This window comes from Amblyomma mixtum, chromosome 5 (genome assembly GCF_055824585.1).
Source record: "Amblyomma mixtum isolate Tamu chromosome 5, ASM5582458v1, whole genome shotgun sequence".
Taxonomy (NCBI): Eukaryota; Metazoa; Arthropoda; class Arachnida; order Ixodida; family Ixodidae; genus Amblyomma; species Amblyomma mixtum.
Genome location: NC_143016.1, coordinates 146,326,621 through 146,470,799, shown reverse-complemented (window position 1 = coordinate 146,470,799; position 144,179 = coordinate 146,326,621). Strand labels below are relative to the sequence as shown.

At 46.6% G+C, this 144,179-nt stretch overlaps 3 protein-coding genes and 1 pseudogene across 6 annotated transcripts; 2 read left to right on the top strand and 2 right to left on the bottom strand.

Annotated features, from left to right (window-relative positions):
• Window positions 1-21,274: 21,274 nt before the first annotated feature.
• Window positions 21,275-23,625, bottom strand: LOC149344018 (uncharacterized; annotated as a pseudogene).
• A 44,392-nt stretch (window positions 23,626-68,017) lies between these two features.
• On the top strand, window positions 68,018-133,268 carry LOC149344015 (uncharacterized). Of its 4 annotated transcripts, XM_089546132.1 has the most exons (14): window positions 68,018-68,149; window positions 68,674-69,025; window positions 107,973-108,088; window positions 108,220-108,395; window positions 109,766-109,965; window positions 118,773-118,867; window positions 119,979-120,083; window positions 121,183-121,339; window positions 123,943-124,014; window positions 124,102-124,194; window positions 125,452-125,508; window positions 129,284-129,375; window positions 130,029-130,238; window positions 133,123-133,268. In XM_089546132.1, the coding sequence occupies exons 4-13, from the start codon at window positions 108,310-108,312 to the stop codon at window positions 130,233-130,235; spliced, it is 1,164 nt and encodes a 387-aa protein (XP_089402258.1). In that variant the 5' UTR covers window positions 68,018-68,149; window positions 68,674-69,025; window positions 107,973-108,088; window positions 108,220-108,309; the 3' UTR covers window positions 130,236-130,238; window positions 133,123-133,268. The 4 variants fall into 4 exon arrangements, with proteins under 4 accessions (XP_089402258.1, XP_089402257.1, XP_089402260.1 ...); XM_089546131.1 differs by lacking the exon at window positions 68,674-69,025 and having other exon boundaries at window positions 68,038-68,149; XM_089546134.1 differs by lacking the exons at window positions 68,018-68,149; window positions 68,674-69,025; window positions 107,973-108,088; window positions 108,220-108,395 and adding an exon at window positions 117,383-117,577 and having other exon boundaries at window positions 109,826-109,965.
• Window positions 70,878-77,055, bottom strand: LOC149344017 (uncharacterized). Its single transcript, XM_089546130.1, has 12 exons — window positions 76,576-77,055; window positions 75,560-75,672; window positions 74,193-74,306; window positions 73,866-74,058; window positions 73,675-73,731; window positions 73,065-73,106; window positions 72,847-72,897; window positions 72,686-72,727; window positions 72,514-72,573; window positions 72,350-72,399; window positions 71,111-71,330; window positions 70,878-71,049 (listed from the first exon to the last, which is right to left on the bottom strand). Exons 1-12 carry the CDS (start codon window positions 76,766-76,768, stop codon window positions 70,916-70,918), a joined length of 1,269 nt encoding a protein of 422 aa, XP_089402256.1. The 5' UTR covers window positions 76,769-77,055; the 3' UTR covers window positions 70,878-70,915.
• LOC149344016 (uncharacterized) lies at window positions 76,969-85,598 on the top strand. The gene is made up of 3 exons (XM_089546129.1): window positions 76,969-78,260; window positions 78,796-78,913; window positions 80,203-85,598. Exons 1-3 carry the CDS (start codon window positions 77,277-77,279, stop codon window positions 81,453-81,455), a joined length of 2,355 nt encoding a protein of 784 aa, XP_089402255.1. The 5' UTR covers window positions 76,969-77,276; the 3' UTR covers window positions 81,456-85,598.
• Window positions 133,269-144,179: the final 10,911 nt, after the last annotated feature.

Sequence of the window (144,179 nt, the reverse complement as noted above, 5' to 3'; positions counted from 1 at the left end):
CCTTTTCCTATCCTCCCCTCTATCTTTCACTTTCCTATCTCTTTCTTACAACTCTCCTGTCTCCTCCTCTCTTCTCCGTTTGTTCCTCTTTTTCCTGGCGGCGAGGGTTAACCGTGTGTGACCAACTACCCTGAGTTGAGTCATATTAGGTTATAGTTAAGGTGTACAGCTGGCGTGGGCAGGACTTGCTCGCAAGTTCCTGTCGCGTCCCCTTGTTGGACTCCATGGTGGGTGGCTGGCACCATGACCGAAAAACATCAATTTTTTATGGCTCCCCCACTTTCCAAACTTGATCGCTCTCTCAAGAGAGGGCGGACCGAAGCAGATGTTTTTTTCCAAAAAAGAAAAGTGAGTTTTCCTAAATACCATGTCATCCATAGTGAAGTAGAAAGTAAGCAAGCAAGAATCCTGTCTCCCTTCCTAGTATCAAAGTGTTTGACAGAAGCCTTGGGTATTGGCTACAAGGTATCAAAAATGGCCAGCGGTGACTTACTGCTCGAACTGCGAGACAACATCCAGCACTCAAAACTCGTAAACATTGTGTCTGTTGGAGATATTCCTGTCTCCGTGACTTCACACCGATCTTTGAATACCGTCCGGGGCGTGATATCCGAAAATGATTTTGTCCACATCACAGAAAAAGAGATGCTCGAAGGTCTGAGTGACCAAGACGTGATAGACGTTCACAGAATCAAGATCCGGAAGGATAATAAGGATATAGACACAAAACATATGATCCTGACGTTCAGCACTAGCACACTGCCCGACACAGTCGAAGTAGGATATCTGAAAGTTAACGTAAGACCATACATTCCCAACCCTCGCCGATGTTTCAACTGCCAAAGGTTCGGCCACGGCTCGCAAAGTTGCCGCGGTCGGAAAACGTGCGCGAAGTGCGCCTCGAAGGATCATTCTGATCAATGTGACGCAGCCCCGCACTGCGCAAACTGTGACGGAGACCATGCAGCATACTTAGGGCGTGTCCGTCCTGGAAAAAAGAAAAGGTGATAATCACCATAAAGACAAAGGAAAACATTTCATTTCAAGAAGCGAGAAGGCGTTTCGCGCTCACCAACTCATTCTCCTTCACAACAAAACAAAACTTCGCCGATGTGGTGCGTGGGCGCGGCGCACCACACCAGGCTTCGGCACCCGTCCAGGTCACACGCAGTGAGCCTGTGGCGGTGCCATCCGCGCCCCAAGGCAGAGCAGCTAACGCTGCTCCGCCAACTGCAATCCAGGCTGCGCAGACCCCCGGGTCGGCAGGCCTCAAGACCTCTTCCCACAGGTCGAGGTCAAACTCGAACGCGACCGTGCCTCCTGCACGGTCGTCCAGCGCCTCCGCAGAGGCGATGGACACGGCCCCGGGCAGCCCCGCGCCGTCCACGTCGGACGGTCGACGGAGCTCTCTGGATCGATCAAAAAAAGACAGGCCCCGAGTCACGGGGCCAACAACAACTTGATCTACCTTTCCACCCTATAGAAACACAAAATTAAGATGGCTTTCATAATACAATGGAACTGTAGAGGACTTTTAAACAACTACAGTGACATAAAAGACATACTAGGAGCACACGCTCCTGTCGCCTTATGTCTACAAGAAACAAATTTAGGTCCCCAAAAAAATAACTTTCTAAAGAATTACACTGTTTTCCGCCGCGATCGGGAACAGGCGAGCCGACTATCGGGAGGCGTAGCCATCGTAGTGAAAAGCGGCGTCCCGGCTCGAGAGCTTAAACTAAAAACAAGACTTGAAGCTGCCGCAGCCACTCTGGTTGCCCATAAAACCATCACAGTGTGCTCACTATATATCGATCCGCACTTTAATTTAACACTACATGACTTAGAGGATCTTTTAGAGCAGCTACCAGAGCCATACCTGGTAGTTGGAGATTTTAACGCACATTCATATTTTTGGGGAAGTGAGAAAACTGACGCTAGAGGCCATCTCGTAGAGGATTTTATTTTATGCAATGACGTCTGTTTACTCAACTCTAATAAACCTACATACTGCTCCCCAACCTCGGGGAAAATGAGTGTTTTAGATTTGTCTTTTAGTTCACCGTCTTTTTTTAATGATTTTAACTGGAGTGTTTTAGACAGTCCATATGGAAGTGATCATCTCCCTGTCGTAATAAGTCTTTCATCCTCGCTAACAGTTATTCCCACAAAACCACGGTGTTGGAAGCTACATTTAGCTGACTGGCAACTTTTTACAGCACAAGCTACATTAGAGAAAATAGTTTTAGAAAATGTTGACATCAATGAGATAAATGAAAAATTCACGAATTGTATCTTAGCTGCCGCACATTTAGCTATTCCTCAATCCTCTGGAATAGTAAAACAAAATCACAAATACTGGTACACAAAACAGTGTAAAGATGCAAAAAAGAAACAAAACAAAGCCTGGGGCATTTTTCGGAGATATCCAACACATGAGAATCTCATAAACTTTAAAAAAGCAAGAGCAAAAGCACGATACATCAGACGCAACGCAGAAAGGGCATCATGGCAACAGTACATATCCTCGATAAACAGCTCAATAACATCCAAAAAAATGTGGGAGCAGGTGCGGAAATTCACTGGAAATTTTACTCCTTTCACATTTCCAATGCTAACAACACCCGGTACTCAAACAACATTAGAAGAGCAGGCCAACATATTGGGTGAGCATTTTGCTACAGTATCAAGCTCAGCCAACTACACACACTCTTTTCAAAAGCACAAACCAATAGTAGAAAAACAAAAACTTCCCTTCAGAACATGCATACATGAAGACTACAATCAGCTAATTACAATGCAGGAACTAAACGCAGTACTAACATCCGGTAAAAAGACAGCACCAGGCCCAGACAATATACATTATGCCATGCTTGCTCACCTCTCTGAGACTGCCATAGAAGCTCTCCTAAAATTTTTCAATAAAATATGGATGAGTGGAGAAATCCCCCAAGCATGGAGAGAAGCAATCATTGTACTCTTTCTAAAACCTGGCAAACCACCAACTAGTCCCACCAGTTACAGGCCAATAGCACTCACTAGCTGTTAGCAAAATCATTCGAAAGCATTCTAAACATCAGACTAACCTTCATACTTCAGTCCCGGCAACTTTTAGATATACACCAATGCGGGTTTAAAAAGACATGTTCCACAACTGATCACCTTGTTCGCTTTGAGAACACAGTCCGGGAAGCGTTCATCCACAAGCAACACTGTATCGGGGTTTTCTTCGACCTGGAGAAGGCTTACGATACCACGTGGAGGTTCGGTATCCTCCGTGACCTAGCGGACCTAGGTATCCGCGGCAGGATGCTGAGCTGTTTGAACGACTTCCTAACCAACCGCACGTTCCGAGTCCGCCTAGGCGCAACCTTCTCCAACACTTTTATTCAAGAAACTGGCGTACCCCAGGGGTGCATCCTCAGCACGACCTTATTCATAATCAAAATGAACTCAATAGGCAAAGTAATCCCAAAATCCATAATGTACTCAGTTTACGTAGATGACCTCCAAATAGCATGCACGTCTTCCAGCATACCTACCTGTGAGCGACAGATACAAATAACAATAAATAAACTGGCCACCTGGGCAGATAGAAACGGATTTAGATTTTCTCCTCAGAAAACAGTAGCGGTTCTATTCTCTTTGAGACGAGGCCTACAGGCCGACCCCACACTATATCTAAACCAGACCCCATTACCTGTCAAACAAGAGCATAAATTTCTAGGGGTAACTTTCGATAAAAAGCTCAGTTTCTTGCCACATATAAACAGCCTAAACAAAAAAGCTTCCCAGGCCCTCAATGTACTGAAACTACTGTCAAGAAAACGCTGGGGGTCTGATAGGGCATGCCTGTTACATATATATCGTTCTCTGGTTCGCTCTAAGTTAGACTATGGGTCCATCGTATATGGCTCAGCAAGACCATCCTACATAAAACGACTGGATCCTATCCACAATCTTGGTTTAAGGTTGTCTTCAGGTGCTTACAGAACTTCACCAATAGCAAGTCTGTATGTGGAAATGAATGAACCTTCCTTAGAAGATCGAAGAACTGCACTAACTTGTACATACATCCTCAAAATCCTTTCACAGCCCAAACATCTCTGTTACCCAATTGCCACGAAATGCCCATCCCGAATACTCTTCAATAACAAGCCTCACGCGATTAAGCCGTTGCTCTTGCGCTTCGAAGAAAAATGCCAAGCTCTGGACATACTAAACGAAATTAAAAATATTGCCCCAACACACGAAGCGCTACCACCGTGGTACACTCTCCCCACAGTGTGTGACGTCACACTAACACGCTTCAGTAAAACCTGTACACCACACGACCATATAATACAAGAATGTCTAGCACTACAAGAAAAATACAGAAATTACACTGCATTTTATACTGACGGGTCAAAAACTCATGCTCATGTAGGAAGCGCAGTAATACAAGGAAAAAATTAACATGCAGTACGACTTCCCTCATGTGCTACAGTTTTCACCGCGGAGTGTTATGCTATTAGTGTCGCGGTACAGAAAATAACAAATGAAAACATCAAAAACAGCATCATATATACAGATTCACTGAGCGTCCTTACAGCATTAAACTCCAAAAATGCCACAGAACCACTGATTGGAAGCATCATACACAATATAGTAAAGGTCACAGCACAAAAACATGTTATAAAATTCTGCTGGGTTCCCAGTCAAATTGGCATTAGGGATAATGAGAGAGCCGACATGTGTGCTGCACAAACCAGAACCATGGAAATAAAACATGTGAATTTGCCTCCTAGGGATTACATGAAGTTACTGCATAGCAGACTAAGAGCCAAGTGGCAAGCTTCTTGGGAAAATGAACGACACAACAAGCTGCATACCATAAAGCCCATTTTAAAAGAATGGAAATCATGCCGCCATAAAGAACGTTTTATCGAAGTAATTTTATGTCGTTTACGCATAGGTCACACACACATCACCCATAACTTCTTATTAACAAAAAAAGACAAACCTGTGTGTGAAATGTGTGGTGAGGAGCTCACAGTAAATCACATTTTAATTTCTTGTTCACATCTCGAAGAACTTAGAAAAAAATTTTTTACGGTATTTTACAATGAACACATTCCATTTCATCCCCCATTGCTTTTAGGCGAGCAAACACTTGTCGAATTTTCACTTGTTTTTAAGTTTCTAAAGAAAGCCAATGTTTTAAATCTATTATAATGTAACCTCTGTACACTTGACATAACATCATCTAACCTTGTGTTTGGCGCATAATAGTTGCTTATGCGCCATAAAACCCCATATAACTAACTAACAAAAGCATGTGGTAGGTCTGGCACCGTGACCTGGCTTTCTGCGTTTCGAGGCCAATGTGCATGTGGGGACTGTGTTTTTCAGAAATAGAGGGTTTTGCGCATTCAACTATTTTTCACGCGTGCATACAGGCTGCACGTGAGAGAGGCTTCATTACAGTTTTTTTTTAAGAAACAAACAGCCATAAGGAAATGCAAGCAATTCTTACAATGAATAATGCACTCAATTATAGGCATAGTAACCAGGGGGCTAATAGAAACGGATTGCAGATTAAAAAAAAACATAAGTGGCCTCGAAAACCGCCAAAGCCTAAAGAGCTTCCCCATATGCGTGCACTAGAGCAGCATAAAGAGGCAGCACTCAACGCAACCCGGAAAAAGCATATTTAGCCGTTTCGGCCCTGGATTTTTTATTTCGGCCGTAGATTTTTTTGCTCCGCGTTTTTACAATGCCTCAGGCCCCATAACCACGCAGTAAAAATTTAAAGCTTGTGGTGCGAGTATTAATCGATTTACAGGTATGGTGTCAAAATCGGACATCAGGGATCAATGGGTGTAAAATGCTAGTGGGACCGTTTTTGTAACCGCAACCGACAAGAAAGAAATTAAAGAAAAAATTTCTTATTTTGCAGTGTGTAGAGCTATAAAGAAGCTTTTTTTACTTCGTAAGGGATAGATAATCTCGCAGTTCCCACAAAAAAACGTCGCTCGCTCCTGTTTACCTTGCGTTTTGTATCATACCTCCGCGTTCTTGTTCCTGCCAGGTTTGTGTTCCAGCTTGTGCACGTCACGTCAACAGCTCACATGTTCAAAACTTGCGTAGCCTTCCTGGAAGGCGACTGGGTCAAGATAAAGGCTTTTCTCGAATCTGCAACGCCCTCCTCTATCGAGCTTCACGAAGCACTTCCGTAGAGCCCAGCGCGAACGTCGGCAAATCTAAGTTCTAAGCTTGCGCGCGGCACACTGCATCTGGTTTGCACCTGCTTTCAAACCAGCTGTTTGCTATAGAAGAATTCATAAAGTGGATCGTCCTGTCTGTGTCTTGACCGAATGCTGTTCCCTACACGTGACAGGAAATTACCTCCCATCCATAGGTTTATGAGTTCGGGATATCTCTCGGCCGGGGAGAGAGCAGATTACCAGCCCACCAAATACGCTTTCTCAAGAAAACACAGCCAAACACGCTGCATTGATCCGAGCGTCGAGGGCGCGCCACACGTGCTGCACGAGCGGCGGAGCGCGAGTTTCAGTGTGAATACCCCGGTCGCTTCTAGCAGCTCAGTGTCGATGCTCACAGCTCACAGTAGAGAGGTAAAAAAAGGAATAAAAGCGCAAGGTCAGGCGTGCATTTGTTCTCGCTGTTACTTTCGTCCGGTTGCTATTCGCCGACATCCGCGTGGTCATTTCCAGGCTCAATTCGAATATTCACCATGTACGATAGCGAAAATTTCCATTTTCCAATTCATGAGAAAGCAAATTTTAAGATTTTGTCCATTTTCTGTAATGAACATTCATGTCAGCAGTCCAAAAGGCCGTTAGTATAGGCGCCTCTGCTAAAATTCTAGCAGATTCTATCCTACAAAGATGACCTATCATAACTCAATGGCCACCGCTGGCAACCGTTGAGCCCCGATGGTGTCAAAATCGCACATGTCAAAAATGTGTTCAAAGCAGCGTCTATGTATTCAGTAATATTTACGACGGCGATGTGAGCTTGGATAGGCGTTTCACACAACATATCAAAATCTGAGCGCAGAAGAACGAATGGTTAGTGAGATAAAAATGCACAAATTTGCTAAACCTGGGCTTCTTCACACCATGTCTCCCGTGCTGCTACTTCTTCTTCCTTAGACCGCACAGCTCAGTGGAAGTCTGTGAACAGCGATGTCGATAGCAGCAGTGATCCCTAAGGAACTATTGTATCAAAAATTAATAGCATTTTCTTCTGTTACTGAGGCGTGCGCGTAATATTTGTGTTGTGGTGTCTGTTGACACCGCCAGGGCCGAAAGGATTAAATTTCGAGGTCCGTTACACTGTTTTAATTTAGACGCATCAAAACAAACAGAAAAATGATATTTTTATCGTCCGTTTGAACTGTGGTGTAGAACATAGAAGAGCACCGCTGCTATTCAGGGCGCCCTTGGTCGGCGCAACCATGCTCCGGATACGCGAAAGCGCGGCGCGCACATCTTTCGCGCCTAGTTTTATCATCCAAGAAACGAGGGTGAGGGTGCAAAGGTACTATCGTGCGCAAAAGTGGAGAGACCACGGCTTCGCAGGCAGGAGCGGCTGCGGGGCCGCACCGCGGCGCTGCTATCTCGCGCTGCGCGCTCGCTGCGAGATTGCCTCGCGTGACGCAAAACTGTTCCCTCGCTCTCCGGCTGGTGCTTATCATGACTGACAAACTTCTAGTGCGTCGTTCGGCTCTTCTGCCGCTGACGATCGCGTCGAAGGGGAGCGCGCATCGCAAGAAATTTCCCCGCAGGGAGGCGTCTGCAGCATGCAGACGTTGGTGAGTGCCGACACCACGGGGTTAACCCGAGCATCCGCAGGGACATCCCCGCAGGGGGATGATGGTGAACAATGCGTCACCACGGACCCGAGCATCCGCGCTTAGCCGTGCGTGGCATCGCCGTGTCCGGGGAAAAGGGAATCCTGGTGGTTGAGCCGATGCCGAGCGTTTGGACCCTTAAGGCCCCTCGGCGGAGGCAACACACCACTTTGGCCCCAGCTTCCTGTAGACGGCACCTCCGGCCTGACCCGACCGGGGGAAATCGGCAGTCGCCTTTTCCTGTCCTCCCCTCTATCTTTCGCTTTCCTATTTCCTTTCTTACAACTTTCCTGTATCCTCCTCTCTTCTTTGTTTTTTCCTTCTTTCCTGGCGGCGAGGGTTAACCGTGTGTGACCAACTACCCTGAGTTGAGTCATATTAGGTTATAGTTAAGGTGTACAGCTGGCGTGGGCAGGACTTGCTTTCAAGTTCCTGTCGCGTCCCCCTGTTGGGCTCCATGGTGGGTGGCTGGCACCATGACCGAAAAACCTCAATTTTTTATGGCTCCCCCCCTTTCAAAACTTGATCGCTCTCTCAAGAGAGGGCGGACCGAAGCAGACGACTTTTTTCAAAAAAGAAAAGTATCATTTCCAAAATTTCACGTCATCCATAGCAAAGCAGAAGAAACGCAAGCAAGGATAATATCCCCATTCCAAGTCTCAAAACGCTTGACAGATGCCTTAGGCCTTGGCTACAAGGTGTCAAAAATGGCCAGTGGCGACTTTCTTCTTGAACTGCGCGACAGCACACAACACTCAAAAGTTGCAACAATTGTATCCATTGGGGACATCCCTGTCTCTGTGACCCCACATCGGTCTCTGAATACTGTACGAGGCGTCATCTCTGAAATAGATTTTGTCCACCTTTCTGAAAAGGAAATGCTCGAAGGACTTACTGACCAAGAAGTTACAGATGTCCACCGGATCAAGATCCGGAAGGATGGCAAAGAAGTGGACACCAAACACCTGATCTTGACATTCAACATGAGCACATTACCCGAATCCATTGAAGTAGGCTACCTGAAAATAAATGTAAGACCGTATATTCCCAACCCACGCAGATGTTTCAACTGCCAGAGATTTGGCCACGGCTCACAGAGTTGTCGCGGCCGCAAAACTTGCGCAAAATGCTCTTCGAAGGACCACCAATCCGAAGAATGTGTTAACCCACGGTGTGCAAACTGTGAAGGCGAGACCATGCTGCCTACTCCAGGGCTTGTCCGTCCTGGAAGAAAGAGAAAGAAATCATTACTCTCAAGACTACGCAAAACATTTCTTTCAAAGAAGCAAGAAGGCAATACTCTCAAACAAACAAATTCTCCTTCACTGCAAAAACAAACTTCGCCGATGTGGTGCGTGGGCGCGGCGCACCACACCAGGCTTCGGCACCTGTCCAGGTCACACGTAGTGAGCCTGGGGCGGGGCCATCCGCGCCGTCTGGTGGAGTAGCTCACGCTACTCCGCCTACCCCAAAGGAGGGGACGCAGACCCCCGGGTCGGCGGGCCCAAAGACCTCTTCCCACAGGTCGAGGTCTAACTCAAAAATCAATGTGCATCCTGCACGGTCGTCCAATGCCTCTACAGAGGCGATGGACACGACTCCGGGCAGCCCCTCGCCGTCCACGTCGGACGGTCGGCGGAGCTCCCTGGATCGGTCAAAAAAAGACAGGCCCCGAGTCACGGGGCCATAAACAACTTGATCTAGTTTTTCAATCAGTACAAACACAAAACTAAGATGGCTTTCATAATACAATGGAACTGTAGAGGAATGTTGAGGAACTACAGTGATATAACTCATATTCTAGGGTCAGTGATGCCTCTAGCTCTATGTCTCCAGGAGACCAATCTTGGTCCACAACATTCAAATATCTTAAAACATTATACAACTTTTAGGCGTGATCGCGAGCATGCAAATAGACTGTCGGGAGGCGTCGCAATCATCATCCAAAGCGGCGTCCCGGCTCAAGAAATCAAACTGAAAACAAAACTTGAGGCGGTTGCGGTTAGCGTCATCAGCTACAAAACCATAACAATATGTTCTGTATATCTTCCCCCACACATCACATTAACATGCCAAGATCTAGAAGGCCTGATCGATGAACTGCCAGAGCCATTTCTGGTAGTTGGCGATTTTAACGCTCACTCTCCGTTTTGGGGAAGCGAACGCTGTGACTCTAGAGGCCAAACAATCGAATATTTTATACTTTCGAATAATATCTGTCTTTTAAATACGGGAAAAGCCACATATTGCTGTCCAAGCTCAGCAAAAATGAGCTCTCTCGATTTAGCTTTCGCATCACCATTACTTTTTAACGATTTTAAATGGAACGTTTTAAATGACCCCATGGGCAGTGATCACTTACCTACCATCATCAGGCTCTCATCGTCGACTCCAATCCTCCCCACAAGGCCACGGCGCTGGAAAATTCAACTCGCCGACTGGTCACTTTTTACAAAAAGTGCCACTCTGGAAAAGGAATTTTGTGACGACCTAAGCACAGATGAAATTAATGAGAAGTTTACTGAATGCATAATATCGGCCGCAACACTCGCTATACCACAAACAACAGGACTCGCACAAAAGAAACACAAAGTGTGGTGGACAAAAGAATGCACATTAGCAAAAAAACAACAAAACAAAGCATGGAGCACGCTGCGTCGATATCCCACTGCAGAGAACTTACTTACCTTTAAGAAGGCAAAAGCCAGAGCGCGCTATGTGCGAAGAAATGCAGAGAAAACCTCTTGGCAGAAATATGTCTCCTCAATAAATAGTTCAATAACATCAAAGAAAATGTGGGAAAAAGTTCGTAAATTTACTGGTGACCATACCCCTTTCACACTTCCTCTCTTGACAGCACCCGGGACACAAACATCTTTAGAAGAACAGGCCAACATATTAGGCGAGCATTTTGCTGAGATCTCAAGTTCATCCAACTACACAAACACATTTCAGAAACACAAAGCAATAGCTGAAAAACAAAAATTCCCATCCGGAGCAGGTATACATGAGGATTACAACCAGCCTCTCACACTGCAAGAATTAAATAAGGTATTATCTTCTGGAAAAAAGACAGCACCAGGACCGGACAATGTGCATTACGCTATGCTTGCCCATCTCTCGGAGGCTGCTGTAGAGGCACTGTTAAATTTCTTTAATAAAATCTGGATAACTGGAAATATACCTGACGAGTGGAAAAAAGCAGTCATAATACCCTTTCTCAAACCCGGAAAACCACCAACAAGTCCTAGCAGTTATAGACCAATAGCCCTCACCAGCTGCATTGCTAAATCTTTCGAAAGTGTAATAAACATTAGACTAACCTTCGCACTTGAATCTCGGCAACTACTAGATATACACCAATGTGGGTTTAAGAAAACATGCTCCACCACAGATCATCTTGTCCGCCTAGAAAACACCATCCGGGAGGCGTTCATCCACAAGCAGCACTGTATTGGGGGGGTCTTCGACTTGGAGAAGGCCTACGATACTACGTGGAAGTTCGGCATCCTCCGTGACCTAGCAGAGCTAGGTATCCGCGGCAGGATGTTGAACTGCTTGAACGACTTCCTGGCTAACCGCACATTCCGAGTCCGCCTAGGAGCAACTGTCTCCATGACTTCACCCAAGAGAACGGCGTACCCCAGGGGTGCATTCTAAGCACGACACTCTTCATTGTAAAAATGAATTCCTTAGCTAAAGTAATACCCAAGTCCATAATGTATTCAGTTTATGTAGATGACCTACAAATAGCATGCACGTCCTCCAGCATATCAACCTGTGAGAGACAAATACAAATCACACTAAATAAACTAGGTTCTTGGGCAGACAGAAATGGATTTAAATTTTCCCCTCAAAAAACAGTAGCTGTTCTTTTCTCATTGCGACGAGGCCTACAGGTCGATCCCAGTCTATACCTGAATCACACTGCGCTACCAATTAAACAAGAACACAAATTTTTAGGCCTAACTTTCGACAAGAAACTCACATTTCTACCACACATTAACAACCTTAAAAAGAAAGCTTCTCAAGTCCTCAATATCTTAAAAGTGCTCTCACGGAAGCGGTGGGGGTCCGATAGAGCAAGCCTTTTACAAATATATCGCTCTCTGGTGCGCTCCAAGCTGGACTACGGGTGCATAGTATATGGTTCGGCAAGAGCATCCTACTTAAAAAGATTAGACCCCATTCATAATCTTGGTCTGCGCCTATCATCTGGAGCATACAGAACATCACCAGTAGCCAGCCTATACGTTGAAACTAATGAGCCCGCTCTTGAGGACCGAAGAATCGCACTAACATGCACATACGTCTTAAAAATCCGTTCTCTTCCGAAACATCTCTGCCATCCAGTTGTCACCAAGTGCCCATCTAAAAGATTATTCATCAACAAACCACATTCTATCAGACCATTACTATTGCGCTTTGAAGACAAATGTGAAGAGCTAACAGTACTAGACTGCTTACCGAATATTGCACAAAGGAATGAATATTTGCCACCATGGTACAGCCTGCCTTCAGTATGTGACTTCACAATGACACATTTAGATAAAAAGCAAACGCCAAATGAGTACATATTACAGGAATTCTTTGCACTACAAGAAAATTATGACACCTACATTGAATTTTATACCGATGGCTCAAAAACAGAAAGTCACGTTGGAAGTGCAGTAATTCAAGAAAAAAATAAACAGATAATGCGATTACCAGAATGCGCATCGGTTTTTACTGCTGAGTGTTATGCCATCTTTGTAGCTGTAGAAAAAATAGTAAGAGAAAACATCAAAAATAGCATCATTTACACCGATTCCCTGAGTATGCTCAAAGCACTGCACTCCAGAAATGCTGCTGAACCCATAATAGGTAACATCATACATAACATTGTTAAAATCACAAAACAAGAACATAACATTAAATTCTGCTGGGTTCCTAGCCATGTTGGAATCGTAGGTAATGAGAACGCAGATGTATGCGCTGCACAAGCCCGAAATGGCCAAATAAAGCAAGTGAACATACCGCACAGGGATTGTTTAAAGTTTATCACCAGTAAACTCAGAAATAAGTGGCAGGCCGCATGGCAAGATCACGTAAACAACAAATTACATTCTGTGAAACCAATTTTAGGGGAATGGCAATCATGTAGGCATCAACAACGTTTTACCGAAGTTATTTTATGTCGGCTCCGCATTGGACACACCCACCTCACGCACAACTTTCTGCTAGCCAAACAAAACAAACCTCTGTGTGAAATGTGTGGTGCTGAACTCACAGTGAACCACATTTTAATTTCATGCATAAAACTAGAAGAACTAAGAAAGAAATATTTCACAACATTTTACAGGGAAAGCATCCCATTACACCCCATGCTACTCTTAGGTGATCGAGCACTGGTTGACATTTCATGTATTTTTAGGTTTCTCAAGGAAGCCAACGTTTTAAACAAACTCTAAGTATTTTTAAAAAGCTTCACCATTAACAAAAACTCTAACCCTGTGTTTGGCGCATCATAGCCTCAGTTGCTTTTGCGCCATAAAAATCAATATAACCTAACCTAACCATCGCAAGAAATTCAGGAATAGCGCAGTGGCGCTTTAGTGAAGCAAGCGGGCACTGACGTTGCGTCCACTCACTTCACTCCGCAGCGGCAAAGGCCATTCCAATTGTAGTTGCAGCGACGTTTCGTATTTTCTTCTCACAGAAAAAAGAGTTGTGTGTTTTAAAGCAATAGCGTTAATAACCCGCACGTCGAAAATAATGGTCATCGGCGTGGGTCGTGTCGAGCGTTTCAAGCCTCGTCAGCATTCTGCATCTTTCGTATCCAAAACTCCGTGCTTTATTGAGACGCTTTGATGAACAGTCCTGCAAGTTTAGGACAGACGCTTTGCACATTCAGGCACACGCCGTCCTATGGCGCTGACAAAACACCCTGATCACAGCACGTGGGATCTCTCCACTTTTCCGTACATCCGATCTCGAGGAACTCACCCACCGAATGACACAGCGCAAAATGTAACACTGCCACACGGTAGCCATTCATGACTGAAGACCCTAATAGAAATCATCTTTTGAAATGCGCTTTCCGGTTCATGGCGAAAAAGCTTGTTTCACATCGACGATTTGACTACGCTAGCACCTCGATTAGAAGGGGAAAATATCGTGCAGTCCTGTTCGCAAATCAGCATAAAAACACACAACCCTTCTTTCTGTGGGCAGAAAATACGAAACGTCGCTGCAACTACAATTAGAATGGCCTTTGCCGCTGCGGAGTGAAGTGAGTGGACGCAACGTCACCGCCCGCTTGCGCTCCCCTTCGACGCGATCGTCAGCAGCAGAAGAACCGAACGACGCACTAGAAGTTTGTCAGTCATGATAAGCACCAGCCCGAGAGCGAGGGAAAAGTTTTGCGTCACGCGAGGGAATCTCGCAGCGAGCGCGCAGCGCGAGATAGCAGCGCCGCGGTGCGGCCCCGCAGCCGCTCCTGCCGTCGAAGCCGTGGTCTCTCCACTTTTGCGCACGATAGTACGTCAGCAGCTGCACCCTTGGAGCGGGCGAGCGCCGGTCAGCGACTAGCGAGCGCAACGCCGCAGCCTGCGCGGCAGCCTGGTTGTTCAAAAAAAAAGGCTGGTTGATTTCCCAAACTCTTATTTAATAATGACAGTAAATGAATTTATTAACACTGAAAAATAAATCTGCATAATTTGCAACGTCTGTTGCTCTCAAAGCGAGTACCGATCTTTTGAAAAATTTCCTTCAACTTGGGTGACTCTTGATGCACGTGTCGGCATTAACCCGTAGAGGGCGAGGACAAGGTCTGTTCGGGCCCGCAGTTCCTCCCAGTCTATCCGGATAACGCTCCGCAGGTCATAGGCGCTTGAGTTTCCGAGGTGGCGTGCCGCCAAACGAGTCTTCATGATGCCCCAAATGTCCTCTATTGGGTTAAGGTCGGCACCGACAGACGGCCATTCCAGCTTCCTAATGCACAATTCCTCGAGCAGTTAGGTAACTGAGCGCGCTCTGTGTACCGGGCTCGTGCCGTGCTGCAGCAAAAAGCAACCCTCTTCGAATGGTCCTTCCAGCATGTATGGGAGAAGCGTATCACGCAGTACCGTGCAGTATGTTTCAGCCACAAAGCTTCCCTCAATCCTCACGAGTGGGCCCAATCCGTTTTTTGTTATTGCGCCCCACACGCTGACTGCACAGCGCCCGCTTGAGAGGACTTCGCGTATCCACGGTGGAAAATACCTGTTAAGAAAATGAAAAGCAAAAATGGTACTATTTTTTTAATTTTATGGTGAGGTAACATAACGGATTTCTGAAGCTTTTGGAACCGCATGCCGAACAGAGTTGTAAACGAAGCAAGTGTGTCTCAGCTGAATGAATTTCCCTGTGGTGTAACTATGACCTCAGCGAACATTTTCAGAAGCTTTAGCGTGCTACTTGCGTTTTAGGATGCGTCATTTAAGCAAGCACGCAGGTACTGACTAGCGCGAAACGTGACGCGCTGCAATTCTGAAACTACGCAGTTAACAAAATTTAGTTGTGCCATACATTATCTTTCAAAATGTCCAGGTTAAAGGTCTCCTCCTTAGTTTTAGTATGGCTGCGGAGTTTTCTGCTTCCCTGAACAATAGATGAAAATATCGGCTTGCGCAGTTAATACGCTTATTAATCACAGCATGACATTGACGAGGAACATGTCTTCTGAGAAAATACATCGAGAAATCCAGAAAGCAAAGTAATGAAGACATTACAGGAGTTCAAAGCTATAATGGATAAGCATTCATTAGCTGTGCGAATTTGGGCATTTGATTTTTCAAAGTGATACTTCACTGTATAGGTCAATTATACATCATCTTTTCATGTTTTTGGTTGTCTCATCATAATTTCTGTAGGAACAATGTTTGCGAAGATTGCGCACTTTTCGAATGGACGTGTTGTGCCGATGTTTCGTAAAATATTAGCGTCCGAGGCGCTTGCGAACAACGCCTGAACATTTTAATACGAATTTGCACAGAAATCTGGCGAACTCGCTTGAAATAATGGACCTCTCGCTGCAAAAAAGGCAGCCTACACAGGTTTGGAATTCATTAAAATACTTTCAAATACAGAGACGGCAGATATGACCTACGCTGCAAAAGATTAAAAAAGCTGGACAATAATCAGATTTTGTTACCTTTTGATCACATCTTGCGTCATCCTGCAGTTAAAAAAAACGACAAAAAATTCGTTGGATACCTGCAGCTTACGGGGCGCCACGCACGTTGCTTCTGGTCCCATCTGGCAGAAGAAGTGCACTCATCTGTGAACACGACTTGCGCGCAAACTCTAATCGTTGGCGCCGTTACGACTGTTAAACGTGGCTTCTGCGCAGCCACGCAGCTGCTGAGTCCTGCCACTCTCACGCTTCGTCAGTTGTACGGCAGGAGATTTTCAGATCTAGCTCGCCGCGTATTTCTTCGGCATTGATGAATGGATCTGCCACCGCAAGCGAAAATAAGGCGATCCGTCTCGTCGTTGCTCGATCTTGGCCGTCCGCTACGCTCGGCATCGTGTAACCTTCCTTACTAATCCCTGTATGCCCTTATCATTCGCCCGACACCTTTACCACTTCTTCCAGTTAGACGACATATTGTTCGTTGTGACATCCCTCCTATACTGAGCTCAACAATCCGCCGTCTCTGGCTCACTGGTACCATGGGTGCCATTTTAACCGAGTGCGAAAGCTAACACAGCAGAGAGACTTCTGCGCGGTTCTAAGTGTTAAATTCGTGCTTTCGTAAGTCAGCGGCGAGGTAGTAATCGTAGCACTCATTGTCGTCCGTTGCGAATATCGTTTCTAAAAATTTGCTGCCTCCATGACAAGTTAGCCACGCGCGCGCGGGCATTTCATCGCATCATGACGGTGCGCGCGCCGGCTCTCAAGCCTTATCTGGAACGCGCGTGGAACAAAAGAAGACACAAAACGAAAAGAGGGCCACCAGATTGCTACTGCTGCGGCGCCGCTCGGCATTTTGGCGAGCAAAAGCACGGAACACAGAAATGAGCCAAACGACATGCCTGCTGATAATATAGGCCACAGACTGGCTGTCTGGGTCCGAGATGACGCCTCTGGACGGCCTTGCAACGCAGTTTTTTGTTGCTCCGACTCCGGCAGCGTAGAGTATACCACTTTTGTCCCCGATAGTACAGGGTCGTCCACTCTTATGGTGTCTTCGACTGGTCGTTTCAGATCGCTCTAGAGCGCTCTGAGATGCAGCCGCACGTTCGGCTGGTCGAAATCAAGCGCTCTGACTACATTCGGCTGGTTCTTTCAGAGCGCCCGCCTCCAGCTCAGAGCGCTCTGAGGCGCTCCGAGAAAAAAGTCGGAGCGGCCCCGCCATGCGGCCCCGAGATGTGTTCACGTGACAGAGCCACTTCCGCCGTTTCGCGGAGACGGATGCGAAGCCAGGGAGCCAGGGTAGCCACGGCACACCACGACCGGTCTGGCGAGGCCTAACGCGTCAGTTTTTACGCATCCGTAGAAGCAAGATTAGGCGCTTTAGGTATTAGAGGCAGTTAAAACGTCCCTGCTGTGTGGCTCTGTGAGGCGAAATGTCGAAAAGAAGACGAATCATTGCGCTGGGTACGCCATCTGTGTTGCTGTCACATCTAGGGCATCACAACAGCGACTACAGCAGCAGCAGCTCGGACGAGGACGACGGCGCTGTTTACAGGGCAGTGTTTCAAGAACTCTTTAGCGTTCCTCCGTGTGTACCAAAGGTTCAGGATTACATCTGCATAGTGGTGCAACACTACTCCGGAGAAGAGGTAAGAATTTGTGTTCGTGTATGTGCCGATATGTAATGATGAATGAATAGAGCTTGCGTTATATAGCCCCCAGTGGATGGAGCCCTTAGTCCAGGGCCCCATTAGCTGCTGCAATCCGGCTTGCCCGATTGATCAGTCATATGCGGTGATGTTTTACAGTTCCGCAGGAACTTCCGACTGAGACGCCAGGCCTGCTATGACCTTATTGGCAGGTTCGAGAAATCGGACTTCTTTCCATCCGATAGACACCATGGCGGTTCTCCAGCAAAGACGCCAGAGGAGCACATTCTTTCCTTTCTCTGGTGAGCTTCGTTTTAAACACCAAAAAAGTGATACGTTTGGCGGGCACGCGCATAATGCGCGTGATTATATGTAGCACTTCTCTGAACTGCGTGTACGTGTAGTACAGGCGGTTCGTGAATAGAAAACAAGAAAATGTGCAACCTCAGTATTGCTTTCACTTCATACTTGTTTTTTATATCGTTTGTTCCAGTTGAATCTGTATTTAGGCGTGTTTACAGTTTATACGGTACGTTTGCGTTTGAACATTAATCTTTTGTAACTTGTGTAAATTTATTTCACTGATGCAGTTGAAAAGAGTACTGAGGGAAAAAAAATGCTGAAACCTGTTATTAGAACCCAGTATGTTTTTATTTGCCATACAAGGTTTGGCTCATGGGATTTAACGTCGAAAACAACTCAGGCTATGAGAGACACCGTTGTGAAGGGCTCCGGCATCGCACAGTACACGGATGCATTGCGTTTCGCCTCCATCGAAATGCGGCCGCCGCAGCCGGGTTTGAACCCGGGTATTCCGACTCAGAGGCTTAGCGCCCCTAAGCACTGAGCCACCCTGGCGGGTATTTGGCATGCGAGGACACGTTAAAAACATCTTATGCAAGACCACGTGTAAGACTGAATACCAGAAGCACGGCTTACTCCAACAGCTTTGTTGAAGTGTCTTCTTTTCTATTCTCTTGTGTGTTCATCTGATAACTGCAAGAATGTTTGATCTAAGCTGGTTTGATAAATTATAATCATTCGCGTTGCAATTTATTTCACAGGTATGCAGCCAACAAGGCATCGATGCGTGAGTGCTCTGCACTGTTCAACATGGCAGAGTCGACCCAGCTAGTGGTCATCAACAGGGTCCTGGATTTCCTGTGCCAGATAGCCCCGAATGTAATTCACTTCTCATCCGACAAGCACGCACTGGCCAAAGATTTCCTGAATGTGAGTGTTTAAATCTCTCTCAGGCTCCTCTTAAGCCTAGAACAACCGATTGACTAGTGCCATGCCCATAATTTTAGGCTTTTTTTTCAATCATAACACATCAAATTAAATGCTGCAATCATTCATGCATTGCATTTTCTAGCTTTTTACTCAAGCTTTAAAGAAAACACTTCTTTAAATGTAAAACTGTAGCCAATAGAAAATGCTCAGAAGCATGAAGTAGTGACCGTTAGGTTTTGCTTACATTTGCACACTGCCTTAAAATGGAGGTATCAGAGTAAAATGAAAAGTACCACATGCTGCTTCTATGTAGGCTGTATTCTCCCATTGCCACAAGGTTACAGCTCCATGCTTGAGATGTACATTGATCAACTCTGCAGAAGACCTACCTTTTCCCCAGTAACTGTAGCTCTCTCGTATTTTCCAGCTTGCAGGCTTTCCCAATGTCATTGGGTGCATTGACGGAACATACATCCCAATACGCTGCCCAAGCAACAAGATCAGATCAACCTACATCAATAGACATGATCAAGTCTCGATCACTATGCAAGGCATATGTGATGCAAGAGGGAGATTTCTTGATGTGTTCACCGGGCCACCAAGCAAAGTGCATGATGCTCGAGTTCTGAGGTTGTCTCCAGTGCATGAAGACTTGCCAACAGTGTGTGAAGTGAACAAATTTCACATTCTGGGTGACGCTGCCTATCCCATTAGGGAGCACTTGTTAACGCCTTACAAACACTATGGGCCAATGACAGCAGCCAAAGTTGCCTATAACCAACGCCATGCAGCAACTAGGGTCATTATTGAAAATGCCTTTGGCATGCTTAAGCAAAGGTTTCGGCAGCTCCGTTATGTAGAATTCACAACTGTGGATAAAATAACAAAGTTTGTTATATCATGCTGTGTTCTACATAACATATGTTTGGATGCAGGAGATTTTGATGTTAATGATTTGCTCACAGATGCTGAAAGAAATGAACGCAGAACTGATGCTACCCTTCACAGCAGGCTCAGCCTAGCAGAGTTAAGGGCAAGTCGACAGCCAGTGTCTGCAAATGAAAGCGCTCTTCGCAGATTGGGTGAATTGATGCGAAAGGCTTTAGCCGAGAGTTTCTAAGCTGCTTCCACACTGCAACCTTTTTTTTGTGCAAAGATTTATTGTACGCTGAAAAAAAGAAACTGAAATAGAGACTGCAACCTTTTTTTTTTGTGACAAGATTTATTGTACACTGCAAAAAAGAAATGAACGCCTTACAAACACTATGGGCCAATGACAGCAGCCAAAGTTGCCTATAACCAACGCCATGCAGCAACTAGGGTCATTTTTGAAAATGCCTTTGGCATGCTTAAGCAAAGGTTTCGGCAGCTCCGTTATGTAGAATTCACAACTGTGGATAAAATAACAAAGTTTGTTATATCATGCTGTGTTCTACATAACATATGCTTGGATGCAGGAGATTTTGATGTTAATGATTTGCTCACAGATGCTGAAAGAAATGAACGCAGAACTGATGCTACCCTTCACAGCAGGCTCAGCCTAGCAGAGTTAAGGGCAAGTCGACAGCCAGTGTCTGCAAGTGAAAGCGCTCTTCGCAGATTGGGTGAATTGATGCGAAAGGCTTTAGCCGAGAGTTTCTAAGCTGCTTCCACACTGCAACCTTTTTTTTTGTGCAAAGATTTATTGTACGCTGAAAAAAAGAAACTGAAATAGAGACTGCAACCTTTTTTTTTGTGACAAGATTTATTGTACACTGCAAAAAAGAAATGAACGCCTTACAAACACTATGGGCCAATGACAGCAGCCAAAGTTGCCTATAACCAACGCCATGCAGCAACTAGGGTCATTATTGAAAATGCCTTTGGCATGCTTAAGCAAAGGTTTCGGCAGCTCCGTTATGTAGAATTCACAACTGTGGATAAAATAACAAAGTTTGTTATATCATGCTGTGTTCTGCATAGCATATGCTTGGATGCTGGAGATTTTGATGTCAATGATTTGCTCACAGATGCTGAAAGAAATGAACGCAGAACTGATGCTACCCTTCACAGCAGGCTCAGCCTAGCAGAGTTAAGGGCAAGTCGACAGCCAGTGTCTGCAAGTGAAAGCGCTATTCGCATATTGGGTGAATTGAAGCGAAAGGCTTTAGCCGAGAGTTTCTAAGCTGCTTCCACAGAGACTGAAACCTTTTTTTTTTGTGAAATTTATTGTACGCTGCAAAAGCATTTCTTAAATAGACGTTTGGCTTTATGAAAAATGAGGTTGAAGTATTGCACATTGCAACAGCGTTTTACAAATAAAGGATGGTAAATGAAGTGTTGCGTCCTACTTTTCTGCTAGAGTGCGCAAAAGTGCCATGTGCTCTGAATGAGCTTTTAGCACCTCCCGGTGTCTTCGCTCCTTCCTTTCTTCTCTTTCTTCCTTTTTTTTTCTTTCTCACTGTTCAATTTGTCCATCTGTTCAAAGAACAGCTGCATATGTTGAATTCTCGTATTGCTTGCGCGCATCCTGCGGTCAGCCCTTTTCTTCTTTGGTTCTTCGTCGTCCCGAGACTCTGTGCACAGTTTCAATGAGCTGTCTCCCGATGATGTCAGGGGCAGGCTATCGTCGCTCATCTCCAAGCTTTGCAGAACGTCTGTGCTTGTAGACGGTCTAGGCGTTGATTTACTGTGAGATGCTTTTTGTGCCTCACCATGTCCACGCCACGCAGCACTTCCGGCTCAAGACTGTCATCCAGAGCCTTGATGGCATTGAATTCTTCCTCATACTCAATGCGGCAGCGGGAATTGCCTGACGTGTTGTTATGCTTCACTTCATTCCTCTTGCGCTTTGAAATCGTTTTGAACCGCGTTTCACACTGCACGACAGTGCGGTGTATCCCCAGAACACCGAACATGTCGCATGAAATCTGTTCAAACATTGCATGCTTGCTGCGGAATTTCTTCAGTGGACCCACTTGTCTAGCATAGCGTGCATAGTAATCCAGCAGCAACTTCGTTTGACTTTCATCCCATGCAGCTGCATTGGAGAAGAAACAAGTGAAATAAGCTTGACATCTTTGACTACAAAGTCGCATGTTTTAGTGGCTGTTGAAATGCTTTCAATGTTCGTTACACCTGGACATTTAGCTTCATGCAGACCTTTTTGTTACGTTGCAAAAGGTGAAACTGTCGAGGTTGTCCGAACAAGCAACAATTATTTTATCCATATGCTCATCCATGCTTACTATATGAACTTTTTCTCCCAAGCATATTCACCACACCAAGTCAAATGAATGAATGCGTGCTCTTTGCAGGTACGTGCATAAAAACAAGAATGCAGCCGCAGCATTAAAGCCCAACAGTGATAGACAGACAAATTTTTTAAATGCATGCAGGGTAGCCAACTTGGCTTTGTCATTTGTGTATGCACTCATTCAGCATTAACATGCATTCTGAAAAGTGAGTTGAGTATCATTTGTGAACTAAAACTAACCAATTAAGAGCACTTTTTCACTCGGCTCCTTTTCTGAGGCCACATCCACAACTTCAGGGGTTGTTCGGTATTCCTCCCCTGTGCAGAGAAAAATCAATACAACATAAAATAAAGAGCGTGATGTGCAGCGACTAGCGAGGTAGGTGCTGAATGCTACACAACTGACACGGGTAATATGAACACTGATTGAATGCATCGATTGCTAGGGCATTTGTGCTGACCACATGAAAAATCATTTCTCGCGCCAGTCTTATTTTGGTGAAGGCTTATTCCAACAGCACAAATAATTCTGTTACTCATTCCCGGGCAGACAAATTGCACCGAAGTTTTTCTGGAGATGGTAATGCAAGGGATAAACTATGCACAAATATCCTTTGTGAGCCGCTACAAAATGTGCAGAGCACGAGGGAAAGGCAAAAAAAACGTGAAGTTGAAAGCACTCTGTGTTCAGGAAAGAAAAAACAGCGCTAAATTCTACACAAACCACACAGAAAGACGGAAGCACTCGTACGTGAGCAAATGTTATTGTCCGAGAGCAGATTGTAGCTATTTCGCGCAGTTTTTTTTTTATGCGAAGCATATTACTAGAGCTACACTACAGCCCGTCGAGCGCGGCGGTGGAGCTACCATTGACCTTTAGCGTGACAACATGACGTCACAGCAGAGGAGAGATGAGCTGCCGGCTCGCGCGGTCGGCCGCGGCGGTGGAGGCTCCACATCAGAGGCGCGGCGGCTGACCACGTGACGCTACAGCAGCGGTATAAAGCTGAGCTTGCCTCGCTCTCCGGGCACTTACGAGGCGGCCAGGTGTTGGGATGCCGCCTAGAAGCAGGGCTGATTTGAACGCGAAGGGAAAGCTTCAGCGTGCCACAGAGACCGATGAAGAGCGGGATGAACGTCAACCAAGGAAAGCCATGTATTACCAAGCCTAGCCATCAATATGCTTCGCATCTGACTAGGCTTAACCTTAGCTAAGCCTCAGCAATTTTTTTACTTCTCGCGCCAGCATTCACACGTAGTACGAATGCCAATGCGTAGGATATTCGCTATATCATGCGCACTTAGGGCAGAAAGCACAATACTGCCTTCGGCATCATCGCTGGAAACTTTCACAGCCTTCCAGTAGAACTGTGGCAGGTCCGTTTTCCCCCACACCTGCCGCCATTAAGCGCACGCTGCGAAAAGGCGCCAAACCACGTTGTCCGTACTGAAGACGAACAAGGCTGGACTTACCGTCCACTGTGGCAAACATCACGACTTCGGCCGGTGAAGGGCTTTAGGGGGGTTGAGGGGTTGCCGCGGCATATCCAGAGTGGTACCACGGGACACTCATTTTTTTTTTTGTTTTCGACGCGAGCCGAGACGGAGACAGCTGAGGCAGCGATACAGGTTCAGCGGCGTGGGCGGTGCGGACTGTGTGATTGCTGTCGTTGACACCAGCGGCAGCGGCGGCGCCACTGCGGTGTGGCGGTTGCGGAAGTTACGTCCTTTTTCTGCTTCCTGCGCTTTCGCTCTGAAAACTTGCTGACTATTCGGCTTGACCGGTCTCGCTATGCGCTCGGAGCTAGAGCGGCTCTCACTTTACGAAATCCGAACCGGATAGTGGGAGCGACCAGTCGAAGACACCATTAGTTAGAACGCGCTAGCGCATGGCCGCACTCTTCAGAGTGCCACCGTGTGCGACACAGTCGCTCATCGCAGCAAAGTGGCGCAGGAGAAGGTGTACCTGGACATGGTGCTTCGCGTTATCTGCCACTTCACTTCGATGCGCAGCCGTTTCGGACGCAGTGACCCTCCGAAGAGCACGGCCGTGCGCTAGCGCATTCTAACTAAGAGTGGACGACCCTGTACATAGCTGTCAGTTGTTCCGTTTTGCTTGCCTGTTCAGGGCAGGAAACATGCGGCAGCGAATCTGTTAGAAAGGCAACAACTTCACTGCACATGTCTGTGGAAGAAACAAGACCTTATATCTGGCTATTTTTCTTCCCAAGACACTGGTTAGAAAAAAGCACAAAAATTCTTCCAACAGAAACCCCCCAGACGCGCCGCTCAACCACGTTGGACTGTTCTGATAAAAATGTCCGCTGTTCTGGTATTCTGGGAGTCAAACTTTCAGCATCACATCAGCACGTAGGTTCGCCTAACGCTGTGGTTACCCTTAAACAGTTGCTATAATTATAGTGACTGCTCTGACAGCTAGCCTGTATAGAGCACGTATCTATTGCCTAACGAAGCCGGGTCGTAGATGGCTTGAAACATCGTAGGCTTATCGTCATCGGCAAATAATGAGCACACCACTCCAATACTCTGAAAACTTCTATATTTTCTCGTGTCGAAAGCAGTTAATGTGCAATACCCTCCTTAGACCCCGCAAAGCCAGGAATACATCCGAAAGCATGGCGTGCAGATACCTCCGCAGCCTTGCAGTTGCGACGCAGGAAGTCTAGGGGCAATGGCAGGTTGAGGCACCAATCGACGGCCCGGAAAATGTTCTCTTCCATGTCGCAGAGTTCTCTCTCCGTGGTCTCCCCCGTTCGTTTAGTCGATGCGAGGTAGGAACGGTAGAATATGTGGTACTTGGGCTATTAATGCTTGACCGCAACACACAGGGCAGCTGCCCAGAGCAGCTCCATCTGGAGCTTATCCACGGCGCGCATCTGAACAGGGAAATGTAGCAGAGGCTGGAGCACGGAACAGTCAAGACACAGTCTTCATTCATTGCTCCCAGCAGAGCTTGTACACACCTACAAATTCTTCAGGCGCTCTAAATGACACAAAACTGCACCCTGGCAACTGAAACCATAGCTACCAGTGAACGCCGTCAGTACGGGGCGCTATTGGAAGCTACAGCTTCCGTAAGTACGAGAACCAACTAGCAGTGGCGACATCATATCGCGCCGCCGTAAACTGAAAACAAGCACCATGAGTATGACCAGGTGCATTACATCTCGGTTCTTTACGAATGCAGAAGGAGGAACAATAAAATCTGCTGATGGCTTGTTATAACACGTGGAGTTACAATGACTGAGAGAAAGAGGTATATGGGAAAAGACACTACAAATGAAATAAATAATGTATAATACGCATGTAAACACCTTCTACATCAGTATGATGCAAGTCTCAACTCTATTTCAGGTGAAACGTAACGTTAGGGCATCATTTGCCTGATCCAATTCCGAATTTCGTCTTACGCACACCAGCATTCAATTCTATCATTCTGAAATTTCGTTTACACTTTTCTTTTGGGCGCTTCTTGGGAACACCGTTCAAACGTGAAGACAGATACTTTGCTTACCTTTAAGTAGCAATCCGCGAGAGAGACAGCCAGAAAAAGCGTCTCCGGCGAGAACTGCAGCACGTTGCGGGTCCCGATCAGCCAATGAACATCGCGCTCCCGTATCGAACGATCCACCACCATTTGTGCGCTCAAAAATACAGGTTCAATGGGCCATTTTGTCTGCAATGCAGAGAAATGAAAAACAACATTCTAAGAGACGAGATGAAAGAACTAATTTTTCAATAATAATGCCACACCTAATCCAAAAAAGCATCTTGTCTCCAGCATATTAGGGGGTGAGGGATAATAAAAATCAACAACATCGTCAAGCCAAAGTGTCTCCCTTTGTCCTAGTTTTCACGTGGAAAGGTTAACTCGAGTGCTAGTCTTAATTTACGCTTCCACTTCTTTTCTACTTTCGTTTTGTACAAAGTCGAATCAAGTACAGTTTATAAACAAGTACACTGGCACTAGGACAAATAGACATAATATATGCAACTAACAAGAATATACAACTCCTGTGCACCTAGGGCCTATTATTTCCTCTTGATTGCATGACACGAGCGAGCAGAATAGCAAGGTATTAAAATGAAATGAGAATGCATTGGAGAGCGACATTGAGAGCGGTGTTCCAAGGCTATTGATGTGTAGCTTCACAAAGAGAGTTTACAGATTATCGCGGTGCAAGCTTGCTGCTTGAGGGAGGAACTCCCGGTTCATCATACTGGGCTAAATCTTTCTGCTTCATTCAAAGCTCCAATTTCATTTATAGCCGTACGCACAATATGAATATGACTGGCCCAAGATAAAAAGGCGGAGAAGATCACAGACCGGAAGAAGGGATTTCTTTTTTTTATGTTTTCGTATGCGCCGAAATATTCTGTTCTGCTTATTTCTGCCGATTTCAAATTTGTCAGCAAGATACCATGTCAAGGAATTATATCAGTTAACACTTTTTTGTTTATTATTGGAGCAGTATTAGGATAATGTATCTGCTAATTTTTCCCTTGCGCGACCGCATGAAAAAAGGAGACAAAAGACAAAAGTGCACTGCGCTGTGGCTTAGTACTGCTGGACCATTTCGTCGACCCGCACCAATCACCGTAAGAACGTCGTACCATAGCGGAAGTTTTTTTACTAGTCTTTCTTCACAGACTGATCAGTTAATTAGCTTCTTTCAAAGCAATACAAGGTACGTACCTCTTGCAAGAATATCTCGTCATGAGCATCATTGTCCGGCATTTGGTAGGTCGAATACGTGTCTGGTTGAGGGACAAAATTCGTGGCCCACGGTCTTTCGCTGAGCACGCGGATGAATTCTCTCTTCGGGTTCGAGAACAGTGTCCGGGACGCTATTTCATGCTTACCTTGGGTGGTCGCCTGTGTGATGAGGCAACAAGGGACCAACCAATATAGTAAAATGGTGACCATTACTATGGTCGCACTTATCTTTCATCAATGGGCCTTTCTCTAACCGGTTCAGTTTTACTGAAGACATTGGCCTATTGATGCGGTTATTAATAACCGTATGGTTTGTAATGTGACATGCGTAACATGCGATCAATGCTGCATACGTCTGTCACCTATATATACTTCTCTAGCACAACGGAACGAAATTCTTGAAAATAGGCCTCCAACCCGACTTCACAAAGCAGGGCAGAACATGGCAGAGAGGGAAGAACATGGTTGCTGATTGGTCGCCTTATCACAGTCACTTCATTAAGCGCAACCCATCATTAAAGTTACCCTGATCGGAAGGCCACTGCGGTCTTATAATGAATGCCGAAATGCTGGATGTTTTCGCACTGTAAACATAAAGTCACGCGCATCTTGCTTATACGCGGAATACTCCTAGAAGAATTTATCGCTAGTAGAAAAATATTTTGAACGGACGAGAAGACAAGTTTCAATCGGCCTATGATTTTTTCGGGTCATCTAGATCTGCTTTGCTTTTATGAAAGAATGTGCAAAAATAGTGCATGTAATGCAAAGCATAAACGTGAACCTTTTTTGGAAAACTCCCGTGTGCTGTTATTGAAAATAACGCGAAAAAACCCGAAATACAGAATTTATTTTGCGAACCCAAATTTTGCATTTTGCGCTCGAAACATATTGCGCGATTTTTAATACCCGAATTACGGGAAAAGTCAATTAATCGGACACGAGGCACTCTCCGGAACATGTGCATTTGCAGCATTAGAAAAATTATTCTCTCATGTGACTGTTATCATGGCCTTCGTATGATGTTCGAAACGTAAACAGGTTTACTCTTCTGCCGAGCGCACATTTCATCTAATCCCTGAAATTTGAGTCCGCGACACAGAATTCCGTCGAGCATTGCATTTCAATGCTTTGAATTACGCTGTCCACGTGGAGTAGATCAGGAGGGAATCGAAATTTAATCCATCTAGAGCCGGTTTTCTCTCATTTTTCAACTCGGCCACGGTCTGGCATGCCTTTAAGCCCTTAAGCTGTCGGGCCGGGTGTTCCCCTTTTCCGGCCTTACCTCTTTGCCGGTCATACATATGCATTGACTCCTCTTTCATGCCAACGCGATGACCCGGCTTGGCAACTGTTTCGCCTGCCTGTATTTATTCATTTATTAGTTACCTGCATCGCCCCGCAGGGCATTACAGCAGGGGGGGTACAGACTTCATTATAGGTATAAAACAATTATTGCAGTGCATGGAAAAATGCATCGTTAGATGCGATACATACAATGCTCGATGCCTTTTTAAAGTTACGTGCTGCCCATTCTTTTTTGCTCCTTCGTTCTGACCAGACGCTTGCATTGGTCCCTTTATCCGAGCTTCGCGTCGATCCAGCTCGGCAGCGGTCTCTCTAGCCTCTTCGGAACCTCCCTCTAAACTTGTCGCGTTTCTCACCCACCCGATCCGATTACGCGCCCATTTCGCATTCGCAGCGTTGATATCTATACACTCCGCGACAGTCTGATGCTTAGCCGGTTTGTCTGGACAGAAGCGGCATCGCGCCTAAATGGTTCCTTCACTCTAGCAATGGAGCGCGTCCGGTCACTTCCTGATGTCACGAACGTGATGGCACGACTCCGATTCCTGATGTCACGAACGTTTAGTGAATGTTGTCTCTTTTCTGCTGTTCGGTCCACTTAAAAACGCCGACCCCGGCCTCGGGAAGGCAGGGAAAAGGGTTCGCAATCGCTGTTGGCGTGGAGCACCAGCTCACATCCCTGTTCCGCGAATCCGTGGGTTTAATGTTACTACCGTGCGGAGTGAACGCAGCCATATTTTCGGCTCCAAGGGAAAAGCTATTCCTGTCGTCATCCTTAAGGCGAGGTGTGTTCTGGCGTCCGGTGGTGCTGCATGCGGCAGCGTCTCCGCTGTAGTGCTACAAGAATGAGCCAGCGCTTTCATCACGGTTGCTATAGACCAGAATTTTGAGCCTCTCTCGGGCGCGGCCATTTTGCACCGACTGGCGCGCCACGGTGCGGGCGTTTCTTTGGGGACTGCGGGGCTGCGGCAGTTCCGCGACCGCGCCTGCATATAGCCGCGCTTCGGGCGCTAAAAAAACATTGTAGAGCATACTTCCGCTGCGTGCCTGTGTTGCAGGAAGTTTTTACGTTATCAAAGCGATAATATTGACGCGTTTTAATGACATTTAGTTTGACATTCAGGTTAATTGTGCCGGCGCTTAGAACCCGCTCGTGCTTATATCTAATTCCGTCTTGGTGCTCCACCGCAAAGAAACCTTTTGTTCAATATCAAGCATTAGGTGTGCGGCTAGCATGCAGTTCCAATTCGCATGCACTCTTATTCCTTCCTGCCGGCCAGCCATAAAGCCCCCCGCTCCCCCCCCCCCCTCCACAAACAGGGCTTTCTTGTCGCCGCGCCAGTTTATCAACAAATTACCGCTGTGAGCTCAACTGAGTCGCAGCGCCAACAGATAACAAATTTTGTTATGATTTATGCAACCTGGTGCATAAAAAGCTTTCACTAATTCTGAGGTCCGAAGTCGCGTCATTTTATTCAGGAGCTCTCGCCGCGTGTGAGAGCGTTGCGTAGCCGTTTGGCTAAATGTGAAAAATGTAATGAAATCGCGCATAGTATTTTCCTATGAATAAGGTAGATACCGCACCGCTGCGGTGGCTCAGTGGTTACGGCTCTCGGCTCTGGCCCAAAAGAGGCGGGTTCGATCCCGGCCGCGGCGGCCGAATTTCGATGGAAGCGAAATTGTAGAGGCCCGTGTACTGTGCGATGTCCTTCACCCCCAGATCCCTCTGACATGCGTGCGGAAAAAGCAGCTGAAGTCGGTAGCGGTCGTGCTTACAATCCTGTGCATGAAATGTGTTTAATGGGAACAAGAGCAAGCTCAGCGCAAGGATGCCGAACACGTACTGGTGATCGAAAACACGCGCTCCGTCGGGACAACCTTCAGTCTGCAGCTCGCCTATCTTGTTACTACTCCACTGAGTCAAATCAATAGATCTACATTCTGATGCATAAAATTATCATAGATGATATCGGACGTAAAAGGCGACAACAAACGACACGACAGCGCAGAAATCTGCTTAGAAGTGCCGGTTTCCAGTCCGTACACAATCCTGGTCGACTACCCTCGGATGTCACGTTAACGAGTAACTGCGCACAAGATAACCGCAGTACTGTCTGGTAGAGGGAAAATGTGAGTAGTGACGCACAGCACACACCCTCATACGTTAGCTGATGGAGCACAACAACGAGATAAGCGAACACGTAAACATGCGTTCTACGCACGGCACGCATGTCAGAGGGATCTGGGGGGTAAAGGACATCGCACAGTACACGGGCCTCTAGAATTTCGCTTCCATCGAAATTCGGCCGCCGCGGCCGGCATCGAACCCGCGTCTTTTGGGCTAGAGCCGAGAGCCGTAACCACTCAGCCACCAACCATCAATTTGCTTCTTGCCGCTCGTGGTGCTGCCTCAGCTGTTCTTTGTAATAGCACCGCCTCTGGGGATTCGTCCTCAAGTTCGGTTTTGCAAAATATGGCTTAACTTGGGCACATAGCCCGGGCAGCCTGGTATAATTTCGGACTCCCAGTCCTCTTCCATGTTTGGCTTATGCGTGGGTTTCATCGCACTTCCTTGCTGACTTAACGCCGCCTTATTTTCGGCTCCAAGAGAAAAGCTATTCCCGTCGTCATCCTTAGAGGTGTGTTCCGGTGTGCGGTGGTGCTGCATGCGGCAGTGTCTCAGCTGTAGAGCACTATGGATGAGAACAGTTCTTTGTAACAGCACCGCCTCTCGTGCGTCGTCGTCAAGTTTCGGTTTTGCAAAATATGGCTTAACTTCGGGCACATAGCCCGGGCAGCCTGGTATAATTTCGGGCTCCCAGTCCTCTTCTAGTTCAGATGTATCGAGTAACGGCGAGGGCTTCCCATCCCGTATTGCCTGGTAGTTGATGTGCGCGACGCCTCCTTGCCCCCGTTCATTGACTTCTGCTGAGGGCTGTGCTCGATAAGGACTCCCTTGGCCTACTGCTTGACCATATACTTCTGCTCTGTTCCAAGCGGTCGCGTTGCAGGTAGCGTCATATATGCCGTGCACATAGGAGGGGAGTTCACAGGCGGATCCCCTTCTGGTGACTTAGCCCGTCCTTGGCTGTTCCTGTTAGAGAGCTTGAGGAAAGAGCCGTTGATGCCATCTAGCGTAGACGGCGCCAAAAACAATTATTTTAACTCATATACGATCGTACAACTTGGAATAGTCACGTGCCGGGGCTCCGCTTCCGAATGAACAGTTCCTCGACAGCATTATCCACGGCAGGCTCTGTTTGAGTATAGCCCTCAAAAGGAGCACGGAGTTGTTTGGGCAATCGACGTCGAGAAGCACAAACGAAGCTTTGTCACCCTGATGAACCTGCACAACCAATTCCAACAAAGAAGCCGATACTGCAGTTCCTAGCAGGGCAGGAGCACATGAATGCAAGAACAACTATTTGATTTATATTTCTGAAAGTTCTGCTAGCCTCATTTTTGATGCTGTTGTAAGACCATGCCTGTACTAGTGCTACCGCTACCACAACTACTGCTCCACCTGCTCCTCCTACTGTTACTACTACTCAGGCAGGGACTTATTATTTTTATTTCCTTTTAGCTTGCCGCAACCTATTCGTTGTTATTACTACTAGCCTGTTGTACATATGTAGTGCAGGCAGGGGCTTATTATTTTTATTTCCTTTTAAGCCGCCCCACCTTAGTCTTTGTTACTACTACTACAACTCCTGATCTTCCATCTACTACTACTACTTCTAATCCTACAACTCTTACTATTGCCACTACTTCTACTACTCGTTCTAAACTAGTACTAGTAATACTACCACTGCTGCTCTACTGCTTGATTTTATTCTGAACCTAGTTCCCTTTCAGCTAAGCCCATTTTCCTTACTCCATCTGACTTTTTACCTGTCTTTAGCCTTACTGCAGCATTGTTGCATATGTACTGATGTTATTTCCACTGGATGAGTGAAATGTAATTATGAATGCTTCCTTTTGCCTCACTTGACTAACAGTGTATGCATTTTTCTCATTATTATTGCATCAGATAATTTGTTTTGTCATTCTTTCTTACTTTATACCACAATAAAGTTATGTTCTACCACTCTCGGAGAGTGGAATTTCATTTAAGTGTTTTGTACTGTATACTCCAGTGTATTTTTTTAAGTAAACACAGCCGCTGTACCGCTGTCTAGTGCATGGCGGCTTGCGGCTCAGTCGAGCTGTGTTTTATGAGAGCTTTTACAGCCGGCCTCCAGTGTCGTGTACCCTGTATGACACAAATGAATAAGGCAATAAATAGAGGCATTTGCAATATGCAATGAAAAAACGTCTTTTCGCAAGGCAGGAATATTTCAATTTCAGTATAAATTCCAAAATTTGTTTATTCCTGCCTTGAGAAATCACATTTCCTTTGCAGATTACAAGTTCAGAAGACAAATATACGGTTGTCATGCTCGCACAATCTTTGTACCAACTGTTTCCCTTTCCTCTCCGTGGCGGCAAAGAGGCTTTGGCGTTAGGCTGTTGATTCCAAGGTCACTTGTTCGAACCCGGCCGCGGCGGTCTTATTTTGATAGAGCCGATATACAAAAGCACTCATGCGCTCTGCGCTGTCAGTGCATGTTAGGGTTCTCCATGCGGTATAAATCAGCCCGGAGAACTTCACTACGGTGAGCCTGATAGGCCATGTGTCGCTTCGAGATCTTAAACCCCCCAATTCACAATTAGTTTTGTTTTCCTTCACAAAAGGAAGACAACGCACGAGCGAACAGGTGCCACGTGGTTATGAGACGTCATGAGAACCTGATATAAAAAGAGATATTCGGTGTTACATTTTTTCCCCAGGCTATCTCGACATTTTTCTAGCGTTGGGTCCGTGGCCTGTTGTCTGGTAAGTGTGGCCTTATCAACATTTACTAGAGCACGGAAGTTCGCGCTTTGCGGCGAAACCAGCGTGGTTACGTCTGCTTCTTCAAGTGTGTCCTCCGGCATCCCTTCTGCCGTTTCGTTATCTGACTTATCAGCTTCTGCCCTCGTCGCGAGCGTTTGCGGCTCAGAGCCGTTCGCTGACGTCATGGAGCGAGTGACTATTGGAACGGAATTCATGTCACGCGAGACGCCCGCGTCATCGAGCTGCCTTGCCATTCTGTTCGAAAGAATGTACGGGCAGTTTGGCAATACCCCGTCCGACACTGCTTGCTCCGTGTCTACTACACCGAAAGGCCCGTCTAGTTTTACTCTGGCTACTGGCAAGCTGGTTGTACGATCTTCCAGGGCCTGTCGAACCCACACGCAGTCGCCTGTGAAATCGTCTTGCTTCACTAGCGAGGAATGAACCAGGTCGTGTTTGGCTCCTGTGTCTCTTAAAGCCTTGCAAGATTGACCATTTACTTCTATGTCGTACAAGTATGGCCTAAGCAGGTTTTCTGACTTATAACGATTCGACAATACGTAGCCAGCTGTGTCCAGTGCCAGCGTTTTCAGCTTCCTACGTCGTGTTCGCCAGGCCAGCTGCACCCTATCACACCTCCGACCACACCATTTGAGCAAGTAGGCATCGACCTGTTAGGCCCTTTTCCACGGTCTGCGAATGGCAACCGCTGGGTTATCATGTGTGTTGACCACCTAACACGATAATGTGAAACAGCCGCCATACCGTCCGCCACTGCTTCTGATGTGTCTATTTTTCTCTTGCGCTCTCTCATTCTCCGTCATGGACCTCCTTGCGTTCTCATCAGTGATCGTGGGCGCCAGTTTACCGCGGATGTTGTGGAAGAACTACTTCGTAGCTGCGAATGCAATTTTCGTCACTCGACAGCGTATCACCCACAAACGAACGGCCTCGTCGAACGCAAAAACCGCACCCGCACCACTATGCTGGCAATGTACGTCGATTCTGACCATAAGAACTGGGCTTTTATTACGTATGCGTACAACACTGCCCAACAGGAAACAACTGGTTACAGCCCATTTTACCTTTTGTACGCTCGTGTTCCCCGCCGCTGCATCGACACCATCCTTCCTTTTTCTATCCACAACGTGCCTTCTATCGCCGCCACACTGCCGAGCTGAAGAAGCGCGTCGAATTGCCCGCCTCTGCATTTTGGACTCACAGCAGCGCTCTAAACACCGCTACGACACCCGTCACCAGCCCATCTCCTATGACCCTGGCTATCGAGTGTGGTTGTGGACGCCACTACGGAAGCGTGGCTTGTGTCAGAAGCTTCTGTCCCACTACACCGGCCCTTTTGTTGTACTTGAGCGCATCAGTGATTTGAACTACATCGTCTCGCGCCTTCCTGACAGTGGCCGATGCTCACGAAAGACCCAGGTGGTGCATGTTGCTAGGCTGAAACGATTCAGTCCTCGGTACACTGCTTAGCTCGCCGTGGGCAGCTTCGTCTGCGGAGGGAGAAGTGTAACGTGCTTTGTGTCGACAACGAAGCGGAGGAGATCAGAGAGTAGAGGAAAACGAAGTTGGTCGGCCTGGCTGGTTTGAGGTCTCTGCCCCGTCATAAAACCTCTCGAAAAGACGTCCCAGACGTGCTCAGTGCCAACGGAATACGTAACAATATTATATCGGGCTTTAACGTCCTCAAGCTATAAGGACCGCCGTTGGGGAGGGGTCACAAAATTTCGTTCACCAGGGGTTCTTTGACATGCTCTCACAACGCACAGTATGTACCTTCTTCTAGCCTTCGGCTTCCATTGGAATGCGACCGCCGCGGCAGGGATCGTATGTCGTTTGTATCAGGCTTGGGAAGCTGTTCTGTACAGCTATACACATCACAAGCCTGCTTCCGGGCATTATCCATGCTCAGCCATCGCTCAAATTGTTTTTGGCAGCGGGCTTGACGCCTATGTGTACAAAAGATGAATGTTCACTTTCTGTCATACTTCCAGTGCAACACAAGCATTTGTTTCTGTTTATGCTACTTCACGGCCCGATGGTCCGTGAAGTAGCATGACATGGTTTCAACTTGGCGAACTACAAACTTTGAAATCTGAAAATCTTTGGTTAACAGGACATCTATACACCACCCCTACTTGGTTGTCTGACTAGGTTGCTTATCGCATAATTCTATGCGAAATCTTGCCTGGCGCCTTCCACAAACTTTGGGTCACGTGTAGGGTCCCTGTTAAAGTCACCCATGCCTAGATATTAGTGATCACTGCGCTGTATTTGCTTCTGTTGTTGCCCAAACACCTGCTGTCAATTGTGAACATAACGTCTTTACTTACCAGTGCATTAATGAAGAATCCCTTAACCGTTTTAGGCTGTCAATACTTTCTGAAGACTGGAGCTCGATTTTCAATTACTCTCAGCCGGACGATTGCTATAAGCACTTTCTTAATAAATTAAAAGTACACTACACACGCTGCTTTCCATGGAAGACAAAAACTAAAAAATCTAAGATCCGAAAACGATGGGTAACCCCCCTTCACATGAAAATGATGAAGCGCAAAAGTAAGCTTTTCAAGCATTTTATGCTCACTAAGGATCCTGCTGATTTAGTTTCATTCAAAAAATATCGTAATAATCTAACAAGTGAGCTAAGGAGCGCTAAGCAAGCTTACCAGCAGCGCTTAGTTAGTAATAACAAGCACAATCCCCGACAGCTATGGAAAGTTTTGAATGAAGCTTTTGTCCACAAAAAACATAACAAAACACTAGGTGAACTATTTGTCGAAAATGAGCTTTTATCCGGGGCCTCCCTTGCAGAGAAATTTAACTGTTTTTTTACTGCCTTTAAGCCAACCGGAGATGTAAAACCTGCCACTAGTACAATTAGCAATATGCCTAATGAATCAATAGTCTTTTATCAAACGGATTCGGAAGAAGTGCTCTCAGTATTAATGAATCTGAAATCAACACGCTGTGTGGATTATGATGGGCTGCAAATAAAACCGCTGAAGTTTGTTGCAGACCTAATAGCCCCGTATCTAGCTTTCATTTTTAATCAGTCCCTTTCATGCTCTATTTTCCCTAATGAAATGAAAAATGCCAAAGTAACAGTTATCTTTAAAGGAGGTAATAAAGCCGTATTAACCAACTACCGCCCGATTTCCGTACTTCCGGTTTTTTCGAAGGTATATGAGAAGATTATTCTAAAAAGAATGGATAGCTTTTTTACTAAACACAGCTTGCTAACAGATTCACAGTTCGGGTTTCGAAAAGGACGCTCTACCGAATCTGCTCTCCTCTCACAAAAAGAATTTATCTTGCAAAATTTTGAACGTAAATGTCTAACTCTCGGTATCTTTGTTGATTTCAGTAAGGCTTTTGACTTTCTTAACCACACTATTTTGCTTGCTAAACTAGAAATGTATGGTGTTCGAGGAATGTGTCTCCATCTTCTACGGTCATACCTCACTGATCGAAAACAGGCTGTTTTCTGTGACGGACATGGATCCACTCTTCAGGCTATAAACTGTGGAGTGCCTCAGGGCAGCCTTTTAGGTCCTTTTCTCTTTAACGTATACATAAATGATCTCGTAAACATTGACAGTAACGTTAAATTCATTCTGTACGCAGATGACACCAGTATTTTCTTAACGGGCTCCTCAACAAATCAGTTATTAAATCGCGGTAATGCTGTTCTTAAAACTTTGCATGCGTGGTCCGTTCAAAATGGGTTGTCTATTAATACCAATAAATCTAAAGCTGTTTTCTTCAGGCCTAAAAACGTCAAAATTAACTTAAACGATGATCTTCAACTTGGGAATCATAAAATAGAAATCGTGGACACCTTCAAATCACTCGGTGTAATTTTTGACGCCTGTATGAGCTGGACCGCACACGCAACACATCTTCGCAAGAAATTAGCTCCTTCCGTTGGTTTTCTTGCTCGGTACCGCACTGAATTTCCTCCCTGTATAAAACGAATGATTTATCATGCCCTATTCCAATCACACATTAACTATTGCCACATAGTTTGGGCTACCACATCCAAAACAAATCTACAGAAAATTCTAATTCTCCAAAAGAAAGCTATCAGGATTATCGCAGGTGCCAGTTTTACTTCCCATACGGCTGAATTGTTTACTAAGTATGAAGTAATTCGTGTCAATGTTTTTCTTGAGTACCGCCTATTATACTATCTCAAATTTTCTTCACCATCAATATGTAATTTTTTGCTTAATATCGCATTGTTAAAGCCCATAGAAAAGTATGTTCAAACCCGATCAACTGCAAAATGGACACTTCCACGAGCTAGAACTAGCTATGGTAAACAAGCACTTAACTTCCTTATACCTAATGTTCTAAACAGCTACGAATCTAACCAGCTGAGCATGTATAACCTCCGACCACATGATTTAAAAGTGTACTTTGTAAATAATATTCCATAACTTCTTTTCATATATTGTAGTTTGTGTATGTATCGGTGTCCTTTTCCCCTTTGTAATCAACCCAGCAGTGTATAACTTTCAAATGCATTTGTTCAGTTTTAATTGTTTTTTTCTAGTTTCAAACTACATCTCTGTGTACCCATCAGTTCAATCGTAAATATTATAAATTCTTTCTACAGTGTGCTCGTTTCCGATCTGCCACCGTTGTATGCATGTGTTTATTTTATTATTTTGTAATGGCTCTTAGATGAGCCACAGGCATTTTCAAGCTATTTTCTTTAGCTTTTGGCCTGTGGCTCATCCTAAAGACTGTATGCACATTTGTAAAATAAAATAAAGTTTGGTTTAGGCAATTTCGTCCTGGTTTGTGGAAACGCACGTAAATCTACATCAAGAGCCGTTTCGACACTCTCTTGCGGAGCTATATACACTGCTCCGATGAGAAGTCCATTGTTGACAAGCTTAACACGCTTCTCCGTCTTTGCACTGGATCAGAGGCTTTGGCTGCCGCGATGCCCTGCTTATCCTACACACACACACACACACACACACACACACCGGCGTTTCGTTCCTGGCCGAGTTGCCTGGTCGCAGCGGCGAATTGGAATCGCAGTTAGAGACCGAACGTTTAGCACAGCCACCACAAACTCGTTTGCAGATTCTCGGAGCATACCGACGCACCTGCCATGCACAGTGTCCACGCGCTGTTTATCCAGCCTCTTGAACCCGTCGGCGACGGTCTTTTCCGCGTTGGCCACATTATGGTAGAACCGATGGTCGCCATCTTTTTTGGTGATGAAGAGGATGTACAGGCTTGTGGCACTGCTAAAAGCCTCGTAAACCAACTTCTGCAGGTGGCTCTTAGCGTATACTCATAAACCATCCGGTACGTTCCACCTTGCGACTTGTGAACCGTCATCGCACTCGCCGGGATCAACGGGAATTGCGTCCTGATAACCGACACGTGTTTGAGGAGTTTTACCTTAAAACCAAACGTCATTGTTACGGGATCGATCGGCACCAATGGGGCGTGCCTTCTTTGAAAGCCGATTACCCGATCCAGTTTAGCTAGCCTTGGCCACCATTCCGACGTTAGGCGGGGGCATTAACCATATCCTCTTCACATTTGCATCCGTGTCATATCCAATTTCTTGTAGAGTGCCTACCACACCGTTAACAAAACCGTCAGTCGCATCGACTTCCTTCATTAGTATGTGCGGCTTGTCGAGGAAGAGCGTAACTCCTTGTACAATCAAGCATGTCATGGAGGCAAGGAAAAATTGGCAGTGGGTTAGCTCGGCTATGCCAGGATTGTAGTAGCGAAAGCAGGACACAGGCCTCTCCTCCGGCAGCTGCCGCTGCTGCCAGCGGTCGGGACATGGGACGTTAAACGTGCCCGTGTCGCGGCGGCATATTCACGGCTTAGCCAGTTGTTCGGCGCGATGTTGTCCTCTGTTTCCTGGGCCGGTCGTTTCCTCTTAATGTTGTTCCGATGTCGATTCCTGGCCTCCTTCTACTTAGCAGGCTTATCGCGCCGCCCATATTGCCGCCTCAACTATAGTTGCTGCGCACGCAAGCTTTTCTTTTCAATCCTCCGACATGTTATCAGGCATGCGAAGAGCTGGCGAAGCTAGTGAAGGCGAGCACAACGACGAGGCAAGCGGTGTGACGTCATACCAAACGGTGGCGGCGGCTGCACAGCGAGGCGCGCGGTGTGACGTCATGCCAGATGGCGTGGCGTCCACCAGCTGCGGCAGTTGCTAGGTAACGGCTCAAAGACGGCCTTTGTGCCTCCTTAGAGCACCGCCACAGCGAAATCGCAAGTTGGTGGCCAATGTAGCTTTCGCTACAAAATCACAGAACTGAATGACACTATACGCCATCAAAAAGAAAAGAAGGGAAGAAAGGAAGGAAGAAAGAAAGAAAGGAAGGGAGAGAGAGAGAAAGGGAGAGAGAGAGAAAGGGAGAGAGAGAGAAAGGGAGAGAGAGAGAAAGGGAGAGAGAGAGAGAAAGGGAGAGAGAGAGAGAAAGGGAGAGAGAAAGAGAGAGAGAAGGAAAGAGAGAGAAGGAAAGAGAGAATGAAAGAGAGAGAGAAGGAAAGAGAGAGAGAAGGAAAGAGAGAAAGACCTTGTCATCTTTCACACACACAAATATGAAACCCTTTTCTTTGGCTGTTTAACTTCCCAGCCCAAAAGAACTTTTCTCCGTTGGTCATTTTTTCCGCGAAAACTACTTGCTAATTCTCCTAAGATACTAGCGTTTCTTCCCTGCCTGGATTGGTGTGCTGTTCCTAAGGAGGGGTCCAAAATATCTCGGAAGCTAAGAAGTGTTCTGACCAACTTTCGCAATCACAGGTGAGTCAAAGGGTGCACCACAGCAGACCTTTGGAAAAACCTCGTTCTGCGCACTGTGCCTCATGTAGACCAGCCAAATGAATCTCAAATATGCGATGTATTTTCTGACTCGCGAGCAGTGAATGACCTCTAGCACATACGAGGGTCGTTTGACAAATGTGGTGAAAACCAATTAAACATAGCAACTTTGCTGAAAACAACATTTTATTTTTCAACATAGTACCCTTCCAGTTCCACGAACTTCTTCTAGCGCTGCTCTAATTTTTTTCATTCCCCCAGAAAAAAAAAGGAAAGTGCTTTTGAGGCCCTTGAAGTAGTCATTCACCAGTGAAATTATCTATTCATCTAAAGCAAATTTCTTTCCACCCAGCCAATTCTTCAGGTTTGGAAAAAGTTGCATGGGACCAAATCCGGAGAATAGGGTAGATGAGGCACTACCTCGAAGCATAAGTCGTGCGATTTGGCCATTGCAACATGGGATCGGTGGGGTGGAGCATTGTCTTGGTGAGAGGACTTTTTTCGCGCTAACCCAGGTTGTTTAGTGCGCAATTATTTTTCATTTGCTCTGGGAGTGTCGCATAGTATGCTCCTGTTATGGTTTTGCTGTTTTGTAAGTAGTCTACAAAGATTATTCCATGTGAATCTCAAAAGACGGTCGCCATCACCATTCCGGCTGAGTCTTTGCCTTTTTTGGTGCACCTTCATCAGGCCCAGTCCATTGCTTTGACTGCTGTTTAGACTTTGCAGTGTAATGATGCACCCAAGTGTCGTCCCCTGCCACAAATTGACGCCAAAAGTCTTGAGGATTGCGATCAAGCATTGATAAATACTCCTTCGAGATGACTGTCCTCATGCGCCTTTGTCGATCGTCTGCAGCCATGGCATCGAACGTGCACAGGCCTTCTTCATCTCAAATTTTTCATTAACAATATTGTAAACTCTCTTTTGAGATGCCGACAACTTCAGCTATCTCACGCACCTTTTTTCGGCGGTCTTCCGTGATTATTTAAATAAATTTCGATGCCACTTCTGGTGTGGTGACCTCCACTGGTCGCCGAGGACGTGCTTCATCTTGCGTCGAAGTTCGGCCACGTTTGAATTCATTTATCCAGTAGTAAATGATCTTCAGGGATGGCGCGGAGTGTCCATGAACTTCGGTGAGCTCGGATTTAATTTGCGCATCCGTTCATTGTTTCAAATGAAAATGTCGAGCACTGCTCTAAATTAAAAATTTTCCATTCTGGCGGGAATCACCACAGAGGTCGGCGCCAGTGGCTGCCCGAAGCTTACTAACTGTCGGTACAAGCCTAAATACCTTCTGACGTCATATTAAGTGTGCTTCTAGCGCGCCACTTAGAAGAAAACGCAATTCTGGCGCCATCTCTCGCATTTTTACCACACTTATCAAATGACCCTCGTACCACACGTGTAAATATAGATGCAGCAAGGGCATTAAAGTTCTTCCTTTTTCGCGACTGTTTGGTTTCTTCAATCCAGTAAGGTTCACGGTAGCTCTACTTATTGCAATGGGACTCCCAAGTATTTTAACGTGGCTACTCACCCATGGTGTGTATGCGAAGATGTCGGAAGACTCGCTTCAAGGCGTTGCGGCTAGCAGAAGAGGATTTTCTGACAATTTCAGTCACATTTAGTATTCTGTTCTAGTGCCTACACAACACGGCAGTATCGTCAGCACAGGGTGAGGCGAACCACAGCGGTGTGCAGCCGAGAGCCACAAATACTGGCGCTGTTCTTATATATAATACACCCCATATAATCCATGGCCACACATTCTTGCAGGACAGAACCGACATTTACAAACTCTGATACAGAACGCGACGTCATGTGGCACTCTGTCGAAAGATTTTCAATATCGAGTTGAAGCTATTACAATTTTGTCTCATTGCGAAATCACAACACTGAATTACGTTAGTTGCATTGGTGTTCAATTCTTTTATAGTCTATTTTTGTGAGACATATGTGCCCGTGTGATGAATATGAGACATATGTGCCCGTGTGATAAAACAAAGCTGAGGTTGTCTGCGCCTTTGGTTTTAGGGATTAAAACCGTATGCGAGGTTAGAAAGGGCAGCGCTAAAAAATGGCTGCAGTTTAGCGTTACTAAGCACGAAATATTGGGCAAAAGAACGGTTTCTTCCAGATGAGCACCACCGCCATGATCCTCAAAGTGCGAATCAGCTGTTCACTGACTCAAGCTGCTATATATGCACCTTTACGTTCCTCATTGTCAACGGAGTCCACAACGTTTGTCAAAGCCAATCAACGCCAGCAGCCTATTGCTCCAGTGCCGCGCTTCTGTCACAACGTTGTCCACGCTAACGCATGCAGCCGACATCTCTCACTACCGCCACGTAGCCCAATGCTCGACTGAGGTGTTCCCTGACCTCGGGGGCCAGTTACCGGGTTACCTTTCCTTTCTGGCTAAGAGGCTTCCCGTCCACGTGCGGATGTTGCGAGGTAGGAAGCTTTCCCCGCTGATTTTGCCAAGCCCGTTCCTTGGCTGTGGTTTCGCTAGATAGTAGATAGGGACAAAGTATATGTCGAGGCTTAATAAATGAATAATAAAATGAGCCTCTCCCGCACCACTAATGTATCGCGGGTTCAACGCAATCGAAATAGATGAATTGGCCCGTAGGCAATTGTAATTTCACCACCCGTAGGTGGAAATAACTCAGTAAGGGAGTACTACTATAGCGACAGTGGGAATCTCAATCCATTCATGCGCGTCACTAACTAGATGACGAGGCATTTGGCTATTTTTTTTTCGGCTGCACCTCCTTCGACAACAGGAGTTGGACGCATGAATACTATATTCTTAGGGCAGTATTACCCTCAGGTTCCGCTTTCGCGGTAAGCGATTAAGGCTGCGGGGCCCCACAGCACCGCTTCACGCACTTTTAAGCGCGGTCGTCTTTTGATGAGTGCGGAAGCCTTGCAGTCCCCCCTGGAGACAGCGAAGTGTGATGATGGTGAAGTCATTGTTGGTAGGCCGAGGCTTCTCAGGGCGTCGACACTGGACTTCGCGCAGCATCCCCAGAAAGAGAGCGTCGCCGTTGTGACTATGACAGGTCGGTCCGATATCTGTGCATGAACATCTTCGCCGATGTACTTTGCACGCTTTGCTCGGTAAGCATCTTCTAGGGTGACATTCAGCCCAACCACCTGGACGGCCACAATGACCGCCTGGCCCTCCCTTGTGAGGACCAGGTCTGGGATCTGTCGTCCTTGAGCAGTTATGAACACTGGCTCCACCCAAACACTCCATTCCTTTTCTTGTAGTCTCTTGGTCATGTACTTCATGATGACGTTGTGGCGACGCTTGCAGACATGGTCTGTCCGCACACAGTTTTGGAGAATGTGGTTCAGGCTCTCCGCGGCATTGCGGCCAGCTCGGCAGGATCTGTCGGCATCTCTTCCCCGCTTCGTTCTGCTGAGGCAGGGGAGGGCATTGAAGCGAAGCTTCAGGAGGTTGATGAACTCCTTTCCTGTCAGCAGGGAAGTGCCCTCGGTCGTCCATTTCGTCGCTGCCGGCAGGTTCTTTGATGGTTGTAAGGCTCGGCCGTCAATGCTGCTGTGGAGGCGCTTTGTCCAGAACCGCCAAGCCCTCTTCGCTGAGCCAGTGTCCTCTCCCTCAAATCTGGTCAGACTCTCCGCTTTACGCAGCCGGCCTGCCACCAGCTCTATCCCCACGGCGATCCTGCAGGCCAGGAGGGAGCACTCCGACATCTTCGCATGGCGCCGTACTTGTAGCCCCGGGACAAACGTGCGCATTGCAGGGATTCCCAGGCCTCCCTCCTCCACCGGAGCGTGGAAGAAGGCGTTGTGGAGGTCGGGAGGTAGATGGAGCCAGGAGCGCACAGCTGCTCGCACCAGGGAGTCGAGCTTCTTCAACAAGCTGGCCGCGAGGGGGCTGAGGACCAACTGGTGGCAGAGTCGTGGCAGGAGGTAATACCGTAGGACTACCAGCCTCTGCTGAGGCCGTAGTGGTGCCGCCGACACCTTGTCCTACAGGGAAGTCAAGGCACCCACAACAGAGGGGCGCTTCTGCGGAAATGGCGCATAACAGACGCCCAAGTAGCGCCACTCGGTACCGGTGGTGGCGCTCACAATTGCAGCGCCATTTACTCTGAACTTCTGGTTTTGCAGACGCTTGACCTTCTTCTCCTTCCCTGAGGGCTGCAGTGCAGCGGTCAGACTCTTAGCCGGGTTAACAGCCAGGCCCCGCTCGTCCAGGAAGGCAGCGAGGTCGTCGATCGTCGTCTGAAGACCCTGCGGGGTGGAGGCCAGGAAGCACAAGGCGTCGGCGAAGGCCATGGCATCGAGCCGCAGGTCCTTGCTGCTGAAGTACACTCAAAGGTTGTCCTTGCGCAGCCATTCGTCCAGGACCAGGTTAAAGAGGAGCGGCGAGAGCGGGTCACCCTGGCGAACACCCCTGGATGGGTGCACAAGTCTTTGCTGGCCTTCAAACTCTAACACCGTGGAGGAGGTTTGATAGAATTCCTCCAGGTAAGTGAGGGTTTCCTGGCTGCAACCCCTCACTACCGCTCCCCTCAAAATGGCATCCACTGCCACACTGTCTAAAGCCTTGGTGAGGTCCAGGCTGGCCATGTAAAGTGGCTTACAAGACGACTTCGACTCCTGGAGTGCCGAGGACAGCAGGAGGATGTTTTGGGCACACCAATCTACCGGCAGGAACGCCCGTTGCCGACAGTCGAGTTGAACGTCTGCCAGGAGCCGGTTCGCCAGGACCTTGTGGAACAGCCGCACCAGGACCGAGCAGATGGAGATGGGCAGGAACTCGGCGGCTGAGTCCGCCCCCGGAGTCTTGGGGAGGAACACCGTCCTGGCGTTACGGAGAAACACCGGCAGATGCCTTGTCAGCATGAGAATGTCCAACAGGACCACGAGCATGGTGACTGGGATCCCGCGCAGGTCCTTCCCTGTGAGGCCGTCAGGCCCTGGTGCAGTACTGGCAGGCAGCACAGTAGCGGCCAACTCCTGGGCCGACACTGGATGGAAGGGGTCGATGCCACGTTCGGGAGGCTGCGGCACCAAGACCCTGGAGACAGCCGGGCTCTCCATGACTGCTGTCCAGGAATCCAGGAAGGCATCCGGGTCCCGGACGGTGTGTGCCGTCGTGCCATCCAGGATCTGGCGGGCACACATCGTCTGCCTGGTCCGGCATCTGTGGGTACTTCGCACGGCGGCTCCGAGTGACAGGCTGGTGGGCCTGCCTGCCGGAAGTGGGAAGCCACCGGGTCCTGGTCTCCCTTCGCAGGTGATCTTGAAGGTAGTTGTTGAACCTCCGGGCGATGTCTTCTCCACGAACTAGACGTCTGGCAACCTCCCACAGGATAGGAGCGCCATGGGAGGCCGGACATTGCTTCGATGTCAATCGGCGCAGCTCTTCCTATAGAGCTTCATCTCGGCGACCCGGTTCACTTCCTCGCTGCCGTGATCCACATCAAGCTCAAAGGGGGCGTCTTCTGCCACGGTGGCTTCCTGCCGGCGTCGTGTCTGCCTGGGCGGTGGCTCTGTCTCATTGGCTTGAACATCAGCTTCAAGATCCCCCAGTGGGGTCCCACCTATTGAGAGTTGCTCATCATCAGATCTGACAAGGGCCCGGTACGAGGCATTTCTTCTATGTGACTTGATGGAGTCGAATGATCTATGAGGCATTTTTATAGCCAATCGCTCATTCCCGTTATAGACACCTTCTCGTACCAGTCCTGCCTTATGTCTGGCCATCAGTTCATTTTCCTCTCGAGACCAGCGAGGCTTGACTCGTTCCACATTGATGGCTACGTTGTAAGCTCCTGTGTGGCGAGCTCGTCTGTGGAGCCCCAAGCCTATTTTGGATCTTTCCACAGTCAGCACACACAAAGTGATCTTGAATGCACCCACGGCTCGGTGGTGCAAGAGCTGTACTCTCAAGTGGCCCAGTGGTGTTCTCTGGGACCACAGTGGATGGGGGCCTTTTCCGGATTCCCCTAAATGTATGTTTCTGAGTACCCTTTGCGTGCGTCTGTTCTTCCTCACTGTCAGAGGAGCAAGAAGAGAGGGCTGTTGTGCCCCTTGCCCCTCTTCGTTTCGCCCTTCTGGGCGTCCATTCGTGCTCGGAGGATGAAGTATCCTCCGAGGACGAAGACAGGGCCTTCATAAGAGCCCTCAACTTCTGCTTGTCGGTCTTCTCTATGTTCATGCCACTTGAATTCGATGTTAACGGCCTTGATCTTGCAGCCGCAGGTTCGTACATGTCCCGCCTCTTCTGGCGGGCCCCCAGGGCCTCAATGTTTGGGCTGGTGGTGGAGTGGTGTGGCTTTCAGCCACTCCGCCACAGGCGCTCCGTGCAGTGTAGGTCTCCCATACACGGAGTCAGCCTGGGGCTTTGGCTCCCAGACTGCTCAAACACGCTCCTCCCATCACTTGGGGGGGGGGGGTGCCGTCCTCTTCTCTCTTCTCTAGGTGCTTGCCACTTGTCCTTGATGTTTTCTGTGTTCTTCCAGCCTCGGATTTGTACATGACCCGCCTCTGAGGGTGGGACCCGGGCTCTTCGGCGTTTGGCTCTTGTGGTGAAGTGGTGTGGCTTTCGGCCACTCCACCACAGGAACTCCGTGCGGTGTAGTTCTCCCATGCACGGAGCGGCAGCCTGAAACTTTGTTTCCCAGACTGCTCAGACATCCTCCTCTCTTCACCAGGGGGGGGGGTAAAAGGTCCAGTCCAGGGGTGATGAACCCTGGACTGACCGCCCCTCGGACTCAGCCGCAGATTCCCTACAGTCTGGATTGAATGCAAAGGCGTTTGAGCGCACTGGCCCGAGGGGAGAGCTGCCGGGATCCACTTCAGCAGCAGGCCCCAAGGACACCCGCGGGGACATCCGAGCACTCACTGGGGGATGGACGAGGAACAACAGCAGGTCCTTGGGCATCAGACTCCAGGGTCACCACCGCACTCTGCTTCTTCTCTGCACCAGGTCCACGCCTCCTTGCTCCAAGGACATCAGCAACAAACTCCTGGGTCACCACCACACTCTGCTTCTTCTGCTCCACACCAGGTCCACGCCTCCTTGGCCCAGGAATGTCAGCATCAAATTCCTGAGTCGCCACCACACTCTACTTCCTCTGCTCAGCACTGGATCTGCACCGCCCAGCTCCAGGAATGACTCGAGCAGCCCGTGCCTCCTTCTTCCGCCCTTCCCGCCCCTGAGACTGACCCCCAAAATCAATGCTGACCTTGCGGTGCCTCTCCTGGTGTCCCTCCGCGAGTCACCGAATACCCCGACCCTTCCATGTTTCCCTGATTGTTTTGTACTGGGTCAGTAGGGAGTTTTCAAACGGAACGCCACAAGTCTTGGAGGCGAAAAGGAGACAGCTGGCCCCAGCGATAAGGACGCTTGCACAGCAGACTTTTGGAATACACCATTCCTGTACGCTGAGGCGCCATGCGGGGGTTCGCGGACAGCAACACCATCGTGGCTAAGAGGAAAAATCCAAATATAAAAATATTAACTTTTGTTTCATATATCTGGGTACTTTCCTGCAGAACTAGTTACGTGTAAAATAATCGAAACAAACGTAACATAGAACGGATGCTTTTTGACGTTTTCTTTTTATGGATTGCCACGTGCATAGTGATCTTAGGCGGAACGCGAGGGTAGCTCCCGCAGATATAAATGTTCTCAGTTGTTCAAGTCCATCTCAGCCACAGTATTAAGTTTCCCGCAGCGAATAAATAAAAGAAATACTGTCGCATATTTTGATCCATAATTTCCAAACTTAAAGGCGTCCCACTAAAGTAGCGGTATGCCTGGGATATTAACGGACACCGTTTCACGAATGTTGTCCAGCAAAAATTTTCTTAATGCATTTTCTAGGAGCGGAGCTATATGTAGTGAAAATTTGAATTCTTCGCACCTTTCCCTTTCCCGAAATTTTTGCACGTTGGAAAGTTGGCGCTACTGCACCGGCCCTACCCTAGGGGGCGGAGCTTCCTCACCCCCCGGAACTTACGCTGCTCACTGGCCGCAGCTATAGTGGCTGCCTGGCGCCTGAAAGGAAGAGCGACAGAGGAGGGTACAAGCATCAAAAAGTCGACAGAAAGGGCTCGACAACTTTCGCACGTGATATGGGTTCTGTGCTGCGTGTAGAACTGCAATATTTGGCTGAGCCGTAATTTTTGGTTCCAAATGTCATATCAAACGAATGTTTTTGGAGCTCCTCGTAGAGAACCACTGCACTGGCAGTTCAGCGGAGTCACACTCGGCTAAGCAGCATTTAAATCTAGGTGTAACACAAGTAAACTGCTGGCAATGAATTCTTACAGCAGTCCATAGTTCGTTTTCTCTGTAATCCACTGCCTTACCTTATGACATTCGCGTTTTGTACGTGGTGTGGAGCCTTCGCATACTGCTGCCCAGTTGTATCCTATACTGATTGAAGGGTCTATTTGCAAAGCTTTACTGCTGCACAGAATTCTGAGAAGTCGGTGTAGAAAAGAGCAGTGTTTCAAGAAACTATCGCGCTTATCAAAACTGAAATGGCCTGGTGAGCAGAGCACGGATATCCCTATCATAGTATCCAACACTGTTGACTCCCACATTCATAATACATCTGTGCGACTATAGTGTCAGTGCCACCTCACACAGGAAGCTTCTTGCACAGGGACACAGGAATGTGTAGTCACGGGAACTGGAATGAGGCAAACAAAGAGTGCCATCAAAATTATCTGGAGGCCTGATAATATGCAGTGGAAGACGGCCCTTGAAATCTGTACCTTGAACTTCAGAAGGCTGGCTTTGAATTCTGGCGAAGCTGGTGGGCTTTGGCGCTCGATGATCAGCCGATAGAATCAAACCAGTTCTTCTCGTAGCTCTCGTATGGAGTCTGCAACAGAGCACACGAAATGTTTAGCGTGTTGCCCCAAAACACAAACAATGCAGCAAGATCAGTGCCTCAATGTTTTTCCAAAGACGACCGTGCGCAATGTAGCTCTCAGGCAGCATAACTAAGTACATCAGTGGGCAAGGCAAAAATATACGCCACTGCAACATTCAAATTATCAATATGTCCAGCTTTCAAGTTCAACAATGTTGTCTTCGAATATAGCAATGCACTCTTATGGAAATATCGAAGGCAATAGTCGATTCCTCCTGCGTGGTAAAACCTAATTTTTTCCGTCGCTCGCGTCGAGTATTTAAACCTCCTAGATAAAACCATTGGGAAACCTTTTTGACAATCGCAGAAAGGTTACCAACAAAAAAAAAATGCAATTCTGCCGAAGGAAGAACGGCAGATACATTTAACTGTTACAGTGAAATCCTACAATATATGGAAGAGCTGTGTTCATGAAATCTTTCCCGTTGAAAACTGATTTCGCCCAGAATTGCTGGTTATGAGACTCTTTTAGTCACCACTATAGCTCACTGCCCTTACCTGCTATGTTTCCCACTCCCCAGAGAAAGAAAAAGGCTTCACATTTAAACGAGCGCAAGTGACATGTAGTACGATCTGTGTAAGTTCTACCCCCGGACATTACGAATTGTGATGTAATTTTTTAGCATATTATTCAACCCTTTCACTAGAGCGTTTTTTTTCTATTCATACGCTCTAAAAATGAAAATAAAGTAAGGACTCTGTGGCACACCAGAGATTTTTCCTTCCTTGAAAGTACATGGCGCAGTACAGAGCATATGCGGCCTTCTTTGGGGGCTTTATTCAGGCCATGGTGTAGTCGGCCAGGCACACCTCCAGGATGGACATAGCTGTCAGTTTTCCGTTTTGCTTGCCTGTTAAGGGCAGGAAAGATGCGGCAGTCAGTCAGTTAAAAAGGCAACAACTTCACTACACATGTCTGTGGAAGAGACAAGGCCTTATGTCCGGCAATTTCTCTTCCCAAGACACTGGTTAGAAAAAAGCCAAAAAAAATTATTTCAACAGAAACCTCCCAGACGCGGTTCTCAACCACTTAGGACTGTTCTGATAAAAACGTCGGCTGTTCTTCAGCACGTAGGTTCGCCTAACGCTGTGATTGCCCTTAAACAGTTGCTATTTTGGCAATGGATCAAATATAGTGACTGTTCTGACAGCTAGCCTGTATAGAGTACGTATCTACTGCCTAATGAAGCCGGGTATAAATGAGCACACCACTCCAATACTCTAAGCTTTTATGTTTTCTCGTGTCGAAAGCAGTTAATGTGCAACAGCCTCCACAGACCCCACTAAGCCAGGAATACATCCGGAAGCATGGCATGCAGATATCTCCGCAGCCTTGCAGTTGCGACGCAGGAAGTCTAGGGGCAATGTCAGGTTGAGGGACCAATCGACGGCCCGGAAAATGTTCTCCATGTCGCGGAGTTCTCTCTCCGTGGTCTCTCCCGTTCCTTTAGTCGATGCGAAGTAGGAACGGTAGAATGTGTGGTACTCGGGCTATTTATGCTTGTCCGCAGCACACAGGAGAGCTGCCCAGAGCAGCTCCATCTGATGGTGCTTCACGGCGCGCATCTGAACAGGGAAATGTAGCAGAGGCTGGAGCACGGAACAGTCAAGAGACAGTCTTCATTCATAGCTCCAAGCAGAGCTTGTACACGCGTACAGATTCTTCCGACACTCTAAATGACACAAAACTGCACCCTCTCTTCTGCAACCAAAGCTACCAGTGAATGCCGTCATTACGGGGCCCTGTTGGAAGCTGCAGCTCCTATAAGTACGACAACCAGCTAGAAGTGGCATGTGGCGCCGCCGCAAACTGAAAACAAGCACCATGAGTATGACCAAATGTATCACAGCTCGGTTTTTCATGAATGCAGAAGGAGGAACAATAAAATGTGTAGATGGCTTGCTATAACCCTTACAAAAATTTCTAGTAACATTCTTTAGAAAGTCTTCGGACAAAAGTTGATAGAACCTAGTAACATTGAATAGAAAGTCTTTTAAATGTCCTTATACTTCGTAGTAACGGCCTATCAACCGTCTCCCGACAATTGGCCACCGATATCCGAAAGACTGAAGTACATAGAAAGTCTTTGTACTTCCTATCATCCACTTATCTACAGTTTACATACCTTCTATTGACCATTTACCAACACAGCCTATTGACGACCTATCAACGGTCTTCCGACAATTGGCCACCGATATTCAAGACTCAAGTACGCAAAAAGTCTATACCTCTTATCATCCACTTATCGACAGTTTACATACTTGATATCGACCACTTACCAACAATGCCTATCGACAACCTATGAACGGTCTTCCGACAATTTGCCACCGATATTGAAAAGACTAAAGTACGTAAAAAGTCTTTTTACCTCCTATCATCCACTTATCGACAGTTTACATACTTCAGCCGCCGCGGTGGCTCAGTGGCTATGGTACTCGGCTGCTGACCCGAAAGACGCGGGTTCGATCCCGGCCGCGGCGGCTGGAATTTCTTTGGAGGAGAAATTCTAGAGGCCCGTGTACTGTGCGATGTCAGTGCACGTTAAAGAACCCCAGGTGGTCGAAATTTCCGGAGCCCTCCACTACGGCGTCTCTCATAGCCTTAGTCGCTTTGGGACGTTAAACCCCATAAACCAAACCAAACCAGTTTACATACTTCATATCGACCACTTCTCAACAGCCTAGCAACTGTCTTTCGACAAATGGCCACCGATATTCAAAATACTCAAGTACGTAACATGTCTTTATACCGCCTATTCATCCACTTATCAACAGTTTCTAACACTTCCTACCGATGACTTGTTCATGGTCCATCAACAATCAACAGTCTTCTGCAGGCTACTGGCCACCAATACTCAAAACACTGACGTTCATAGTGTTTTTAACTCCTACCATCAACTCATCATCCCTGTATGAAATATCTTTATCAACATTCTTTTAACGCTTCAAAATCATTTTGTGAACAGTGCACTACAGACTAGTTTAAAAAATGATAGAAGCGAAATCTAAATGAGTACATTCGTTTATTGCACAAGCCGTTGGTACCTCATTGTCCTTAAATTTTTGTAAAATGACTAGTTCTGGAAGACACTCATCAAAACTTGACGATGTGCATACGTGCCGGAAATGAGTATACTGCCTTCAGCACATGAAGAAGCTTCTGCTCCTTCAAACTCCTCTTGCTAGCAATGACGCCAGCGTGTTTTTCACGTGCAAGGAACTCACTTCAAAATTTCTGATGGTGTACCCTAGAAGAAAACAATACGTGATTACACACAGAAACTAGCGATTTTATATGCTTTATGCAAGGTCCTCATGCACCTTTAGGAGGAAATGTCATTGCCAGTAGTCATTATCAGATGCACTTGGCTTTTTCATATGAATATAAAATCTCACCTCTATATATATACGCATACAAGGAAAGGGAAAAAAGGGGCTCGTGGCGCACGCACACCAACTGTTCATGTGCACCTTTCTGTACAACACAGAACTCATTTCTTTGTAGCATGCACACACTTTGCGGTACAGTTGGATAAAGAGTAAATCAAGCCAGATTCTTTTTTAACTTCTTGACAAGACAGTCAGTCTAGAACAGTCCGGGTGGCCAAATAACCCGTCGATGAAATGAAAGATATGAATACCCTGCTATAACACATTCTTTATGTGAAATCTTGAAGAGGAAAGTGAGCAGCTTATAAAAGCGCAGACCGGATGTGATATGTTTAACGTGGCGGGATGTGGGTTTTTGCCTTTGACAAGCATCATAGCTACGTGTTTATATTTAACAAGACTGCACTATAATATACGCATTTAGACTCAAACTTTCTAATGATGTCATTTTTAACTCCCTAGAATGGCCAAATAATCCCTCAAAGTGAAAAAATTGATAGTTACATGCTGTTTTAAGATAATCAATAAAGAGCGCAAAGACTAGCGACTTAAACGCAAACAGGGTGCTAAACATATGTTAAAAGTCCATAAAAATATAGGTATCTCATTAGTTAAACCTGCCACCGCTTGGTTGTGCTACAACAGCACACTAAAGAAATCCTGCATGCACTGCACGCAAGGCGGTTTCAGCCACCAAATCAAAGACCTTTTGAAGGCAGGATATATCCCAAACAGTACTTCTCTGTGGTGTCAAGCCTTCTAATAAGTTGCAGAGAACAAGCCAAAGCAACAACAAGATATTGGCCATAGCGATGAAGATAAAAGGGAAAACATAATTGCAGTTCCCTATATTAACCCATTGTACATAGACTCAAAACAATACGAAATCGAGTACGCATTAAAGTGTTATTCTCAGCCCCCAGAAAGCTAGACAAGATCTGTCAAAAGCAATGCTGAGTACATTGCACAAGAGGGTACCATAAACCATGACGATCATTTTGTGATATCTCAATGAGGCACTGTGCACATCACCGCACAGTCTTGCAGCAAGCAATATGTGTGCCACAGAAAAAGATGCTTAAACAAACCTCTGAAAGAACACCACAATATGCAAGTGGTGAAAGGGCGCATCAGTATGCACTGCACAGACTAGGCGAGTTAATCCAATCCCTACTTCACATAAACAGATGTGACAAGAAAAAACAGCAATAAGGTAATGCAGAAAATTACTGAAGCCACATAAATCACATGGCTGAAGGATGCATGCGTTAACAAAAGGAACTGGGATTTTTAGACACTGCTGTTGTCATCATCAGATTAATCGCGCATATACGCTCACACCTTATTCCTGATTTTGTTTTTGTTGTTGTTTGAAGCCATACCTATTTCCGCAGTCCAAGCAATAAAAATATTTGTTGAAAGTCGACACTAGAAGCTTGTTGATACCAAGTAATAGCTTCCTGTACTTCTAGCATCCTTTATATGCTAGGCACGGGCAGCTCCAATGGTAAAGAGAATGGTCAATTAAGACACACGAATGAAATCGGTGTTGTTGCCTGTGCACCTAATTTGAAAACCTCACATGAGCATTATCCCCACAAAAAAAAAACTTTAGAACAAATAAAAAGTGAACTTTTTAATCCCATTTATGGAGTAACTATTGCTCTAATTTGGGTAATGTGTTCCTTTCACACTGGCGGTACCTACTTGTCAATAGAAAACAACAAAAAGAAACCTGAATGCATACCTATGATGGCGTTGACCCTCACCGGGTCAAGTGGCTCTTTCAACTTAACGTCTTTGTGGGCGTTAGACTTTCTCCCGAACAGCGATTTTCCAATATATTCTTCTGGTGTAAAGAGTACGCGCAGCAGAGATCTCGCAAATTTCAATCCTCAGCCCCTTGCGTCAGCCTTGATTCGGGCCAACGTTCCCTCATCGACTTGCACTCCCTCGTCAATGTCAACCTGAAAATGACAAGAGCAAAAACACATTAATACAAATACGGTGCTCTCATTTGATGCTTTTTCAAAAATATCTTGCGAGCCACTCCTACCCTACCTACTCAAAAATAAAAATAGGTTTGGTTTGGTTTATAGGGTTTAACGTCCCAAAGCGACTAAGGCTATGAGAGACGCCGTGGTGGAGGGCTCCGGAAATTTCGACCACCTGGGGTTCTTTAACGTGCACTGACATCGCACAGTACACGGGCCTCTAGAATTTCTCCTCCAAAGAAATTCAACCGCCGCGAACCCGCGTCTTTCGGGTCAGCTGAATAAAAAACATGAAACATAAAATAATATATATATATATATATATATATATATATATACATATATATATATATATATATATGATGGATGCTTTTTCATATTGAACAAAACATGAAAAAGCATCCATCAGTATGACCAGCGTAGAAGGAAACCAAAAAAATATACATAAACTGCACTCAAGGTGAGCAGTATAGCAAGTACCCATGATAATCTTCATATCAACAGTAATGCAGCACCTCACTTATTTAATATACCGCTTGTTTCAGTCCCAAAACGCACGAAAGCAATCAAAACATTCATTAACAGCTAACAAAACCTGTCCGCTTGAGTTAGTGGTGGTGTTTCATTGTCTTAGTGACAAATGAAGCTATGTACCAAAATAGTGGACAACATTCCACAAGAGAACTCGCAGCTCAACAGATGCAGGCATATTTGGTGCACATGTGTTATATTAGGTGCTTTGTGCACCTTTTCTAACAGATACACGATTTTCTCATGCTTTCTTACATGAAGGGAATTAACTATTGTCCTACTTTCATTTTTATTTTTCCATTGCTGCATTATGAGACAGTCAAATTGAACTTCTAATCGCAAAATAAGCCAAAAATTCTTACGTTTGTTGCTGTCACCACACATGTGGACTCTGGGCAGGCACTGCTCTCAAGCATCCGTTTCAACCGTTTAACCATTTTCGCAGAATCTAAACAGAGGATATAAAAAGAAGACAGCAAAACTCACCTCACCATGACTATTCATGCACACTAGCCAGAGTAGTGTGTACCGATGGATTTACGCTCGACCAACACAAACAGCAGACCAGAAGAAGTACACACACAGAGTGCTGCCTAATGACTCTCAGTACAGATGCCACGCATTAAAAACAGCACAAATGAATCCACAATATCAACCATTGTGCTCAGACTGTCAATGGTCCATTCAAAATTGGTGCAAAAGGAAACTGCTTTACTCTCCTTCCCAAATGACTCAAGAAGGCTGTGTATTATGCAAACTTAAAGTTCCCCTTGCAAATTTCAAATGGGTCAATGAACATTATAAAGTATGCGACTTGAAGATAGGTAGGCAGCACCCTTGTACCTCTTTCATTGTGAGTGCAACAGAAAGGGAATTTGAGAAAAGGAAGCATCAAGTTTCTTCTCACAGCTGATGTAGATGTAGAAAGTGCCACAGGACAAGGAAACCGAGTAAACAATGCCCTCCGTACATTCCATGAAGCGATCCTGATGGTTTATTGCACAACCTGTGCCTTCTTCACAGTCTTGGTTGGCACATCTGATCCCTAAGTTTTTCATGTGCCAAGAATATAGCACCTATGCCAGGTAAACTACGAATTTGCCCTAGGTGATGTTATAAATTGGTATGTATGAAACAACAGCTGTCTTCTGGAACTTGCAGTTTAAACACGGTGGTCACTAGTGGCAAGATCATATTTTTTCTTCTGTTTTAGGTGCTCACCAACGGAAACCAACAAAGGAATAGGATATCGCATGCTGGAAAAAAGTCTTATTTGCTAGGAAAAACTGGATGCCATGGCATGCAAGCATGATTTCCTCGAAGCAATGGTTATAAAAAGGTTAGCAGTAGCTTTCTTGAAAGCTTTCTTGCATAGATGGCAGCTATAAAACCTCCTTATTCCCTCTTGACTCGTAAGCCCACCATCCATGATCTCCCAAGAATGAAACCCTGAGTCCAAAAAACATTATGATACATTCCCGGAAACCTCATGGTAGTCAAAAGCTGTTTGAGGTACTGACAACACTGCTGAATAACTGTTACCAATACTTCCTTAGGACCAGGACCAGCTCGTCACAGGTAACTCGATAATCTTCAACGAATTTAAATACCTTACGTGCACAGGATTATGCTAGTTCACTATCTAAAATCCAATTTCTTAGAGACAAAAGCAAGTCACTTAATACAGACGCGAGACAAGACCCAATACAAATTACAAGTTCTTTGCAGATGTGACAGAATCGTACATAAATATTTCAGAGGCATTTTTGAAGGCCACAGCTCCATACAGGTCAGTAGATTCCTCGACACACGATATTAGTCCACCTTGAGGTATAGAGTCTACAGATCCTTGATATCAACAAAGCATGTCATGAAACTTGTGCCAGAATAAACGTTCAAAAACCGTGTTCTCTATAACACTGGCAAGGAAGGGATCGTCACTTTTTAGCACATTTGGTTTCTGTTGCAGAAAGGGTAATGTTTCTGCCAAGTTTCTTTTTATGAAATTGTAACCCTCAAGGGGCAGTCAGAAATATGAGTTTTAGCAGTAAAGAAAATACCAAAACAATCTTTCTTGCTTAAGTTGACGGCTCGTGACACGCAGCACTTTAGATTATGACAAACTTTCTTGGCATCCGACCTTGGCACCACACCACCAGATCCACCTGGTCGTAACACTCAAAAACAGAATTCAGCTGCTCTCAGGCCATAGATTCATGCGTTCCTTGGGCAAGATATTACTTTCCCAAGGCACAGAGCAGTGTAATACCTAGTGATCATTTATAATTAAAGACTTTTAAATTTGGAATCTCCAGCTCACTGGAAGGTTGCAAAGATCATCCCTATTCAGAAACCTGGCAACAAACTCTGTAACTAACTAGAGGCCACCACAAAGTTAATTCTAACAACCTTCCCACTTCACGCCCTGCCCCTCACTGGGCCCTTCGTCCTTGGAGCGGAGACAGTATTTAAACCCCGCCAATGATGAACGCTTTGTCCAGACGAAAGACTGAAGCTCTTCGCACCAGGGGTGCCCCGTCAGAGACGGTCTCTCGATGAGTACAGACGCAGGGATGAAAAATGCAATAACTGAAGATTTATATACAAATATACACAGCGTATAGAAGATTAGACACTCGAGACAAATTAACGGCACAAGGACAAACAACAAAAAGGGCGGAACTGGCTAATACTAGGGGAGGCCCCTACTCGGCGTTGCCGAAGATGCGTTGCATCTCACCTTAGCCCAGCACCCCGCTTCCGGCTCCGGGGCCCAGTTTTAAAGCCCTAAAGGCCCAGCCCACATTCGCTAACTTCCAATCATGTTGCGCTCTTAACATGGTTGGTTCATCCAGGGCATGGCCAGCCCTCCAGCTTCCGTAAGGTAACACCCTTTCCAGAAAAACAAACGCACGGTCGTGCCAGCACGTGTGCGAATCGGTACCGCGGGTGGGGGAACACCCGTATACTTGCCGGCGCGTTCGCGAGCGGCCGCGTTCCAAGAAAGGAGACGCTTCGCTTTGAGCACCCCCAGCCGCGTTCCGATGACCCCACGCACACTACCGATACCTTACACGCCCTTCCCAAGATTCTACAAAGGGCCCAAATGGCACTTTTAGAATTACAAACAAAAGGGATCGGTGTCTGACACGAAACCACCCTTCGGGTGACATAACATAAACAAAACGTACACATTCAAATGCGCGTTTCACACCTGTAAAACCAGCACATTCACCGAAGTCCAAGCTGTCGCGCTGCGACCAGTTGCACGAACAAAACCAAAAACAACAAAATGCACACGGGCACCAACACAACATCACGCAAAATGCACACTTAAATACACACAGTGGCATGCCTGCCGTGCGCCGTAACACAGCGTCCAAGTTGGTGCGTTGCACCCAGTTCGCCTGCATGCACGCCGTCGTCCTGCTCGCGAATGAGCACACAGACACTCGCGACTGGAGCGTTCACAGCACTCGCCCAATGCCTACGTGAGCCTCCTTAGTCGCACCGAGCGTCCCTGTGTACATTCGAGCCACCACGTGTTGTCAGTAACACAATTAACGCCTAAACGGTAACTCACTCATTAGGCTGGCGCCACAACGGGGCGCGAACTGAAAAGATGGTGCCCTCCAGGATCAAAAACGTCCCGGGTTTTGATGGGTCCAAACCCCTCACTACACGACGCACCTGAGGGCCCGCTCTCTCTGGCGCGCCGGTACGAACCGCGTGCTGCGTAAGGAACATCTCTCTTGCCGAGTTCAGCTGTAACAGTGCGACCGGCTTTGCTGAACATAATTTGGCGTACCGCCGCACGGAACGTACTGTTCCACGCGCCGACATTCACTGTGAAGGCTATGCGCCTGTCCCCTGGTACTTTGGAGCGTTTGGAGCTGTTTGCACCGTTCCTGCACGGGCAAACATTTAAATCGCCGCTCCCTGCTTGATAGACGCTGGCCGGCTTCGTGGCATCGTCTGCTGCACGAGCTGACTCGCCGTCGCTTGACCCGAGCTTGCCTTGCGGCAAGTCGCCACTCATTTCCGGGTACTCAAATGACCTGGCCAGACACACATCGGGTGCGTTCCACAACTGTGTGGCGCTCTGCCCGGTCGGCCCAGCAAGCCCGCCTCCGTTCCCTGGCTCGCATGGAACGCTTTTTCCATCAATGACGCTACGGGGCCCTTCATGCCCTATGACCGACACAGTGTGCGGTTCCAGCAACGCTAGACTTTCTCCTGTCACTAGGTCCGCGATCTGACATCTGTCGTCGCTGGCCGTTCCCTGCTGAGCTAAATGCTCTTTTCCGCAGCTTGCTTGAGACTGCGTTTTTGGAATTGTGAGACTCACTTCCAACAATCCTGAGCACGCGTCCGCGTCCCTGGTGTCATTTGGGATTGAGCTAACCTGGGCGGCCGTGTCGTCGGCGTGCGCGTTCACCGCCTCTGATACCGCGACGCTGCGTTCCGTCAGGCTGCTTTCTTGAACTGCGACTCCAGCTTCGCAGAAATCTGGCTCACCCTTCACCTCTGCCCGGCTGTCCTCTTGACCTGCGCCCGGCAGGCATATGCCGTTGCCTTCCCGCACTGGCGACCTCTCTGCTCGTGACTCGGAGCAGTTCTCCCTGGCTAGTTGGCTAGCTCTCCCAGACTCCTTGATCTTAGAAATCTCGAGCTCTACCTGCTGGCGTCTCGCTTCTAATACCCCCAAGACATACTTAACATCCTGAGGTTCTTCCTCGCGAAGCAGTGCCTTTCCGCCATTTACTTTCGCAAGTTGAGCCTGAAGGTCCGCTAAGCGCGCCTTCGCTAACTCAACTTGGTACCTCACATCGAGTGAGGGCCGGCATGGATAGCCCTCCATACCGCCGTCTGTACTCCTCAACTGTCCTACCAGCTCGAATACATGCACAGGGACGACGCTAACAATGCGACGAAGGAAACTCACAGTTTCGATGCGTCGATCCGCATTGCCAGCTCCTTGGCGTCGCAGTCCACCGCCACTTTCATCGGACGCTGCGATGAGCTGCCACACGCCGCTGGTCCGCCGCCAGTTACCGTCAAGTTCTCGACGCGCTGTTTTCCTTGACCGGATGCAGTCCAGCGTCGCTGGACTACTGCCGTGGTCCTTGCGTCCTTGCCGCCGTGTCTCCGCAGGTCCGTTCACGAACGCTGACCTGTCGCCTTGTCGTCGCCTTTCTCCCTGCGTTCAATTTCTTCTTCCTGCGCCGTCTTCCGATGGCCGCAGGATCCTGTCGACTGCGCCAGTAAATTTTCAGGTTCTTCTACTCTCCTTGCACCACAGGTGCACCGCCAGAGACGGTTGGTAACTCGAACTGAAGCTCTTCGCACCAGGGGTGCCCCGTCAGAGACGGTCTCTCGATGAGTACAGACGCAGGGATGAAAAATGCAATAACTGAAGATTTATATACAAATATACACAGCGTATAGAAGATTAGACACTCGAGACAAATTAACGGCACAAGGACAAACAACAAAAAGGGCGGAACTGGCTAATACTAGGGGAGGCCCCTACTCGGCGTTGCCGAAGATGCGTTGCATCTCACCTTAGCCCAGAACCCCGCTTCCGGCTCCGGGGCCCAGTTTTAAAGCCCTAAAGGCCCAGCCCACATTCGGTAACTTCCAATCATGTTGCGCTCTTAACATGGTTGGTTCATCCAGGGCATGGCCAGCCCTCCAGCTTCCGTAAGGTAACACCCTTTCCAGAAAAACAAACGCACGGTCGTGCCAGCACGTGTGCGAATCGGTACCGTGGGTGGGGGAACACCCGTATACTTGCCGGCGCGTTCGCGAGCGGCCGCGTTCCAAGAAAGGAGACGCTTCGCTTTGAGCACCCCCAGCCGCGTTCCGATGACCCCACGCACACTACCGATACCTTACAGTCACCCATCTGCCTACCCTTCTTTACTATAGGCCAGTCTCACTATTATTTACTTAGGGTAAGATTAAGAAGTATTCATTTTCAAGCACTTCAGCTCTTTTTCAGAAAGCTGCAACTTCGTTTCCAGCAGCCAACATTGGTTTTGGCAAGGCCTCCGTAACACAACTAATTCAGACCAACGAATTTTGGCATGTCTAGATAAGTGTGTGCAAATAGATGCAATGTTTCTCAACATCACGAAAAGCTTTGATTACAATTTGTCCTCGAAGTGCATGGTAAAACTGAGACACATACTGCAGATCAGCATTTAGAGCAATGGTTTGATTCTTATCTTTCTGAACGGCACAAGTAAGTCCACATTTTTAGTTTCAATTCACCACCAGCTTGAGCTCTCTCAGGAGTCACCCAGGGGTCTGTGCGTGGTCCGCTACCTGTTTCGTATGTGTGCATATTTCTTGTCTTATGATCCTCAGTGCGCTGCCGTTTTTTTTTGCAGATGACTGTATTGTATACCTATATATTCAAGAAGTGCAGGATCATTATATATCCACGAGTAAAGTGAACGAAATGGGGCACTACGATGTGTGGCCACACTGGGCTACATGGCGAATGCAGGAAGGTTCCCTTGCTGACTGCTGCTGGGGAATTACTAGATTTCCTCTCGTGTGGTGTCAACTCCAATTACTTTATGGAAGATCGTATAATTGAGGCCAAACACCCGATTTTGGTTGGTGCGAAAGGAAAGCAAGCCAATGAAACTGAGATTGCCATGCTTTAAGTCCACACGACCAGCGTGACCGCGGCACCACATGGGATAATCATCAAACTCATCGACGTGTTTTACAAGCCAGCTGTGAAAGAAGCGAAGTGCTCGTGTACAACCGGCCTCTCTTAAAAGTGCAAACATATCTGTGCTGAACTTATACACTGCAACAGCTACGAACCAGTGCGTTGTCAGTGGTAGTATTATTGAGCAGGAAAATGTAGAGCGGCCGAGGCATCTTTACATCGTATGCGCAGTTACGTAACAAGAGTAACAAGGAAAATATACCCGTGTTCCTTTACATATCAGCTTAACAACAATAATATATTAGAAGTGGACTCATATAAATACTTCTGCTGCCGCACTTCGCAAACGGTGGTTTCTTAAGCGAAAACTTAGGAATGCTCCTGCCAGTACTAAGCGTCTTTCCTATGGCAACTGCGTAAGAGCTAAACTTGAGTATGCGGCGGTTGTATGGGACCCACATAATAAAAAAGATATGCAACTCGAGCGTGTGCAAAGAAAAGCTGTGCGTTATAGAAGACACGATTCACCATCTACGCTTATGAAGCAACACAACATTCACATCCTAGAATCCCGAAAAAAGGTTAGTCGCCGCATCTTGCTTCATCACTGCCTGCAATTGCGTCAAAGCTCATTGTACGAGAAGAACCAGACATACGCAGGAACACTCACTGGCACCAATTTTCGCCCGCACAAACACATTTAAAAATAGTTACTTCCCTAGAACTGTATCCGAATGGAATGCATTACCTTCTCATATTTTTCTGTCCAGTAATTTTGTAGCAGAGTTGGAACGTCATCTCTTCATTTCATGAGTTTTGTTTGTTTTGTGTTGCGATGCCTGTCTATATATTCAATTCTCATTGTCTGACTTATTATTGTTACTTTTTTCTCTCTATGCTTATGCTTGTCATTTATTATATTGCAAAATGTTTGAATGTGTCCCTCCTGCTAGGACCATGCATGGTCCGCAGTATTTCAAATAAATAAATCAACTCAAAATACTGCAGCTTCCCTAGCACACTTATTCCATAGGGGCATGCTGTGCTCCCTTGACAGTGTTCCTAATGAGTATTCCTCGCCTCCCCTGCTTGGCAAAATTATCAATTTTGGTGCCTCCTGAAAAAAAGTTCTGGCTACATGCCTGAGAAAGGATGGATGCAGTGCTATCGTTTTCTGTAGGTGTGACTTTTATGCCCGTTTAGTGCCATAGCTTTTGTTCGGTGGCAGCAGGTGACAAATCCAGCATGAAATATTGTGCTCATTCGTACGAAAAAGCTGGCTGCCATTGTGGACCTCTGCTTGTGGAGCTTAAATGGCATTCGTGGTTAAAAGAGCACCTTTCTCTATTCTGTGTATGTTAGCAGCTTTGGTTGCTTGTTAGTTGCTCTGCACTTCTTGTGTGTACCTTCAAGTCCTTTTTTGTGTGTGTGCAGTATACTTTGAAGATATGTCTGACCGACTCTCCCAACAACGTACTCTTTTAAATTAGTTGCTTCAGAATGACCGTTTTGTGATGTGTAATGGGTATAAATCATGATGCTGTCAGCTGTAGTCTTTCTCCATCTCACTGCTTGTCCTTGAGCTCAGTGGCTGTAGTTATGGTGATCAGGAATTTCATTATGAATGTCCAGAACACTAATCTAGCACTGCAATTCTCAACACCCCTACAGGACTACATCAGGAGGTCCCTCCCCTCTATCGAGCGCCTGATCTGGATGCTGCGTGTGAGGACCGATGTCCTGAAAGCTGAAGACCTTTTTTTTTAAACATGTTGCTTTAGTGGGGGAATGTCTTCCGAGCCACATAACGTTGTACTGATTGGAACAGCTCGAGACACAGCTGCTTTTCTCTCTGTGCAACCTCACCAGCAAGTGCCGCCCCTGTGTCTCGAACCCCTGTCCTGAAAGGTGCAGATTTTTTTTCCAAGCTGTTCTAGTCTTGTTAAGGGTTAACAAATGCTGCTTTGCTTTCTTTTTTGATTTGTTGCCTTAGTGCTTGAATCGCTTCCTGGTTACACTTGTGATATTCATGGAAAGAAAGCGCGGCTCCTGTTTTTCTGCGTAATTCACACGACGTTATCATGCTTGTTATATGCGTCTTAGCTTGTTGGGATGTTGCTCCCAAATTCAAACTCATGAGATTGTCGTCGTTCTTCCGCGTGCATTCTGCTAACGTGAGCGTGCAATTGTGGCCGCAGAAATGGGAGCCGCGCTTTCTTTCAACTCCCGCCCGTACCCACTGGCGCTTATCTTGGAACCAAGCGCATCGCGAAGCCCTGTTTTAGAGCGCAGCTCTTTGGCGTCCGTTCCTGGGTTTCGCGTCGGCGTCGGCCTCGTAACCAGCTCCGCCCCCCTTTCATCCCCCCAGCGCTAGCAGCGACCGACTGATACCGCTGGATGCCGCTGACGCTGCTAGAGAGTCAAGATAACGTCAAGATAACACCGTCGTCGCCATGCAGAAAGATAGCAGCGACCGACTGATACCGCTGGATGCCGCTGACGCCGCTAGAGAGTCAAGATAACGTGACTGCATAGAACACCGTCGCCGCCATGCAGAAAGAGGAGGAAAGGGTCCCCCCCCCCTGTTCTTGTGTGGCGGATAGGGTGCTCTTCAGTTGCCGACGCGCCGGTTATTTCACGTAGGCCCCGGCACGTCGACGAATACGTGACCACCTTCCCACGGCTAGACCTGGTTGTTAAAGGAATACGTGTGAAAAATAAAAAAAAAATTCTGTGATAGCGCATACATGTGTTGCTCGATTTCTTTGCCTCAATCTATCGAAAAGGTGAAACAGCTTATTTGCTGCGCTCAAATTTCGCATTAGGAAGTAACGTAATCGTCGGTAATTTTTTGACAGCACGAAAGGCCCGAAGCGGGTGATGTTTCTTACAAAGCACGAATGAGAGCGCTGTAATAGCGGCGCATCCGGGCGCACGGAGCGCGCTGTCACGTGGTATTTTTTAAACTCCGCGGGCTTTCGTTTTCCCCGAATGAAAACGGCCATGTTTGTCTATCTCGTTGGAAGTGCCTGGGTTGGACAATATTTGTGGAGCTCTACGACTTTCCTATTGACGCCTGAACGTTTAAAGCTATATTTAAAAAGTTAATTTATTTATCTCGACAAATTATTCAAATAGGAGCAGCGAAAAAATAGTACCATAACTTAAGATAAACCTTCACAACATCCACGCGATTTCAGTTCTGAAGAACGCTTAGTTTTTTTCATAAATCTTGGACCAAGTTAGCTGGGACACCCTGTATATACCCACCTAGAGCGACGCAATATCTTGCCCGGTGTGGCCTCTTTTGTGCAAAGACTGTGGGCCCACAAATTATCGCAGAAGTGCCATATTGGTCGCGTTCGAATCTGGGGGAAATCTGGAACCGAACTGCTAGTTGAAACTTGCGTTATGCATAGGTCAGGAGTCGAACTGTCAAGCAATAGAAACACGGGCGCCTAAGGGAGCCAGTCAGCCTTGCCAGTCGGGGTTCTTTTCGCTTGCATATTCGGGTCCGTAACTACCGAAGGCGCCATGGATGGATGTAAAACTTTATTATGCAAGCGAGTTTGGACCGTGCAAGTTCTCAGGGCCATCGCACAGCCCTTACATTACGCGCATGTGTCCAGGCCACGTAGGGCCATGGCACTGGCACCCCGGTTCACACAGCGAAGTTGCGCGTCCATTGTCGGTATATTGCTATCACGTTCTCCGCACGTAGTGTAAATAAGTGGTGATTACCTTCCTGCTAGAAGTTACCATAAAGGAAAGGGTGACAGGAAAGGGGAAGTTTTCACTGTTCCGTGAAACGTAATTTCGAGCCCTAGATTGTTCCACGGGAGCTTGAAGTATAATGCAGATATGTTTACGCGGACTGCCCATTTATTAGAATTTAAGTATACTTTAGACAGATTGATTGCGTATTTACGAAAGTACACTTTACATACATTGCCCCTGGTTCGATTTCCCAACTCAACCAATTTCCTACTCGCTTTTACTTATTTTCTGGTCAGACTGGAAAGGTTACTTAGGCTGATTGTTTAATTAACTAGTTAACTAAACTCAGTCACACTTACTTGGAGCATCACTATACAATCCCTTTAATTGGTTTCATGGTTAGTAGTCAAAGTAAAATTGGCCCCGTTTGAAATTCCCGCATCGTGACGTCACGACCATTTCCACCAATTGAAAACTGTGACATTTCTGTCGACAACTGCTGCTTAAAACGACGAGGCAATAAAGGCTTCCGCCATAAAAACTTCTTCCAGGGTGGTCCCCTAATTGTCCAGGAGTCCACGTGCTTGTGCTTCACGTAAAGCCCGATCCGCCAGCCATTTCTGGCCGGGGGCTGAGCGGTCCCTAAAGCTGCCTCCCAGGAAGAATGAGTGGAATTGGGAATTGGGGATGGGGTTACTGCCTGTGGGGAACGACATTCCCAAAGGTAGTGGAACAGAGTGGATCTCTGCACACCGAAGGTGTTACAATCAGGAGGAAAGGTGGCGTGAAAGCATGAGAGACGGTAGGGTGAAATAAAGCAGCCGGTCTGTAATTATCGCTATGTGGCGCTGGATAAAGGCGACAAGGTACTTTGGGTGGTTTGGTTTAGTTTGGTTTGTTGGCGTTTAACGTCCCGAAGCGACCAAGGCTATGAGGGACGCCGCCGTGAAGGGCTCCGGAAATTTCGACAACCGGGGGTTCTTTAATGTGCACTGACATAGCACAGTATATGCTCCTGTAGAATTTCGCCCCCATCGAAATTCGACCGCCGCGGCCGGGATCGAACCCGCGTCTTTCGGGTCAGCAGCCGAGCGCCATAACCACTGAACCACCGCGACGGTGGCAATGTCATGCGGTTCAGTTTGTAGAAAGTTGTGATTTCGTGATATGTGGAAAGGACCGATAGGGCTACGTGGGGTGATGAGAGACAGATGCGGGTAGCATGCGTTAGCGCTTTCAACGGTGCGCGATTCTCGCGATCAACCATTTACTGCCACTTGTCAGGGTGGGTGGGGGCTTTAATGCAGATATAAAGACAAGCAGGAATTTCTTACCACTTATGCTGTAGAACTTCCCGTTCCTCTCGCTCGTAACGGCTCCCACGGCTGGGACAACTTTGTGAAATACTTGCGTAGACCTGATTTTTTAAAACCAGACACATTGGTGCAGCAAGTCGAGCTTATATCCATCTATTTCTCCAATCGCAAAGCTTCCTTCATGACAGTGAAGAACTGTGTGTTGAAGAAGGAATGTGTGTGAGAAATAACCAGTTGTCTGTAATTTTACATAGATACCTTGCTCGAATTCTTTGCTCAGTATATCGAAAAGCTGAAACAGCTGACGAGCTGCGCTCAAATTTCGCATTAGGAAGTAACGTGATCGTCGGCAGTTTTTTTTCTTTCCCTTCCACCTTGCTCCCTTCCCTACGGCGCGTTTATGGTGTTCATCGAGATATTTGAGACAGCTACTGCGCCATTTCCTTTCCTCAAAAACGAATTTAGCAATTTTACCGCCACGTAGCTTAAAGCACACCTGAGGTGTCCACTGTTAGAACAGGACAGTTATGCACCTGCCCTCTGCTTTCCAAGCTCCCGCTCCATTGGTTTCGTAGCTTAAAGCGCTAATAAGGTGTCCACTGCTGGTTACAACGGCGACGGCGAAACGCAGAAACGGGCGCCAAAGATCTGCGCTCTAAAATCGCGAATGGTCAAATTTATAAACAAGCACGATTCTACGTACATTGCGCCAAGAAAATACCTCAGTAGCGCCGTCATATTGAATAAACTGAGGCGTCCCTTGTAGGTCGTGAGGTGGCACAGTGGTTGTGCTGCTCGGCTGCTAACCCGAAGGCCGCGGGTTCGATCCCGGCCGCACCGGTCGAATTGCGATGGAGGCGAAAGTCTAGAGGTCCCTGTACTGTGCGATGTCAGTGCACGTTAAGGAACTCCAGGTAGTCGAATTTTCCGGAGCCCTCCACTACGGCGTCCCTCATAGCCTGAGTCGCTTTGGGATGTTGAACCCCACAAAACCAACCAGCTTCTTGGTCGTGAAAATTGCCAGTAGAAGCAGGCAGGAGAAAACGCAACCAAAATCAGTTTCCGACGCTAAGCTGGCCAAGGCGCCACGTGGACTTCAACGAGACCACAGGGTGCTCCCTACGGTATCGGCCACGGTCTTGCTGCACGGCCTCACTCGGAAACCTATCAGTCACACTATCAGTGTTTCATCCGTTTACTATTGCATCGCTGATGCTCACGCCTAGGCAGCAACGCTCTGCTCATGACGGCGTAACCCGCTTCAATAGCGCATTTTCCAGCTGCCATTTTCGAGATATTCGCTTTCGTCGTCGGGTGTTTCGACGTCAACAGCCACGGATCCATGCACTTAGTTAGCGAGAAGAATGTTTCAGCGCAACTTTCGCACGAAACCGCTGTCTGGCTGTCGGCGCTCCCCAAGGTCACGCTCTTGCAACTTTATTGCTTTTTTCGGCACGGCGCCGTTGCTAGGCTCGTTGCTATGAGTGACGTCACCGCAACGGGCACGTGACTCTACTTACGTGCCAGACCGACGTGACCGACCAGACTCCCTCCAGACGCTCCGATGGGCGGGCGTCGTGTCTGGGCGGAGGAAAGTCTGAGCAGCTGTGGCGGTGGTTGGAGTGTGGCGGTCGTTTTGTGCAGGCTGGATGCGAAGCGTTCCGACTGTCCTTTGTTGAGAGCAGCTCTGGTGAGATATGTCTATTCGGCGTTGAGTGTGCCGTACTAAGTACGTTAGCATGGTGCAGACAGGCGCAGTATAGTTTTTGCACTGCCACTCCGTCCGATCTATTTTCATCGTTCAAGACGTACTCGTAGCTGTTCGGGACTCTCCTCAAGATGCCGTTAGAATGGCCTGGAGAATGGAAGAATGGCGTCGCTTTAGTAACTTTTGTCGCGAGCTCGCTGACTCATTTTAGGCGCGCAGTGTCGCCGAATGATGTGGTCGCAAACAATGTTGCGTCGTTTATGTGAAAAGAAGAAACTTCATTCTCAAGGCGTCCCAGTAGCGCGTGCATTCGCTGTAGCGTTCGCTGCGGGAGTAAGAACTGTTGGAATTGACCAGAAACGTAGCGATATAGTCAGCGGCTGAGTGATTTGTTAGCGAGGTGGTCAGCTCGATTTCGACCTGAGAACGTTGGAGTGCATATGGGTGTCTTCGCGGCGTGATTGATGCCGAGTAGGTAAATGTGCGCGACATTTTTGTCTGTCTAGTTGGAGCCATCGTGCCGGAACGCTAGGGAGATGTCGCGGAGCGTTAGAGAACGCGGCGGATGGTCGCGATGAAAAGCTGTCGTCGGCTGCGCTGGTGACGACGTTGCGAGTCGGGTTCCTGTGGCACTTTGGAGCGCTGGAATGGAGAGGTGCGATGGTGTAGTCACGTTGAGACTCTTGGTGAATGTGGTGTGTGCGTGAGGACATTATTCTGGACTGGCTGCTCGGAGCCGTGGTGTCAAGAGGTGAGCGGCTAGCCGTAGCCGCAGTTCTGGGTCATCACTGGGCCGTTGCGTGTTAAGACTGAGAGCATGGCTGTCGCGCTGACCGCAAGGGACTCTTCGACTGTAAGGTGAGTTGTTTACCTTTTGCAGCAATATCGCTGCTGGCTGATGAATTTTATGTTTAGCTTGGTGTTGGCTAAATTGGAGTTGAGAGAGTGTTGCGGACAAAATGAAGTGCTCTGATTAGGCGCGGTCGTGATGAGTTGCTATGGGTTTGCTGCGTCTCGCTGCTTGAGAACGATGCGACGTGTGCGCGCGAGCGGTCGTTGAAGGGCTTTGCTTCGTCTTTTGACGCGAAAAGCTTCGCTACGCTAGTCAACAACGCTCTTCGCGTGAGCCGGTTTATGTCGGAGCACGAGTGACGTCACGCATGGCGCAGGCTACTGGGCATGTGCGCCGCCGCTTCTCCTCGCCACCGTCTGACCTTTCGCCGCAGCCGTGCGCAGTGAGCATTTGAAAGGAGGGGTTTTTAAGACGCAATAGACGATATGCGAAATTGCTTGGCGGTCTGGCAACACCGCGCCCACAACTTCCGGTTTCCATCTTGGTGCGGTCGAGCTCGTCGAGCTGGTGCATTGTTTGCTATGCGTACTTTCTTCTTGCGAGTGGAATTTCAACAGGCAAGCTTCAGCTGCTGCGTTGTTTTCACAGCTGATCTTCGACCAAATGTAGGTGCTTTCAATAAGCGCCAGCTTACTCCTACCGCATCCTCAGCTTCGCTGAAGTCTGGCGCTGATGATCGCAATAATCCGCACTCGAAAGTGGGTTGGAAAGTCGAACCGTGACCGTGTGCTGTTGTCGTTTTAATGCTCGCATTAAAGCACCAGTTTAAGCATCACGCATTATCATGGCTATTTTATTCCCAGGTGGACGCGAATTCATCTGGTAGGGTAGCGAGCGGTTATTTTGCGGTGAGTGCGCACGTGTGTTGACAAACTTCTGTGACAGTGCGAATTTCGTTCGCGCCGACGCCAGGAGCTTCGTGCATTGCAGTATAATCACACAAGACCCTCGACCAGCTGCGTAATTCGATTCCTTTACTGTAATGTGCAATGCGCATCCGCAGTTTTCAACGCCACCGTTTCAGAGCCCGGCGTCGGTTGATTTTCGCCACAATTCGTTGAAACCGCGTCCTGCTTCAGACGCAGTCAGTCGACATTAACAAGAGGAAAGTAGGCATGCACATATAATTCAAAATATTGTAAGCAAAGACGCAGCTTTTTTTTTTTTTTTTTCAGATAAGCACTGAGCCACCGCGGCGGCTTGATTAGAGAAAGATGTTACAGCTGTAGGTGCATGCACGGACTCGATACGCTGGTCAAGCTGTGTGTGCAGGGGCGAAATTAGCATGTTCGGTTGCTTCCGAAACTTAATTAGCTTACTCCCAAACTTGGACAAATGGCTTTGTTGCGAAGCAAGCTGTTGGAGCTTGCCACAACGATAATAAAATCTGATGGCCTGAAGCGTTTTCAGAACACTGTTGCACGTACTTTCTAGCTTAGACATGCGTCCCTCCTTCATCCCAGGTGAAAATTTTCAACTGGGACCATTTGGACCAGTCAAAGTGGTTTAAGGAACAAACTTCCACTTCAATTGGTCCAGTTGCAACTGGTCCCAGTTGAACTGGAAATTTGTTTCTTAAACCAGTTGGCTACTGGTCCCAGTTCAACTGGGAATTTGTTCCTTAAACCAGTTGGCAACTGGCCCCAGTTCAACTGGAAATTCGTTGTTCAAACCAGTCACTGGTGGTTCTTCAGGAAGCACGTCGTGTACGTACAGGCAGTGTAGTTCAGCAAAGCCAGTGAGCAATGTTGCACTTGCAAATTGCATGCCTGATGTGCCCAATGCTGGACTACGCTGCCTGCATGTTCCCAACGCCTGTCCCTGAATGTTATGTGATGAAACCACAGTACGAAAAGATGCGTTCATACTTTACATTTATTTGCTGCATAGTGCATTTAAAGTCTTGCACCTTCAAGGCGCCTCTTAGCCTTTATTGCGTCCTGAATCTTCTCCGTCAATATCGTAGTGAGGCTTTGTACTGCTGGTCCGACGTCCACCTGGTGCAACTCTCCCCAGTGGGACAAAGTTGCTGCAACAAAATAGCAAAATATCACACACTTGATAACGTACATTCATTAAAGTAGGCTCACCTTTAACAACCTCTACTTTCTCTGGGGTCAATGCCGGCTTTGGCAGCTCGCCTGTGCCCCGCTTTTTTGGCGCCAGCACTCCCGTCACACTTCTGGCCGCAAGGCCAGCTTGGCCCCAAATACATTGTGCGGTTTCTTTCACCACCAGCCGTGGTTTTGCAAGTTTCAGCACCCTTTTCGCCTGAGGGGCCTTAAGGCAAATCCCCTTTTGGAGGTGGAACTGCAAACATATACAGATGAAGCAAAAATGCATGCTTCATTTATTAACATCCAACCAGAAAGTGAGAAGGTTTATTTGATGTGTGACTGACGCAAATTACGGAACAGAAGTTATTGGCATCCAGAGAAATTGTAAACACACCATTTTCTCACTTGTTTCAGAGAAGTGTACTTCTTTATGCCTGCTACAATTAAGAGCTGAAATAAGATGAAGCCAGTACTCATGACATACCTTTCATGTGTGAGCTCATGCTTAAAGGTGCACTAAAGAGGATTCTGAGCTCGTATTTTTACCGCATACTCCAATATGTGCCAAGCATTTTTAGAAACTTCGAATCATTGTCCTATGCGGCTGATTTCACTATTAAATCGGAAAAAATGTTACGGCTCCCGCCTTCCTTTATTTTTTTTTTAACTGACATCCGAGAGTAGGAGCCAACCAGCACGTTGAGTGCCTTTCAGCTAGTCATATGATGGCTTCGCTTTCACTTTTATTGTTTTTCAGGCGTCCGTGAATAAATAGTTTCAGTTGCAAACATAGCCAAAAATTATGCCCATGGAATTAAAAATATACATAGAGTCTTTGCTTTCACAGATCACTTTACATATTACTACGTATCACTGCACTGATGGCAGGGCGGCAAACCGCCACGCGACTAGCTGAACAGCACTCCATGCGTTGGTCGACCCCACCTACTCTCGGAGGCAAGTTAAAAAAAAAAAACAAAGGCTGGGAGCTGCGACACCTAATCCGATTTAATAGGGAAATCAGCCACATAAGACAGTAATTCAAAGTCTCTAAGAATGCTTAGAGGATGTAGATCGACCTCCCGTGGTAAAAAATCACTGCTGCATATGCTCCCATTTAGACCACTATCAAATATAAATGTTTAAAAAAATTTCCTTCCAGGAGAATCTGGAAGCTTATTATTACTCCTTGCATTGCACTTGACAACAGTGCATGCCCTACAAGTGTAATAACATGCGTCATGCCCAATTTACAAAACAATAAGTACATACCGAACCATCCGATGTGTATGTGAAGTCTGGAGGGTTGGAGCCACTGGATGCTGAAACCAGAGCGAAAGAATTATGTGAAATTTTGAAAACTGGCACTCCTCATTCTGTATGCAGGGTTGGCAGAAAGGTATGTGCTTGTAACCATTCATAAAAAGTTCACTCACCTATTCCCGAGTGCTCCATTTCCTCTTGATCTGCAGCTGGCCCTGGCTGTGCAACATCAGCTGATAATAAAGAACAATGCTTCTCTGTAGCTTATAATGGCTACAGCAGACAGGCTTTGGTCCATAATGAATAATCAAAAGCTTCACTACAAGGCTATATACTTGAACTCACCCATCAGTGGATGCTCTGCTGCCAGAGCTGGCCCTGTTAGTACTGTGTGGACAGTAAATATAGAACAATGCATTTCAGTAAATTATAACAGTTACAGCAGACAGATTTTGGCTCACACCAAATCACTAGAGCTTAGAGCAACACAATAGCCTTGAACTCACCTGTCACTGGGTCCCTCATTCCTACAGATGCCTGTGGAGCCAGGTGTTGTGCTGGTAAAAAAATACAGAATGATGCATTTGAGTACATTAAATTGTTGCATAAGAAAATTCAAATAACCACTGACAAATGGTCTGGTCAGGATGTGTGCGCGCGCATGCACGCACGCTTTATTGAGCACTGTGCTTTACAGGTGAAGAGCAAAAAAAATAAATCTCACCTTCCACTGAAACTTCGGCACTGGCAGCAGGTTCCCAAGTGTCTGTGCACAGTAAAATTGAAGCATTAGTTTCAGTGTGCACTGTTGCACGTCTAGAAAAATGCATTAAACCTTCAAGCTGACCTGACTTATATCTGCCTTGCTAGCACATTTCCACATACTCTGAAATTGTTTACCAGAAGATGTAGCTTGAGTGAGCCAGCTAGATTTTTGAGATCCCAAGTTATAGTTACGAATGTGTTATGAATTATTCTGGTGTAAAATATATCAGAAGGCTTTGAACTATCCCATTCACTTGGAGTACAAGGTTACAATTTACAATGGAGGTCAGCTGTAACACATAAATCTACATCACAGTAAGTCTTCAAATAATTTTAGTCAATTGCCTTTTTCCAGTATATTAAGTGTGGCACTGTGAGCAAAAGAAAGTTGCCAAAAATGACAAATTTTCACTATCGTAATAAGTTTTGCCATTTTAAAAGCCAGCAGCTCTTGTGACATTAAAGAGAATAGCCTAAACGCTTCTTCTTAATGTTTGGGAAAAGCCAAAATCATATGGACAACTTTTTGCCTTGCCAGCACCCACAGTAAAGAAAGGCATTATACATACCAGAACCACAGTGGTCCACAGCAGGCATGGTGTTTTTTTCTGGCCAGTGCTGTTCCACTGTTGAAAGAATTTAAAACATTTTAACAAACTGTAAGCTTCTATGCCTCAATAAAAAAGCTACACGTTACTGAAGCAGCTTGCAGAACAGCAGCAAGAGTTCCAAGAACAAATATAAATGAAACTTTACTTACTGCTTAGGATTTTAGAGTTTATGAGCACCTGCTGTGCCCGAACTTGATCTTTCAGAAAAGAATTATCTTCCCGCAGCTCTCTGCAGAGTGCCTTCCAGTGTTTTAATTCTTTTTTCATTTGTCGCAGCTCCGCAGCAGACACCAGAGAGTCGTCCGTATCAGACGTGCTTGTAGAAGCCCGCCGCTTCTTGCTCTGCACATGTATTCACACACACACACACACACATATATCTACATACATACATACATACATACATAAAAGACAACAGCTTTAAAACCTTTTAGAATGAGAGTCGACATAACACTGCAGCAATACAGGGTACTCACAACTTCTTTGGTACCAGACATATTTTTCTGGTGTATCTGGCTGAGCTGCGTCTGAAGGATGGCCTCATAGCTGGCCTTCCTGGCTGCGGTCTGGTCCTTTTTTTTTTTTGCTGCCTGTAAATGAGCAATGCATCAAATGGCCATTAACTTTCGGAGAGCAGAGGCTTTGTAAAGTAAGGATAAATTGAGCAAGTAATTCATCTGCTTATAGGGGAAGGAAATTAACAAGATTATCATTTGTCAATGTTTTATCAGCAATATTTCTGTTAATAGTTGTATGGGTGCAAGACTTTGCCTGAAATTTTGTGCTTGTTTTAACATCAGACAGTGAAGCACGACCACAGAGTTAGCCTCACATCTTTTTCGGATTCGGATATGTGGCTTTCCCTTTGTGTCGGGCGGTCCTTACGGAGAAAAACCTCCGAAAGTGTCCTAGCCTATTTTGGAGTCTTCCTCGTCTTCATGGAGATTTCTCTCCACAATGTCAAACGACGTTTGGTTGTTTTCACCGCATCTGCCACGGCATCTGTCCCTCCGATATCTGCTCTTGCAATGGCAGCCGAATTGCCATCCAGTGGCCGGAGTGGCGGGAAACCAAGAGCCTGCGCAAAAAGGGTTCCAACCGGATGTTGTGGCTGAAGCACCGGACAGGTCAGAACTACGTGTTCGGCCGTCTCTTCCCCTTGTTGGCACACCACACATGTCACCTCCGCTTCGGTTGCGTCTTGCCTCTTGCATTTGGCCCACCAATCGTTTGGATTGGATTGGATTGGACTTGGGGCTTATCCCTTTGTAACGGGCGGACATTACACGAACGTCCTAGCCAACTTTGTGACGCTACGGCGAAGACTGTCCCGCCGTGTTGTCACCACCACCTAACGCTTCAGTCCACTCCTATTTTCAAGGCGGCGCTTTGTTGTTTCGACCGCCCTGGCCTTGGTAATGGCTTCCTGGTTGTTCATTTCACTGTCGCCCGCACCGCCCTCTGCCGGTTGCCCTGTGTCAAAACCTAGCGCCTGCGGAAGGGTACATCCACTCGGTTGGCAGGGGCCAACTTTCAATATACATGTTGCCAGGCTACAATACTACAAGGAAGAGGAAGCAGGATGACATAAGTTCTTCTGTTGCCCATTTTTCATTTCTTCCCTCATGTGCTGTGGTACCAGTGCTGTGCTGCCTCTCTACACGGCATGCTCGGCAGATAATTTACTACAAGCATGTGCCATATTTCTGTGGTCAACATTATGAATAATTTTTATTATATTTGCATTCCTTCGATGCAGAAATGTGCAAAGACCCTAGTTTTTAAAATCACGAGATTCCCATGCACATCAAACTGAAAAGTGTGAGGCTGCAAAACAACGCACCTGCTTCTTTCTGTGAGAGGAGGTGTCGTCCTCGGAGCTGCTGCACAGCGACTCCATATGCACCTTCGGTATGTGCACCCTTTTAGGGCACTGCAGCACTTCTTCTTCAGTATCTGCATCAGTGATTAGTGAACAGGCGGTGGCTACAGTTCCATCCATACGGAACAACAACTGAGCTTGACTCACTTCCAGGTGTAACAAAAACCACTCTCAATTACATGCAGATGAAACAGTTCGTAAGTCCCTTTACAAAAAAAGCCCTGCCCATTTTGGACCAAATGGCAAACAAAGACTAAAATTTGGTATATTATATATGCACAATACAGCTATAGATAAGCACGGAAAATTTTGGTGGAACGCTTGGCAACCTATGACAACGAACTGAACCTAAGCGCGAAATGTAATACAGTCATGGAAACAAAATACGAGAGATGCAATATAGAAAACAATATAGCAAACATGCAGACAGTTTGTATGTACCCTAGCCGAGAAGTGCGAGCTAGGACAGTAAACGCTGCCGTTTGGGCGGAACGTTGTAAAGTACCATCGTGAGCAAAATTATGAGAGACCCCTGCGAGCGCGTGCCGTCGATCATGCCGAACTGCACGCGGACGTCATTTGACAAAGCGGTGTCGAGACCGGCGCAGTCCGCCGCCTAATGAAGCACTTCGGCCCAGTGTGTCGGCCTCGGGGGAATGTTTAGTCAGATGACGCCCGCATGCAGTTCGGCATTTCCCGGCACGAGCTAGGGGTCTCTTAATTTTACTCACGATGGTACGTACAGTCGTGAGCATAAAAACTTTTTGCACTTTACTAATTTTGGAATGACCTTTGGATACTATGCGCAACAGGAAAGCTAGAAAACAAAAAAAAAACGCTTCTCACACGTACTTATGAAGTAATCCATAAATTAATGCTTGTTCCCCCCTCATATTGCTCACGACCGTACGTGCGAATTGTAAATACCGCAATGCCCTACGGCCCTACTTCGCAAAGGAACAGACTATATTGCTTACCGCCGAGCAGGAGGATTTGGGCAGAGTAGTGACCAGTGTTTTCTTTGTCATTTTTGTCCTCCCAGAACACCCGGTACACTGCTCTGTTGTCGAAATCCTTCTTGTCCGCAGGGCTGAAGGCACGTATTTTGTCCACGTGCACGACGTGTCTACGATTATCCTGGTCTTCCAGGAATCGGACTAGCGCGTACATTTCAGACACTTGCCGAAAACAATAAGCCAATGACTGAAAGAAATTAACAATTAATACTGGCGCCGAACCAAAAAAAAGCACCAATAAGTGAAAAAACTGCAGCCGTCACGCGAGCTCTAGGCACTATAAGCTGGTTGTGGATATGGATATGACTGCGGCTATGAACTTTTAAAACAGCCGCCAGAAGCCGCAGCCGGTCCTAGCGGAAAAGCACCTAATAATACATTCCAAAATAAATATTCCATGCTTGCACTGAAAATGCGTCATCGTTGAACGTACACAAACTACCTTGAAGCGTATAAATATGGGATAGACCCGTAGTATAGAGCTATAGTATAGAGTTAATATTGATAAGTCGCATACTGTAGCAAGCTCAATCCGAATCCAGAGACATTGTTTACACCCATGCTTGCTACATTCCTCCGTTTCTCACATCTTTCCTCGGACCGTAGTATGTGATAAACGACTTTCCTCCGAGTGACGAGCATTGATTCGTGACGTGGCCAAAATGTCGAAACCGCCCAAGCAGCGAAAGCTCTACTTGGAGCCGTCTTTTGATGGAGACAGCCTGCCGAGGAGCACACAGTACAAGATGTGCCCGAACAAAACCAGCGCGGAAAGCGACGTGGCCAACGAGCCTTATGAAGCTCCTCACAGCTTGCTTGAGGAAGAAGACTATGCAAATGAAGACTGTGGTCCTGAAGAGCGTGACGGATGCACGCCACCTCCTCAATCTGATTTCTCACCGCAAGACATTGTGACACTGGTGATGGACTTCGCGGTCACTCATGGTCTTTCGTGGACACAGGTGGAGCATTTAATGAAGCTCATGAGTTTTATTATGAGAAGAAGCGACCTTCCAGATTCAAAGTTTCTTTTCAAGAAGTTTGCTGGAATATCCCAGGAAAGTATGACTTTCCATTTGTACTGCCCAGACTGTATGTCGGTCCTAGGCGAATGTGACGGGGACCTCAAGAAGAGGAAAGAGCTAGAACTTACATGTGTGCAGTGCAAACACATGCGCGCCGCCGATGCCCTAATTGAGCAGGGTGCTTTTTTTGTCAGCCTCCCAGTGATGCAGCAGCTGAATTCAGTCCTGTCATCCAAAGAAACATCTAGGTCACTGAAAACGTCGCTACAAAAAATATCCGAACGACCTGCCTCATGTTCCAAGCGTGATATCACAGACGGGGACTTGTACTGCCAGCAGCGCAAGGAGCTGAAACTCAATGACATGGACATTTCTGTGACAGTGAACTCTGATGGAAGTCCGGTTTTTAACTCTTCCAAGTTTTCGATTTGGCCTGTCCAGATGACAATCAACGAGCTGCCTCCAGCACAACGATTAAAGAATTCTATTGTTGCCATGCTCTGGTATGGTCAGCGTCACCCAGACATGACAATGGTTCTGCAGGTGTTCTCTAAGCAGATGAATGCACTTGCTGAGACTGGAGTGGAGTGGATGGTCGACGGAGAAGTCTACAAATCAAAGGTGGGGACTCAAAATTTTTTGGAAGACATCTATCAATTTGCTGCATCACTACCACATGCATGCATAATTAGATTAAATATAAAAATATGGCATCTAATATTTATATAATGTTAGCAAAATGGTGCAAAACTTAATTTTCAGCTGCCTTAATATGGAGGACCTTTTGGTACTGATAGGTTAACAATAACAATTAACCAAACAAGGGCAGTAAAAATTAATAGAATGAGGGAAGACGCAGAACCTCCGACACACTGAGAAATGTGACTGCTACATACCCACAGTACAACTATTTGCATCGTCATGAACTCGTAATTGCTTCTACAATGACTCTTGAGAGTTGTTGTTGACTTGTAGGCAGCTGTCAGGATGGTTTTGAAAAATACACCATACGCCACTAACTACTACCAACTTTGTACGCCCGTAAAAAGGGCTGCAGGTTTTGCAGGCGATGTCCACATATGGCCTTCAGCCAAAACTTTCATAAGCCTGTTTTGTGCCAAAGAATTTCACAAGTTTGCTTTTGTCAATATTACAGGTATACTGCTTCAGTGCTTCCGCTGATGCCCCTGCTAGAGCCCTGATGCAGAACATGGTCCAGTATAATGGCTATTTTGGGTGCAGCTGGTGTTTACATCCGGGCAAGTCCGTTGAAGGTAGGAAGATATAGCTGTACACGCTCTATAATCGGAGATGGTTGTTGCTTCAATCCCTCTGTCTGTAGATGCGAGAGAGTACCAATAAATGGGTTGTGAAGTCCTCATCAAATGAGTTGCACAGACTGAGGTGCATGTAAATTACTGCTCATGCAAAATGCTAATCAAGCAGGACTTTTTGCTGGGCTAGTTGGTCCATTCTGACATGTGAAACAGCGCGAAAGAAGGAAGCCCGAAGGCAAAATGAAGATTCAGCACTCTTTCCTCTCCCTTCTTCGTTTCGCCTTCGGGTTTCTTCTTTTGCGCTGTTGCACGTATGTCAGAATGCTACTTCATTTCTCTCTGGGTGTGTGCTTGATGTCATTATTTTTTGTTATGTTTTCAAAACATGCACCTTGAGTTTCCTCATAAAAGGTCTTTTTCAACCTGCTGTTGCTTGTATATACCTTGGTACTAACTGAATGCATAGACACTTTCAATAAGGAAGGGAAGGGAGCATTTTTTTTATCTGTATCTGTGAGTGCACACGTGACAGTCTAAACAATGTGACCTTTGTTTTATTTCCCACAGATATTGTGCAGAACAGATCTGGTTTAGGTGGTTCATTGACTTCTGCTCTCTGCCTAACACAGATTTATGCGTTGCAACAGGAGCATGCTGAAATGGTTTTTGTATGTGTAGGTGTTGTCCTAGCCTGGCAAGACTAGCAGTATTTTGTTAGGGGCGTTGCATGTGATGCATAGTCAGCCATATTTTGCGCTTTTTGTGTTGGGAACTTTTGCAGAAATGTGTTGCAATAGTAGTGTTCAGGAAACATTGAGCATGTCTCGTCTCTTACTGCTGAATAGGCCAGAGATGACTGGGATTTGTGAAAATGCTTTACTTCTGGTGTACCAAATATTTCCATATGAAGTGCTTTGCATCGCATGCTTGTCTCATTACCAGGTAGATAGCAGTGCCTTTATGCACGCACACAATCTGATGTTTCAGGCAGTTCTTTCAGGAGGCCTCGTGCATATTTTTTTTTACCCTGGACCCCTTGCTGTTTACTTTTCTGATGTCATTTAAATGGCTATCGCTCTTTATAAGCTTTGAAATTTCTGTTGCGCTACACAGCTTTACAAGGTATTTCCAAGTTCATCTCAGTTAGGGAGCCTGTTACAGTTACTATGCAATGATGCAGAACAGGTGTCTACAGATGTGCATATTTCTTTATATGTTCAGTACACCCACTGAAATATTACTCTAATTCACTTGACTGTTGTTTCTTCATTACATTTATTTGATAGGTACAGTCAAGTACCCTATCAGTGCTGAAGCAGTGCCTGACAGGACGAAAGCTGGTGTGCTGGAAGATATGGCTGAGGCAGTCAGAATAGAAGAATATGTTCAAGGGGTGAAAGGGCCATCCCCGCTGATCAACCTGCTTGGGTTCGACATTGTATGGAGTTTTAGCCCGGACTACATGCACTGTGTGCTGCTTGGTGTGGCACGCCAGTTTATGGAGTTGTGGCTATCAAATGTTGGCACTCCATACTACATAGGATCGCCACAACTACTTAAAGAGATTGATGAGCGGCTGTGCCGCATCAAGCCGCCACAGTGCATGACACGCCTGCCCAGATCTATCCTTCTGCGAAAATTTTGGAAGGCTACTGAGTGGCAGCAGTGGCTGTTGTACTTCTGCTTGATCTGTTTGGACGGCATCTTGCCAACTAAGTATTTTGAACATTTTAGCTCGCTTGTGAAGGGAATATACCTCCTCCTGCAGGATGAAGTGTCTCTCAGTGCCATTGCCAAAAGCACTGAGCACTTAGTGCAATTTGTTGTTGGTGTACAGTTCCTTTACTCAGACAAGGAAATGACTTCAAATGTGCACTCACTACTACATCTAGCAAAAAGTGCTATTTTGCAAGGGCCACTCTGGGCACATTCTTGTTTTGGGTTTGAATCGGGCATGGGAAAGCTGAAGGGCCTGATCACTTCAGCTAAAGGGGTGCCCCATCAAGTGACAAGCCGGGTAGTAATGGCCCATAAAGTGCATGCATACAAAGATTCTGCAAGCCCTCAAGTCAGAGAGTTTCTGCAGTGCGCTAAAACATCGAAAAGAGAGCCTATAGTCCTCGGTAAACCAAAGATTGTGGATGGGTCTATCTTAAAATTATTTGAAAATCACATCCCCTATGAAATCACTGGCCCTGTTGAGGAACATGACAGAGTTCGTATCTCTGGGCATGTGTTCCACAGTGAACAATACCGAAGGCCTGAAAAAACTGACTGTACAGCTGTGCGAATGCCCAACAATGTGTCTGCAAGGATACAGCACATTGTGTCAGTTGGTTGCAGTGACAAGACAAGAGTATACATTGTGACTCAAAACTATGCTGCTGCTTCATGTTTTGGTACCACACATATTAATAGAGTTGAAAGGTGGGGTGCACAGAAAGTTATAGAAATAGATAGAAATGCAACTCCATGTCTTTGGATTGAATGCAAGGGCAGCCATTTTTTTTGCAACCTTGTTAACCGTTTCCTGTCATAAATTTGTGCACTTCTGAAATTTTGCATCTCGTTAATGATATAACTTTACTGCTTGTTTTGGTTGGTTTACGGGGTACGGATGTCCCAAAGCGACTAAGGCTATGAGAGATTCCGTAGTGGAGGGCTCCGGAAATTTCGACCACCTGGGGTTCTTTGACGTGCACTGACATCGCATAGTACACGGGCCTCTAGAATTTCTCCTCCAAAGAAATTCAACCGCCGTGGCCGGGATCGAACCCGCGTCTTTCACGTCAGCAGCCGAGCACCATAACCACTCAGCCACCGCGGTGGCTCATTAAAAGGATGAGGTGGTTTAGTTTATCGAGTTTAACGTCCCAAAGCTACTTGGGTTAGGGACTCCATAGTGAAGCGCTGCTGTAGTGTAGTGTAGTCTTCGAAGGTGCTGCGTCGCGAACGGCTAGCGGTACGCCTCGGTTCAGTCCAGAGGCAGCGATCAGTCCCAGCGGCAGCGATCAGCGCACACGCACGAGCATCGGCGCCGCTGTCTTCGTCCTCTTCTTCCTTACGCCAGCCGCTCAAGGTTCGGGAGCCGAAGGCCTGTCTTACAACTTCCCCCGGGCGAAAAAGCGCCATCCTGGCAGCCTAGGGAGATGTGACAACGACGGGGTCGTAGCATGGTTTGAGGCAGTTCATGTGGACAATTTCACGGCCTCGGCGACGACGATCAGTAGACGGTGTAAGGGGTTCGGTGATGTAATTGACGGGGGATGTCTGCTTAAGAATGCGGTAGGGGCCCTGGTACTTGCTGAGAAGTTTGGAGGAAAGGCCGGGACTTGAGGAAGGAACCCAGAGCCAGACCAAAGAGCCAGGAAGATAAGTGGGAAGTAGTGCAGAGGGATCACGGGTGCTTTTCTGCTGCTGCTGGGAGCGTGAAGTGAAAGACCGGGCAAGCTGGCGGCATTCTTCGGCATAAGTGGCGGCTTGAGAAAGAGTCGTAAATTCAGAAGCATCAGGGCGGTAAGGGAGAATGGTGTCCATTGTGCAAGAAGGCTCACGGCCATAGAGGAGAAAGTATGGAGAGAATCCGGTGGTGGCTTGAGTAGCGGAGTTATAAGCATAGGTGACGAAAGGTAGAATGCGGTCCCAGTTACAGTATCGGAAGCCACATACATGACCAGCATGTCGCCAAGAATGCGGCTAAAACGCTCAACTAGGCCATTTGTCTGCGGATGGTAGGCAGAGGTGGTGCGGTGAACGATGTTGCATTTCCGAAGGAGAGCTTCGACAACTTCAGACAGAAAGGCTGGACCTCGATCACTCAGCAACTCTTTGGGAGCACCATGGCGAAGAACGATGCGATGGAGGATGAAGGATGCAATGTCGTGGGCTGTACCAGATGGCAAAGGCGACGTTTCGGCTTACCGGGTAAGGTGATCGATGGCGACGATGATCCAGCGGTTGCCGGCTGATGTGCTGGGAAGAGGGCCGTAGAGGTCGATGCCAACACGCTCGAAGGGCTGCGCTGGGCAAGGCAGCGGTTGCAAAGGAGCGGCGGGTTGGCAAGGTGGGTTTTTTCGGCGCTGGCATGCGGGGCACGACTGGACGAACCTGCGCACATAACGGTACATCCCACGCCAGTAGTACCGATGTCGTAGGCGGGTGAAGGTCTTCAAGAAGCCGGCATGAGCACACTGGGGATCATCGTGGTAGGAAGAGCTAATGAAGGAGCGCAGGTGGGTCGGAATGACAAGCAGCCACTTGCGACCATCCGGAAGGTAGTTCCGACGGTAAAGAAGCGCGTCTCTGATGGCGAAATGGTGGGACTGACGACGCAGAGCACGGGAAGGAGGTCAAGGCGATTGGCCAGATAAGAAGTCCAAGAGGCAAGCGATCCATGGGTCTTTGCGTTGCTCGGAAGGCATATCAGCGGGCTCAAACGTCAGAGAATACAGGGTGCAGATAGAAGATGCTTCCTCAGACGGCAGAGGGGAACGTGAGAGGGCATCAGCATCCGCATGTTTACGGCCGGAACGATAGACCACGCGGATGTCGTACTCTTGAAGCCGCAGAGACCAGCGCGCCAGGCGACCAGAGGGATCTTTCAAAAACGACAACCAGCAGAGGGCGTGGTGATCGGTGACAACGTCAAAAGGGCGTCCGTACAAGTAAGGGCGGAATTTGACTATCGCCCACAGGATAGCTAAACACTCCTTCTCAGTGACAGAATAGTTCGCTTCAGCTTTTGTGAGTGTCCGGCTGGCGTAAGCAACAACATATTCGTCAAAGCCAGGCTTGCGCTGCGCGAGGACTGCATCGAGGCCGACGCCGCTGGCATCGGTGTGCAGTCCCGTCGGAGAACGAGGGTCGAAATGGCGCAGAATTGGCGGAGTGGTCAAGAGGCGACGGAGTGTCGTAAAGGCTTCATCCGCGTATGTTAAAGGAGCTGTGATCAGTGGCTGCTGAGGAGGTGGAGGAGGAGAGGGCAGTACCTCGGCGACCTGCTCCTGTATTACACGCTGGATGTTGGGAGTGAGCGGCGGCGCAGGAGTAGGTAGGCTGGTTGACAAGCACAGCTGGCGGGCGACTTCCTCACGGACGAAATGCTGAATGTGCTGGAGGAGCGCCTGATGGTCTAGAGCACCGTCCCGGGGAAGAGTCAAGCTGGAAATATTTGCCTCTTGAAAGCCGGCTCGGCGGGTCGAAAGGCGCTGTTTGCGCAGCTCATCGAAGCTTTGGCAGTGGCTTATCACGTCGGAGACAGACTGGGGATTCTTCGCGACGAGCATCTGAAAGGCGTCATTATCAATGCCTTTCAGAATATTTCGGATCTTGTCTGCCTCACTCTTGGAAGCGTTGATGCGTTTGCAGAGATCGACTACATCTTCGATGTAGCTCGTAAGGTTTTCGCCGCTTTGTTGTGCACGACTGCGCAAGCGTTGCTCGGCACAAAGCTTACGCACAGCGGGACGGCCGAAGACCTCCGTAAGGCTGGTTTTCAGTTCCGCCCAGCTGGAGATGTCCGCTTCGTGGTCGCGGAACCATAGATTGGCAACGTCGCTTAAATAAAATATAACGTTGGTAAGCTTGACGCTGTCGTCCAACTTGCTATACGCGCTTACGCGTTCATAGGAGGCCAACCAATCCTCCACATCGGTGTCATCCGTGCTGCTGAAGATCGTGGGGTCGCGCTGACGGACGGCACCAGAACAGATGACAGCAGGGCCAGCAGGCTGAGCAGGTTGGGCCGGGGGGTCGGGCATCGTGGTAGAGCCTGTAAGCCTGGGCATGGTGGCGTCTCTCGATGGTGAGAGCAGACAGCACCTCCATCAAGTGTAGTGTAGTCTTCGAAAGCGCTGCGTCGCGAACGGCTAGCGGTATGCCTCGGTTCAGTCCAGAGGCAGCGATCAGTCCCAGCGGCAGCGATCAGCGCACACGCACGAGCATCGACGCCGCTGTCTTCGTCCTCTTCTTCCTTACGCCAGCCGCTCAAGGTTCGGGAGCCGAAGGCCTGTTTTACACTGCAGATAATTTTGACCACCTGAGGTTCTCTAACATGCACTGATATAGCATAGTACATGGGCACCTTTCGTTTACCTCCACCGAAACATTGCTGCGACAGCTGGATTTGAATCCAGATCCCCCCCCCCAGTAGTCGAACGCACTAACCACAATTACCGCAGCGGGATGAAAGAGAATACTGATCAGAAGGATGCCATGCGTGTTTCATGACATTATTACCTTGTTCAGTACCTTACCAAATGAAAGTGCATGCTTGAGAAATAAAACTGTTCTCCGCCAGGTAGTTACGTGCAGTGACCTGAACGCTCTGCGTTTGCTACCTCGGACGATGAACAGCTGTACGCCCCCACTCCAGCTGTTTTGTGCTTTGTGTCGTGCGCGTGTGATTGAACAGTGATCTCCCAGATCTCCATGCGCGTGCGACCTGTATATATGTATATGTTTACCCTGTAGATATGTAAATAGATTCATTGAAAGTGTACCCCTTCCCCTGTCCTTTCTACTGTCCCCTCATCCCTTTTCTTTCACTTCTACTCTCTGCCTGCTATCCTTTATTTCGCTGCCCCAGCTCAGGTGCTTCCAGTCGCGATAGCAGATGCCGGGGCAGCAAACATTCTTTTACCTTCCATATCAAATGTTCAATAAATAACCACTTCATAAATGATATGCTGTTTTGTTTTCATCTCTGCTGCCCTAGCCACGAATGCATCAAGTGCTCATTGCAGTTATAAACCACACAAACACACACACATGACCTTATACTATCATATTTCAGTATGGCTTTCGTAACATATAACTTACGGAGAGCACGGAGTTAGTCATGTGCAGGGTATTGGGAAAAGGGTGAATGAATTGCTCAGTTTTGGAGACTTCACCAAGTAAAACAGCTACATATGTCGCATACTTCGGATGCAGATTTGCTATAGAGGTGAAAAGAATCATAATTTTTTAGTTGAGCTGCTTCGCAGCTGCTCTTCCACTGCAAGATTTTGGTACTTTGTGCAGCAGGAATGAACCTGACCGAGTCTAAATGGGACTTCTCTTAACTGAAAATCGCTTCTCCACAAGACCAATTTCCCCGCATTTGGTCCGAGTTGTTATCAGCCACTTCCCTGTTGTCTCCCAACTGGGAATGCACAGCAAGTTATGCAAAACAGTCGAACGAGTGAGCGTAAAAATATGACGTGCCGCTAATGCGTTAGAATATTTTCACTACAATTGCAAAAACTGCATAAAATACAATTCAATGAGCGAACTGAGAGCGCACCTAGAAAGGTCGCGATTCCAGCCAATGAGAACGACTTGTAGTCCTAATTTGTGCTGACAGGTCATCTTCGCCGAGTAGTAAAAGCAAGAAAACTGTCTTCCTTTAGCTCCATCAAGGAAATAATTGTTGAACAATCTCGCCAGCAATAATAAGCGAAAAATTAATTCTATTTCATGGTTCTTCAAACACAGCGTTCCCACGGAACATATGATGAGAAATCGCAAACATCGTCCATGCGACCATTGCCGCCATGGCTGCCCTAGCTCATGTGGAGTGTGCGAGACTGACTCACAGCATGTCGCGGCAGTCACAGCCTCAGAAATAGAAGTTCATTTCGGTGGTTGGGCAGTTATAAATAAATAACTATAATGTCAGCCTGCCCGAAACGCCTATGTCACAACGGGCTGAAGATAGAGGGCTTAATGAAAAAAAAAACATTGCTATGCGGGCCCACGATATGTTCGCTGCAGCATGACCCATGCTAAACTCACGCGGCAGAGTTTTGAGGAAAGTGATGTTATTCGCCACGAGAGCGTCTACGGGCGTTTTCGCACAGTGCAATCGGATTGATGTTTGCCGATAAGCCAGCTTCAATCTAATTTTACAGTATGTTCATTTCTGCACCTAATGACTGTACAATGTGCTGAGCCACAGCAGCATTTGTTCTTTTCTCGTCACCCTCCAAGCAATAAAAAACTTCCCATTTGGTTTTTACCCACGACTAGCTTCTACCCAGTTGGCCCTCAAATGGGAATTTTCGCTTTCCACTTGACCCACAAGTAGAACCACTTACTTCCCAGTTGCTCCTCAGTTCTTCCCATTTGGCTCTCAACTGGGAAATGATGTTTCCCAGTTGCGGCAAATTGGAACCATTTACCTCCCACTTGAGCCTCAACTGGGACCAGTTGCTCTACAACTGGGATTCAAAGTGGTACCAGTTGTCGTGCAACTGGAACCAGTTGTCTTGCAACTGGAACCAGTTGTCTTACAACTGGAACCAGTTACTCCCATTTGAAACCACTTACTCCCAGTTGAGTTTCCAGTTGAAGATTTTCACCTGGGATAATAAAGTAGCTATATTATTCGCTTCTTTTTTTTTAGATTTTCGTCACCGCAGATATCGAAGGTATAGGAATCCTCCAGAAATAAACCATTCACACCTCAGTTTTTATACGTAGGGTGTATTGCTTCACAAAGACTCCTTAACGCGCATAACATATGCGTATATGGTCCAGAGAGTTTGCTCGCCCTTCTAGAACTAATTGAACACGGGAAAAACTTAACTGAACACGTAGCAAACTAAGCAGTAATCGGCATATGGTTCTTCGAGTGAAATTATTTCGCCACGGTACAAGCGATTGGCCCGCTAAAAAAAATTACCTTCTCTATTACGTTGTTCAAGTATGCGTCTATATATATTCACGCCCGACCGGAGAGCTGATAAATGCACGAAATCGGCTTCTAATTTTGATCAGAGACAACAAAGGCTGTGGTCCTTATCTTAATTTAAACGCAAATCACCTCGAGAGATTTGTCAAAAATCAGCGCAGAAAGCGAAAGCTGCGCACTGATCCGCGTGGTGACACACATGATACCTCGCATGGCGTTTTGTGTTACTAAAACGTTGGGACGGAGTAAAAAAATAGAAAAGTGAAGAAGCTTGAACGCACGTAGTTCTGGCACGCATCGTAGTGTCTTTTCACAGTGGAGAGGGTAGCGCAACACTGCATCGGCATTTTACTTTTCAAACGAAGCACAGCCGTTTTAACCCAACGCTGGGCAGCGGTTTCGTTTTCTGTACCGTGCCAACATGGAGGACTTAGTTCTCGGAGCGCCGAGAGATGGCGCTGCGCATATCGTCTATTGGCCCAGACGCACGCTGCCGCGCGCTATAGGCACCCTGCGCATCTAACTCCCGCGCGACGAGCGCGCCACTGGCGGCGGCGCGCGCGTCCCTGCCAGGAAGGCGGGGGCAGTCTGACAGCTCCCGCTGTGTTGCGCGCGCCGTCGCGAAGCAGTTGTGCGCCTCCTTCCCGAGCATCAAATGGCACATAACAACAGCGGGACACATTGCTGTGTTGTAGGATACAATAATACATATATAAATTCGCCTCGGACAAGGTTTTATGGATTTCCAACGCGACATTGGGAGACGGCCCACCCTTTGCGATGGGCCTACGCGCGCGCGCTTTCTGGTCAAACAATGCTCAAACCCGTACGGAAGGCGCTTACCTGACTCATGTATTACCTCCTAGACAGGTTTTTGACTCATGGTAAATTCAGCAGACTCGGAGGAATGCTAATGGCTCTCTGGGAACCCTTTCCTTTTCTTGCACCCACGATTTTCAGTCATTGACATGGCTGTCAACAATATGTGGGCTTAAAAAGCCACGCTGAAATCCACCCGCAGTCACACCTGAGGAAGAAGCCCAAATTTTGCGCTGCAAAGAATCGTTTACATTAGTTCCAGCTATGCGCGGAATCCTTGTTCGCTTGCACTGCGCCTTGTCGTCCAGCGTCTTTTTCGACAGTAAAAGCACGTTTTCAGGGGCAACGGCAACATGCTCCTGATAAATCTTTGCCTGCACGTCTGAACGACTGGGTGATAATTTAGTACAAAAATCATATATCCTAATGTCGAAAAATCAGGGCACTTGTACTAAATGCGTAAAAATTTAATAAACATTGCAATGAAATTCCGCTTTCTGAGCACAAGCTTTCTGCAAGAATCACGCATGAAATAGCCAGGATACTCCTTTTTTGCAGAATCCCAGTCACATAGGTTTATGTTTTCCACAGGAGTTTCAGTGCGCACAAGCGATTCGCAGCAGCTTGCATTCTCTTCTGCTTGCAAAAGTTCGTTCATTGGACATTTCGTATCACCAAAATACTGACGGACGTGTTGTAGCGATAATGGCCAGGCAGTTGCTGAAAAAATGAGAAAATATGAGTGGCGGATTACGCAATGGGTACATCATTTCAAGGCGTAGTTTGAACAGGGTATTCCACATCGAACACCGAAGGTGCGGCAAACGAGATTGTTATGAAGTCAGGTTTGCGTCGTTCGCTCAGCAACTGGAATTTTCTAATTACCTTCAATGCTATGCCGACTGGCCGTCTTTGAAAGTGCAGGGTAAGCCTTTATAAATGCAGGGACACCCCAGGCTTGCAGGTGGCTCGTTTTGGAGAGCGTTTCACACCGCTCCAAAAACACGGTAACGGCAGCAGCGTGTTCACATTTGCTTGCCTTGCAACTGCAGCCGGCGGCTACAAGCTCTCTACCGGAAAATAGCTACATTAAAAAAAAATGAGTGAGAGTGTAGCGCTGACAGGCATTAGATAGAAATATTTCTTAGCGTTGATCTGATCGTTTTCGGTAGCGCAGTGACGCTTGTCTGCGCAATGCACCGGGCTGCTACTTCGCTCCCGTCGCACGACACCACCTCTTTCACATTGTGTACATGGCCTGCTTCAAAAAGCTTCGTTCCTTTCCTGACGTTCGCTCCTCGAAAGAATTTGTCAGCCTCATGAATGAATAGGTCGAAATCCCGCCTCTACGAACAGCGGCAGCCGCTAGCAGACGCCATCCCTTCGCAGTCGCGGGGCGAGCCTTCCTGACAGGGACGAAGAACTGGCCGCGCGGGGGAGCTGAACGCAGCCTCTACGGTGGTGGTGCCTGGCGGGTGCAGGGTGCCTATGCATCATCGTTTGACGTTCGCCGCTAGCGCGCGTTTATCGCGGATCGCCGCAGCTTTTCGCTTCGAGATATCCAGCCTTAATCTTAGCCAAGCCCCAGCGATTTTTTTTCTTCTCTCGCCGTCCGATTGTTACTGCGTTGTTACACGTATCAAACTGACCTTCTTGCGTAGTTAATTGATTGATTGAAGGCACCTTTATTTTCTCAGTATTTTCAGAACATGTGGGTGGGCCGCCTAGTCCGGTAGTCCACTGGCTGCTGCTGCTGCTGCGCTGGCCCTCCCCACCAGCCAGTGCTGACGGTCACGATCATCGCTGAGCAGAATAGCCTCCCACTGCTCCTCCGAGGGGTTAATGGGAGCAACTAAGGGATTAAATTGGCATGCCCACACCATGTGGTAGAGGTTAGCTACCTCTCCACAGTGTGGGCACTGCGGAGAGTATAGTGTAGGGTACCACTGGTGTAACATAGCTGGTGTTGGTTGCGTAGTCAACGCACTTCCAATTTTTTTTCTTCCAACATAGATTTATTCATTATGTAGGATGGTGGTTGTGACTCAGCAGAACCTAGGTCGCTCTGCAACGTTCAGCAAAGGTTCAGCCAAACGTTCGGGCTGCGAGCGAGCTTCACACCTAAGGATCGTCGTCGCCTTTCACTACCACCGTTCATCACAGTGTGAGAGCGCGGCTGCTACACTACAATTACCTCCCGGCGAAAAAGGAGGCATCCTGCCGACTTAAAGCGCACACACGGTAGGCGGGTCGTAGTAAGGCTTGAGACGGTCAACGTGCACTGTTTCACGGCCACGACGGCGCGCATCTTGAGGCGGCGAAAGCGGTTGAATAATGTAGACTGGAGAGGACTGGCAGACGACACGGTAGGGGCCATGGTACTTTGAGATGAGTCGCTGCTTGAGAAAGGGTAAGAGACTCGGAAACATAAGGACGATACGGAAGCACGGTATCCATTGTACAGGTAGGCTCGCGGCCGTAAAGAAGAAAGAACGGAGAGAAGCCAGTTGTGCTCTGTGTGGCAGTGTTGTACGCATATGTCACAAATGGGAGAATGCGGTCCCAGTTTGAGTGGTCCGAGGCAACGTACTTAACGATCATGTCGGTCAATGTTCGATTGAAACGTTCAGTAATGCCGTTCGTTTGCGGGTGGTAGGCCGTTGTAGAGCGGTGAACAATGCGGCATTGGCGAAGTAGGGCTTCGACGGTGTCTGAGAGGAAGACACGGCCGTGGTCGCTCAGAAGCTTCTTGGGGGAACCATGGCGTAGAACAAGATGATGCAGGATGAAAGACGCAACGTCGGGCGCAGACGCGGATGGCAAGGATGAGTTTTCGACATAGCGGGTAAGGTGATCGACTGCCACTATGACCCAGCGGTGTCTAGCCGGAGTGATGGGAAGGGGCCCGTAGAGATCGATGCCAACGCGGTCGAATGGGCGCGTGGGGCAAGGCAAAGGCTGCATCGGAGCAATAGAACGGCGAGAAGGGGTTTTGTGGCGTTGGAATTCCGGGCAGGAGCGAACGTACTGTCGGATTAAACGGTACATTCCCCGCCAGTAGAAGCGGAGTCGAAGGCTCGTGTAGGTCTTCACCACACTGGCGTGAGCACACTGGGGGTCGGAGTGGACAGAGGCGCATATGTCGGAACGTAGGTGCCGAGGAATGACAAGGAGCCATTTGCGCCCGTCCGGAAGGTAGTTGCGGCGGTAAAGGAGGCCCTCCCGTATTGCGAAGTGGCGGGCTTGACGACGGAGAGTGCGGGTCGCAGGCCGCTGAGATGGTGTAGACAGGAGAGCGAGGAGGGAAGTGATCCAGGGGTCCCGTTGTTGTTTAAACGGTATGTCGGCAAAATCAAGGGAGGAGGCATCAGTGGTGGCGGGAGATGTGGAGTCTAAGTCACGAGGTAGAGGGGACCGCGATAGTGCGTCGGCATCAGAATGCTTACGGCCAGATCGATAGATTACTTCAATGTCGTATTCTTGTAATCGCAACGCCCAACGAGCAAGACGGCCTGAGGGGTCTTTGAGGGACGACAGCCAGCAGAGAGCATGGTGGTCGGTAACGACAGAGAATGGGCGACCGTATAGGTAAGGTCGCAACTTTCCAATGGCCCAAATTATTGCCAAACACTCCTTTTCTGTCACGGAATAATTGCGCTCGGCCTTTGTCAAAGTGCGGCTGGCATACGCAACAACATGGTCGGCGCAACCGGGCTTCCGCTGAGCCAGCACGGCGCCGAGGCCCACGCCGCTGGCGTCAGTGTGAATTTCAGTGTGCAGGCTGGGGTCGAAATGGCAGAGGATAGGAGGGGACACAAGCAGGCGCCGAAGCGTGGTGAACGCCGTGTCACAGTCTGGTGTCCAAGACGAGAGGCTGGTGTCGCCGGCAAGCAGATCAGTCAGGGGAGACAGGATGGAAGCGAAATTGCACACGAAGCGGTGAAAATAAGAGCACAGCCCGATGAAGCTCCGCAGCTCTTTCAGGGAAGTGGGTCGCGGGAACTCGGCGACTGCGCGCAGTTTTGCAGGATCGGGAAGGACGCCTTGTTTGGAGACGACATGGCCCAAGATGGTAAGCCGCCGGGCTGCGAAGCAGCATTTCTTCAAATTCAGTTGCAGGCCGGCGTCAGTCAAACATTGCAGGACACGCTCGAGGCGGACCAGGTGGGCGAAAAGTCTCGAGAAAAGACGACGATATCGTCCAGATAGCACAGACATGTGTGCCACTTGAGTCCGCTGAGAACTGTGTCCATCATGCGCTCGAATGTGGCCGGCGCATTGCACAAGCCGAACGGCATGAAATTGAATTCGTAGAGGCCGTCGGGCGTAACAAAGGCCGTCTTTGGCCGATCAGCAGCAGCCATGGGCACCTGCCAGTAGCCGGAGCGGAGGTCCAATGAGGAAAAGAATTCCGCGCCTTGCAGGCAGTCGAGGGCATCGTCAATACGGGGAAGTGGATACACATCCTTGCGCGTAATCTTGTTGAGGCGACGGTAATCAACGCAAAAGCGGATGGATCCGTCCTTCTTCCGCACGAGAACAACGGGAGAGGCCCAGGGGCTGTGAGAAGGCTGGATGACGCCGCGCTTAAGCATGTCGTCCACTTCTTTGGTAATGACGGTGCGTTCAGGGGCCGACACGCATTAAGGACGCTGGCGCAAAGGGGCATGCGTTCCGGTGTCAATGCTGTGTGTGACGACGGATGTGCGGCCAAGAGAGCTGTGCGGGAAGTCGAAGGACGTACGGAAACGTTGAAGTAATGCGACGAGCTGATCACGTTGGTGCGGCGAAAGGCTGGCATCTATAGATCGGGAAAAAACAGAAACGGTGTCTTGGTTTGGCGCAGCAGGAGGCGAACCAATTGCATCTATCTGGAGAGGGCAGGTTCTTCAGAGACGGAGTATGGAAGAGCGTGATCGACTGATTCTACATGTCCCAGGCATTCGCCGCGGAGAAGCGTTGATGGACAAGAAAAAGGGTTCGTGACATAGATTGCGCTCTGGCCATCGCAGACAGTCAGAAGAGCGAACGGAAGGAGGAAACAGTGGCGACGGGCAGCGGCATCGGTCGGAGTAAAGAGAACAGTCGAATCAGGATTGCAGGCGCAAGTGAGGGGAACCAGGGCAGCAGAGAAGGCAGGGATGTCAGTATCTGCAGCGACCAGCATTTTACCGATGCGGGGAGAGGTGTCGCACGGCAGAGTAGCGCAGAGCGGAGACAGTTCAATGCTGGCGCGGGCACAGTCGATGATCGCATGATGAAGGGTTAAAAAGTCGCAGCCCAGAATGACGTCATGAGAACGGGAGGACAGCACGAAAAACTCGGCGATATACACAACATCCCGGATAAGAAGGCGAGCTGTACATGATGCTAGAGGTTGAATGCGGTGCGAGCTTGCAGTGCGGAGGCAAAAGTTCGAAATGGGCGTCGTCACTTTACGGAGTCTACGGCAAAGGGCTGCGCTAATAACGGATACAGCAGCGCCCATGTCTACAAGGGCGAGAACGGCGACGCCATCAACAAATACTTCGATAACATTGGCAGGTGAAGACGGAGGTCTTGGGCAGTTCGATGGAAACGCAGTTCTTGCCTCCGGAACTGCAGCTGTTTTCCTCCGGACGAGAGGCTGATTGCCGGCGCATGGGAGAGATAGATCGGCGACGAGGAGAAGGCGACCGGCGTGAAGAATATGAAGAGCGGTCATGGTGGAAGGAGTCCGCAGTGGTGCTGGAGGGAACTGGTAGCGAAGGAGGCGCAGGGTCGTAGTGGAATGGGCTTGACTCGTCTCGGAACCTCGGCGTGTGTTGGCGACAAAGCCGGGCGACGTGGCCCGGCAAGCCACAGGCGTAGCATATGGGGCGGTTGTCGGGGGTACGCCATGGGTTCATGACAGCACGGCGAGGCGGCAGGCGACGACGGATAGGTGCCGGCGGAGGTGGTAACGGCGCGACAGGTGGTTGGGACACATAGGCGTCGTGGCGCCGGGGTCTGGCGGCAACCTCAGCGTAGGTGAGGGGGGCAGCCACAGGCGGAAGCCGAGAGCTAGAGGGCGAAACGTCGGCGACCTGCTCTTGGATGGTGCGTCGCAGTGCGGGATCGAGGGCTGGCGCATGGTCGCCAGACACAGGCAGTAGGGAGAGTTGGCGGGCCACCTCTTCCCGTATGAAGGCCTTGATCTGGGGAAGCCGAGAGGTACGGGGATCGATACCCCGCACCTCCACCAAATGTAGGATGGTGGTTGTGACTCAGCAGAACCTAGGTTGCTCTGCAACGTTCAGCAAAGGTTCAGCCAAACGTTCGGGCTGCGAGCGAGCTTCACACCTTAGGATCGTCGTCGTCTTTCACTACCACCGTTCATCACAGTGTGAGAGCGCGGCTGCTACACTACAATTAGAACTTGTACTGGTATAGTTGGTACTTTTGTTACTTAGAATTTTTTGATGGGCTAGTGGTACATGGCGTCGTAGCGTCCACCTTTTTCGTGTGTTTTATTTTGCGCCTTGCATAAAGCGCAATTAAAAATTTCCGAAGTGTTTTTTTAATTGAGATGGCAGTGCCTTCGTTTCCCATGTCGATAATGACCCAGCGGCGATTGTGGTTTCTGGGCCCTTTTGCAGAAAAGTTTTGGTCATTGCGGGTCATTATTGCTGTGGACATCTTGCTACGCTGTAAAATTCTCTTCTAGTCATCTTCTGCGAGAAATAACGCATTTGTTCCGCGTCCGGCGAAGCCTCCAGTTTGTTTTTTTCGTGCTTCCGGAGTTTTTCTTTTCAGGTATAATTTTGCGGCTGCATTTTCCGCGTCGTGACCGTTAACTGAGGAAAACGGTTTTTTTTTGGTGACTATAGCCTGTCGACTGCTCGCAACGGTGGGACCACTGGCAAAGAAAATTACGCGGACACCTAAGTAATAATTATGATGTGTAATTGCGAGAGTATTACTCGTCGCTGAGTGTATCTACAAGTTGTGTTTCTGAGTTTAGTGTTGCGGTGAAATGTTACTAGCTTAATTTTTATTACTGCTGCCATATACTTGCTGCTTATAAGCTCGCGACTACGCAAGACTGCAAACCGGCCATATCGCGATCACACAGCCGAGTATCATTTGCAAATTTAAGTTCTCACTAAAGTAGAGTTTTACCCACATTGCGTTCAGTGTTCTTTCTCGATGACACTGGTTTTCAGCGGGAAATTTTCCAAGCGGTGACAGTACTTTTCCGAGCTCCACCATGGTGCTGACAGTAGTACATTTCTTCGGGTTCGTTGCCGAAGTCTCCATTATACTGATGGAGGATGTCGTAGTAGCCATGGAGGATGTCGTAGTAGCTGTCTGGCGGGTACCTTAAGCGCATTGCATCTTCGTCGTCGTCATCGTCCATAGGCTTTGGCGACGGTGCCTGCAAGTCGCAGTTGATGGACTGCAGCATGTCCTTGTGATCGGAGCCGTATGTGGATGCGTACCTTGCACTGTGCATGGCACGTTCTCGAAGGCCAAGTCGATTCCAATCCCTCGCGAAGTGGTAAGTGCATCTATTGGAGAGGCGAGTTAAGTTGAAATCGGCACGCATCGCGCCAGTGAACGTTGACGTTTAACTTGCGTCCTGGTTGAAGTCTCCTACGACGAGCATGGACGTGCCACAGCATAGAGCCGAAGGCAGATTCCTCTATACGAACGCTCCCGCGTCCGTTTCAGTCAGGCTTGTCACCATGTATACAGGCACAAAACCATGAGTCCCATATCAACTAACTGCACAGCGCAAATTCGCCGTCTGCACCGATGCAGTCTCCGAGCTCGATAAGTCGTAGTACTGGCTTGGCATATATGGTGACGCCGGCGCTAACTTTGCCAACGCCAGCGCGAATACACCTGATGAACGCCGGCGGCCTGTTGCTTCGAAGAGGGTGAGGACGTCATTCGCGTGCCGCGCTTCTGCCGTGAATTTCTTATGACGGCGGGGCTTTCGCACATTGAGCCAAGTAGTGCGAGAGATGCTCCTGCATTAAAAAAAAAAACGTTAGAGATCACTGCAGCTTCCCGCATTGGAGGAATGCAAAAGCATTGACGCCTTCTCGGCCCTCTTTGCCTCTCATTTATAGATTGATAAGTTATCGATTCATTGATCAATCATTGATTACCCAAATGGTATCGATCGATTGCTTAATTACCTATGGTTCATTGATGAATAATGATCTAATTGATTAATTATTTATTACTCTGATTATACCTTTTCTTCATTTCAGTCACCCATTTTGAGTTATCAGATTTGGCGCCGCGATTCGTTCCCGCTCACTTAGTATATACCCGTCCAGCCTATTCAACCGTCCATTGACTTGTGCTTAATTCCTTTATCTAATTACTCCAGTCCAATCGAACTTTTTTCATTACTTTTCATTTATCAAACACTTCAATTCATTTGAAACCTTTATTTTGCTGTTTTGCACAATTTTGTGCCATTTTACCATCCACTGCAATTTTCCTGTCCTCTCACTACATCGTCGTCCGCACTATTTCGACGTTTTGTTTTTTACATTTTAGCTCCAAGTAAATAATTAATCACCCTATTCACATTTTTTCTTCACCATCATCATCACGTCTTCCTCTTTCGTCTCACGCTACATCTTCTGAGAACGTGAAAACTGCCGCTGACATGTTTCGGTGACATGACTCCCCCCTACGTAGCCTAGGAATGCTTTTGCATTAATGTACAGTGCCCAAGAAAGGATGCCTGTCACCCTTACAACTGTTTGCCGCCAAGTGGCCCTGCGTTTTTAAAGAATGAGCCGAAACCGCGTGACAGACTCTGAGCGTGGAACACCACCATGTCCGCAAGCGAATTGACCTAAGCAGCGGCGTGACCGGGGCCAAGAAAAAAATTTGCTGTGGTTTAGCTACTATTGAACCTTGTGAGATAACAAAAGCTGGGGTGTTCCCCGCAGGGAGACGTCTGCAGCATGCAGACGTTGGTGAGTGGCGACACCACGGGGTTAACCCGAGCATCCGCAGGGACATCCCCGCAGGGGGATGATGGTGAACAATGCGTCACCACAGACCCGAGCATCCGCGCTTAGCCGTGCGTGGCATCGCCGTGTCCGGGGAAAAGGGGATCCTGGTGGTTGAGCCAATGCCGAGCATTTGGACCCTTAAGGCCCCTCGGCGGAGGCAACACACCACTTTGGCCTCAGCTTCCTGCAGACGGCACCTCCGGCCTGACCCGACCGGGGGAAATCGGCAGTCGCCTTTTCCTGTCCTCCCCTCTACCTTTTACTTTCCTATTTCCTTTCTTACAACTTTCCTGTATCCTCCTCTCTTCTTTGTTTTTTTCTTTTTCCTGGCGGCGAAGGTTAACCGTGTGTGACCAACTACCCTGAGTTGAGTCATATTAGGTTATAGTTAAGGTGTACAGCTGGCGTGGGCAGGACTTTCTTTCAAGTACCTGTCGCGTCCCCTTGTTGGACTCCATGGTGGGTGGCTGGCACCATGACCGAAAAACTACATTTTTTTATGGCTCCCCCCCTTTCAAAACTTGATCGCTCTCTCAAGAGAGGGCGGACCGAAGCAGATGACTTTTTCCAGAAAAGAAAAGTATCCTTTCCAAAATTTCATGTCATTCACAGTAAAGCAGAAGAAACACAAGCAAGGATAATATCCCCATTCCAAGTCTCAAAACGCTTGACGGATGCCTTAGGCCTTGGCTACAAGGTGTCAAAAATGGCCAGTGGCGACTTACTTCTTGAACTGCGCGACAGCATACAACACTCAAAAGTTGCAACAATTGTATCCATTGGGGACATCCCTGTCTCTGTGACCCCACATCGGTCTCTGAATACTGTATGAGGCGTCATCTCTGAAATAGATTTTGTCCACCTTTCTGAAAAAGAAATGCTCGAAGGACTTACTGACCAAGAAGTTATAGATGTCCACCGGATCAAGATCCGGAAGGATGACAAAGAAGTGGACACCAAACACCTGATCTTGACATTCAACATGAGCACATTACCCGAATCCATTGAAGTAGGCTACCTGAAAATAAATGTAAGACCGTATATTCCCAACCCACGCAGATGTTTCAACTGCCAGAGATTTGGCCACGGCTCCCAGAGTTGTCGCGGCCGCAAAACTTGCGCAAAATGCTCTTCGAAGGACCACCAATCCGAAGAATGTGTTGCTAACCTACGGTGTGCAAACTGTGATGGCGACCATGCTGCCTACTCCAGGGCTTGTCCGTCCTGGAAAAAAGAGAAAGAAATCATTACTCTCAAGACTACGCAAAACATTTCTTTCAAAGAAGCAAGAAGGCAATACTCTCAAACAAACAAATTCACCTTCACTGCAAAAACAAACTTCGCCGATGTGGTGCGTGGGCGCGGCGCACCACACCAGGCTTCGGCACCTGTCCAGGCCACACGTAGTGAGCCTGTGGTGGGGCCATCCGCGCCGTCTGGTGGAGTAGGTCACGCTACTCCGCCTACCCCAAAGGAGGGGACGCAGACCCCCGGGTCGGCGGGCCCAAAGACCTCTTCCCACAGGTCGAGGTCAAATTCGAAAATCAATGTGCCTCCTGCACGGTCGTCCAGTGCCTCCGCAGAGGCGATGGACACGACCCCGGGCAGCCCCTCGCCGTCCACGTCGGATGGTCGGCGGAGCTCCCTGGATCGGTCAAAAAGAGACAGGCCCCGAGTCACGGGGCCATAAACAACTTGATCTAGTTTTTTCAATCGGTACAAACACAAAAATAAGATGGCTTTCATAATACAATGGAACTGTAGAGGAATGTCGAGGAACTACAGTGATATAACTCATATTCTAGGGTCAGTGATGCCTCTAGCTCTATGTCTCCAGGAGACCAATCTTGGTCCACAACATTCAAATATCTTAAAACATTATAAAACTTTTAGACGTGATCGCGAACATGCAAATAGACTGTCGGGAGGCGTCGCAATCATCACCCAAAGCGGCGTCCCGGCTCAAGAAATCAAACTGAAAACGAAACTTGAGGCGGTTGCAGTTAGCGTCATCAGCTACAAAACCATAACAATGTTCCGTATATCTTCCCCCACACATCACATTAACATGCCAAGATCTAGAAGGCCTGATCGATGAACTGCCGGAGCCATTTCTGGTAGTTGGCGATTTTAACGCTCACTCTCCGTTTTGGGGAAGCGAACGCTGTGACTCTAGAGGACAAACAATCGAAGATTTTATACTTTCTAATAATGTCTGTCTTTTAAATACGGGAAAAGCCACATATTGCTGTCCAAGCTCAGCAAAAATGAGCTCTCTCGATTTAGCTTTCGCATCACCATTACTTTTTAACGATTTTAAATGGGATGTTTTAAATGACCCCATGGGCAGCGATCACTTATCTACCATCATCAGGCTCTCATCGTCCACTCCAATCATCCCCACAAGGCCACGGCGCTGGAAAATTCAGCTCGCCGACTGGTCACTTTTTACAAAAAGTGCCACTCTGGAAAAGGAACTTTGTGACGACCTTAGCACAGATGAAATTAACGAGAAGTTTACTGAATGCATAATATCGGCCGCAACACTCGCTATACCACAAACAACAGGACTTGCACAAAAGAAACACAAAGTGTGGTGGACAAAAGAATGCACATTAGCAAAAAAACAACAAAAGAAAGCCTGGAGCGCTCTGCGTCGATATCCCACTGCAGAGAACCTACTCACCTTTAAGAAGGCAAAAGCCATAGCGTGGTATGTGCGAAGAAATGCAGAGAAAACCTCTTGGCAGAAATATGTCTCCTCAATAAATAGTTCAATAACATCAAAGAAAATGTGGGAAAAAGTGCGTAAATTTACTGGTGACCATACCCCTTTCACACTTCCTCTCTTGACAGCACCCGGGACACAAACATCTTTAGAAGAACAGGCCAACATACTGGGCGAGCATTTTGCTGAGATCTCAAGCTCATCCAACTACACAAACACATTTCAAAAACACAAAGCAATAGCTGAGAAACAAAGATTCCCATCTGGAGCAGGTGTTCATGAGGATTATAACCAGCCTCTCACACTAGAAGAATTAAATAAGGTACTATCTTCTGGCAAAAAGACAGCACCGGGACCAGACAACGTGCATTACGCTATGCTTGCACATCTCTCCGAGGCTGCTGTAGAGGCACTGTTAAAATTCTTTAATAAAATCTGGATAACTGGCAATATACCTGACGAGTGGAAAAAAGCAGTCATAATACCTTTTCTCAAACCCGGAAAACCACCAACAAGTCCTAGCAGTTACAGACCAATAGCCCTCACCAGCTGCATTGCTAAATCTTTCGAAAGTGTAATAAACATTAGATTGACCTTCATACTTCAATCTCGGCAACTATTAGATACACACCAATGTGGGTTTAAGAAAGCATGCTCAACCACAGATCACCTTGTCCGTCTAGAAAACACCATCCGGGAGGCGTTCATCCACAAGCAGCACTGTATTGGGGTCTTCTTCGACTTGGAGAAGGCCTACGATACTACGTTGAAGTTCGGCATCCTCCGTGACCTAGCAGAGCTAGGTATCCGCGGCAGGATGTTGAACTGCTTGAACGACTTCCTGGCTAACCGCACATTCCGAGTCCGCCTAGGAGCAACTCTCTCCATGACTTTCATCCAAGAGAACGGCGTACCCCAGGGGTGCATTCTAAGCACGACACTCTTCATAGTAAAAATGAATTCCTTAGCTAAAGTAATACCCAAGTCCATAATGTATTCAGTCTATGTAGATGACCTACAAATAGCATGCACGTCCTCCAGCATATCAACCTGTGAGAGACAAATACAAATCACACTAAATAAACTAGGTGCTTGGGCAGACATAAATGGGTTTAAATTTTCTCCTCAAAAAACAGTAGCTGTTCTTTTTTCATTGCGACGAGGCCTACAGGTCGATCCCAATCTATACTTGAATCACACTGCGCTACCAATTAAACTAGAACACAAATTTTTAGGCGTAACTTTCGACAAGAAACTCACATTTCTACCACATATTAACAACCTTAAAAAGAAAGCTTCTCAAGCCCTCAATATATTAAAAGTTCTCTCACGGAAGCGGTGGGGGTCCGATAGAGCAAGCCTTTTACAAATATATCGCTCTCTGGTGCGCTCCAAGCTGGACTACGGGTGCATAGTATATGGTTCGGCAAGAGCATCCTACTTAAAAAGATTAGACCCCATTCATAATCTTGGTCTGCGCCTATCATCCGGAGCATACAGAACATCACCAGTAGTTAGCCTTTACGTTGAAACTAATGAAGCCGCTCTTGAGGATCGAAGAATCGCCCTTACATGCTCATATGTCTTAAAAATCCGTTCTCTTCCGAAACATCTCTGCCATCCAGTTGTAACCAAGTGCCCATCTAAAAGATTATTCATCAACAAACCACATTCTATCAGACCATTACTGCTGCGCTTTGAAGATAAATGTGAAGAGCTAACAGTACTAGATGCCCTACCGAATATTGCACAAAGGAATGAATATTTACCACCATGGTACAGCCTGCCTTCAGTATGTGACCTCACAATGACACATTTAGATAAAAAGCAAACGCCAAATGAGTACATATTACAGGAATTCTTTGCACTACAAGAAAAGTATGACACTTACATTGAATTTTATACCGATGGCTCAAAAACAGAAAATCACGTTGGAAGTGCAGTAATCCAAGGAAAAAACAAACAGATAATGCGACTACCAGAATTCGCATCGGTTTTTACTGCTGAGTGTTATGCCATCTTTGTAGCTGTGGAAAAAATAGTGAGAGAATATCAAAAATAGCATCATTTACACCGATTCCCTGAGTATGCTCAAAGCACTGGACTCCAGAAATGCTGCTGAACCCATAATAGGTAACATCATACATAGCATTGTTAAAATCACAAAACAAAAACATAACATTAAATTCTGCTGGGTTCCTAGCCATGTTGGAATCTTAGGTAATGAAAAAGCAGATGTATGCGCTGCACAAGCCCGGAATGGCCAAATAAAACAAGTGAGCATACCGCACAGGGATTGCTTAAAGTTTATCAACAGTAAACTCAGAAATAAGTGGCAGGCCGCATGGCAAGATCACGTAAACAACAAATTAAATTCTGTGAAACCAATTTTAGGGGAATGGCAATCATGGTGGCATCAAGAACGTTTTACCGAAGTTATTTTATGTCGGCTCCGCATTGGACACACCCACCTCACGCACAACTTTCTGCTAGCCAAACAAAACAAACCTCTCTGTGAAATGTGTGGTGTTGAACTCACAGTGAACCACATTTTAATTTCATGCATAAAACTAGAAGAACTAAGAAAGAAATATTTCACAACATTTTACAGGGAAAGCATCCCATTACACCCCATGCTACTCTTAGGTGATCGAGCACTGGTTGATATTTCATGTATTTTTAGGTTTCTCAAGGAAGCCAACGTTTTAAACAAACTCTAAGTATTTTTAGAAAGCTTCACCATTAACAAAAACTCTAACCTTGTGTTTGGCGCAGCATAGCCTCAGTTGCTTTTGCGCCATAAAAATCAATATAACTAACTAACTAAAGCTGGGGTGTATCGGGCAACCAGATGAGACTTGGCATCTGTAAGGTTGCGCGCGTTTCGGACAAACTCGCTTAATTGGAACATCTGTAATTTACACGCTCATAATTGAATTATTCATGAACGCCTCAGTGCATAACTCGAAGATACGTTTTTTAAGACATCTGTGCATTCACTAGACGCGCCTTCATTCACTTGCAATAGTCACTAAGGGACTTACCACGGCCGCTAGATACAAAGCGAGGTGCGGCCCGCCACGTCGCACAGAACGGCGTCTTGGGCCTAGTTCTCCGTGCGCCCGCCGCGGCGCCACTGCTCGGGGACAACTGCTCGCAGGGAAACGCCGCGACAGCTGCCTCGGTACGCCCGTTGCTCACTGTTTCAGGGCGTAAACAGTGCGCTTCGTAGTGCCTCATTAATGACTGCATTTTTCAGTCGTCATTGAAAGAGCCGATTACGCCACAAATCACCGCAGCAGGTGGGAATCCCCCTTGTAGTGTCTGCCTGAACGCTGTCCATAACGGCCGCCCATACTATGCACGACCGGGCCAGCGGCTCTACCTCAGGATGTAGCGTTAATGCGCCTAAAGCTTTCGATTTACTTTTAAGGCGAAAGCTTTTCATGGCTCATGACTTGCCAGCGTGTCTGTCTGTCATGCGTCCGCGCAGCTGTCAATAATGGTCACTTGAAAAGTCGATAATGATGGTGTAGTAGTAGATGTACGAACAGTAATGATGATTAGTTAATGATACCCACCAAACGCACACACTGCGCATGCGCAGTGCGCCATGCGCAATCCTCAGGTGGTATAACAACGGCGCATGTGCGCTGACGTCAAAAGTTTGCACAATGGTCGTATCACCCAGAGCTCTCTCAGGTGCTCTCTGAACGTTCATCGAGGAAGGATGCAGCCCGCGCGTGCTCCAATGTCGCCCGCTACGAAACAGGCTCGCGATGCTGTACGTAAGCGTTCAAGACTCGCCAAACGATCTTCAACAGTAGCCAAGAAGAGGGCAGCGATAGAGGCGGTTAAAGGCTTTCGCCTCTTCACACTTTAGATCGCCAAATTGCTCGCTGATTTTTATTCACTTCTCGCTACCCCATGTAGACGGTGAATGGGACGGACACGCACAGCTGGTCACACGCAGTAAATTTCTGCTTCGTGTCACGTCGAATTTTGGCTCTTATATACACAAGTTATTGCAATTTATAAAAAAGAAAACAAAACAATCATTATAGCTGAAGTTATGGAACTTCATAAGCCCACCTGCAGCCGAGCAAACCACAAAGTGCTTGACACTTATTGCATGGTCATACAAGAAAGGAAGGAACCATTCACAGACGACAAACCTTCCTTGACCTTACTTTTTGTAGTCATTCTCTGTAAAATGCAAAGAACATACCAGAGACCTGACGCTTGGCACCCACTTGCTTCCTTCTCCTGACAGTTCTTGGCGAGCGATATTTTCAGCCACGCTTCTTGACGGTGCAGTTCGTAGCGAAACTCGTGATTTCTCTCAGTTGGCTGTTTTCTGGAGTTTGTGACGGACAGTGGCACATCGTGCCCCATACACGTCACTGACCTCCACACACGCATGCACAAAAAGTCCAAAGAGTGCACAGCAGACACGAGGCAAACATTCATTCACGCGCACACGAAAAGTCCAAATCCAGCACCGCAGACGCGAGGCAAAGGTGCTCACTCACGCGCACAGCAGAAAATCCAAAGAAAGCACTGCAGACATGAGAAACGTGAGTAGTAGTAGTAGTGGTTTTTATTTTGCATTGAATGTGGAAGGCAAACGTGGTTTTACACGAGGCAAACGCGCTCGAACACGACGAAGCAAGGAGCGCTTCGGGAGTCCACTTCCAGGAAACCGGGCGACCTGTTCCCGAACAGTGGCGCCCTCACCGAAAACAGCGGCCGTGACTGTAAACTCCGCCAGGACATGCTCACCCATTGTCAGTGGCGCGACGTGGCTGGCCGCACCTCGATTTGCGCTTTGCATCAATCGGCCGTGGACTTACAGAGTATTTGTTTCCTGTACCGTTGTATCGGCAACCTTTTCTGGTTGCCGAATATACCTTCAGACCAACATTAGCAGCTTATGCTTTTTCTATTTTACTGCATACATGCAAAGCATTTGCAAAAGGAAAAAAAATATATATAATGCCTTTAATAGCACCCTGTATTTCTGTTGACAAAAGCCAGAATTTTTTTCATGTTGAATAAATGCGCACATTATTTGAGTTCCTAGAGGAAGCATAAACAAGTTAAAGAATCAATTTCACCTAGAAAGTACCCCTCCTTTTTCATGCAGTGTGTTAAATCAAATGATCTGGCTGTAGAATAAACACAACTTTACATTTACAGTCTTAGTAGATGTGATAACTATTCTTAAACGCATTTCACTTCGTGTTAACATTTTAGAGAGAAAATGCGTAAAGTGACAGGGGCTACAGTTTTGATGACAAATGGCAGACACCTCTTGCTAGACCATCCACTGTATCTCGAAAAGGCTACGGTACGAAGTTATCCTTGCTTTCAAGGTATCTCCTGCTACAAGTTACCATTGCTGTGAACACGTACCTCCTTCAAATACAGTTTGCGCAGCCTCTCTCGAGCATGACTTTCAATGGGATGTCACCGCGGCTTGAGATAACTGTGATTGCACTGCCCAAATCTGTAGCTTCTGCCTCATTTGTGTGATGTCATCAGCATATCACCTACGCCTCCCTCCGTGGAAGCGCCGTGCATACAGTCCAGAAGCCTGTTGTCGTTAGAGTTGTGTGCAGGAGGCATGCCTCCTTCAACACCGTCCATGCCTGGAACACCTCCCGCAGCTTCCCAGCCCTACGCCGACCCATCTACACTGTCGGAGCATGACGAACAGGGTGCCTCGACACCACAGTGCTTGTAACTATCAGATGAGACACCATTAGCCACTTCTCCACTGTCTGTCTCAAGATCGCTTGACAAGCGCCTGTTCTTCGCACCAGGCTCGCGAGATGTAGGGGTTCTGGATAGATCACGCGTAGCGCAAGTTGCAGAGGCTCCATTTTACGCGAAGCGGATGGCATTGATAGTAATTCATTTTACCCCAAGTTCAGCAGCTGAAGACAGCAGTCAACACGCCGTTTCCTCTCGTGGCGGAACTGCCACTCAGAGCCTTGTCTGCCTTGTCTTGCGGTGTGACTTAAAAATGGCGCGAACGTGGTGTCCTCTGTAACAAAAAGAAAACTTCGAATGCCATAAAAACAAGAGCAGGCAGTTTGCCTATCTTGTTGACGGCTAAGTTCGCAAGTTTTCCTTTCAAAACAAATTTAAGACAAAACGTCAAGCATCTCACCTTTGTTCATCGCCGTAGCCTCCATGACTTTTTCTGCGACTTCGCTGCTTCGCCGATTCCCACCAAACTACACCATGGCTTGGCTTGGCTTGAAGTGACTGGACTTGACCGATTGAAAAATGGCGGTGGCACAAAGCACTTGTGGCTACCCCATAGGTGCCGCGGTAAACGACAGATAAGGAGAGGTTCGAAAGTATAACAGTTTGCTACCTTACTGCATTCCAGACCAGCGGAGACTGCGAGGAAAATTGCGGGCTGCCGCGAATGGGACGCGCAAGTGCGTCGCCCCCAAGAGAGTGGCTCACACCCACAGTATGATAAACGCTGCTTTCTCGTTGAATTCCCTGCAGCGCTGAAACCAGCATGTTTCAACAGCCAAAGTGAAAAAACTAAAGCAGCAGCGATTATAATTCTTTTTTTATGCAACACGTGACCTACACTCGCTGGTAACGTCATAGCCGTTGCTCGGCTGAGACAAGAAGTTCGGTTTTAAATTATTTATCGGCCGTAAGCAAACATTAAGTGATTTTTCGCGTGTATGTCTTGCACATTATTGCAAAGAAGACAAGCCAACCGAAATTCGATATGCATCCGCCTTTACATCGAACACAGTCAACTCCTGGCTGTTGTGAGTCGTCGACTCCCAGTGACAGGCGACGAACTGGCTTGCTCATTATTATTGCCATGTTAGTAACATTAATAATCATGTAAGCGCAATAAAAAATTTTTCAGGCGCTTACAGATATTTCAGGCAGTTCTTTCACACAATGCTTAGCTAAAGAAGACTGTTATTTGTGAAATTTTCATTCGATAAAACTCATTAGTAGGTCAGAACAATCTTGGCCATGGGCAACTATGAAAGGTTTTCGAAAAAAGGTGTTGCTTTTGATAAATAATGCTCGCATAAGACACCGAAGAAAAGCTGCGTTTAGACTATAAAAGTAACGAAACTAATAGTTTCAGCTCAGATAAGTTCGCCGCCGCGGTGGCCCAGTGGTTATGGTGCTCTACTGCTGACCCGAAAGACGCGTGTTCGATCCCGGCTGCGGCAGTCGAATTTCGATGGAGGCGAAATTCTAGAGGCCCGTGTACTGTGCGATGTCAGTGCACGTTAAAGAACCCCAGGTGGTCGATCTTTCCGGATCCCTTCACTACGGTGTCTCTCATAGCCTGAGTCGGTTTGGGACCAACCAACCAGTTATCGATGACGCCTATCTGGAGACGACCAGCTTGAGAGATGGCAGTGCCATGGCTTCATGTCCATTTAACAACTTTGCGCAGCAGCTATTGTTGCATTTTCAGTGACAGCAGAATACAGTACCATGGCACTCAAAGAATGCAACAGGTAGCGCAGGTATGGCGGTAACAATACTAAAATGTTGAAACATTTACAGACCACCTCGTTCTTCTACCCTTCTTGCCCACAACCAGTGCTGATCTTCGCAGACCTGCAGTGAGCTAGTAACATTGGTGGGAGCCGCGAATGAAATATCCTGCTAAAGGTAGCAGAAGGCAATGACGGTTCACGCGATCGTCTGCGAAATGCACCGAATTTATTACACTCACCTGCATTACTTCCTTGTCCATTGTTTTATTACTTGGTATGAAAAAAAAACTCAAACTGTCTCCAACATTCTTCTTTCCGAATGCTTTCCCAGAACTTTGAACCGAGCCAGGGCTGTGGCATGTTGCAAGTTGCACGTCCGCGCCGAGGGTGCCGCCACGGTCGAAACGGTTGCAGTGATCCTGGTATCGGCGGTAAACGCGGCTGCAGGTAAGCTTAATAGAAGTGAAATTTTTTGACCGCTATCAATAACAAAAACATGCTTATGAACTAAATTATAACCAGCTATAGGTATCAAAAATAAAATATCAAAGAAATTTGTTGCGAACATTACGCCGCAGGTAACGCGGCAGCAGACGACGCCCGTACAGCCGCGCAAGCGAAATCGGCGACGTCGGCGACGTTCGCACTGCAGCAGCGTCATTGGCGTCATGTCGCTCATGCACTGTTGCGCGAAGTGGTGCAGCGCATCTGGCCAGAACGGAGAACATTTCTTCAGTGCTCCTGTCGACCACAGGTATTTATGAATTCACTACCTATCGCACCCCTCTTTGCGTAACAAGTTTACAAAACTGTTAGTCACCTGTGGGCCTTTCTGACTGCTACAATTTGAAATTGCCAATGGAACAGATCGAATTTTCCCTGTACGGTTTACTGCAGCGGCTGTTTTTTGCGAAATGAGCTTGATGAGTACGTTTAAGGGTCATTAAAGCAAAATTAAGGGACAGTGCTGCAGTTTGAGATGGCCCAACGGTCATCTGCCTTTCATAAGCGTGGGACCATTTGCTACCTTGCTTTTCTTGCGCGCATTTCTGTGTTGGCATGTGCTTACTGCCCGACTTGTCTCGCTAACTTTAATCTCTCTTAAATTTTGGTGCCCTCAGTATATTTTATATGTGGTTATTCTAACTGCTACACCGCAACGTCGCCAACGGAACAATTTTAATGCTCATTCCGGTTCAGTTTTTTTTACGGTGTTTAGCGATTGCATATTATTGCGTGCGTGTTCGTGCGTGTTTTCTGCAGCAGCGGTGCGCGCGTCGCATCTAAAATTATCGAGCTGGCCTGACTAACGCCAGTAGTTCGGAACACCGCGCTGAAAGTCGATTCCTATCCCCTGACATATCTCTTATCTCGTGCCTGGTCCTTGACTGCTTTCGGGAAGTTCGCCTAATTTGTGTTTCCTTTCCCCGCATCGTTTCCGGCGGATGGTTGAAGGGAATGTAGCTTTGGGATATTCATGGGAGAGGCAGCGCCTTTTGCACGGAAAGGGGGGGGGGGCAGGGACGCATCGTTTTTTTTCGTAGGTGCCCATTTTCGAGGCAGCGCGTTTTGCACGGTGGGGAAGTGGGTGGGCATTTTTTTTTACTTCTTCAGGACCTAACTTTGTTGCCTCTTCCCCCTCACTTTTTTTTGCAAGAACAGTGTTTCCTGTTAATGTTCTGCACAATGAAAGCACAAGGTGAAAACCTATGCTACTGGTTTATTGACCAGACCAGCTGTTCTCAATCTAGACTTCAAACTTGTGGGAAAGCTGCTTTCTGCCACAGCATAGTTGGCATAGCTACATTGGCGTGGGTTCCATGCAGGAATAAAAAATTGGATCATGGGTGGCGGTCAGCCTGCAAATGTCTGGAGAAAAGTGCGAGTTATAATTTCTGTGGTAAGATTCAGCTTCAGTCTGCAGTGAAGCTCTGCCTCCATACCCATCCACTGCGTGAAATTATGCTGCTCTTAAAAAGTACTTAAACAAAAAAGTAGTTTTTGCTACCTAAGCCAAAAACAGATCACAAAATGAAATCGTACTACCCTCAAGAATTTTAAAGATTGTGGCTTGTTAAGTACAGCCAGACATATAAAATTATTATTTTGCTGTTTTTTTTTCAGATTTTCAATTGTGCTGAAATATGCCAACAGGCCAGAACTGCTTCACAGTCGGAAGGAAAACGCCCACAAGACCCACAGGCTCTGCTCAAAACACTTCACGAGGGATTGCTTCACTAGTGATGCCTGCACAAGGTTGACGAGTGGAGCAGTCCCTTCCATGAAGGTGCAGGAGCCTCGCCTGAGAGCCTTGGTCCACCCGGGTAAGCAAAATTCCTCTCCCAGTAAATTAACAGCAGTCGCTGCACTAGGCGCTTGCAAAACTGTTTTTACGCACTTTATAATCCCCTGATCCTAGGGTTGGAGCAACGATGTGTTGTTGGGTGGAAGAAACCGAGAGCAGTGGCGAATCCATGCGCTTTCTCTTGAAGCATCGGCCCAGACACTGGTACATTCTGGCTTCTTGCTTCTTTAAAACACGTCAATACTGCCACCTCAACGTCCTGGAAATTCCCCAGTCGCAGCCGTTTTCTAGTTGGAGCAAGCTGTGACTGCCGATGAAGGCTTATTAATTTCTCCCCTGCTTTTTTCCGCCGTACACTTGTTGAAGAATATCTACTTTTTCCTTAAGCGTGAACTGCCGTCGCTTGATCTTGACGATGGCGCCCGCAGAATTCATCGTCAGCACAGTAAACACGCAGCGGCTAGAAACGGCTAGGCCTCACGTTCACGGCAGCCGCACACAAAAAAAGAAAAGCGCGGAGGTAGTCACATGCACACCGTGGGAGAAAAGAAAGCGGAGGAGAGACGAGCCCACTTCCGGTTGCGAGGCAGCTTCGGATTGGACTGGATTGTATCGGATGCCTGCCCTTGGCGATTAGCAGAGTTGGCGTGTGCCTCTCGGGGAGTTGGCTCAATTATGCTCGTTATTCTGAAATGTTCGGAATTTTGAAATTCGTAGTAGTGAAATATTTTTACTTTGAAGATATAGATATTTTGGCGGGGATTTTGAAAAAGTTCATAAATATGAAAAATTCGTTAATCTGAGGTTCGTAGTAACGAGATTATACTGTATTCATGTTAGTCTTCATCTCCCTAGTTCTTTTGTCTTCCCCGCAGGGAGGCGTCTGCAGCATGCAGACGTTGGTGAGTGGCGACACCACGGGGTTAACCTGAGCATCCGCAGGGACATCCTCGCAGGGGGATGATGGTGAACAATGCGTCACCACGGACCCGAGCATCCGCGCTTAGCCGTGCGTGGCATCGCCGTGTCCGGGGAAAAGGGGATCCTGGTGGTTGAGCCGATGCCGAGCGTTTGGACCCTTATGGCCCCTCGGCGGAGGCAACACACCACTTTGGCCCCAGCTTCCTGTAGACGGCACCTCCGGCCTGACCCGACCGGAGGAAATCGGCAGTCGCCTTTTCCTGTCCTCCCCTCTATCTTTCACTTTCCTATTTCCTTTCTTACAACTCTCCTGTATCCTCCTCTCTTCTTCGTTTTTCCTCTTTTTCCTGGCGGCGAGGGTTAACCGTGTGTGACCAACTACCCTGAGTTGAGTCATATTAGGTTATAGTTAAGGTGTACAGCTGGCGTGGGCAGGACTTGCTTTCAAGTTCCTGTCCTGTCCCCTTGTTGGACTCCATGGTGGGTGGCTGGCACCATGACCGAAACACATCAATTTTTTATGGCTCCCCCCCTTTCAAAACCTGATCGCTCTCTTAAAAGAGTGCGGAACGAGGCAGCAGACTTTTTTTCGAAAAAGATACCTACATTCACAAAGTTTCATGTGATACATAGCAACAGTGACGAAAAGCAAGCTCGAATAATATCCCCATTCCTTGTAACCAAATGTTTAACAGATACCTTAGGGCCTGGCTACAAGGTATCCAAAATGTCCAGTGGCGACCTACTCCTCGAACTCCGTGAGAGCATCCAATGCTCAAAACTCTCAAACATCGATTCCATAGGGGACATCTCTGTCTCCGTAACTCCCCACCGATCCCTCAACACAGTCAAAGGCGTAATCTCAGAGGCTGACTTCATCCATCTAACAGAAACCGAAATGCTTGAAGGACTTTCCGATCAAAATGTAATTGAAGTGCACAGAATCAAAATCCGCAAAGACAACAAAGAAATAGACACCAAACACATGGTCCTCACGTTTAACACCAGCAGTTTGCCCGAAACGATCGATGTTGGATACCTGAAAATCACCGTAAGGCATTACATACCCAATCCCCGTCGCTGTTTCAATTGCCAGAAGTTTGGCCATGGCTCGCAGAGCTGCCGCGGCCGCAAAACCTGCGCGAAATGCGCATCAAAGGACCACCAGTCTGAGGAATGTGACGCAGCACTACGCTGCGCAAATTGCGAAGGAGACCATGCTGCGTACTCCAGGGCGTGTCCGTCCTGGAAAAAAGAGAAAGAAATCATTACCATAAAGACAAAAGAAAACATTTCATTTAAAGAAGCCAGAAGGCGTTTTGCAGTTACAAATACATTCTCCTTCTCAGCAAAACCAAACTTCGCTGATGTGGTGCGCGGGGGCGTAGCACCACACAGCGCTCCGGCACCTGCCGCGGCCACTTCCACCGCGCCTGTGGCAGTGCCATCCACGCCCCAGGCCGAGACAGCGAAAGCTGCTCTGCCAACTACAAGCCAGGGAGTGCCGGCCCACAGGTCAGCATCCCGCAGGACTTCCCCCCGTCGGGGGAGGCCTGACACCCACACACCCGCGGCTTCTTCGCGGTCGTCCAGCACCTCTTCCGAGGTGATGGACCAAACTCCCAGCCCGCCTACTCTACAGCGGCGGAACAGCTCTCTTGAGCGAAAAAAAGGCAGGGCTACCATAACGGCCCCAGAACATAAGTAATCCTCTCGTTGCTCCTACCCCAAAACATAAACATGGCTTTTCTAGTTCAGTGGAACTGTAGAGGAATATTGAGAAATTACGACGACATAAAAAACATTTTAGGGTCAATGTCACCCGTAGCCTTATGACTCCAGGAAACCAATCTAGGTCCGCAACATATGAACATCCTGAAGCATTATAAAACTTTTAGACGCGATCGTGAGCAGGCAAATAGACTCTCTGGAGGCGTCGCGATTATCGTACAAAGCGGCGTTCCTGCTCGAGAAATAAAACTCAAAACAAAACTTGAAGCCGTTGCGGTCAGTGTCGTCAGCCATAAAACAATTTCTCTCTGTTCTGTATATATTCCTCCACATTCTACATTAACAGTCCACGATTTACAAGAACTTGTCAATGAACTTCCAGAACCGTATCTAGTAGTTGGGGACTTTAACGCTCACTCCCCTTTTTGGGGAAGCGAGCACTGTGACTCTAGGGGTCAAATAATCGAAGATTTTATCCTCACAAACAATATATGTCTTTTAAATACAGGAAAAGCCACCTACTGCTCCCCTGCCTCGGGGAAAATGACCTTTTTAGATTTGTCTTTTAGCTCACCTTCTGTTTTTAATGATTTTAAATGGGATGTCATTGACAACCCATATGGCAGTGACCACCTCCCTATACTAATCACTTTAACATCCCCACCGGAAATAATCCCCACAAGGCCACGGCGCTGGAAGCTTCACCTCGCCGACTGGTCACTTTTTAGAGCAAAGGCAACTTTAGAAAATATAGTTTTAGAAAATCTTACTATCGACCAGATAAATGAAAAGTTTACTAATTGTATCATAACTGCCGCACTCACAGCTATTCCTCAGTCGTCAGGAGTGACGCGACAAAACCATAAAGTATGGTGGACAAAAGAATGTAAAGAAGCTAAAAAACAACAAAACAGAGCTTGGGGTAAATTCCATAGGTATCCGACACATGAAAATCTCTTAATTTTTAAAAAAGCAAAAGCTAAAGCTCGGTACGTCCATCGCAGTGCCGAGAAAGCTTCATGGCAGAATTATGTTTCATCTATCAACAGTCAGATCCCATCTAAAAAAATGTGGGAGCAGGTTCGAAAATTAAACGGTAGCTTTTCACCATTCACAATTCCGCTTTTAACAACACCCGGCACACAAACAAGCATAGAGGAACAGGCAGACATACTAGGGGAACATTTCGCTGCAGTTTCAAGTTCATCTCACTATACACAGTCTTTTTTAAAATACAAAAACACAGCTGAAAAACAGAGGCTCCCAACAAGTGGAGGCACAAATGAAAAATACAATTGTCTAATTACCCTCCAAGAAATCAATAAAGTACTATCTGCCGGCAAAAAAACTGCTCCAGGACCCGACGAAATACACTATGAAATGCTTGCGCATCTTTCCGAGCCAGCCGTGGAGGCACTTTTAAGATTCTTTAACACAATATTCATGACTGTCAAAATACCGGAAGCCTGGAAGAAAGCTATTATTGTACCGCTTCTTAAGCCTAGTAAACCCCCAACTTCTCCTAGCAGTTATAGACCCATAGCCCTGACTAGTTGCCTTGCCAAATCCTTCGAAAGTGTCCTAAATATAAGACTAACCTTTGTTCTTCAATCTGGTGAACTTCTTGATATCCATCAGTGTGGATTTAAAAAGGGATGCTGCACTACAGACCACCTAGTCCGCCTTGAAAATACGGTCAGAGAAGCTTTTATACACAAGCAACACTGTCTTAGCGTCTTTTTTGATTTAGAAAAAGCATATGATACTACCTGGAGGTTCGGGATCCTCCAGGACTTAGCTGAGCTTGGCATCCGTGGCAGAATACTGAACTCAATTAAAGACTTTTTGACTAACCGTTCATTTAAAGTTCGTCTAGGCTCAACCCTTTCAAGGGATTTTATTCAGGAAAATGGAGTGCCTCAAGGGTGTATTTTAAGCACAACTCTTTTTATTGTAAAAATGAATTCTCTTAACAAAATTATACCAAGGTCCATAACACATTCAGTCTATGTCGACGATCTTCAGATAGCGTGCACATCTTCCAATATATCTACATGTGAAAGACAAGTACAACTTACAATCAACAAACTGGCAACATGGGCAGACAAGAATGGTTTCCAGTTCTCACCACAGAAAACAGTAGCCTTACTTTTTTCACTCAAACGAGGCTTGCACACAGATCCCACATTACACCTAAACCAAACCAAACTGCCTTTAAAAAAAGAACACAAATTTCTAGGCATCACCTTCGATAAAAAGCTTACTTTCCTTCCTCACATAAACGCACTAAAGAAGAAAGCGTCGCTATCACTGAACATACTTAAAGTCCTTTCACGCAAACACTGGGGTAATGATCGGGTATGCCTTCTACAGATTTATCGCTCTGTAGTACGTTCCGTTTTAGATTATGGCAGCATAGTGTATGGATCAGCAAGGCCGTCGTACTTGAAGCGACTGGACCCTGTGCACAATATGGGTTTGCGTCTTTCAACTGGTGCTTACAGGACATCACCCATAAAAAGCCTTTACGTAGAAACTAATGAACCACCACTTGCAGACAGACGAACAATGCTAACATGCTCATACATCTTAAAGATCCGTTCCCAGCCTAAACACATCTGTTACCCACTCGTTACAAAGTGTCCATCTCGAACACTATTTACCAACAAACCTCTAGCAATCAGACCACTTCTTCTCCGCTTTGAAGAGAAATGCCAAGAACTAGACATAATGAACATATTACCTAATATTGCCCGCAAACCTGATCCACTCCCGCCTTGGTACTGCCTACCATCTGTGTGCGACTTCACATTAACACAATTTCAGAAAAAACATACACCACATGAACAGATATTACAAGAATATTTAGCACTCAAAGAAAAATACGGAGAATACGAAGCATTTTATACCGATGGATCAAAATCGGCGCACTACGTGGGAAGTGCTGTAGTTCAGAATAATTGGGAAAAAATAGTACGGCTACCTGAGTGTGCATCCATTTTCACCGCCGAGGGTTACGCAGTCGGGGTGGCTGTAGAAAAAATAATAAATGAGAACATTCAGAACAGTATCATTTACACTGATTCTCTGAGCATACTAACCTCACTTCACCATAGAAATGCAGTGACACCACTAATCGGGGATATCATACATAACATAACGAGCGCCACAATACAGGGACAAGACATAAAATTTTGCTGGGTTCCCAGCCACATTGGAATCGCTGGCAATGAGAAGGCGGATGAATGTGCTGCGAAAGCTCGCAACAAAGAAATAAAGAAAGCGAACATTCCCTACAAAGATGGCATGAAGTTAGTACAGTTTAAGCTCAGAGATAAATGGCAGTCTGAATGGAATATTGAAGGTAATAATAAGCTCCACTTAGTAAAACCATTTATAGAAGAATGGAAGTCATGCTCCCACCAAGAACGTTTCATCGAAGTTATTTTATGCCGCCTCCGTATTGGACACACACATCTCACACACAACTTCCTACTTACAAAAGAAGACCAACCTCTTTGTGAAAAGTGCGGAGATGATCTAACAATAAACCACATATTATTCTCATGTACAGAACTTGAATCACTAAGGAAAAAACATTTTACTACCTTTTACAAAGAACACATTCCTTTTCATCCAGCATTGATTTTAGGCGAAGATGCACTTGTCAGTATACCCTGTGTTTTTAGCTTTTTAAGGGAAGCCAGTATTCTTCATCAACTCTAATTTACTCACCCTGTTCTTCACTGCATACAGTTATACACCTCAGCCACTTTCTCAATCATGAGAAGGAAGCTGAGGTCTTTTTCTGAGTTGTTGGGAGCCTCGAAATCCTTGCCGAGCCAAGGATGTCTGCGGAGGTAACCCAACCTTTAAAAGTTTCTCTATCAGACATTTTTAAAATTCTTGTCTTTTATCAGCTAGTTAGTAAAATAACTTTTAGGCCCTTTACACCAACGTTTTTATCCACTTTGTTTTCAAACTCTGCTCAAGCATATTTTTTCCATACCTTGTTCTTGGCGCATGATAGCCTTAGCTGCTTATGCGCCAATAAACCCAACACAACACAACGCAGTTCTTTTGTCTCTGGACCGAGGTTGCAATGAGCCAGCATGCACGCGTGTATTTGTAATGAGGATGCCCCCGTGGTTCTGAAAGCTTTCGTATATATATATCTGTATTCGCACCCTTTAGCCATTCAGTACTTCTGTTATTTCTAGCTTATCCCACTTGTCGCACCACTGTCGCCCCACATGTATGCTAACTGCTGAGTACAGATCGAGTTGCTTCAAAACTTCATGATATGTGCACCGAAAGGTTTCTTCAGCAAGCAGCGTTTGCATCATTCGAAAGTGATTGCCCCTCTGAAGGTAGCACCTCAAAAGCACATATCATTGCAAAAAATGTACTGCTTCTGAAGAAAACACTGAAGGGAAGAATAACAAAGTAATGCTACGCTTCCATTGTACATGTGCTGAAAATGTGTCAACATAATTCACCATCAACTAGCCAAACTTTCCACCTGACGTGTTCGTTTTTCTTCACGGACAGACTATGCCACTTTAATGAGGCCGCCCTCGTATACAGGTTCAAACCAATTGAAGTAGGAAAATGTATATATATTTGCCCGATATAGCAAAATTTCGTGACTCGAAACCGAAACTAACAACACTGTCGGTGCCGTCTGTAGCCAAAGTCGTAATCCTGTCTAACTAGCCATTTGTCTTCGCACGTTTTTGTGTCTGTGTTATCTGTGTGCTATCATTCTCCGTTTCTTTAATCAGCTAAATAGGGCATCATGCTTGCGTGCGTGAAATACCAGGACCATTATCGGGCGATACTGCCGGTTCAGCTCATAAAAAACTTCTATCCGTTAAACGAGCTGGACTTCGACGCTGCTAAAAAAGTGCAAGCCTTTTGGGCTAGTGAAGACGGCGCAGTAGAGGGCTACTACCCGGCCTTTGTCCTTGCACTTGTTGGTGAGTAAATATTTTTTTATGGGAGTTTGGTAATAGCCGTATGTCTTAAAGCATGCAGGTATGCTTGTTTGGGCCATAGGCGATGTACATAGGTAGATTTCTCTCTTTTTTTGCGTCTGATGAATGGGGTACTTGAGTTTGGTGGCTTCTCCATGATAGGAATTATAGGAAATACAGTTAAAAGGATACAGACACAAAATGTCGAACGCAAGCGAACAATGATCTGTTTCATTGGCGTAAGATGCCTTCTAACAAGTTGCAGTTGCAGGCTTTGGGTCGATGGAACATATTTTAAATTAATATGAATGTTGCCTGAGGAGCCGCGTGGCATTCCGATCTGGATGGGGTGACATCAAAGTGCATTTGCCTCAATTATTGTGACGTCATTGAACCCATTCGTTGATCACAGTAACAACCAGTACTTGCCGATGACGCTGACGGTGCTAGGAATGTGGTAGTTCTGGTTGGCTGGTCGACTGTGACATCAAGGTGTACTTCATCGCTGGTCCATACCCAAACTGCTGGTATAAAGTAGTTTGTAAATAGCTGTTAACGCTGCGCTTTGGAGGTTTGAGCTTATTTTCATAATTAGTAGGCCCATGGGGAGCCTGCGCTGCCGAGGTGGCACTGCAGTTATTCTACTATTCGACTAAAAACTGCTGCCGTCAGTCGCTTGGGCCGCTACAAACGCGAGGGCACATTCTGAACGATTAGAAGCCCGCGTTTGGTTGATAGCACTATTTGCCTCGCTTCTGTACACATAACCCCGATAACTGACACGCACCACGTGTGGCTTTGACAGCGCGCAGAAGCTCACGCCAATAAACTCAGGAAGGTGGCGTGGAATAGCACTACGAGTGCACCAAAAACTGCTTGCTCCTCTCGCTAGGCTGTGTGTTACGGCGCTGCAATCAACACGGCAAACTTCAGCGCAGGTTCCCCATACACCTCTTTGAAAGCAAAAAAACAGACACCCCAAAACTATCTGTCTGCACCCCTTTAAAAAACTACCGCAAAGCTACAATTTTATCTGTGAATTTCTGCTGACGATTCCATCTGTCTGCACCCCTTTAAAAAACTAACACAAAGGTACAATTTTCTCTCTGAATTTCTGTTGACGATTCCATGGTTTTTCCCACGTAACAGGGAAGGTGCATTTATATGCGTGACCATCCTAATGTTATCCAACTTTTAGACACTCTGGACTCCATGAGGCAGAAGTTGGAAGTCTGCCATAGAGCCTTTCCTGAGGCTATTGAATCCTACCCCGGTGCGCCATGCAAGAAAACGGTTAGTGTTCAGTTTTGCTTTTTGACTTCTGATGCATGGATAATTTCGTGTTGTCTCTGTAGCATTGATAAATTGCACAGGATGACGTGGGAGGAGGTGAAAAGGGGGAAGTTGCTTCCCAAAAAGCCAGACTGTCCTGTTGCCACGCACCCTTGTTGCTGTGACCGACTTGGCCCCTTATCTGCTCGCATCATAATGTATTTGCTGTGTTTATGGATCATAAAAGTAATATCATGTCGATGGTGAAGAGCAAAAAAGCTGCCAAACTTTTCAACTCTGCTCCTGGACAGGAGGATTGCACACATATGATAAAAGGCTTCATTTGAGAAGTGTGGTCATGTTGGACTGCAAGAAGCCTGTGCTGTGCCATGAAATGGTGAAGGCACAGTCACGTTCCTGCTGCAGCATAACTAAGCAAAGTGGCTGCACCCATCCAAAAATGATGGCTGTGACCAGTGGCCTGCTTTTTCACCCGGGCTTTCCCTAACAGAGTTTGTTCAGTCAGAGCATGTTTGAGTCTGCTAACATCATGACGCTGGAGTACAGACATGTACCAGTTCTTATATGCTGCGGCCTTTAAGTTTGTAAGAAAAAAAAGCTGGTACGGGGGATATTCATGAAAACAATCAAATTGGACACTTGCAGCATTCTCTTTGTTGCATGAAAAAAATTGCATTAATGTTCATGGTACGAGGTTTTGCTCATTTGTATTTGTCACACATTAAGTTAGTTTGTGTTTATTAAAAAAAAGTGATGGTCTATTTGGCGTTGTTAGGCCAGATGTAAATTAGTTGCGCTAGCACCGAGGTTTCAGGCTTAAGACAATCATCATGAAGAAAATTATAAATGTGGAAACGGGCTGGCCAGGCTTAAGATGTACTTAAGTTGACCTGGCCATTTGTGTGATTGATTTTTTTTCTCTCCTTTTCTCCTTCAGCTTCTTTCACTGCCATTTAATAAGGTGTGCAGCATATCACAAGTGCTTTTCTTGTAGTATGAACTTAATAATATCTCAACACACGAATGAAAACAATGAGTTTAGGTACTGATCAGAGTGAACCACTTCACTAGGTGGGTCATAATTTACCAGCATGTGATACTTGCTTTTCAGAACCTGCCGTCAACTAGAGAAACGAAAAAAAGAAAAATGGCAGCATCTGTGGCTCTGCATGAGAGTATAATTAGTCAGTATGATGAAGATGAAGAAAACTGTGAGGTTTGTGTTTCTTCAGTTTGTTTCCCATTGTCATGGAGAGCATTGCCGACTTTGCTAAATTGTTTTGCAGAGGAAGGGAAACATAGCTCTGGCCGTGACGTTGCTTATTCTGTCACAGCCCATTTTGCCCATTTTTCTTTCTTAAGGTTTCGCTCCTTGTGTACTACCTTTTACGCGAAGGCCTAAGTGATGATGGCAATTAAGCAACAAGCAGCGCTGTCACGTGAACTGTTTTGCTTTTGCCACTTGACTCCTCACTTGGTTGTGGTTCGGCAAGAAAAAAAAGCCAAATTTCCAAAGAACACAGAGATTGCATTTGCTTTAGTCATAGTTACTCTATGACTTAGGTGCCTAGTAATTTTCCTTGTTCTGCGCAGTGAAGTGGCTCTAAAAAAAATGGGAAGCATGTTCTGAGGTTCGTCATGTGAAAGTGCGGCTGGTTAGTGTCGTCCTTCATGCAATACCAATCGAGTATGCTGTATCGGCCCGGAAGTTGAGAACTGGTGAATTAGTTTTTCTCTTTACCTTGTGCTTTCTCAGTTTCATTTAAGCAGTCAATATATCCACCTGCCAAATTTAAGCTACAGTGTTACTTGTTTCCAAGTAGCAGCTCAGAAGGAAGGCGATGCAGTGCCCTGTTTGGTAATTTGATCTGGCGAACAGGTTTAAAAAGTGCAAATTTATTCTCCAGCCATAAACATAAATGCTTCTAACTACAAGCAAAGCGCATGCGTTAAAATATTTGCTCAAGTGAGTTCATTTCAAAGGCACCGCTGCGTTTTTGTTTACAATCAGCGTCTCTGCTGGGCGCAGCACTGCTTTTGTTTACAAACGTGACGTTTGTGTATTGGTAAAGTATGCTGTAAGCGCAAAAGGAGTGGTGGCCCCTAGTATCAATGACGCTGTTCTCAGTTGCTCAGCCTTCATACTGTGCACTACATCTAGCGATTAATGTGCTGCTTGCAGGCATTCATGGAACTGATGTGCGCAAAGGAGGTTTTTGCCTTATTTTTTGAATGCATGAAATATGGGTAGGGCCTCGCTATTTATACATTTATGTATGTATTTTGATTTCATTATAATATGCATTCCTTTTTAGCTCGATGAACCAACCAGCACAAAAGATGCTGACGTGATTTTTGAACTTAAAAGCTCTCTTGCGCTAAAAGAGGAAGAGATAAGGCGGCTCAAGATAGAAAATGATGAGCTCCAGCTCAGGAGCAGTCGCCTTACAGATGCGCTGCTTGACAAAATAGGTAAGGACAATAATTATTGGCTTGTCTGGGAGCCAGTATCTTGTATTGAGGCTTTGAGTACTTCGGCAAGCTGTTATATATCTTCTGCGGTGTGCCTCTCAGACATGTACTCATATTGGTATATTGAAGTGGAGCATGAAAGCAGCATCTAACCTTTGTTTTATTTTCTTCAGTGTTGCTTGAGTGCGTTGTGCAAGCATCCGACTTACTGCTACTACTTTAAGATGTAGTAATAACTGAATAATCATTATTGTCCGTAAGGCAGAAACTGTTGGCTCTGGCAAACTGGCTGTTTAAGCAGGCTTTCTAAATGGTTTTAAGGTTAAAATGTGACAGCACAAATATAGCTGAAAGGGTGGACCAGAGTTTTTGGTTTCAGCTTTCTTTCAAACATTGCGTATCGCTCCAGTATGTAGATACATGCTGTAGGATTCGTACGTGTGCAGTAATTTATAACTGCATTATTTAAGCAATTTTAGTTTCAGTTGCTGAACGTTGAGCTGTGCTGTGACGTCGGAACCATAGAAGAGCAGCAACCCTAACACATGGGCCTCAATAGTTATGGCAGACAGACTGCTGTGTCGTGTGCCGTCACAAACATAGTGTGCATGCCAGCGCCTCTCAAAATGCCAGCAGTCTTGACCAATAAGCATATACGCTTAGAAAATCTAAGCATGCGAGGGATGATACCGACTTCTTAAAGGAGTATAGGTACCAAATTTTGGTTGCATGTTTTCTTCTTTGCGGTGACGCTTGTCACATTACTGTGCATTGATGACCACGTGGTGTTTACCTGAGTCCGCTAAACAATTTGCAATTCAGTTTCTTCTCTCATGTGGTTCCAATTTAAGTTCCTACAGTCCTGCAACTTCAGAGGTCAGTATAGGTCACGTGAGGCATGAAAAAATTGCAATATAATCGCTGCTCTTTCATATGTTCTCATTACGAATCTTGAGGCAGGCTGTCTTTAGCATTGTAGTGAACTGAAACGATGAAACCATGATTTTATCAGTTTTTCATGCTGCACGTGGCCTCCCAATAAAAAAAACATTGGAACCAATTGGATTTCCAATGGGTTCCAATTGGACGAGTTCAGTTTCCAATTGGTTCTAATTGGAATGGTGTTCCAATTGGATGGTCCAAATGAACTTTCCAATGGGACCATTTGAGTTTCCAATTGGAATGGTGTTCCAACTGGATGGTCCAAATGGACTATCCAATTGGACCATTTGGGTTTCCAATTGGTGAGCCCAATTGGTCTTACCAATAGAATCCAAATGGACTGCCCAACTGCACCCAATTTCTCCAATGAATGCTTGCATGTTTGACAAAAAAGTTAGAACTAATATGGTACTTACAATAAGAGCTATCAGCAGCTTAGCCTAATGAATTGTACTCATCACCTACACCACCACTGGAGCTGAAATTAAATTAAATAACTGCGCCCAGTGGGCAAGCGTCACTGGCCGCAGCATAAGAGCCTAATAAATTGGGTATATAAGTTGGAGCAGAAGTGTGTTCTCTGGATGTACGTATTGAGCTAATGTATGCTACTAGTGCCTGAATGTGTTGCTTCTGTGTGATGCATGCGTGTGTGTTGGCTTTGATTTCCATAAAAGCATGTTAATTTCAGTTCCGTAGAAAAATGTTGATTGGCACTAGGCAGAGTGTCTCCCTGCAGTCCTCATAATCAGTTTTCTTTTTGCACATATTTATCCAAGATCCTAGAGCATATTATTCAAACATTTAGCTACCTTTCTCAATGAACGTAACATATTTTGTGAATATTTTCTGGGTGAAATAACTGCCTGGCCTAATGGGTCCAATTGGCTAGTCCAGTTGAATTCAATTGGTCGGGGGCTAAAAACACAACTGGAACCATTTGGTATCAATGGGAATGTCCATTGAGTTCCAACTGGAATGTCCAATTGGTTCCAATGGGTTTTTTTTTTTTTGACTGGGCTATGGTGACATCATTCAACGTTGAAACTGAAATAGCATGTGAGAAATTCAATTATAAGTTATTAAGCGGTTCTAGGGGAATACTATGTGGTTATCTGTGTTTACTAACATCTTTGTTTATCATTATTATAAAAAAGAAAGCAAGCTACCAAAAATTACATGGTATACTTAAAACCATTTGGCTGGTTTTGGCTAGTCTCACTCTGCAGTCTGCCAACGCGATGTCTGCATTGGCTGTGCCCTAGTCCTACTACGAAAATAGCACTGATCGTCTGAGGAAAGCTTTGTCAGTAGCCTGCAGCTGAAAAGTCAAGGAGCATTTAGCCGATGTCCTTGCTACATTATAGTGACACAGTGCACCTTTGTCCACAGTGACTAATAGGCACCATCACCTTCACATCGCTCTGCCCACAGCCAGGCTGCGAGACTGCTGCAGGTCCTGTTCTGTTGACTGCTGCTTAGTTATGTTGACTGTAGCCGCAGTTTGCCTCCTTTGCATTGCAGTCAAGTTCTGTTTACTGTTGCTTGTGCATTATCAGGGAATCAGGTCTTGTTCACTACTTGGTGAGAGCTGTCAGTTGTTTAATTTTGTTTTGAGTGCATGTAACGTTCTTTGTTTTTTTGTTGTTTCGAAACTGCAGAAATAGCTCGCAGAGACTGCCAGAGGGGCAAAGTGATTGCAGAATTCATAATGCCAGCACCGATTAGTGCAGGTAATTAGTTTTTGTTTTTTCAGGTATCTTAAATTACTGCAATGTTATGCTGTCGTGACATGTATTGAGGTTTTTTTTGCACATTAGCTCTGTCAGGGCCACCTGATGCTGCAGCAGACCCATTGTTACCTGTGGCAGAGGGCACGAGATCCACAGAAGTGGTGCCACAAACTGAAACAGGTGTGTCCTGAAGGTTGACTTTTGTTGCCAGTGTCCCATTCTTAAGACTAATTGCTTCATTTTTCTAAACGCAAAATTACCTGCCAGATTCTTTCACAGAGCTTGCTTGTGGTTGGCATTCATGGCAATTTTAGTGTGTACAGTACTTATTTTTTTGGTCACTTTAATCGCAGTACCATGCCACATGCTTACATAACAACTAGGCTTGTTTGATCATAATGTTATAGTTCACAGTTTGTGTACTGCTCTGATTATATTTACTTTTTCTCACCGAAATGCTTGTGAAGCCTAGATTGCAAACACACTGGTGTTTATTCTTGCAGTTTGTTCCCAACATCATCTTTTAGTCACATGCATGCAGTCCTTAAATTTCATTCATTAGGTACACTGTTTTCCACCTAAAATACTGCATGTTCCACTAGTTGGATGCCATGCTGAGGTTGCAGATCTGCAATTCCAACTACTCTCATTGTCACCGATTTCAATAAAACACGCTGGTTTTAGCCATGTATCATATCTTTGCACTGTGCCCATCTGCACCGCAGTTCAAGGCCATTAGGCAAGGCATTTCTGGGAATCAAACGTAGTTAAATGTTGCCAAACAAGCTGGCTCCTAGTAGTCCTGCTCAAAAGCAAGACTGCTTCTCTGCATGTGAGAGGTGTGCCCTTGCATTGTAGTAGGTGGTTAGCAGGGTAGTGCATAATTGAAACCTCTGATTCACCATCCTGCTGCATTGCAGAAGCTTGTCATCGTTGTAAGACTGTGCTATAATTTTCTTTGACATACATAAGTGGCCAGCATGTAACAGTAGGACCTTTCTGATATTATTAACAACCAGCATACTCAGTACTGAATGACAAAACATTTCAAACTTTATTACCTGCATGTAAAGTAGTGAAATGCTGAAAAGTAATATAAATGGGAAAGTGAAAAGAAAGCACTTATTTCGTTTCATCAGCAGGGATTCAACCAGCACTCATGTAACGTTAACGGGCTTGGTGAGGAATACTAAATTTTTAACATGTACCATTAAAATTTTCAAAAGTTGTACACTTATTTATAGTTATGTAAGGAACAGTGTGCAGTTGATTTCTTTTGAAAATTATTTAAGCAGTATTTATATAAATGAACCTCTTGGATGGAGGTGAGCCACCTTGGTTTGCTAGGAGGATTGCCCCTGTGACTGAGTTGTTTCCAACAGTTAAAATAGTTGTTTATCAGTTCACTGATTCACCATTTCGTTTCCTTGATCACAGAAAAGGCAGCTTTTCGTGCCGAAGATGTTGATGGAGCAGTGCTCGAAGATTCTGTTCGTGAGTTACACTTTATTTGTTCAGTCATGCTCCAAGGTCAGCTTTTGCCTGACCTTCAGTTCAGTTCAGTTCAGCCTGTATTTACATGTGTACTCCAATGTCATCACTTAAACATCATGACGGGCATTCGAAAAATAGCACCATATCGACCATATTTTTTCAATAGACAGTGTATGCCAGTTCAAACATCTCGCAAACACATTTTTATGTGAGAAGTTTGCCGGAAATATATATAGTGATGGCGAGCACAATGATGAAAAGGCTTTGGGAACACGATACTTAAATTTTCTTAATTTTTTTGTGGCATGCTGCAGCACAAAGCGCCTGTTTTCACTGCATTAACTTTTTTTCCCTGAAGGCAACCAATAAGTTCGGGCTTTAGAAACACCTACTGTTCTAAAGCCCGAACTTATTGGAAGGTCTCTTCGTCTTCAGTGCCGAAGAGCCGCCACTCTTCATCACACCTGAAGAGAGGGGATTTGCAAATTCACACTTGCGAGTTTGAGGGGTTGTGCAACAAAACGTTTACGCTGAAAAGCGAAAGTCGCCAGAACGGCCGCATCTGCTTTGCTTAAAGGTGCACTGAAGAGGATTCTGAACTTGTCTTTTTGCCGCGGGAACTCGATCTACACGTTTCTAGCATTCTTAGAAACTGCAACTTATTGCCCTGTATGGCCGATTTCCCTAATTAAATCGAATTAACGTCCGGCTCCCGCCCTTTTTTTTAATTCTGCCTCGTACGATGGGCGGAGTCGACCAACGCGTGAAGTTCCTTTCAGCCAGCTCCGTGGAGGCTTTGCTTTCGCTTTATTTTGTTTTTTAGGTTTCCATGAATAAATAGTTTCATTCGCAGATAATATAGCCGCAAAATAAGCCCGCAGAAATAAAAATACGCGCGGACTATTTGCTACTACGGACTACTACGTATTACTCCGCCAATGGCAGAGCGGCAAGCCGCCACGGGACTGGGTGAAAGGCACTCCACGCTTTGGTCGACTCCGCCCACCGTACGAGGCAGAATTCAAAAAAAAGGGCGGGAGCCGGCCGTTAATTCGATTTAATTTGGGAAATCGACCATACAGGGCAATAAGTCGCAGTTTCTAAGAATGCTAGGAACGTGTAGATCGAGTTCCCGCGGCAAAAAGACAAGTTCAGATTCCTCTTCAGTGCACCTTTAAATTTCCTGCCTTCCGAGCCCAAGAATCAAACTGCCAAACCAATGAGAGCGCTTTTTGGCAGCATCCTAGTCCAATAACGTAGTGGTGGCAACTTCAGGCATGGTTTCAGTCTTCCCTTGAAGCATTTTGGCATGACAATTACTGAAAACAGGTGACATTTCTAAATCACTACGCCGTGTCATGACGTATAGGCTGACTGCTATGGCTGCAGCTAATCACATGGTGTGTGACTCAAAGGGCACTGGAAAATTGACAAAGATGCACAGCAAATGGTACAATTCATTAGTTTCTTGCATGCCACGGTTTTGCTGATGGCGACAGGGTTTCACATTTGCAGTGTTAGAGACACTGCAATACACCTGATTTTCTGTCTCGCCGCTGGTCGCGTCATCCGTCTCAAGAACGAAGGCTATGCAGCAAGCTGCTGAAGCCTTTGAGATTAACGATTACAAGCAGTAGCCATGTACAAATCTTGGAGAGGTCATGCAGCTAGTTGCCATCACCTGAGTGTCTCCTCCCTCCCTTGTTTACTTGGTCTTGCAGCTTGCACGTCACGAGGTGGCGCAGCCCCGCAGGAGCGTTGCTTGGTTCGTCGTGTGTGCCCAAACGCCACCGCACCTGGGCTGGGCACACGCGTTTGAATGAAAGGGCTATGTTTTAATAAACTGTAATAAGGTGTGGTAGGGAGAAATTCAAATTAATGAGGTTTGAGTTAATGAGCTTTCACTGTAATTGACCTCAGTGTCCCTTTATAATGCAGGCCAGTGAGCTTGAGCCTGGTTCTTTGCAGTGTTCGTTGCAACTTAGCAACGGACATTTGTTGTCATAGACTAGTGTTTAGATTTCTGCACCGTTCAATGAATCCCTGCAGAAATATTTCGCAACTGGAGCTGCTTTTCTTACTTTGCTGGAAACGCTGGTTCCGGTTGCCAAAGCTTGACAGCTGTCACTTCTGATTTAGTGCGAAGCATCTAAGCAAGTGATCATGTCCTCTACTCTCCCATTCTCCTTTAAGACATTACACAACTTATACCACAGGTGTGTTGCTTCGTTGCGTTGTAGTGCAACTGGGCTAACATTTGTTTTTTGCTATAACGTTCTTAAGTTTGCTGTAAATTTTCAAGCATTGCTGCATGTATGAATGGACTCGTGCAAAAACGAATTGCACTAGCATTTCAATTGGCCAAACACAAAATTGTCTGTGTGCTGGCCTGCTTGCTTTAGTTGTAAAAAGCATCATGGTTAGACCAAGCTAGGCTCTAGTCCACCTTTTAATTTACTTTTCAAGATCGTTGCCCTCAATTATTAGTCACATTTGTCTTCTAATTGCACTGACTTTCATTATTGACTACAGAATTAGACTACGAGTGCATGGCCAATACTCCATGGCTAAGCTGGAATGAGCTGCATTGTGCGTTTCTTTCTAAAAACTCACTACAGTAAAACCTTACAATTTAGGCCTTCAAGAGGATGGAAAAATGTCCAAATTATCCAAGGATCAGATTATCAAATATCTCCTTAAAAAAACTTCTAGGAATAGCTTGTTTGATAGGGAATTTATTTGGTATAGAACTATTGCTTGTTTGCTTTGAAGGCTAGAAGTTCTTGGGAATATATTTTGTATCAGGACGGTTTACTGAAAGCAGAGGTTCTCCAAGTGTCCACAATAGCGGTGTCATATGTGAGCAAGCCTCCACAGCACAGTGAACAACACGTGACCAGCGCACAGTTTTGGCATGCTGGAATGTGTTTACACGGTTTTGGTGTACAGATATTGGCACCAGAGCAGGAGCATGGCACTGTCAAAAAGACCAGCGACAACTACTAAATTCGTACTTTCCAAACTGCTGCTTTGTGCATGCGCACCATTCCACCTTTGCCTCCTCCTGGCTCCACTGTTTGAAGACGAACTATGCTTGCGCGGTTCATGCAGTTCTTATTAGCGACACGCTCAAGCTGTAGACGGTGCATACCTGCCACTTTGCATATGCACTTGGCACCTTGTGGAGCTGAATCATGCTTGTGTCACCAATGTGCACTTGTTTTCAACCACTTTTTTGGGGAATAGTTGAGTGTTCATGCACTACCCAGAGAATGCCAAATCATGTGGGAAATGCGAATCTGCATGCGAAACAACGTGCAGCTGGGCTTGGTTAGATCAGCTGTTCAGTGCCTGAATCAAGCCTCTGGTGCCAAGTCTGACATGGGTGTTATCAAGGACCATACCAGCTTTCTGAATTCAACTGGGATGAGATTATTGAGGTTTTACTGTAGTACTGGCATGTTATGGCTTTTGTCAGAACCGACAGTTCCTTACTTTGCTGTTACTACCCAGTCAGTGACAGAATGTGTTGCATTGTACTTTGTGTTCATATACTTGTTCGTGCTGCTCGGACCAGGCTATGTTTCCTGCAGATTATGCAAGTATTAACATTTTGTCAAGTGGAGGAGTGGCATGACTGAGTATCACACACACATTCTGAATGGGTTTTGTCTGCAACCCCCCTCCCTGAGGCAAAAATGAATCTGTGTTTATGTAGCGTTCATGAAGTGTGAATGGTGCATGAAGTCATGTTCTTCATGTTGAATTCTTTCAGAGGAACATGGATCCGTAGGTGGCGGGTCCCACAGCCCTGATGGCATTTCATCTGGGCCATCGCCCAGCTATTTGCAGGCAGCCAATGCGCAGGTGATCCTGAATAGCAGTTGGTATTATACGTGCTATACATAAGTGAATAATAATGCATTTTATTTTCAATTAACGGATGCATATTCAGAGCTTCTAAAGCATTTCTATTTAAGGTAACATATAAACTTGTGTAAGGGCTGCACGTTATTTTTTACTTCCGATGTAAACTTCGAAGGTGAAGCCTATGCAGAAATAAAAAAAAAAGAAAATTTTTTTCTTATCTTGTCCAAAACAGGATGCGGCGTATACGGGTGCAGCACTTACATGGGATTATAGGGTATTACTTTGCAGTTATGCATTTTAATTTCGAAACTACATAAGCGCGAGTGACCTGCAAGAAATTGTAGTAGTAAGCTGTGTTTCTCATCATACAAGGAATAGAGGAATAGTTTCTTCAAAGTAGTTCAGCAGCCTTAAGTTCAGTAAATATATGAATGCACATGGATGTGCCTGCCAAAGTTGAATATTAACACAGCATGATACAGTTCCTTTTGTCATCACCAGAATTTCTTAGCAAGGTTTGCTAAGCTTAGTACTGAAGACACACTTCCTGCTATAAAGTGTATACCATGTTTTTTTCCTGAAGCCTGATTTTGAGATGCTGTGTCAGGAGAAACTGGTAGCAAGGATGTTTTGTTGCATGCATTGTGCAGGCCATGGCCAGCTCAAAAATGGAGATTCTGCCTGAGAAGTGGGCTTGGATAATGCGGAATACTTCGGACAGCAAGTGCTGCCTGGAAATCGCCAGGCAGCTGGGGAGTATGGAAGAGGCAGCCGTGCGCAGCCTTACCGGCCAGGCCTGGCAGTGCTCGGTACTTCATCGAAAATGCCAGCAACGCCTGAAAAAGTGCAGGCATTGAAAAGTAAGCAAACGTTACTGAAAGACTGCATTAATATTTAAAAGTTCAACCTAGCGGGGCTTTACGATATCAGAACCAAAAGTACTGTTATATGCTTCCTTGTTTTGTTCTCTTTTATTTCATTTCTAGTCTTTCTGTGACGTCTTTTGTGCATAGTGTCAGCATAGAAAGTTTCCAATGTTCACAAAAAACATCTCTGAAGCAATGGAGGCCTTGTGTTCCAATTTCTGACAACTTGACTAGGTCGGATGCATATTGCCATGAAGTGTGAAGACCATCCTGTGCTGCCTTTCAGACCAAGCATCACTACTAGGCTATTGACCTAATCATAGCAGTAAAGTATCCCCGTTGGTGAAAAAATGGGCTGCACTCATCCCTAGAGGTGTACTGTTTTTTGGTGCTCTGGGTTTTTATAAAATGCTAGGCTTGCTTATTTCCTCGACAAGGCATAGATGAAGTCTTAATTGGCGTAACGTCTTAATTCTATACTTCGTCTCATGGAAGCCTGCATCACAGTCAAATACATGCTTTATTGGTTAGCACAGTGGTAGTGCAACAAAAGACAAAATGTCATTGAAATGCATGGGTCACGAAATTGAAAACAAACTAGTAGAGTAAACATTGTTTCTAATAGCAAACCTCAGAAATGCGAGTGCTGTAAAATTTTGCGAGTTCTCAGATTCAGATAATTTGGACTGCTGCAGGTGTCCTGGCCAATGCTCATAATGTCTGTGGGATAGGATGTTTGCGAATTCAGACACCGCAGGTCTTGAACAGTTGATTTGGACAGCTCCCAAAGACGCCATGTCTAAGTGTGACCTCCTTGTCAATTGAGTGTGCCATGTATTCAACCTCGGGCCTGAGTTGCATATTACATTGTTCCTCGTGGACCTCTGGCAGGCATTAGAGTAATGATAAGGTCTCTGTCGATCAGCTAAGAAAGAGTGCAGTTGTGTAGTTCCATCTTTAGAGCATAGTTGAGGGGTCGACAGAAACCTATCTGGCAAGGGAAATTCAGCATATCAAGAAACACACTCCATAGTCATGCAAGAAAAAAAAAAAGAACATAAAAGCATTGACATTTCGGCACCACTGTAGTTGTGCTGTGCTGAAACATCAACACTTTTGTGTTTTTTTTTGTATGACTATGGCAAGTGTTTGTTTCTTGATATGCTTCGTCTTTGGAGCTTCTCAGCTTGTGATCCAAGCCAGCCTAGTGCTGTTTACAATGCTGACTAGCTTGTCGTTTATGTTTTTTAAAGGCGCCTTGCCATTCTGTTGCCAGTGCTCATTTTCTATGTGTCTGTACACGTGATTTTTTCATTCAGTTCCGGGAAGTGTGATTTTTCCGTCCGGGATGTGGAGTTGGCACCTTGTACGGCATAACCGAGTGGTGCGGCCATGGTCGTTCATTGTGACTGAGACACAGTAACATTGCTCTTATACAGGGTGTCCGCGCTGGGCGAGGGTTAAAAAATACAATATTTGAGGTAGGCCAGGGAAACCGCTTATATACATCTACCAACCGGCTTGCGCATCATAGGGAATTTTTTGTTTTGCAATTAATTAGCAACTAAGAATTTTTCTAAAAGCGTAAATATTCACTTTAGACAGCAAATGTGAATAGAAAAGTTGGAGAGCATCTTCAGAAACCCCCATTCCATTTATTTGTGATAAAGAAAACCTCACGAATATCGTTTTTCCCGAGCTCCAAAGAAAGCCCGTGAAATACAAAAAAAAAATTCGCATCACTAGCACATCCGCGCGCCATGATTGTGCTGCTCTCAACCGTGGCTTGAGTGAATCAAATTAGCTGCTGGCAAGGCGCGACGGCCTCAATGCTCCGGCAGGCCGATATGTCAACGGTGGTTGTGGCGCCAGTGCGTGCCAGTCTGCAAGCATGACGGTGCAAGGTGCAGTGAATATGCCGGGCATTGTGAGCTATGAAATGGCGAAAGGTGACAAACACAAATGTAGGGAGTTTTATTCGCCACTGAGAGGCAAAAGAAGATAGGCAAGTATTTTACTTCTTTTGCCTCTCAGTGGCGAATAAAACTCATTGCATTTGTGTTTGTCAACTTTCGCCATTTCATAGCTCACAATGCCCGGAACGTTCACTGCACCTTGCACCGTCACGCTTGCAGACTGGCACGCGTGGGCGCCACAACCACCGTTGACATATCGCCTGCCGGCGCATTGAGGTCGTCGTGCCTTGCCAGCAGCGGATTTCATTCACTCAAGCCACGGTTGCGAGCAGCACAATCGTGGCGCGTGAATGCGCTAGTGATGTGATTTTTTTTGTATCTCACGGGCTTTCTTTGGAGCTCGGAAAAAAGATACATGTGAGGTTTTCTTTATCGCGAATAATTGGAATGGGAGTTTCTGAAGGTGCTCTCCAACTTTTCCATTCACATTTGCCGTTTAAAGTCAATATTTACGTGTTTAGAAAAATTATCTTAATTGCTAATTAATTAATTGCAAAACAAAAATTGCCTATGATGCGCAAGCCGGTTGGTAGATGTATGTACAGGGTTTTCCTGACCTACCTCAAATATTTTATTTTTTAACCCTTGGCTAAAGTCAGCGTGGACACCCTGTATAACTGATGGTAGCACCAACCTTGTTTTCAATAAGCAAGTGTTTGTTGTAATTGCGGCCATTATAAATGGGCTCGACTGTAAATTAAATTGCAGTGAATATGGTGCGATGGTCCATGTATAGTAATCTCAGCAAAGAAAACATGCAAGTGAAATTGGTGGCTGTACTCCTTAAAGTATCTAGTTCTAAATAATTTGTTCCAGTTAAATATTCAACAGGTTTTTAAATCTTTAATGTTGGTGTTACCATTGAGACAAACAAAGAAGCACATATGTTATTTTTCTTTCAGACTACTTCACCAGTGGAAGTGCGGGTGGCTGCTGTCCGAAAGTACCTGCGCAGTTTCTTCGTAGAAGCCGCCCGGCTTGGAAAGCGCACAAAGAGGAAGCCAGAGGGATCTGGAATCCCCCAATAAAGAGGGTTCACTTTAAGTAATTCAAACGCGATGGTGTTTTTTTTAAACATACGCAGTGCATGCCAGCTACAGACAATATTCAGATTGTCAAAAATAATGAAGGACTACTGCCATTCTAAGATACCAGTCAATTTTTGGGGCTGTCATCAATACCAACGTGTACAAGCTTAACTTGAACATCCAGCATACCGACACCGTTTTCACGTCATCATCATTTGTTTATTACGCTGGCAATTCCGATCATCCCAACATGCCCAGTCATCCCAACACTCCCAATCATTCCAACATGCCCAATCATCCCACCATCCAGCGTCCCAACGTATTTTCCATTACCATAATCCACCAAGATGCTTGATGCTGGTTTCCAATATTCCCATCATTGCCTTTTTTTTCCAATAGGGCAGTGTCGTATGACACGTTAGGTATGGACGAAAAATGGTGGCCGATTTGAATAAAAATATCATTAAACGTTTCAGCCAGATATACATGATCATTGCTAACATGTGGTAAAATGGCGTTTTGGGCCGACGATTTTATTATTTAGTTGGTGATACGCCATATCTCTTTACAATTGCCTTGTGCTTTTTGAACGAGTGTGTTGTATTGCTTTTTGCATTTGGGCATCATTGAGAGGGATAGGTTGCGGGCAATTCTCTATAGCTCATTATAGTAGGTGTTGTTTCTATTTTGCTTTATTTTATTGTGCCAGTGTTCTTTATGTTTAATAACTTGCAGTATTGATTCAGTCATCCAGGGACAGATAGGGATCGTAAAGTATTTTGACCACCGAGTATTGCAGTTAATGCTGACATAGCTTGATTTTAGCAGCAAGGAAAACTTTTCATATACTACATTAACATCATCGTCTTGAGCCTGTGAAAAGTTCTTTTCTTGAAGCAATACTCTTGTTTTTTTTGTGATCCCATCTGAGTCGCTTTCTGGTGTTCGTGTTGCGAAGCACCAAGATCTACAGATATAGTTATGGGAAAATTATCAGCTATAGACTCTTTTATTACATCAGCCTTCACTAGATTCTCATCGAAACCGGAGAGAAAATGGTCGATTATGGAAGAAGATGTGGATGTTATACTTCTCGGATGATCGATATGATTTTTTAAGCTATAGGACGACAGTAAGCTTAGGTACTCACTACTCGCTGGATCGCCTAAGTTAATATCGAAATCACCACCTTTTTTACCCCCTTCTGTGTATTAGAAAAAAATCGTCTATACGATTTCTTCCAATTTTTGCATGAATGTTGGTAGATAAGAGTCCGGTGGTCTATATAATACTCGAATTATGACGCCACCTTCTAATTTCACAAAAAGCATGTCATATTCTTCCTTTGTTACTGTATGTCATTCTGTTTTTTGGTATTCTAGTGACGATGATATGTAGAGCATCACACCTCCGCCTCTCCTACCATCTTTTCTTGAAAGTGATAAAAATGTATAATTAGGTATGTTCGTGAATTCATTTTCTTTCAGCCAGGTTTCTGACAATGCCATAATATATTGAACATGCCTTCGAGTTATCATTGCTAAAAGTGAATCAAGATTTCTGTTGAGACTGCGGATGTTACAGTGCAGAAATGATAAATTGTTAGATTTCGGTGTGCTTGGTTTGTTGCACATGTTGGAACAAACTCAGATGGCTGGCGCATGACACTACGCAGTTACACAATTATAGAAAGGTCGGCAGCTGTTGCGATGTGAATGATTTTGGAGTTCTCCACTTTTCTGGCAAGAATTTTTGAATGGGACAGCCACACACAAACTTCCAGTTCTTTTCGTTCTTTTTGGCGATAGCCTTTCTGAACAAAATCTATTCTGGGCAGAGATGTTCATTAATGAACACCGATTCATTGTCAGAAAACCTGATGCAATCTGCGGCAAACCTTTTCTTTTTGCCTCCCTCAAGGCCTGGTCTCTCTTTTGCTCGGGACACAGACCTGACGACAATGTTAGTTTTTTCCTTGTCTTTTGTGGGCGCACGATGCATTCTGTCAATATCAGATGGTGACACTTCCTGTCCGATCTGGTCACCAATTCACGATTTCCACCAGTGATTCGTTTGGTTCTTGCGGGATGCCTTTAATATCTATGTTGTTGTTTCTGCTATATGCTTGAGTTCAGTCAGTTCCTTTTGGGTATCAGATAACATCTTTGCCATCTGTTCCTTCTCTTCCTTCAAAACAGCATGCTCTAGCTTTAGGGTGTCTAATTCTTGCTTAGTTGCGCGAAGTTCTTCAAATGTATCATTCATATAAGTTAAGCCCTCTTTCATCTCATCTAGTTCTTTTTTCAGTGTCACATTTGCTTCTGTTACAAATTTGAACAGCTCTTTGATAGATGACGGTGCTTTGTCACCCATGTCGAACAGCGAGCGATCCAAGCTTTCAAAAATTAGGCTTTGTAAAAAAGGCCGCGAAGACTTTTACACACCTGCAAGGTAGGTGAAAGACGATTAGGGCTTGTGGCTCCTGCGCTTCTGCCTAGATCGCTCGCTGTTCTGGTGGGCTCTTGGCCGGTGCTGTCAAATTTATATGGTCGCCGGAATGGGTAGAAGATCCTCTGCGCAGGCGCGGAGGTGGTGATTCGATGATGCAGCGGGTTCTGTCAGGGGCTGTTGCTTCTTTTGGGCACGGGGTAAGCAGCAGACCTGGGTCAGCTTCACGAAATGTCACCCAAGGCCGTCCACTGCTTGTGGCTCCTGCGCTTCTGCCTAGATCGCTCGCTGTTCTGTAGCAGCGGTGACAGAATGCTGTGTTCAGTTTATGGAAACATCTTAATTCTCAGTGTGCAGAAAAAGAATAGGCTCGGCTGCGAGAGGCAAAAACCAGTTCATGATACTATCCCTAGACTTCCCTAGTAGTCACCACAGCGACGCATTTGAACTTCAATTCGAAGACAACCAAGTCGGTAGAAAAGAAACATACAAAATCAAATCATTTCAAAAGATTAGAACGATTCCACATAACTATTATGACATGTACACAACACTTGTAAGTAACAATATTTAAAACCATATAGGGCTGATTAAGTGAACCCAATCGTAACAAATAATAAAAGTAGCAGCATATATCAGAACACTTTCAAGCCTCAAAAGCCTCACAAAGCATCGCATATATGCGCCAAATAAAGGCGTTCAAGTGAAAAGCACCCACTACTGATGAGAAGCTGTCTACACCAAAATCTATTTTCATCTTTCAAGGCAGATCAAAAGCAAATGATCACAAATGTACAAGGTTCTCTCCTAAAAATTCACACAACTTTTAAGAATAGGATTTTTTTCAGGTAGATCAGGGCTTTTTTCAGCGTAGCATGGTCAGCGACGCATGTTTTTGAGGTCAGGAGGTTCACTTGGCTTAGGTATGAACGTGGCTTTTGCCGACTTCCATTCTTGGGGTAAGGTGCCCCTCTCCAAATGATCGTTCACAAGTTTGCGAAGGATGCTATTGATCTTGCATCCAAATTGCGGAGTGCCTTGTTGATTATGCTGTCCAAGCCCGGGGCAAAGGTAAATTAGCGAAGGATGCTTTGGTTCTGCATCCCATTTGCGGAGTTGCTTGTTTGTAATGCTGTCCAGGTCCGGCACTGAGGTATTGAGTAGCTGCTGTAGTGTAGCCCATCATACCTCTGCCTCCGTTATGGGGGCATCCAAGGCTGGATTTGGAGTTCCGGTATATGATGATAGGGGCTGTTGCTTTAAATTTGAGAAGTAGGTGGCAATGATTGTCGATTCACGATCCACGCACTGCCGCTCAACAGTGTGTAAGAGTGTACAGTAATTTTCTTGCTGTTCTCTGTGCGTTAGGAGGTGACGTCCAGCATATGGCGTAGGAGTGACCAGGTGTTGCCATCAAGGCGGTTACAGGACTGATTTTGGTGCCGTGATGTCAGGTTGGCAGCATGCTCGATTATAAGTTGTAGCCTGTGCGGCATTTTACTCTTCAGCGCGCGATTATGCGTCTGCTTGAGCCAGCGCTTTTACTAACTTTGATAGGCCTCCCATAGGTGGAGCATTCCGTTACCGAATGGGTCACTTGAAAGCTCTGCAGCGGCAAGCTTTTGGATGAGGGCCATGTGCCGCTTAATTTATGACGTCCATGCATTGTTGCAGGGGATGTCTTGTGTCAAATTCTGCTCCCGGTTTTTTCGAAATTGCGGGCGTAGATTGTGCTCGGAAGGGTGATCTTTAATATGTAGTGATCGCTCCATAGGTTTAAGCCTGTATGTCTCCAATCAGCCTGTAAAGCGTTCTTCGTTATAGTAAGGTCAGGGCTGGTGTCCTGCTTAAGGTTTTTCCTCTACGCGTTGCTTGTGCAGTGTCGGTGACGAGGGTGAGCGTGTTTCTGCAGAGGTGTTCAGAAAGTGATTTAGCTGCAAACCTAGCCGGAACTTAAGCACGGCAGTGCACAGGATGGCCTGGCCAGGGTGAAGAGACCTGACCGAGACCGACCGAAGGCCACGTTGTTCGTGGGACCTCTTTGCCAGCCAGTCTCCATCTTGGGGAAGGCCCGCTGAATGTGGCACACACAGACTGTATGCGTGGAAGTCAGGCTAATGCACGCGGGAATCTCAACATGGCGTCTTCCAAGCTTTTAAACCCGAGGCAGGCCGGGCGGATGGAAGGGATGGGGCCTCAGAATCGTCATAAATGCACTTAATTGGCATAGCAATTCTGAACCAAAAGAAAATAACATCAACCGTGTGTTGATCAGTATGCGGACATGGTTGTATATCCAAGCTAGGACAATCAAAGCAACCAAAACTCTCGGTTTGGTTTAGATCAAATGAACTGCCGATTTTATGTGCTCCTCTGTGCTTCACCCCTCATTGCATGCAATGTACAAAATAATAAAACTAAGATTTTTCTCTGAATTATATTTGTGGTTGTTAAAAACCGGATACCATTGTTGACCAGGTTTTCACTGCGGCTCCGCAACTGCCATTTCGGGCAGCTTGGAAAAACATGAAAATTGGTTTTGAGAAAAGGAAATGACGCAGTAACTGTCTCACATTTCGTTTGACACTCGAACCGTGCCGCAAGGAAAAGGATAAAGGAGGGATTGAAAGAAGAAGGGGTGAAAGAGGTGCCGTAGTGAAGGCCCCAGGAGTAATTTCGACCACCTGAGGATCTTTAACGTGCACTGATGTCGTACAGCACACGCATGCCTTTTGCACATCTGGATGCAGCAAGAAGGTCAACCTACTAAATTTCACAGAATCATAGTGCCTCAGTTCTATATATGGCACCTGTGACCTTTGTCCTCAATTACTATATTCGAAGAGCTTTCTAGCCGTACGATCGGTTTGTCGAGTTTTCAATTTGTCCTCGCCGGGCCTTTGAGCGCGTGTCTTAGGAGTTGGCCAACACTGAGTTTCGTTCGGACCAGTGTCCTCGTTTCGCCGCTTTGCTGCGAAGGCAAACAAGTACAGAAGCATCTGTTCACAGCCAGTGTTAGAAGGCAGGCGCATACGCGGTAACCGTGGCATTTGACAATATGCCGAAGTGTTGTGTGACAGTATTCTCCGCCGTCAAATCTACGAGGTTGAAGATTTGTCTTTTCAGACGAGATGCTGCAGAGGCAGAAGGAACTGCGGTGCGATTGGAGACTCTAGTTTTCAATTATCTGTTCGCCCTCTGGTCGACGTTAATATGACGGTTAAGAGCCTTGTCAATTTGATTTGAGTTGAAAGTCCTTTATTGGGTAAGCAGGGCGCATTGCCATGGGAGGCATTTACGAAAGACAACAACCTACTTCCACTACCCATATGGCTATGATTCCCATCGCCAACTTGATGGTCGTGATCGGCTGCGAATGCTTGCAAAAGTACCTAAGCAGGCTTGTCGTTTTCATTTGTTTACCTGGGACATGTGGGTAGAAAACATCGGTATACTATGTTTTCTTTTTTCGGCTGCTGTAGCTACATTAGCAGGCTGTTTTCAGAGTAATACTGAAATTTCAGCCTGTTGGTACAGAATCTTGTAAAAAAAACCGCAAAAGATGGGCATAGAAGGGATGTAGACGTAGAGAAAAGACGACGGACATGTGGTGTCTGTTGTTTTGACGTCCGTCGTTTTTTGCGGTTTTTTTTTTTCAAGTTGTTTTCAGCGTTGAGTTGCCTGCGAATGAGCGCGAACAGGAGCACTACGGAGTAGAAATTTCTAGAAGACTTCCACCGAACTCAGCGTGATATGAACGTTTTACTGTGCACAAGAATACATTTCCACGCAGGGCGAGCTAGTAATTTGACATATGGTAAATAGAATGCAAACTGGACATTTCACACCATATCGGTTTCTTCATGTCTGAGTGCTCTGTCAAAATTCATGAGTAACATGGGATCACATGGTCATCAGCCACTTCCCTTAGAGGTAGGGAGCGGCGGCCGCCGTTGTGACGCCAGTCCTGACATAGCGTAGAAGACAGTTTAGCACCTAGAAGACAGTTTAGCACCGAGATTTATTTTTCGCGTTCTTGTGAAGTAAACCTACTCCTTGACGGACTCCCCCTAAAAAGCCCGAAATAACTGTCAAAACTGTAGCGCTTGTTGAACCTAGTGATACGAGCGAGATCTCTGTTAAGCGTTGTTTGGCGCTGGAGTCTGTCCATTGAGCGCCGCCTCATCCATGGCGAGACTAAGCGCCAGCGAAGCAGCTGTTATACCCCCGGTAGTCACGTGGCACGGCAGCGGCGAGCGCAGCTGCAGCGCCTGTCCATGGAGATGGATGGATGGAAAAAACTTTCAAGTGTTCTTGACCCTTACGGGTCACTGGGCGCCGTGGTCGATCCTTGGTCCAGGATGCCGCACTTGACTGCTGCCATCGTGGCTCGGCGCACGAGAAATCATTGCGCTTCCTCGTACTCGCTGGCCAGCAAGTGCTCCCACTGCATCACACTCGGGTGGTCTATTCTGGGCTGTAAGTACGCCTTAGGGTAGGTCCATGTGACATGCTCTAGCGTAGGTTTACCCTGACACCACGGACATTCGTCTGCATATTGTGTGGGGAAAATCTTGTGTAGTTTGTGCAGGTGTGGGTAGGTACCTGTTTGTGTGCCAGTCTACCGCCTCCTCTTTGGTGAGCTTTTTGTGTGGGGCTGAGTACCGTTGCCGCTGACCCCAGTAATGATCGAGTATATCTGAGTACGTGGGGGTAACTGGGTCAAAGGTGCCTGTGGTGCAAAGTGTTGCGTCTGCTCGGTTGACGTAGCCTCGAGCTAACTCGTCTGCTGCCACGTTGCCCCTCATCCACTCATGTCCGGGAACCCACACTATACTATGTTTAGTGTTTTTGTGTCTTCTCGTCGTGTGTGGAATATGATTGGCGATGCTGTCAGTCCTGCCTCATGTGTAGTTTCTACATGCTTGTTTGGAGTCCGTCACTACAATGAGGTTGTGTCCTGTTGCGTTGCCGTGCGATATTGCCAGAGCAATGGCGGCTTCTTCAGCTGCTTCTATGCTTGGGTTCTTTATCGTTGCGCTGGTTATTTCTTGCCCCCCTCCCTCTGTTACAACGGCGATCGTTTTGCGTTGGTATCGGTACTTTGCTGCGTCCGTGTAGACTGCGTTGGGATTGTCGCTGAGTTCCCTGGTGAATGCTCGGACTCCGGCTTGTCGTCTTTCATGATTTATATTGGGATCTATGTGCCGGGGTATTGGTCTTACCCGGATGTTGTTTCTGTCTTCATTGTTAATGTGTTCCTTGTCTCTTTTTGTGCCTAGAGGTAGCCGTAATTTCTCCAGTAGGTGTCTTCCCGTTCTGGTTTGAGTGAGTCTGTGTAATTGCGGACTACATTGCGCTTCTCGTAGTTCGTTGAAGGTGTTCGATACTCCCAGGGCCATTAGTTTTTCTGTTGGTGTGGACATTGGAAGTTTGAGCGCCGTTTTGTACGCTTTGCGTAGTATGGTGTCGATTTGTAGTCTCTTGCTTGTTTAGTTCGTGGTAGGGGAGGCTGTACGTTACCCTGCTCGTGACGAGGCTGTCTATGAGTCTTAGGGTGTCCTGTTCTCTCATCCCCTTCTTTTTACTGCTGACTCTTCGCACGATTCTGGCGACTTGCTCTGTTGTATTCTTAACAGAGGCGATGGTTTTGCTGCATCGTCCCGTCTTTTGCAGCTACATTCCAAGTACCCTGACTTCCGTTTTCTCATGTGATGTCTCGTTTCCGAGTTTCAGGGTGATTTGGGAGTCGTATTTTCGTGTGCCTTTTTTATTCTTACGTATTGTGATTTTTCTGCTGAGCACGATAGTCCTCTGGCTCTAGCGTATTGTTCAGTATGGTCTATCGCTCTTTGTAGCGGCTCTTCTTTAGCTGCTAGGGAGCCTGTGGTTGTCCATATTGTTATGTCATCTGCATGCATTGCGTAGCTGATGCTTTCTATTTCATCGAGTACTTTCGTGAGTCCTATCGTCGCTGTGTTGAATAATAGCGGTGATATTACTGAGCCTTGCGGGGTACCCTTATTTGGCACCGTGAAGCTCTCCGATCTTGTATTTCCGATGCCTATCGTAGCCGTTCTTTCCGTCAGAAAGGCTTTGACATAACGGGAGGCTCTGTCTCGACAGTTTGCTATTGAGACCTTCCATGATGGCCGGATATCCCACGCTCTCGAAGGCTCCCTTTATGTCGAGCGCTAGCACTGTATGCTCGCCACTTCTTGGTATTTCAGTGACGACATCCTCCTTTAGTTGTAGGAGTACGTCTTGCGTGGACAGTCCCCTTCTGAAGCCAAACATGGCATTAGGGTAATATCCCTTGTCCTCCATGTAGTTTGTGATCCTTTCATAATTCACCCTCTCGTATATCTTCCCTAGACAGGAGGTTAAGGAGATTGGTCTTAGGTTCTCAATTTGGAGTCTTTTACCCGGCTTGGATATCATAATTACCTCTGCATGTTTCCATTCCGGCGGCATGACTCCTTTTTCCCAGATAGCGTTTAGGTACTTGGTAAGCTCGGCGATGGCCGTCTCTCCCGTGTTTCTAATGGTAGCGTTATTTATTCTGTCCTTTCCGGCTGCCGTATTCTTTTTTGCTTCCCTGTGGCTGCCCTTACTTCCTCCTCGGTGATTGGCCTATCCATCTCGGGGTTGTTTTCGCCGGTGTATTCTTGGTTTTGCTTTGGTGCGTGATTGTGCCGTAGCATTTTTCCCTGAGTGCTTGTGTTAGTTGGTCTTCCTTTCCAGGGTAGGTGTGGAGTAGTCTTTTCATGGACTTGCCGCTTTCCGTTTTGGTTTTTGTGGGGTCTGTCAAAGCTCTTAGTATATTCCAAGTTCGGGCCAGTGTTCCTCTAAGTGTTTCCGTGAACTGTTGCCAGTTTTGCGCGGCTATGTTGTCTGCGTACTCTGATGCCTTCTTTGTTAGTTCTGCGATCTTCAACTTAAGTTTCCTGTTGTGTTTTTGCTGCCTCCATCTCCTGACAAGGCTTCTTCGTGCTTCCCATAGGTGAAGAAGGCGGCTATCTACGTCTGGGTGTTGTTCCGTGCGAACGATCATCTTCGTGTATTTTGTCTGACCTTCGTAAGCTCCGTGCACCACTCTTCTATGTTGGTTATCGGTTTTATTATTTCATCGCTGTGGTTTCTGAAGGCATCCCAGTCTGTGATTTTGGCAGTCCCTTTGCAGCTCTTCATTTCTCGCGCGGCTATTTCTAAGTTAAGGATGAAGTGGTCGCTCCCTAAGGTTTCCATTGTATTTTCCCATTGGATATTGTCGTAGTTTTTTGAGAAGGCTAGGTCAGGCGTGGTGTGTTTGCAGACGCTGTTTGCTATCCTCATCGTAGTTGTGGGGTCGTTAGCTAGCTCCATGCCGTATTTGTCTGTGCTTTCTGCTATGCTTTTACCTTTGGCATTGAGTTTTTGGTACCCCGAACTTGGGTCTGCCGCATTAAAGCCTCCTAGGATCAACAGTGGGTTCTGGCCTGCCATATCGCTGGCTTTTTTGAACAGTTCATGTATTCTGGGGTTCTTTTCTTTTTCGGGGCTGTACACGTTTATGACGAAAGCGCTGTCATCCGCTGGTTTTTCGGTTACAATTTCTAGTATACTGGCGTACGTCCGTATCCGTTATGTTGGTTTTGCAGATTGCCGTAATTGACTTATGTACTAAGGTGACGGCCTTGCCGGAACCGTCTCCGTCATACATCTCGTATCCTGTTATGCTTGTTTTAGCCCTGGCCCCGTATTCTTGGATGGCTGAGCATTTCTCACCCGGGCACTCAGTACGGATGCCGTGCAACCTACTGCTACCCACTACTAAGTTACACCGACATACTTCAGCACTTATGATTATCCCGTCGGGTCTACCCTCCTCCGAAAGCTACAGAACACTTACAACAACCCACGAAGACTACACGGAATAGAGCCGGAGTCAGTTGACTCACAATGCAAATTCTGCGGGGAGAAGGCGGACCTGTACCATATTGTATGGGCCTGCCAACGAAATCAAGCGATAACTGTAAATAAGCAGCCAACGTAGGAGGGGTGGGAGGCAGCTTTGACCACCTCGGACGAAACGAGTCAAAAGTAACTCATCGAAAGAGCCCGGACAGCAGCTTACGCCAGTGGATTTCCGGACTGAGAGCTCCACCGCCGCTACAACCTCCTAAACTATTTCATTAAAAGATTTTCACCACCACCACCCAGAGAAAGTAAAAGGCCTCACTTTTAAACGAGCCGCAAGTGACAGGAACTCTTGCCTCTGCGTCACTATAGGCTGGAGGGAGCCTATATAGTGGCCATTGGACAACTGTATCTTGTGGTCCCAACTGGAAATAAATACCAGTGTGCTTAGTAGTCACACCAAATCCCAAAGAGAACACTACATGCTCAAGAGGCCATTTATGTGCCACTGCTGGCGTGTTGGCGTTGCGGAAAACTTCGTCTAGTAATCAGGGGGGGGGGGAATGGGGTATACGTATTTGTTG

Excerpts from the sequence above, each read along its gene's own strand:
- LOC149344017 (XM_089546130.1), bottom strand. The coding sequence starts at position 76,768 with ATGTACGCGCTAGTCCGATTCCTGGAAGACCAGGATAATCGTAGACAC. Across the intron at positions 74,307-75,559 it reads CCTCTCACAGAAAGAAGCAG|GCAGCAAAAAAAAAAAAGGA; the intron begins GTGCGTTGTTTT and ends GCTCATTTACAG. Across the intron at positions 72,728-72,846 it reads AATGAGGGACCCAGTGACAG|TACTAACAGGGCCAGCTCTG; the intron begins GTGAGTTCAAGG and ends CTGTCCACACAG.
- LOC149344016 (XM_089546129.1), top strand. The coding sequence starts at position 77,277 with ATGTCGAAACCGCCCAAGCAGCGAAAGCTCTACTTGGAGCCGTCTTTT. Across the intron at positions 78,261-78,795 it reads GAGAAGTCTACAAATCAAAG|GTATACTGCTTCAGTGCTTC; the intron begins GTGGGGACTCAA and ends TCAATATTACAG. Across the intron at positions 78,914-80,202 it reads TCCGGGCAAGTCCGTTGAAG|GTACAGTCAAGTACCCTATC; the intron begins GTAGGAAGATAT and ends TTTATTTGATAG.
- LOC149344015 (XM_089546132.1), top strand. The coding sequence starts at position 108,310 with ATGTCGCTCATGCACTGTTGCGCGAAGTGGTGCAGCGCATCTGGCCAG. Across the intron at positions 108,396-109,765 it reads AGTGCTCCTGTCGACCACAG|ATTTTCAATTGTGCTGAAAT; the intron begins GTATTTATGAAT and ends TTTTTTTTTCAG. Across the intron at positions 129,376-130,028 it reads TGCAGGCAGCCAATGCGCAG|GCCATGGCCAGCTCAAAAAT; the intron begins GTGATCCTGAAT and ends TGCATTGTGCAG.